General features: G+C 40.6%; 4 protein-coding genes across 4 annotated transcripts; 1 reads left to right on the top strand and 3 right to left on the bottom strand.

Annotated features, from left to right (window-relative positions):
• Positions 1-5,309: 5,309 nt before the first annotated feature.
• On the bottom strand, positions 5,310-8,997 carry LOC146959969 (uncharacterized). The gene is made up of 2 exons (XM_085772745.1): positions 8,802-8,997; positions 5,310-8,512 (listed from the first exon to the last, which is right to left on the bottom strand). The coding sequence occupies exons 1-2, from the start codon at positions 8,899-8,901 to the stop codon at positions 5,310-5,312; spliced, it is 3,303 nt and encodes a 1,100-aa protein (XP_085628871.1). The 5' UTR covers positions 8,902-8,997.
• A 20,308-nt stretch (positions 8,998-29,305) lies between these two features.
• Positions 29,306-41,450, bottom strand: LOC146959968 (uncharacterized). Its single transcript, XM_085772746.1, is given in 3 exon segments — positions 29,306-29,557; positions 29,560-33,186; positions 41,351-41,450. Coding segments are annotated over 3 exon segments (3,879 nt in total). The 3' UTR covers positions 29,306-29,405.
• A 6,839-nt stretch (positions 41,451-48,289) lies between these two features.
• LOC146959967 (uncharacterized) lies at positions 48,290-50,630 on the top strand. The gene has a single exon (XM_085772743.1). It carries the CDS (start codon positions 48,455-48,457, stop codon positions 50,042-50,044), a length of 1,590 nt encoding a protein of 529 aa, XP_085628869.1. The 5' UTR covers positions 48,290-48,454; the 3' UTR covers positions 50,045-50,630.
• Positions 50,631-81,446: 30,816 nt separating this feature from the next.
• LOC146959966 (uncharacterized) lies at positions 81,447-85,273 on the bottom strand. Its single transcript, XM_085772747.1, has one exon. The coding sequence runs from the start codon at positions 85,271-85,273 to the stop codon at positions 81,677-81,679; it is 3,597 nt and encodes a 1,198-aa protein (XP_085628873.1). The 3' UTR covers positions 81,447-81,676.
• Between the last annotated feature and the right edge of the window lie 30,943 nt (positions 85,274-116,216).

Below are 116,216 nucleotides of genomic sequence, written 5' to 3'. Positions count from 1 at the left end.
CGTTGACAAGGCCAATGACTAACCAGAGACTCAGTCGCAGAGTGATCACACGCACAACACAGTCCAACTTTCAAAAACCTTTACTTGGAGGGCAGGCAGGGTCATTCACGGGAAGGCAGTCCAATAAACAGGCAAACAAATCCAAAAAGGGCAAGGCAGATCTCCAAGAACCAAAATGACGAAAAACAGGTCTTAATAAAGGGTTTCACAAAAGAACGCGAGAGAGCACAGCACACAAAGGTAACAATGACAATCTGGCAAAGGGAGGGGGCGTGACCATGGGCTTAAATACAGGTGTGGTGATTATTGGCGGGAAACAGAACAAAGGAGCTTGACAGGAAGTGATGAACCAAAATGGGAATGAACTCAAACTACAAAATAAAACAGGAAGTCCAAAACATACAGACAGAAACCTGACATTACCCCCCATGCAACGGACGTCACCAGATGTCCCAGAGTGTTCAGGATGCCGACGGTGGAAATCCCGAATGAGGGTCTTGTCCAGAATATGCCGACACGGAACCCAACATCTTTCCTCTGGACCGTAGCCTGTCCAATCAACAAGGTACTGGCGACCCCGCCCCCTTCGCCGCATGTCCAACAGTCTTTCAACAGTGTAGGCGGGACCACCATCGATCATGCGAGGGGGAGGAGGCGGTCTGACGGGAGGAACCAGCGGGCTGGATCTGACTGGTTTCACCTTAGAGACATGAAAAGTGGGATGAACCCGCATGGCGTGGGGAAGGCGGAGACGCACTGCCGCTGGGTTAATCACCTTGGCAATGGGGAAGGGACCCACAAAGCGCGGAGCCAGCTTACGGCACTCCACCCGAAGAGGGAGGTCACGGGTAGACAGCCAGACTCGCTGACCACTGCGGTAGGGGGGGGCCGGAGTCCGCCGCTTGTTGGCTGTCCTCTGGTAGACTTCAGAAGACCGAAGCAGGGCAGCCCGGGCCCTCCTCCAGGTGAGATGGCAGCGACGGACCAGGGCATAGGCGGACGGGACAGCAACCTCCTTCTCCAACTCAGGGAACAGAGGGGGCTGGTAGCCATACACGCACTGAAAAGGTGAGAGACCAGTAGAGGAAACAGGGAGGGAATTGTGGGCATACTCGACCCACAGCAGTTGGCGTGACCAGAGGGACGGGTTCTGGGAAACAAGGCATCGGAGGGTGGTTTCCATCTCCTGGTTGTAGCGCTCGGTCTGGCCATTTGACTGAGGATGGAAACCGGATGACAGGCTAGCCGTGGCACCGATGAGGCGGCAGAACTCCTTCCAGAAGCGGGAAGCAAACTGGGGACCACGATCCGAGACGATGTCCTGGGGGAGACCATGCAGACGGAAAACATGAGACAACACAACCTCTGCCGTCTCCTTGGCAGACGGGAGTTTCGGCAGAGGGACATAGTGAGCCATCTTAGAAAACCTGTCGATTATGGTGAGCACCACCGTATTGCCCTCTGAAAGGGGCAACCCAGTCACAAAGTCCATGGAAATGTGAGTCCAAGGGCGACGAGGGACAGGCAGCGGGTGCAGCAGACCAGATGGGGGGCGCCTGGATGTCTTGCAGCTGGCACAGACAGTGCAAGCAGCAACAAAGTTCCCCGCAGCAACAAAGTTCCCCACATCCTCCTTTAAGGAGGGCCACCAGAAACGTTGTCTCAACAAACTTATAGTTCGACTCACCCCTGGATGGCATCCCAGCCGCGAAGAGTGCCCCCACTGCAGGACCTGGGACCGGAGAGCTCCAGGGACGAAGAGACAGTTTGGCGGACAACCCTTGGGAACCTGGACCCCCTCCAGCGCCCGCCGCACCTGCTCCTCGACGCCCCAAGTGACCGCTCCGACCACACAGGTTGGGGGCAGGATGGCAGCTTGCTGGTGGGAACGTTCAGGTGAGTCAAACTGTCGGGAGAGAGCGTCAGGCTTGATATTCCGGGAACCCGGGCGATAGGAGATAGTAAAATTAAAGCGAGTGAAAAACAAGGCCCACCGGGCCTGCCTGGCATTGAGTCTCCTAGCCCCTCTTATGTACTGCAGATTTTTGTGATCCGTCCAAACCACAACGGGCTGCTCCGACCCCTCCAGCCAATGTCGCCACTCTTCCAAAGCCAGCTTCACAGCTAGCAGTTCCCGGTTCCCTACATCATAATTATGTTCAGCAGGAGACAGTTTCTTAGAAAAATAAGCACATGGGTGTACCTTCTTATCCACAGGAGAGCGCTGTGACAGGACTGCACCCACACCTACGTCAGAGGCGTCCACCTCCACAATGAACTGGAGCTTGGGGTCAGGCATGCGGAGAATGGGCGAGGACGAGAACCTCCGGCGTAGGCCTTGGAACGCGTGGTCCGCTTCTGAAGACCAGGAAAACTTGACACTGGAGGAGGTGAGGGCATGGAGGGGAGCTGCTATGGCACTGTAATTCCTGATGAAGCGTCTGTAAAAATTAGCAAAGCCCAAAAACCTCTGCAGCTGTTTGCGGTCCTTAGGGACCGGCCAGTTCAGGACTGCACTGACCTTTTCGGGATCCATTTCCATCTGACCTGTGGAAATTATGAACCCCAGAAAAGAGACAGTGGACTGGTGGAACTCACACTTCTCGGCCTTCACGTAGAGCTGATTCTGGAGGAGCCGGTGGAGCACCTGCCGCACGTGAGTCACATGTTCCTCCTTGGTCTAAGAGAAAATGAGAATGTCGTCCAAGTACACAAAGACAAAACGATTCAACATGTCCCTCAACACATCATTAACAAGGCCTTGGAAAACAGCAGGGGCATTTGTGAGGCCAAAAGGCATTACCAAATATTCGTAGTGTCCACTGGGGGTGTTAAAGGCCGTCTTCCACTCGTCCCCCTCCCGAATGCGCACCAAATGGTAAGCATTACGAAGGTCCAGCTTAGTGAAAATGGTAGCCCCCTGTAAGAGTTCAAAAGCTGAGGTAATCAGAGGGAGAGGGTACCTGTTTTTGATAGTGATGTCGTTGAGGCCAGTGTAGTCAATGCAGGGGCGCAGGGACTTATCCTTTTTCACCACGAAAAAGAAACCTGCCCCTGCTGGAGAAGAGGACGGTCGAATGATTCCTGCCCTTAGGCCCCCCTGAATGTACTCCTCCATAGCCTTAGTCTCAGGGGCTGAGAGGGAGTACAGGCGGCCCTTGGGGAGAGTGGCCCCCGGAAGGAGGTCAACAGCACAGTCGTAGGGCCGGTGTGGGGGTAGTGAGGTCGCCTTGACCTTACTGAACACCTCTTTGAGGTCCAAATAATCCTCCGGCACCTTGGCCAAGTCTGGATAATCGTGAGTAGCAACTGTGGAAGCAGGTGAAACACTGGGAGAGGCAGACAACAGGCATGAAGAATGACAAACCGAGCCCCACCCCATCACACAACCCTTTACCCAGTCCAACTGTGGGTTGTGCCTCCTCAACCAGGGAAAACCAAGAATGACAGGGAACTGAGGAGAGTCAATGATAAGGAAAATGATAGTTTCTGAGTGGTTACCTGACATGAGGAGTGTGAGTGGTGGTGTTTGATGAGTGATGCGGCTTAACAGCCGGCCATCAAGGGCGTGAGCCTCCCTAGGCTTGGGCAGGAGCTAGAGCTGGAGCTGGAGGCGCTGGGCCAGGGCTCGATCCATAAAACTCTCGTCCGCTCCTGAGTTGATGAGGACGGAGAGATCATGGGAAGCGGAAACAGTGGAGAGTTGAACAGGGATGAGAGCACGGGAAGCCTGGGAGGATGCCGTGGTTGGGCTCACCAGTAAACCTCCTTTTACTGGCGAGCCTGTCCTTTTAACGGACAGGATGCGAGAAAATGGCCCTGGTTGCCACAGTAGATGCATCTGCCCTCCCGTAGTCTGCGCTGACGCTCCTCTGGGGTCAGATGGGCTCTTCCCACCTGCATGGGTTCCTCAGGGCCGCTTGGGAGTGCTGCTCCTTCAGCAGGTGGCAGGGCAGGTCGGTCTGGATAAAGGCCAGGAGCTGAAGACCACCGGCTGGTGGGGGAGGTCCTTTGTCGTCTTCGTTCCCACAAACGGTTGTCAACCTTGATGGCAAGGGCAACCAGGTCATCTAGTTCAGAAGGCAAGTCAAAAGGAGCCAAATGGTCTTTGATATCATCCGACAAACTGTTCAAAAAAGCATCTGTAAGAGATTGGTTATTCCATTCACTCTCAGCTGCTAATGTCCTGAACCGTATAGCATGGTCAAAAACCCGGCTCTTGCCTTGCTTCAGAGCCATCAAGGACCGGGCTGCCTCTCGTCCTGAGGTGAGGACACCAAAAACCCGGGTCAGTCCCCCAGAAAAAGCCTCCACTGAACGACACACCAGGGACCGGCGTTCCCATTCAGCGGTGGCCCACTCACGTGCCCTCCCTGTCAGATTGGTCACCATGAAAGCCACCCTGGAACGCTCAGACGGGAAGGAGTGCGGCTGCAGTTCAAAAGTGAGTGAGCATAAGGTCAAAAAGGAGCGGCAGGTACCTGGGGAGCCATCATACTTCTCGATGGGGGGAGACCGAGGTTCACAGCGGGCAGATGGGTTAGGCTGAGGCAGTTCTGGGGGAGGAGGTTCTGCAGGTTCCACTGCAGCAGGGGTCCGGGTGCTGGCAAATGCCTGCTGGGTCTGGGCAGCAAAGGCCCGGAGCTCCTCTGTCATGGAGGCCTGGAAAGATTCCTGCTGTTCCCGCAGGCCCTGAACTCCTGCAAGCAGCTTTGTTAGAGCATGTTCATGATCCTGCAGTCGTCTGCCTTGTGCAGCAATGGCAGTACGTATAGGGTCCTCTGCTGAGTCTGTCATGGCCAGATTGTACTGACAAGGCCAATGACTAACCAGAGACTCAGTCGCAGAGTGATCACACGCACAACACAGTACAACTTTCAAAAACCTTTACTTGGAGGGCAGGCAGGGTCATTCACGGGAAGGCAGTCCAATAAACAGGCAAACAAATCCAAAAAGGGCAAGGCAGATCTCCAAGAACCAAAATGACGAAAAACAGGTCTGAATAAAGGGTTTCACAAAAGAACGCGAGAGAGCACAGCACACAAAGGTAACAATGACAATCTGGCAAAGGGAGGGGGCGTGACCATGGGCTTAAATACAGGTGTGGTGATTATTGGCGGGAAACAGAACAAAGGAGCTTGACAGGAAGTGATGAACCAAAATGGGAATGAACTCAAACTACAAAATAAAACAGGAAGTCCAAAACATACAGACAGAAACCTGACAGGCGTTAGTTTTGTCTGTGTTTTCATTTAACTAATTTTTCTTTGTTTGGCCTCGATTTGATCACTGAGGTCAGTAGGTGAACTCTAGAACGGGTTCTCTCCTCTCTCTAATTTAGCTATAATCTCAGCTCTTTCTCTCATGTCCATCAGGGACTGAACTCGTCTCTTCCAGCCTGGTTTGGCCTCCGATTTTTCTTCCTCTATGAGCATGTCGATGTACTCTGGAGTGGAGGGAGGAACTGGCCTCAGTGCTATCTCTTTAAGTCTGTTTAGACACTCGCCTGATCTTTCCATTAACTTCACCTCTGCATTCTGCACGAAAAAATATTCCTTTCTAAACCCTGCTACTTTAACCTGCTTCTGCAAATTCTCAACTGAATTCTCCAGCTGCTTTCTTTTTCTGAGGACTTCCTGTGTCAGTGTCAAACTTTTGGTCTGTATTTGATTCAAAGCAACAAAAAACATCTTCATGCTTCTTGTCCCCATGTTCCAAAACATCTTATCAAAGTAAACATGTACATCATCCTCCTCACTCCTGCTCTCTGCTGCAGACGACTTGTTGTGAGCAAACAAAGCTGAATTGTTGAACTTGAAGTGAACAGGGAGTCCATCTTCTGTTTTAGGACATGGGACACCTGAAGCATTGATCACCTCTAGAACTGGTGGACGTTTGCCGTCTGCAAATGTCACCAGAAATCTGATGTTTTCTGCCACATCTTTTCCAAAGATTGAGAGAACTGAATCAAACACATATTTCTGTGTTGGTGTGAGTCGTGGTAAAGCAGCCTGAGCTACGAGACACACAGCATCAATCTCACTGACACCATGTTCAGAGGAGAAGAGATTACGTAGCTGCTCTACGATCATCTTGTCTCTCTTTATGCCTCTTGTGTCTCCAAAGCCTGGTGTGTCAACAATGGTCAGAGAGTAGTCAATGTTAAAACCCTCCTGATGGTTGATTTTATACGCTGTGACTTCAGATGTCTGACTTTCAGCTTGTGACTTTGACTGATCCTCATCAATCAACTTAAACCGATAGGAATCATCCCATTGAACACCTAGAATGTAATTGATCATCCCATTGATTAGAGTTGATTTACCAGCACCAGTCGCTCCAAGAAGAATCACAGTGCGATTTCTCCTTGAGCTTTCTCTGCCAAAGGTATACCTCCGGCATCCAGGAATGTTGATTCTTTCTTCTGTCAGAGGCAGTTTGTAAACTGAGGGGGAATCAGAATTTATCCTTTTACTTGTACGTTTGAGGTTTTCTGAGACAGGTTTGGGTATTGTTGTGCAGACATGAACAGTGATGCTTTCCTTGCTTCTGCCAGCTGCTCCACAATCAGCTCTGACCCTGACTGCATATCCAGTCTCTGACTGAAGTCCTGAAATGATCGCCTCTTCAGCCCTCGACACCAGTTGTTTCCATTGGAGATCTTCTTCTTGCCCCTCGCTGTGTGTTTGGGCGTACTCCACCATGTAGCTCAACACCTGCACATCTTGTCCAAGCTCAGCAGGTTTCTGCCAGATGACTGATATCTCACTGGAGTTTGGTTGAACTTGAGGTTTTCCTGGAGGGCTGCAAGGCAAAGTTTCAGTGGAACCAGTGACTTCAAGGACTGGTCCAACACCTACTGAGGTCAGTGCTCTGCATCTGAACACATACTCTGTGTCAGGACTCAGATCACTCACTGTGACTTCTCCAGCCTCTGCTGCTGTCTGCTGCTTCCATCCATCCTCTCCACTGACACGGTACTCTACAGAGTAGGAGCTGATGAACTCTGCTCCAAACCTGGGTGGAGAAACCTTCAGAGTCACACTGTTGTGGTTTCTGTCACTCACTGTCACAGTTTCAGGCTTTGAAGGAGGTTCAAAGTTCTTAGTGACAGAGAGGCCGTCTTTATAAAGGTAGATGCTTGAACCTTTCTTTGTCTCATTTGTCAAACCGACTGTCAGGAACTTTATGTTCTCCTTCTCCTTGTTGGCCTCCGCAAAGTCAATGAACAGCTTTGCTTTATGCCTCATTTCATCTGCTACTTCTTTTGAAGCAAACCACTGTTCCTTCTCCACATCATGAGTTTGTGGATCTGCTTTGGGTTTTCCTCTTAAGTAGGTTGATAAATCTGAGAGGAACAGTTCATGACTTCCCAGTGAGGTGAAGACAAAACACACAACATGTTCCACACTGAGGATTTCTTTGTGCAGATGACTTTGAGACTGGACGACCTTTGTGTTCTTCATCATGTTGGTAAAAGACATCAAAGTGTAGATTTCTCTCTCTTTCCAGTCCATCCACTCATTCAGGCTTTCGCTGTTGAAAGGAGAAGAGTGTATCTTCTTCAGGATCTCTATGAGCACGACCTCCTCTTTACCTCCTCCTCTGATTGAAGGAAGTGTCTTTGCCAAGTTTTGTTGAAATTCCAGTTTGAACCATGAGCACTTTTGTTTAAAACTTTTAAGTTTTTGACCAATCTGTGGGAACTGTTGTACAGTTGTTGTTCTCACTGCATCATTGCACCTCATTTCCAGCTCATTGAAGTCCTCTAGGACGCTCTGAGCTTCCTGAACTAATCCGATACTTATCTGACGGACAAGTTTAGCAGCAGAAGAGTCTAAAGCTGTCAGTGGAATCAGCCAGACCTTCACTGGTACAGCATTTTCTTTATTGGGTCCCAACAACTGTGGGAGACTTTGGTAGACTTGTACTGCATCCTCAAAGGACGTTGGAGGTTTCTCAAGAGAAAAGTCTCCGTAGAATTTGCAGGAGAATTTCTCAACATTTGCTTTGTCCTTGTCGTCCATCTTCAGTGAACCTTCACCATCTATAGAAATGCATGGGATCTTCTCAATCATCACTTTCAAGTTTCCCTGAATGTCTTGATGGTTTTCGTTTTCTGACACCTCACGGTCAAAGACAAAAAAAGCTTGTGCCCCATGAAGAATCCCTGTGACTACATGTGTGGCTATTCCTTTATCTAAAACATATGGATGCTTCACATTGCCTCTTCCTAGATGATTCATTGACAGCTGCTGGAACGTTGTTGTTGTCTCATATTTCATTGTTACTCTGGCCTGGTTTCTGGAATCCTTGCTATCATTCAGGTATTTGGCAGATCCATCAACCTTAACCAGTCCACACAGGAAACTTGCTTTAAGAGAAGCTTCAACATTAAGAGATGAAGATTTATCCTCAATTGATTCAGATGCAACAATTTCAAAGTCACTGTAAGGTTTCGTTTTTTCTCTTGCATCTTTTTCCAGGACATCACGGTCCCACAGTGTCATTCCTGTAAGAAAAGAAAATAATATGTTTTTTGTTGTCTTTTATGGCGACATGCAACTTCAAAATAAGAGCACAGAACACAAATATATGAGAACACACATCCTAAGATGGACACTGTCCAATGGTCTCACATTTTCTGTCAATATAGAGCAAAAAGCCTCGTACAGAATAAGATCCCCAAAGTTTTCCCCAACACCAGTCATATAATACAATATAATATTAATATATTAATAATATAAATATAATAATAAAAGACTTTGATGCAGACAGTATCTTCACATGTTAATTCTTACCAGGTATCAGTGAGTCTTTGCGGCAGTCGTACAACATCCAGAGGCTGAAAGGCCGCCCAAGAGCTGCCACCTCCATCGTCTCTCCAGATTCACCTTCCATTGTCCTGTCTTTAGAAGAGACAGTTCAACAGATACTTTATATGCTGACAGAATGAGGCACAAGTTGTAGCCGATAGATAATCAGCTGAATCCAGAGATAAGAATTATGCTGCTTTCCCACTGAAGGCCGATGCAGGTTTTTTGAAAGCAGATCAAAGCAGATCAACCCGCTAACAATCGGTATATGACTCCTTTCCCACTAGTCATAAACACCCAGGTCTGTTCTCCAGCCTGCAAGCTATGTGGCTGGCTTAAACAGGTTGTTTTGGTCAGTGGGAAAGGGGTTTTACAGTGTGACTTCTCCTTGTTAGTTACACCTCGGCATCCAGAAATGTTGATTTCATCTTCTGCCAAGGACAGTTTGTAAACTGAGAGGGAATCAGAAATAATCCTTTAAATGAGTTTGCATATGTAGGTTGTGTTTGGGTTCTCCAATCCCCCTTGGGATAAAGAGGTGAACCCCTCCCATGCCCTCATCTGGGCTTGGCTCTACTGACTTATCTCTGACTGCAGCTACTGGTCTGTGACCACAGACAGAGGACCCACCAATAGTTGTGCATTTTAGATTAATCTGTTTAGTTTGTTATTTTATTCTCTTTAAACATCTAGTTCTATGATTGGAAAATGCTGAATACTGTGTAATTGTCCTCCATTGTCAATCTAAGCTCAAATACAAACCCCTCTTGTTCTGTAGGCTACTCTTCACTTTTTAAATCAAGAGAGAGAAAAAAAACACATGAAAACTGTTGTGTCTTTAACAACATATGTTGTTAAAGACACAACAGATGTTGCCGGAAACTTTGTTGCGTGTTGGTTCAGACTCGTCGCCAGTTTTGTTGTGTCTTTAACAACATATATTAAAAAGGAAGTGGCGGCGGACACACTGTTGCGGGTTTACTTCACAGACTTTACTACGGACCAGACGTTACCATAGAAACAGAACGTTACAGCACATATCACCACACACATTATAACGGTTACTTATCACTACTCATTACTGCTTCTAACTACATGAAAATATGCTCCATACACTACACTTCCTCCCCTTTTAGATAAATACTTCTCACACTTAACATAACGAAAACATTAGATTCAAATATTAACTGTAAATATATACAGTATGTAGATAGGCTATATTCAAGCTACTGTATGTCTGTGTGTGTATGTAGATCGTGTGAGCATGAGTGGGTGTGAGTCCCAACAGTCCATAAAAGCTCACAACAGTCCATGGGTGACACAAATGAAGATTACAAGACCAGCCTCTTGGGTGGTACTCTGTGTCTTTCAGGGTATCGCCTCTGGATCTGTGGGGTGGATTTCAGAGCTGTTCTCTGTGGCAAGAGTCTGTGTTGCAGGTGACATTTCAGTGGCAGTGTCAGGATCGGTGGGTGATGTGTCAGGTGATGGAGAGATGTCGCACTTTGGCTGTGCGTCCAGAATCTGATCCACATGACGTCTCCATGTTTGCTTGTAGTAAGTAAGTAAGCTTTATTTGTACAGCGCCTTTCACAGACCAGGGTCACAAAGCGCTTCACAGTTAAAACAAAAACAAGCTTGCCAACATCAACGGTGTACATGAGTGGTCCTGTTCTTGTTGCTATTTTTCCAGGTGTCCACTTTTCTCCTTTGTAGTCACGTGCCAGAACTTCCTGTCCAAGCTCAAAGTCTCTTACAGCCTTATTTGACATTTGGCTAAACTGTTTGTTTTGCACTTCTCCTCGCAGATTTGGTTTTAGGAGATCGATGCGGGACCTGAGATTTCTGCCATGGAACAACATTGCAGGTGTTTGGTTTGTTGTTGCATGAACTGAATTTCTGTAGACAAAGAGGAAGTTGTCTACTTTGTGTTGAGTAGGAATGTCATCTTTATCCATCGCTTTAATGGACTTCTTAAAGGTTTGGACAAACCTCTCAGCTAAGCCATTTGTTGCTGGATGGTGAGGAGCTGACTTAAAATGTTTGATGCCATTTTTCTTCATAAATAAGTTGAACTCCTCTGAAGTGAATTGTGGTCCGTTGTCACTCACAATTTGTTCAGGTAGGCCATTTCTAGCGAAGATGGTCCTGAGAACACTAACAGTCTTTTCTGATGTGGTTGACTTCATCAGAATTACTTCTGGACACTTTGAATGAGGGTCCACTGCTATGAGGAGCATAGAGTTCATGAATGGTCCAGCAAAATCAATATGCACTCTTTGCCATGGTGCTGACGGCCACTCCCAAGGATGGAGAGGTGCTGGTGCTGGTGCGTTTTGGACTCTGTGGCATCCTGAGCAACTTTTGGTGATGTCCTCCGGTTGTTTGTCGATGCCTGGCCACCAAACATAACTCTGGGCTAAGCTTTTCATCTTCACTGTGCCAAGGTGCCCTTCATGGAGAGTCTCTAACACCCTGGCACGCAGTTTTGCAGGAACTACTACACGGGAGCCACATAGCAAGGTTCCTCGACAGACGGAGAGTTGGTCTCTCCTGGCTGAGAATTCAGGAAACATGGGGTTCCCATGTGCAGGCCATCCTACACTTTTGACAGTGTGGGGTCATTCCTGGTGTGTCTCTGTATCTCTGCATTTGTCACAGGAAGCTGATCCACCACAGTTGTATGAAACACTTCCACTGGGTCTGGAGAAGAAGTCTTTTCTTCCTCTGTTGTTGACAGTGGGAGGCGTGATAAACTGTCTGCGTTGCCGTGTTGTTTAGTCCCTTTGAATTCAATATCATAGGAGTGAGCCCCCAGGAACAGGGCCCATCGCTGCAACCGGGCCGCTGACATCACTGGAATCCCCTTCCATGGGTTAAAGATTGACAACAGGGGTTGGTGGTCTGTCACCAGAGTAAATCTTTGTCCATACAGGTAATGGTGAAACTTTTTAATTCCCCACACAAGGCTGAGGGCTTCGCGGTCAATCTGTGCATAATTTCGTTCTGCACTTGTCAGTGATCTTGAAGCGAATGCTATGGGACGTTCAGCTCCATCTTTCATGGTGTGTGACAGTACACAGCCGATTCCATATGGGCTAGCATCACAAGCCAGTCTGATGGGGCGTGGTGGGTCGTAGTGAGTGAGCAGTCCATCTAATGTTATGTTATGTTGGGTGTCGCCCAGTCACTCCATTCGACTTTTGTCAGGATACCAGATGTCACCAAGCTCTGAAGTTCAGCCTCCACCTTTGGACGTATCGCATTTGGCACTGGACGAGCTTTGTGGAATTTGGGAGATGCACCTTCATCCAGCTCAATCCTTCCTTTTACTCCCTTTAGTGTGCCTATGTCAGCTTCAAACACCTTTTTGTGGGTATCAAGTAGCTGAGACAGTCTTAAATGTTGTTCTTTGGCAATATCTGATTTTTTTCATTGCTATTATATTTTTATGTATTTGATTAGGCCTACATTTACGCACTGATCATTAAACAAACAAATCAGAGGTCACTCAGCAGTTACTCAGTACTTGAGTAGCTTTTTCACCAAGTACTTTCTACTCTTACTCAAGTAAATATTTGAATGGCTACTTTTTACTTTTACTTGAGTAATATTATTCTAAAGTAACTATACTCTTACTTGAGTGCAATTTTTGGCTACTCTACCTACCTCTGCATACAGTACATCATCAGTTGCAGTGTTTTATCCTTGTATGTTACTGTCACTTTAAGTTTGCCGTTGGGGCGCACCTGTTCACCTGTGTAGGTCTTCAGTCGTACAGAGGTCTTTAGTAGTGGTAGGTCAGGGAAGAGTCTCTTGTAGTCAGCATTTGAAATGACCGATAAGGCTGACCCTGTGTCTAGCTCCATCTTTAGGTTGATGCCAGACACCTGTGGTGTGACCCAGATTACTTTTCTGTCGTCATATTGTTTATCTTTAAACGAGCCAGTTCATTACTGTCAGACTCAGATGTTGATCCATCTTCATTTACAGTCACTTTGTGTACATGTTTACCTTTGTATTTCTTTTTTATCCTTGTATCCTTTTTCTCTTTGTGCTTCCTTGCTGTTGAATTTCTGTCTGCACACTCTCTCTATGTGTCCAGGGGTCTCATTTCTAACCGTTGCGTACGCACAAAACGGGGCTGAAAGTGGCGTACGTGACTTTCCACGCCAAGGTTGTGATCTATAAAAAACAAACTTGACGGGAGAATGTGCGCAGCTCTAAGCAAACTCTGACCCATGCGTACGCCTGGTTTGGAGGAAAAGGGGAATTGGCGACACAGACGGTGTGGTGGTGAACTGAAGTCAGACTCAGGAAATGATGATTGAGAAGAACGATTATTGTTTTATTATCGGCCGTCACACATTTAATTTCAACCCGTATGCGTTAGATCCATGTTGCCACGGTGATTTAATTCAACAGCGCCCTTATTTTGCATCGGACTGGTGTTTCAGAAACATCTTCTTAGAATCTAACTTAAAATTCAAAATCAAAATTCCTTCTCTATATTTAATCACCACCATCTCTCCGTCATATTGTCCACTCCCAGAGCGCAGGAGGAGGAGAGGACGCCGCGGCTGCATGAGATAAATACATGCTGTAAATATCTATATGTTCCTATGATACTGTGAACGTATGATCGAGAATCAATTAAATCTCAAACCCTGGGGGAAAAAATCCAGTAATCGTTCCCATAATTGTTACATTCTGTTTTCTTGTTATCAAGAGAAGTGTCATGTTTGATCATTCCTCAGAATGTAACTGATTCTGCTAATTATTCAAAGTTTTTTCAATCAGTCTAATTACTGTAAATAATACAGCGGTGCGTAATTCTGCACCACGGCACCGCTGGAGGAGAAAGGAGGGAGAGGGAGACCATGATGAATGGTTAATAACTCGTTTCAGATTAGAACTGTTGTCATTGTTGCACTGTAAAGATTTTCGCCGTGAATTTACAATAAATTATTGGATAAATTTTGCATTACTTTCACAATAAGGTTACTGTGAAATATACTCACAGCAATTTACTGTAATTTTATACCTGTGATATTACAATGCATTGTTGTAAAAGCACAGCTGTATACTGTAACTTCACAGCTTCAATGACAAAGCAATTACTGTGATATTACAGTACATTACTGGGGAATTACAACCTTTTGCTGTACATCATTACAACAAGGCCCTGTACTTTTACAGTGTGTACTGTAAATGTAATGCACAAGTTCATAGTAATTTATTGTGAATTTACAATGTATACTGTGGAAGTCATATAAGTAATGCAGACAAAGTTTCAATTTACTGTTAGCCCAATGGCATATTTATTTACAAATAAAACATACATACATACAGTAAATGCCAAGATATTCAAGAATTCAAGAAATTCAACAGTTATAAACTTTCCAAAGCCATCTTAAAGGGATAGTTTACCCAAAATTGAAATTTCACTCATTATCTACTCACCCTCATGTGGACTAAGGGCAGGGAGAAGTTTCAGAATTATCCGTGGCTTCTCTGAGTTACAGGGGGTCTCGACGTAGCAGTGCATGTCCATATGATGGTTGCAAATGGATACCACTTTTCTTCGTAACAAAAAGACACACCAAAAAACATCCAAATACCTCCATGCTGCTCGTATGTAATGTCCGTCTTGTATTGAAGCCCCAAAATGCGAAATTGTCCCCAAAAAAATTAAATAAGTCCATTCTTCAAGCTTGTTTGTAGCGGAAGCTTCTCGAAGCTCCTCTTCCTGGTCCGTCAAATTTGGACGAACCAGGATCTGTCCTCTTCGAGAGAAGAAGAGCTTCTAGAAGCTTCCGCTACAAACCAAGCTTGAAGAATAGACTTATTTAACTTATTCAATACAGACGGACATTACATACGAGCAGCATGGAGGTATCTGGATGTTTTTTGGTGTGTCTTTTTGTTACGAAGACAGTTGGTATCCATTTGCAACCGTCATATGGACATGCACTGCTACGCCGAGACCCCCTGTAACTCAGAGAAGGGACGGAGGACTCTGAAACTTCTCCCAACCCTTAGTCCACATGAGGGTGAGTAGATAATGAGTGAAATTTCAATTTTGGGTGAACTATCCCTTTAAAATACAGAGAAATTGTACAGAAACGTGGAATTCACTACCTAGCTGTGTCACAATAACAGTAAGAGGATAGGAATGAGGCCTACATGGCAAAATAAGAGAAGGGAGAGAGCAATGAAGGGATGTCAGAAAGGGGTAGTTTCCTCAAAAGGGTGCTCACATAAGGGTTCATTGTTGTCCACTTCTTGGTCTTTGGTCCACTTCTTCCTCGATGTCCAAGAAGCACCTGTTAACAAGCAAAGATAGTTTCAGTTTTAAATAGACTTATGTATTGCAGGCAGCATTTGTCAAGGCATTTTCCCATATCACACCCTAATAGACTTATAATCCAAACTTGTTGGATCTCCTTTGATCATTCCGAAAAACTAACCACATATTGGGATCTAAACGGTTACTTGCATGAAAAACATCAAGATTGCTGATCACTGAATTAGAAACCTATACTATAATATGAATTACAAGATCAAATCTGATCTTTATACAATACCTTTAGTGACTGTCCAGCGACAGGATACTCAAGGTTGAAGATGCAATAGCTGCTGAAGAAAGCAGGGTGGGCCCATCACATGTCCCTCAATGGATATCAGCCATCCAGAGGGCTTCATCATGTCACCTGAAATGAACCGATAAAACATCATGTGTTATGAGCACTTTGAGATCTGTTTCAAATATAAAGTGCTCCACAAATGTTCATTGTGGCCATGTAAATTCCTAGAATCAAAATAAAATACTGAGTTAGAAATGTGGATAACAGATCCAAGAAACTTTACCTTGATTGATCAAGGAGGCGGTGCTGGGGAGTTCTGCAGTATTGACGTCCATGGCAGTGGCACATGGCTGTAAAATAGTAAACACACCATAGCAGATATTTAACATTAAATATTGTTCATTGGTCAGAGGTTTCATACAAGGTAATACATGGCGTCTAATGTAATCACTTATTTTCCATTTTAATAATATTTTGAATAAAAAAAATCTTACATCAGCTTCAAGCATTAAATTCTCCTTCGGCTTTTTGAAGTCCGACATTAGGAGCAGCAGGATGCAGGCAGACTCGTCAGGGTCTGGATCACAGCAGGCCACAACATCTCGGATCTGGGGGACATCGACGTCCGTCAGGGCCGTGGTGGTGTCATTTGAATGTAAAAACATTGACATGACCAAGTAGGGGAAATAAAAAATGTAAAATTAATTTCACACATATACTGTATATCAGAAAATGTTCTAGCTGGTATGGGATCGATACGGCCGAGGTGTCCCACTTTCTTCAAAAAAAGCCCAAACCCAACTATATGATCAAATGTTGAGTCATTATGACCTTTAGCCTATAATCTTAACACATTAACGTTTTATACGGTTCAGCAAAAGCATGATGTACGGCAGCTAACGTTAGTAGTTGGGTAGCATTAATGAAAAGACAGCTATTAGCAAATGCTATGAGACAACCTTTCGGGCACTTGCTTAAAAAAATATGAAATGTGTCATGCAATATACGTTCATTTGAAAGTAAAAAACCCATAACATTGGAGTTATGCATGCAGCTCACCTTCTCCATTCAGTCCAGAAGAGAAAATGGCATCTTCAGGTTCAGTTGGTTCAGTGCGTCGGTTAGGTGTCATGTGACCATGGAATATTTGAAAAAACAATATTTTACTGTGATAAAACTGTTGAATGCTGTGAAATCCTTGCATGTTTTTACGGTGTTGCTGTGACATTACAGACCTTGTTGTGATATAACAGGAGTTTTTTGATTGCAGTATTTAACTGTAAAATAACAGTTAAAATCTGTAAAATCACAAGATTCTGTAGTTTTTACAGGTATTCATCGGGAAATTACAGGAAAACTTAATTACAACAAGTTACTGTAAAATAATACTGTTAATTATTGTGAAATCCTTGTAATTTCTAACAGTGTGTAAATGTGCCGAACCGGGTCCAGCATGTGAGAGGCAGCGCACCAAAACAACACCGTGTGCGCTCTGAGCCGCTGACGCCGTTAACAGCTGCAGCAACACGTCACGTCGCCACTTTCACACCTGCAGCTAATTCACAACAGCGACAGAACAAGAGCACGTCAGGCTCATTGACATGCAGATCACATTCATGTGGTGGTTTGCATCGACCATCTAGGGTTAAAACAGGGCGTGTACAGGGCAGAACGTGAAGTGGATTCAGCTGCGCACACTTGTAGAAACTCTCTGATTTATAAAGGGAAGTTTGCCTGCAAGTGTGCGTACGCAGGGTTTTATAAGTCTGAATATTTACTGGCGTACGCAAAACTTGGCTTTTGGGCGTACGTACACTTTTAGTAACGATCCCACGCACAGTTTTATAAATGAGACCCCAGGTCTGTTACACTTTCTGCAGTTTTTGTCCTTGAACCAGCAGTCATTTGCACTGTGTGATGTTTTGCCACATCTGTAACACTGATGCTCTTGGTTTCTTGCATCTCCAATTGACATTTTGTGAATGCCGCTGTCCTCTGCCTTTCTCTGTAGCTCCAAAGCATCCTTGGTTGCTGTCTCCATTGACACTGCAATAGCCACTGCTCTCTCCAGTGTGAGATCCGTCTCGGACAACAGTCTCTTTTGAGTGCTCTGACAGTGCATGCCACAAACCAGTCTGTCACGCAAAGCATCAGAAAGTCCAGATCCAAACTCACAAAACTGGGTTAGTCTGCGCAGTTCAGCAATGTAATCCGCGATGCTTTCATCTTTAGACTGATTTCTGTTGTGAAAACGAAATCTCTCTGCTATCACAATAGGCTTTGGGCTCCGATGATTCTTTAACGTTTTAACGATGTTATCGAACGTCTGTGCGGCCGGCTTCTCGGAAGCGAGCAGGTTTCTGAGCAGGCTGTACGTCTTAGCGCCCATTAAACTCAGGAGTGTGGGAACTTTCTTTTCTTCACTCACGTCATTTGCTGCCAAGTACAGTTCAATCCTCTCAATATAAGAATCCCAGTCTTCATTTATACTGCTAAATTCTTCTATTTTCCCGACGTAAGCCATGATACGATGTGTCCGTTAACTTTTGTCCACCTCCGTATTCCGCCGTTGATCCGGTTCAGACTCATGTAACTCTTTTCTTTCGTTTTCTCCCTCTTTTCCGAGCGCCGCCGTCTGTGTCACTTCAGCCGATGTTGCCGGAAACTTTGTTGCGTGTTGGTTCAGACTAGGGATGCACATGATTAACCGTTTAACCGTTAACCGATAACAAGAACTTTGACCGATTAATACTATCGGTTATTTATTTATTTTATTAGCTCCTTATGTTGTCAACTCATGGGGGCGTGTCGACACGTGCAGAGTTCACGTGCCTTCAGTCATATTTCCCAGCAAAAAGTTATACAGGAGGACTGACAGTATGTGCAGCAGCCCCAGTGAAGGAAGATCAGACAATAAATGTAGCCTACATGGACATAGATGTGCATCACCTGTAACTACGGCGCTGAAAAAAAAAAAAAAAAAAGAGGACGTCGCTGCTCTCCAGTCTGTTCACCTGCAGCTCTCCTGCAGCTCGACAGAGGAGCTGTCAGAGGAGCTCTGCTGCTCCTTCAGCCTGGTGTTTGGCTGCACTTTATATAAAAACAGTTCTACATTGGACGATCTAACCTCCGGAGCGTGATCAGCTGAGACAGAGCGCACTGATCAGCTGTCGCGGCGCACGTGTTACCCAAAAAAAAAAAAATTGGAGTGATACATTTTTTTATTTTTTTTTGGCCGTGCGCCGCAAGTGTCTTAATCTTATCGGTTAACGGTTAATAATCGGTTAACAAGCGTCGGTTATCGGTCAGAAAAAAAATTCAAAATGTGCATCCCTAGTTCAGACTCGTCGCCAGTTTTGTTGTGTCTTTAACAACATATATTAAAAAGGAAGTGGCGGCGGACACACTGTTGCGGGTTTACTTCACAGACTTTACTACGGACCAGACGTTACCATAGAAACAGAACGTTACAGCACATATCACCACACACACAGTGTTGGGAAGATTACTTTGGAAATGTAGTTGGTTACAATTACAAGTTACCCTGTTGAAAATGTAATTGTAGTGTAACTATTTCAATTACTTCCTCAAAGTAATGTAACTAATTACATTTGATTACATTTTAATTACTTTTCTTAATTTTGAATGAATGCTCTCAACTTTTAACCATTTTCACACTTTCAGACCTAACAGTTAACCTTTCAGCAGTACTTAAACATAAAGACAATATAATAATAGACTCCACAAGATACCTCTTTTTACTGTGAGAACAGCTGTATACTTTACATTAGGCCTATAGACACATAAGGGTAAGGGTATAGCTGTAACTCTTCAGATTCGACATGACAGTTTAGATGTCAATACATCTTCACCGCTGGCAAACACTCTTTGCGCCACAATGGTATTATGATATTCACAGCAACAAGCAATTATTAGCCTACTAACAGTATAGCAAGAGGCACACAGCTATGCATGACTTCCATACCATTAGTGTAGATTTTTGAACCCATCTGCAAAATGTTCACAAACACTACAGCAGTATCTGTACAACCTCAACTAGGGATGGGAAATCGGCCCTATAATCAGATCATTCGATCGTGGACACTGTCCAATCGCCGGGGGGGGGGGGGGGGTTCAATTACGTCATCTTAAAAAAAAAAAAAAAAAAACTTGCTATATAGTTCCGTTCATTCATCTCCGCATAGCGCTCACTCTCCGTTATGGTCGTCCACACACACAGACAAGCGCGCATGCATGACGCGCGGGTCGGATTTTTTTTCCAACCCGCCCCGCACCACCGCATCTATTTTCACAACCCGTCCCGCCGCTATTAAACGTCAGACAGCGGCTTTTTACTTTGAAAGGGCAGACAGAGGCGCTGTGCTGCCGGTAGCTTGTCAGTGTGGAGCTCGTGAGGAGTGAGAGAGTCACAGTGCAGCGTGCAGCAGCCGCGGCGGCCGCCTCCTCTCTCTCTCCCCGGTCTGCTCTCTGCTCTCAGTGAAACCAGCCCCGCTCTGCTGATGCGTCCAGCCGCCGTCTCACCCGGTTCCCTCACACCTCCGCCGGCTTTCCCGTCAACATCAGCGCACCCCTGCTAACACACTCTGGACTTCATCATCAGTTTTTTTAATGACCCGCCCCACCCCGCACAGCCTGGGTCCGCGGCATGCACCTCCGAAAAAAAGTGAGAAGGAAAAAAAAAAGATGCAACAGGGTGTGTAATTAAGAGTTTAATATTCACTCCTCTGTTGCACAGATCCAAGGGCTCTGTAAGCAGACATGTTGCTCCACGAAACATTTTCAAGTAGCGCAGGTTCTAGAGATTATTTCTTTAACATCTTATGGCAGTAAATTAATTAAAGATCGCCTTAAAGATCACCATTTGAAAAAAAAATCACGATCGTCCCTTCGATCGCCGATAGACGATCCGATCGAAAATCACTCCATCCCTAACCTCAACAAGAGCCAGCGGAGACCGTGTGAATCACATACGTGAACAGAGAGAGAGAGAGAGAGAGAGCGTCAGCTGTCCCTCTGTCACTCTCAGCGTCGGCATGGTCCGGTAAAATAAAACCAAACTCATCCATCCAGTCACTTTGCCACCTTTTGGTGCGGGCCATGTCATTAATTATCTGACTTACTTGGATATTTCACTCAGACGACCAGCGGATCATCTGGTGTGTGAGCGGTAGCCTATTATGTTCCTTTTTTATTTATCCATTACGCGGTACATCTTCACATTTACACGCTCTCTACACAAGCGTATAGGCCGACGTACAGTGTGGGATGACATCGAAATAATGTAGGGCAGTGCGCACCTGTCTCTCATCTTGCCCACAGAGGTGCAACAGTGTCAGTGTGGATCATCGCGGGTCAGACATTTGGCTCTTCCGTGTCAGTATCCAACTTGCGGCTTTGGAAGGAGGACGTTGACATGAAAAAACTATTTGATATATCCGAGTTTTTGCGATGATTTTTTCAAATGTAACTAAAGCTGTAATCATGGAAATTTATAAAAGCAACTGTAATTTAATTACACATTTTCCCACAGTAATGTAACGGATTACAATTAGGCTACGTAAATTTTGTAATTAAATTACGTAACGGCGTTACATGTAATTCGTTACTCCCCAACACTGCACACACATTATAACGGTTACTCATCACTACTCATTACTGCTTCTAACTACATGAAAATATACTCCATACACCACAAAAACGACATTCATTTTTATAAGACATTCAGTACGTTTACATGCAGAGCTTAATCGAGCTAGGCTCAAAGTTCGATTTTGGCGTCAAGTCAGTTGCATGTATATTGAGACAAGGACAGAATCCTTGTCTCAATATACATGCAACTGAGAAAACCGAATAACTGACGGGGTCCGCCCCCTCATGCGGCGTCACCCGTCATTTCAGCGGGTTAATACGCCTCCTGTCCTGTTGACTTTTCTGTCACCTCGTAAAAAACTGAATATAAACAACTTAGTAAGCTTAATAATAAATTCTCTCTCTCTCTCTCTTAGTAAGCTTAATAATAAATTCTCTCTCTCTCTCTCTCTCTCTCTCTCTCTCTCTCTCTCTCTCTCAAGATCAAATAATTGATTTTAAAGCAGATATCAGTGGAATGTTTTTGTTAATATAAGTCCTAAATAGTCCTATTTTCCGTCAGCAATCACTTACATGAAGTATTTCAGCCTAAACACGAGTCTCTCCGTCACTCTGCTCTGCTGTAACCCGAGGAGAAAATTTTCCTTGTGGGATACAAGTGTTATCCAATGAGGGGAGAGAACGGCATGAAGGGCTGTGTGTGCAGCCAAGGGATGCGCGTGAATGTGGTGACGTAGCACGAGGACCAATTGATGCCTGACAAGGGCGGGGGCTGCTAACTCATGGTGCGTTCAAGGAAACTCGTACTTTGTGTTTTTCCTTCCTGTGAAGTCATACCAGTTCGATCTGGTACGAGTTCACGGGTCGGAAGTTACGAGTGGCCGTTATAGGGAACTTTCACAGACAACAGGACGGTAAAAAACACGAGCTACGGGTTACCTGGAACGCTACCAAGTCGTAGTTGTGACTTGAAGCTGTAACTTACGGTTTCAAAAGCCTGCCTTGAACACAGCATTAGCCGAAACGGCCGTGCCGCTGTTATCTGCTTTAACCTTAATCTTAAACAACTAGAAATTAATCTGAAGAATATGTAGAAACAAAACCCATATTTAAAGCAACCAAAATGAAATAAAGACATTATCACTCTCAATGATAATTTTAACCTTAGCAGCTTTAACCTCCTATAAACACGCACAATCCATACTTTTAACTTTTTAACCTTTTAAAGTCTTTTAAAATACATTACATTTTTAACTCTTTTTAAACCTACATAATTTCAAATATATGACATTTTTAACATGATTTATTAATTGACATTTTACCTGAGTTTGATACCATGATTTACTACTTTTAAATACACACATTTTAACATGAATTTAACTGCATGATCCACTAAACTACTAAAATCCACATAATCAAAAGCTCACTGGCTCCTTCTTCCTTGCTTGAAACAAGCTTTTAGTCCTGCGTCACTTCTTCATGTCCATTTCCATGTCTCCACACACCCTCACACGCTGCTGACCATCCTCAGAGTGCCTTCTCTGACTCCTCTGATCACTAAATCAACTTCACCTGGTGCAATCAATCAGCTCCCCTGGGCTGGGAGTCACACCCAGACCTGAAGCACCCAGGCAGAGAGGGCGTGGCCTGCAGCTCAGCTCAACAGTGTTTACATGCACTTCAGTTGTTCAGTTATAGTCGGATTAAGGCAATAATTCGGTTTTTTCAAGTGTCATGTAAACGTACTGATTGATAGAGAAGAGTCTGAACTTGTCCCCTGACACAAATGAATCTGTGTTCAACAACATTTCATCATTTTATCAATAAACAAGACTTCAGGAGCATCATATTATTAACATGAAACCATCAACATCACATTGACTCAGGTACTCACCATTGATCAGCGAGGGAGCAGGAACTGTCTCTGTTTTCTCTGCTGCTGCTTTATGAAGCTGCAGTCTGCACACACACACACTCACACTCCAAGCCTGAAAGTGAAAGTAAACTAGCTGCATTTTCTCCACCCATACTGATCATGATGCTGCAGTTATTTTCCACAGAGTAACATCAGTCTATCCACTGTCCCCCCACTCACAGTCTATCCACAGATATTGATCAGAAAATTGATTATTGATTGAATTGAACAGTGGTGAAGTCCACACTCTGTATGGTGTAACCCAGTCAATAAAAAACAGTTAAAGGGATAGTTCACCCAAAATTGAAATTACACTCATTATCTCCTCCCCCTCATGTGGACTAAGGGCTGGGAGAAGTTTCAGAGTCCTCCGTGGCTTCTCTGAGTTACAGCGGGGCTCCGTGCAGCACTGCATGTCCATATGATGGTTGCGAACGGAGCTCACTTTTCTTCGTCCAAAAAGACACACCAAAAAACATCCAAATACCTCCATAGTGCTCGTATGTAATGTCCCTCTTGTATTGAAGTCCTGACATGAGAAATTTTTCAGAAAAAAATTAAATAAGTCTATATTTCAAGCTTGTTTGTAAAGGAAGCTCTCAGCACTGCTCTTCCTGGTCCGTCCAAATCTCACGCGATTTGCGCCGGCGTCAATTACAATTCAATACAATACAATACAATAAATCTTTATTATCCACCATGGTGGAAATTTGCCTTCGGCTCACCGTAAAGATACAAAATTTCATTAAAAACATACAGCAGTTAAGAATGCCGTTAAAAACACAGTTAAAACATATAGTTAGAAAAAAGGAAAAAGAGTTAACAGCTAAGAGCAGTTCAGTGTGAGTGCATCACTTATGTTGAGTTGAGGAGGCGAGTAGCGTTGGGGATAAAAGATTTTTTAAAGGTAGTCAACTTAACAGTATTATATGAGAAGAGGGTATTGAAATACTATAACACATTCATTTTATTGTGTTTCAGTGTGAATGTTTAAACAGATTACTGTGAGAGATGTGCATTATTTAAATGTATTTTCACTTGAGAGTGGGACAAGTTGTGACCTGCACATTCACCACGCTATGAAATAATAACGGAACGGAACTTGTTTTAGAGGAAAATGCATGATCGCCGATGTGCGTTCCCGTCGGGTCAGTCAAGTTTCGGCAAGGAGTTTCTTTTCGGCACAACACCGGCTTTGTCACATTGATGAAGGATGTGTGAGGAAGTCTGTCAAACCACACATGCAGGACATCACCCACCGCCGACACCGTCATCTCTGATACCATCAGCAACGCTGTGCACAAGAGTCACATTCTTTCATTTTTACAAAATCTAAAGCACTAGGAGAGACAAAAGCCTTATCCACACGAAAATGCAGCTTCAACAAAAACAATCTTTTTCTAGTTTGTTTTGAGAAAAATCTCCTTAAACACCAGCAGCATCGTTTCAAGAAATATCTACGTCCACATGGTTCCACTGTAAACGGCTCTAAATGCTGTAGTACATCCACCAGGCCTGTGTGTGGCGCTGTAACGCTGCCACACATAAACACCAGAAACAGAGAAGAAGACGGAAATCTTCCCTGCTGTATTCAAACCATGGATGTATTATGAATTAAATGTGGACTGGGAGTCGTGTCAGAGCAAATATGACGATTATGATGATTTAACGGTAGAGATTCAGCCACAGTGTCCGAGGGACCGACAGTAGTCGGCCATTGTTGTTGTTAGGTGACATCGTTAGACTGTAATGTCTAGAGGTGTGGCTCAGGCTACAGGTAGAGCAGTGGGGGGTATGACATCATCGTTTTGGAAAAGATCTGTCCAGTCAAAAACGCTGGGGCGACGTTATCAGATTTTCCCACTCTGGAACCCGTTTCCAAAAAATCCCATTTTCACCTCCTGAAAACGCTGTATCCGTCACACCAAAATTTTAAAATACTAATGAGGATTCAAAAAATCCGTATATTTGTGTGGACAAGCTCAAAGATACTGATCACTGTCTTGTCCCACAGGTTAAATACCTGGGTCTCCACACCAGATAGTTGGACCAGTCCCAGCCTGGTCAGATGCTACATGAACTGATGAAGCCTCTTGGATGAGAGGTGAAACGTCTTCCCAGACAAATAACTAAGTCCAGTTGCTTTCGATTTAACCTCCTTTGAGATACTATGACCTGGACAAATGAGAATATGCACAGGCGTCTTGTCCCACACTTTTGCAGGACACTGAATGCATCATGTTTAAGTTTCATCAGGAGCATGAAACCAACAGATCAAAATGTTCCTAAATACTGAAATTGTCTTTGGGCATCTCAACTTTTTAAGCTGAAGAAGGAGGAAGTTTCAGATTTCACTTTTTGTGTTTGTTCATGTTTCTGTTGGCGATGACGAGGCCTCAGGACACGCCCACAACGAGCCGCCGCCATCGGGCCGAAGTTCAGCACCTTGTCGTAGATTTGGACTTTTTCCTGCTTTCAAAATAAAACTTGAAACCAACCGGCGACAGGACAGTAGCGTCAGTAACTCCTTGACCTTTGACCTTTCAGTGAAACGTGTGTCGGTGTGTTTTATTGTGTTGTTGAAGATGTGGCAGCTCAACACTGACGGATGTTTGTTCCAGTGTTCGACACCGTTCATCACCACAGACTGTAAATTATGTCCAACATGTTTGTTGAGTTTAGTTTGTTTTAGCGGCTGCTCTGATGTTTAGGTCAAAAAACAATAATGAACCTCACTGTGTATATGACATGTACAATATGATACTATATGTTTATATTTCTGTACAACTCTGTACCAGTTTCTGTTTCATTGGTTTCAGTTGTCGACTGTAGTTTCACTCACTGTGACGTGAAGACGCCAAAAATAAAGAAAATCAAATCCAGAAAACACTGTTTCACTTTACATTTTCATCTCCTTCACTGCTCCATTTATTTATATTATTTATTGGTTTATTTGACAGGGACATTGCAACACTAATCAACAGTAAAAGAAACTGTGAGTGAGCCAGTGTTAGCCAGTCTACTCTTAAGGAGTCGTTAACTGTTTGATGCTGCAGAGCTGTCAGGACGCTTTAATTAATCTGCTCACACAAAATACAAGATGTTTTTATTCACATCTGCAAAATATTTAAATAGTAAAACCTTAAACCCCCAAAACATCTGAAACAAAAACAAGTTGGCACTGGATGTGTGACCACCAGAGGAGGCTGGTCCATTGAGGCAGAGGAGGTTGGTCCTCCTCTATTTTTGAGAGGCAAAAGGAAAATTTATTTTTTATTTAAGAAAGAGTAACTGGTTGAAATAAATCATTACCAAATCTCAGTATAATTTATAAAATATTATATATGTATTTTATCATAAAAAAAGTTTGTTTTTTGGAAGAAAATCCACTTAAAACGGCTCAACTGCGCCGCCAGCAGGCTCAGGAGACAGCAGGCTGTGTGAGGAGCAGGGAGCAGGAAGGTGGGGGCTCTACGGAGGTGGCAAGATTTTTACTTCCCTAACTGGCCTCGGGGCGGGATCTTCTTCCATTGACTCAATGCATTTAGGATGTCTTCATCCTGACCTGTGATTGGCTAAGACACGTAAAATGACGTCATGACGGAGGAGGCTCTTCTGTACCAATCAGCAATCAGAACACAAGATTGACAGCAGGTTGGTCCAATAACAGTTCCCAAATTTCATTCTCACATTTATACAGCTGTAAACAGGAAATACCGCTATGTATTTTACAGCTTTCACTACCAGCTATGCTCGGACAAGAAATATGGAGTTTTCAGCGATATTGGAATCGGTTGGAGGACATAATGTTAGCGGCACGACCGGGACACAATACGGAGCAGTAACGAAGTTGTTTTGTTGTGATATGCTGCTGTCGTGTAGTTACTCTGACAGCTGCATTCGCGTTGACTGTCACAACGGTAACCTGGGGTCGAGGCGCGGAAGGAGAAGATATTTAGCGGCACAACAGCGGGACATAATACGGAACAGCAACGCACTTTGTCTTGGGCGAGTGTACTAATGAGTGTTGTGTGATGTGCTGTGCTGTCCTGCAGCTCCTCTCATGGTCCTGATGTCAAAGTCACTGCTCCTCTCATGGTCCTGATGTCAAAGTCACTCACCTGCTCTCATGGTCCTGATGTCAAAGTCACTGCTCCTCTCATGGTCCTGATGTCAAAGTCACTGCTCCTCTCATGGTCCTGATGTCAAAGTCACTGCTCCTCTCATGGTCCTGATGTCAAAGTCACTCACCTGCTCTCATGGTCCTGATGTCAAAGTCACTGCTCCTCTCATGGTCCTGATGTCAAAGTCACTCTGCCTTGTGGCTTTACAAATTCTAAAGAAAAGGTGAGTACTTAATAGTTCAATTATTTTTTTCCTCAGTGTTTTTTCCAATTACTATGAAACTGACAAAGTTTGATTTCTGCTCACTCTGCACCTCTGATGTTGTCAACAGGATCTCTGCTCCTCTCATGGTCCTGATGTCAAAGTCACCCACCTCCACTCATGGTCCTGATGTCAACAGACTTTTATCATTTAATAAAATGTTTTTTTAAAGAAGTCTTGTACGTCATTGTTTTATTACTCAAATTAAATCGAATATAAGAAAGTAGAGATAGGTAGTTGACTAAAATAACATGACACCGTGGACTGGTTTTCCTCCTGTCCTCCCCAATTTTTTCAGTCACCAGCCGCCACTGGTGACCACTTATAAATACTTGCTGAATCCCATCAGTTAAAAAGTTGATGAAAGCTGAAGAAAAACAGGCAAATAAAAACCTGTATGTGAATCTATTGCTAAATAAAAAAATGTCTCTGCACTGATGTAGATTCCAGCTGTGTGAACATCAGCCTGTAGGATCGACTCAGATCTAACACTGGTGAGGACGTGGATGAAAACTGACTCATGAGGAAAAGAAAAACACTGAAAGCAGAGATCAATAATGAAATGATTCAGGATCAGATTCAGGTTCTTTTATTTCTGCTTAATCCGTAAGGTATTTAATTTGATTTTTTTTTGCAGTTGAGAAAGCATGATACAAATTTTCAAAACAACATGGACAATAGAGAAACATCAAATCAAGATTATACTAAAATCTAAACCACTTCAAACAAACAGAGATTTTGCTTCATGATTTGCTTTTATATCATCTGTACAGCGTTACTATGAAAAAGCTGTTTTCATGCTTTGTTCTAGACAAGTTGCACTATAAACATTTTTTTAAAACTTGATAATTTCAGCACTGACACCTTCCTGTCAGTTATTTGATTGAATATTGCTGTATTTATTATACAGTTTATTAGAAATTAATTTGAAAAACCGAGAACAAATTTTTTTGAACACTGTGATTTCAAACACGCTTCATTAAAGCAGATATCAGTGGCACGGCCGTTTCGGCTAATGCTGTGTTCAAGGCAGGCTTTTGAAACCGTAAGTTACAGCTTCAAGTCACAACTACGACTTGGTAGCGTTCCAGGTAACCCGTAGCTCGTGTTTTTACCGTCCTGTTGTCTGTGAAAGTTCCCTATAACGGCCACTCGTAACTTCCGACCCGTGAACTCGTACCAGATCGAACTGGTATGACTTCACAGGAAGGAAAAACACAAAGTACGAGTTTCCTTGAACGCACCATGAGTTAGCAGCCCCCGCCCTTGTCAGGCATCAATTGGTCCTCGTGCTACGTCACCACATTCACGCGCATCCCTTGGCTGCACACACAGCCCTTCATGCCGTTCTCTCCCCTCATTGGATAACACTTGTATCCCACAAGGAAAATTTTCTCCTCGGGTTACAGCAGAGCAGAGTGACGGAGAGACTCGTGTTTAGGCTGAAATACTTCATGTAAGTGATTGCTGACGGAAAATAGGACTATTTAGGACTTATATTAACAAAAACATTCCACTGATATCTGCTTTAAGTAGCCTAAAGTATAAACAACAAAGAAAGTAGAGAAACATCAAATCAAGATTATACTTATCTCTAAATCACTTCAAACCAAACAAGAAAACAGAGCAAATATTAAACTTTGCTTTTATATCATCTGTACAGTGTTACAATGATTTACTCCTGTGAGTCATGGCGTCTTGTGAAAAGCTGATTTTCATTCTTTGTTCTGCTTTGTTGCACTTCAAACTATTTATTAACTAAATAATAATGTTATAATCACTAACACCTTCCTGCTAGTTATTTGATTTAAATCGAATATTGATTATCTGGATACAACAGCATCTGTGTTAATTTAACTAAAGCTGTATTAGTAATTAACTGATTATACAGTTAGTTAGAAATTAATTAGAAAAGCAATAGTAACAACAACAAATATCATCATCCAACAAAGTGGCATTTTGTCATCATGTTATATTTGATTAATCTTGTCTGGGTTAGAATACATTTAACTGTCACTTCTATGACGATCAGTCTCGGTCTTTTCGTGGCTCCTGGTTTGAACGAGCTCTGGATCTGCATTACAACTGTGTTCAGTCTCTGTCTTGTTGGTCTGCATCAGTTTTGGTCTTGTTTGGTATCAGAGTCCTTGTCCTGGTTTCACTGATGTCAGTGTTGGTGTCAGTTTTGTCTTTGTCGTCATTTAACTTCTTTTTCTTTGTTTGGCCTCGATTTGATCACTGAGGTCAGTAGATGAACTCTAGAGCAGCTTCTCTCCTCTCTCTACTTTAGCCAAGTACTCAGCTTGTTTTCTCATGTCCATCAGGAACTCAACTCGTCTCTTCCAGCCTGGTTTGGCCTCAGATTTCTCTCCCTCAATGATCATGTCGATGTACTCTAGAGTGGAGAGAGGATCTGGCCTCAGTGCTATCTCTTTAAGTCTGTTTAGACTCTGGCCTGATCTGTTCATCAACTTCACCACCTCATCCTGCACAAGATCATATTCCTTCTTCTGCCTTTCAATCAGTGCCTCCACAGACATCTTAGCCCCTCTGGCTTTAAGGTATTTCTCCTGCAGCTCTTTGACTGTTATCTTTTCTTTTACCTCCCTGTACTCCCATCTGTACTTCTGACTAAAATGTTGACTCCAATGACATTTGCCTGGACACTCAGTACAGTATCCATTTCTCATTGCAATACAGTGTATTTTATCTGCATCATTTGCATAGGGACAGTAAATGTGGCAGGTAAAGTGACACACCTGACAGTTGGTGAGATAATCTCCAGTACCAGAAATGTTCACTTGAAAAGGTTTTGTGACAGTAACTTCAATCTCAAACTTCTCATTTCTCTTCATCTCTGCCTCGTGGTCTTTCAGATGTTCACTTGTCTCTTTTATCTCCTCTAGCTTTGCTAAACCAACTTTAACCTGCTTCTGCACATTCTCAACTGAAATCTCCAGCTGCTTTCTTTCTTTGAGGACTTCCTGTGTCAGTGTCAGACTTTTGGTCTGTATTTGATTCAAAGCAACAAGAAACTTCTTCATGCTTCTTGTCCCCATGTTCCAAAACATCTCATCAAAGCCTCCATCTTCATCATCATCCTCACTGCTGCTCTCTGCTGCAGACGACTTGTTCTGAGCAAACAAAGCTGAATTGTTGAACTTGAAGTGAACAGGGAGTCCATCTTCTGTTTTAGGACATGGGACACCTGAAGCCTTGATCGCCTCTAGAACTGGTGGACGTTGGTCGTCTGCAAATGTCACCAGGACTCTGATGTTTTCTGCCACGTCTTTTCCAAACATTGAGAGAACTGAATCAAACACATATTTCTGTGCTGGTGTGAGTCGTGCTAAAGAAGCCTGAACTACGAAACACACAGCATCAACCTCACTGACACCATGTTCAGAGGAGAAGAGATTACGTAGCTGCTCTACAATCATCTTGTCTCTCTCTATGCCTCTTGTGTCTCCAAAGCCTGGTGTGTCAACAATGGTCAGTGAGTAGTCGATGTTAAAACCCTCCTGATGGTTGACTTTGTACACAGTGACTGCAGAGGTCTGACTTTCACCTTCAGATCTCAACTGATCCTCATCAGTTAATGTGAATCTGACTTGGTCCTTCCACTCTACACCAACAATGTAGTTGATCATTGCATTGATCAGAGTGGACTTTCCTGACCCAGTGGCTCCAAGAAGAATCACAGTGCGATTTCTCCTTGAGCTTTCTCTGCCAAAGTTATACCTCCGGCAAACAGGAATGTTGATTCTTTTTTTTGTCAGAGGCAGTTTGTAAACTGAGGGGGATTCAGAATTTATCCTTTTACTTAGACGTTTGAGGTCTTCTATGACAGGATTGGATTTTGTTGTGCAGACATGAACAGTGATGCTTTCCTTGCTTCTGCCAGCTGCTCCACAATCAGCTCTGACCCTGACTGCATATCCAGTCTCTGACTGAAGTCCTGAAATGATCGCCTCCTCATCCCTCGACTCCAGTTGTTTCCATTGGAGATCTTCTTCTTGCCCCTCGCTGTGTGTTTGGGCGTACTCCACCATGTAGCTCAATACCTGCACATCTTGTCCAAGCTCAGCAGGTTTCTGCCAGATGACTGATATCTCACTGGAGTTTGGTTCAACTTGAGGTTTTCCTGGAGGGCTGCAAGGCAAAGTTTTAGTGGAACCACTGACTTCAAGGACTGGTCCAACACCTACTGAGGTCACTGCTCTGCATCTGAACACATACTCTGTGTCAGGACTCAGATCACTCACTGTGACTTCTCCAGCCTTTGCTGCTGTCTGCTGCTTCCATCCGTCCTCTCCACTGACACGGTACTCTACAGAGTAGGAGCTGATGAACTCTGCTCCAAACCTGGGTGGAGAAACCTTCAGAGTCACACTGTTGTGGTTTCTGTCACTCACTGTCACAGTTTCAGGCTTTGAAACAGGTTCAAAGTTCTCAGTGACAGAGAAGCCGTCTTTATAAAGGTAGATGCTTGAACCTTTCTCTGTCTCATTTGTCAAACCGACTGTCAGGAACTTTATGTTCTCCTTCTCCTTGTTGGCCTCTGCAAAGTCAATGAACAGCTTTGCTTTATGCCTCATTTCATCTGCTACTTCTTTTGAGGCAAACCACTGTTCCTTCTCCACATCATGAGTTTGTGGATGTTGAACATCGTCTGCTTTGGGTTTTCCTCTTAAGTAGGTTGATAAATCTGAGAGGAACGGTTCATGACTTCCCAGTGAGGTGAAGACAAAACACACAGCATGCTCCACACTGAGGATTTCTTTGTACAGATGACTTTGAGACTGGACGACCTTTGTGTTCTTCATGCTGTTGGTAAAAGACATTAAGGTGTAGATTTCTCTCTCTTTCCAGTCCATCCACTCGTCCAGGCTTTTGCTGTTGAAAGGAGAAGAGTGTATCTTCTTCAGGATCTCTATGAGCACGACCTCCTCTTTACCTCCTCCTCTGATTGAAGGAAGTGTCTTTGCAAAGTTTTGTTGAAATCCCAGCTTGAACTCTGAGCACATTTGTTTGAAACTTTTAAGTTTTTGACCAATCTGTGGGAACTGTTGTACAGTTGTTGTTCTCACTGCATCGTTGCACCTCATTTCCAGCTCATTGAAGTCCTCTAGGACGCTCTGAACGTCCTGAACTGATCCTATACTGATCTGACGGACAAGTTTAGCAGCAGCAGAGTCTAAAACTGTCAGTGGCAACAGCCAGACCTTCACTGGTACAGCATTTTCTCCTTTGGGTCCCAGCAACTCTGGGAGACTTTTGTAGACTTGTACTGCATCCTGGAAAGAAACTGGATTTTTTTTTAGAGAAAAGTCTCCGTAGAATTTGCAGGAGAATTTCTCAACATTTTCTTTGTCCTTGTCGTTCATCTTCAGTGAACCTTCACCATCTATAGAAATGCATGGGATCTTCTTGATCACCACTTTCAAGTTTCCCTGAATGTCTTGATGTTTTTCGTTTTCTGACACCTCACGGTCGAAGACAAAAAAAGCTTGTGCCCCATAAAGAATCCCTGTGACTACATGCGTCGCTATTCCTTTCTCAAAAACATATGGATGCTTCACATTGCCTCTTCCTAGATGATTCATCGACAGCTCCTGGAACTTTGTTGTTGTCTCATACTTCATCGTTACTCTGGCCTGGTTTTTTGATGTTTTATTATCATCCAGGTATTTGGCAGATCCATCAATGTTTACCAGTCCACCCAGGAAACTTGCTTTCAGAGAAGCTTCAACATTAAGAGAGGAAGATTTATCCTCAATTGATTCAGATGCAACTATTTCAAAGTTACTGTAAGGTTTCTGCTCTTCTCTTGCGTCTTCTTTCAGGACATCACGGTCCCACAGTGTCATTGCTGCAATAAAAGAAAAGAATACGATTTTATTGTCTTTTATGGCGACGTTAAGGTTTAGACAGAGAAATGTTAAAATGAATTTGATGTATCAGAGGTGGTAGTCTGATACAGAAACTGTTACATTACAGTCAACCAGTGCTTAATTCACAAGCTATTCTCTTCAACCAAAGAGGGAAACAATGAAACTTCAGGCAGATTCTAAATCCCGAATTAAATCCAAATCCAAATGTAACCCAAGCTGTAGAGTTACATGAGTTGGTTTCAGAAGAGTTTAATGGCCATGTGTTGCACTATTTATTTTCATTATCCAGTTATCCGGGTATCAGGTTTTACTGCTAGTCTAACCATCTCTCTAACGTTGCCAGTTCAGAAATGAACTCAGGGAGTTTGCGTCAGTTCTAATTAAATCTGCATAAACAAGAAAAATAACAGAGATGTAGAAATGAGATGGAGGGTTATTAGATAACAAAGAATATATGAATTGCTTTCCCAAAATGATTCATTCTGAAATAATGAGGGACTCCTCAGTAATTCATGAAATCCTCCACAGGTTAAATGTTGAACCTCTGCACAGGTGACTCAGTCTCTCACTACAGCTCTTGGGATAGACTCCAGTTTCCTCCTGACAGATTATCAGGTGAAGTCCCACAAGAGAAGATCAGCTTCTAACTGCTTTTATAAAATGTTGACACTATTATTGTGTTGTTTTTCTTTGGATACATTTAAAGCTGTACAGAAAAGAAAATTGAATTTGAGTCCACTATGGGTCTTAAAGGGGACCTATTATGCTTTTCCAGCTTTTCAGACTTTTATATATGTTTAAAATGTTGGATAATGGTTCTAGAGGCCGTGGAAGTGTCATATCATGAGGTTAATGCATTTGGAGGTAAACCCTGCTAGATGATTGGGATTTCTACTGGCTTTTTTTTTTTTTTTTTTTTTTTTTTACTCGGTTGCACTGACTTTTTTTTTTACATGAGGTCGCGTTGACGTCATGGTGGCCGGACTCGTCTACATGGTCATGCCGAGGTCTCTGCTCCAGCCGGCTCCGCCTCCTCCCATGCTGCTCTGTTGTGCCTGGTGTCACAGCGGAGAGCGGAGCAGACTACTTCCTGCTTCTTCCCTGCCTGTTTTAGCGCTGTACCGTCACTTTACTAAGTTTTATTTAGAAGTTTACGCCGACGTTTCATGTAAGTGAAGCTGTACCTGTGTGAGAAGCGACGTACCGCCGGGGCAACGTTGTTCGTCGGACTGACGTAACGCTGGACCGACGGAGCACCGGAGCTCCGGAGCTGCAGCGGCTCCTCACACAGGCAGAGACCCGTCTGCAGGCCTCCTTGGCCGGGCAGAGAAAACCATCGCATACCCGCAGGTTTTTTAGACGTTTACCACCGTGTGGTTATTCTTTTTAGGAGATAAATGTTGATCTCATTGATGAAATCTTACAATTGTGGCAGTTGAATTAGTTTGAATGAAAAGTGAAGCTGTGAGAAGGAGGAGGAGAGGAGGAGCAGTGCTGCGGAGCTCTGTAGTCTATGTGCACAAATCACCACATTTACATCAATAAATAACTGTTTTACAATGAACTGACCAGTCTGCATATATTTTTAATTTTTTTTATTAAAGCAGAAGTAAGTGATATATTTGTGTTAATATAAGTCTTAAATAGTTATATCTTCCGACAGCAATCACTTACATAGAGTGTTTGGACCGAAACACGGGTCTGTCAGTCACTCTGCTCTGCTCTGAGCCGAAGAGAAAACATTTATCGTATCCTACAGTTTTTATCCAATGAGGAGAGAGAACGGCATGCAGGGCTGTGTGTGCAGCCAAGGAACGCCGTGAATGTGGCGACGTAGGGACGAGGACTGTTATGGTGCGTTCAAGGAAACTCGTATTTTTCCGACCTGTGAAGTCGTACCAGTTCAATCTGGTACGAGTTCACCGGTCGGAAGTTACGAGTGGCCGTTATAGTGACTTTCACCGGTAAAACAGGTCGGAAAAACACGAGTGGGTTGCCTGGAACGCCACAAAGTCGTAAGTCGTGACTTGAAGCTGTAATTTACGGTTTCAAAAGCCTGCCTGGAACGCAGCATTAGCCAAAACGACCGGACCACTTACTTCTGCTTTAAGTTATATTACATGTTACATGGTTACAGTAGCCTACATGGCAAAGACTACTCCATACCATCTTTGGTTAGGGTGAGAGGTCATGGGCACATTTCATTACACAATGTAGACTGGTCAGATGCAGACTGGAGATCTGGCAATTTGCCTACTGCAGATTTAGCTTTTGTTTGCATACTACATTTTGGCCGAATCAGTATAGGTACTAGTAGTAGACATCGTCATGGTAACGCAATGCTGAGGGAGTGGTTCATTTGCATTTAAAGGGAGGGGCCACTGAAACAGACCGTTTTGCACAGCCCTGTTTTTGAGAGTGCTGTGATGTTTGATCTTTGGGGTATTTTGACCGAAGCACGTCACAGACATGTCTTTACGACACCCAGGAACTATTTTAGTTTGTGCAAAAAGGAGCATAATAGGTCCCCTTTAACATTAGTGTAATAACTTGTCTATCAGACGATGGAGCCCAAACTTTGTGCAAAATTCTATTTTAGTAAATCCGGGATGAAAGTGTGTTTTGTTTTTTTTTGCATTGGATAATGCAGACGCACGGATTATACGTCAGCCTGCTCAGGATTCATCAGCCACTGATATTGGATCCGTCATCCGTCAATCAAACGTCTGAGACAACACACACACACAGAGCTCGGTCTCGCCCCAAGCTTTGAATATCCCACCCGCTCGATAACGACCAATCAAATTCGTTTTCCTTACTCAGGTAAACTCGTGCAGCAACTCGTGGAAACTCTGCGCGACAAACAGGACAAACGGTCATTTCTGAACACCTTTAAACACCTTCAGCTACATTAAACACGGGTTCCAGAAGGAAACAGGCAGTCATTTATTGATATCTGATTTAAATCAATAAACAGCAAAATTACACACTTATGTTGGGTCTAAGTGTTGCTCTGTTCAGTTTTTAAATACATAATAAGAATGCCTTCAAAAAGCTTTGAGCTCAATCAGTTTAGCAATGAGTGATTAAAGCAGAAGTAAGCGATCCGGTCGTTTTGGCTAACTTCTTGTCAGCCGATGGAGTTAGCAGTCCCCGCCCTCGTCATGGATCTATTGGTCCTCGTCCCTACGTCACCACATTCACGCGCATCCCTTGGCTGCACACACAGAGAGGACCGCCCCTTAATGCCGTTCTCTCTCCTCATTGGATAAAGGTTGTAGGATACAAGGAAAGTTTTCTCCTCGGCTCAGAGCAGAGTGACTGACAGACCCGTGTTTCAGACCAAACACTCTATATAAGTGATTGCTGTCGGAAGATAGAACTAAACATTCCACTTACTTCTGCTTTAAAAGTTGTTTTGTTTTGTTTTTACTAAACCTTCATTTAACCAGGTGAAACCCTCTGAGACCCAAATCTCTTTTACAGTGGTGACCTGGCCAAGAAAGCAACAGCAAACTAGAAAATTTCCTCTCGGGAAATTTTGAATGGGCCACGGGAGCTACTGCGGGTTGTGCCATCTCTGTCAACATGGGAATCAAACCCACGATCTTAAGGTCAAGACAGAGCTGATCAGACAGACACATGATCATCTTTCTATAAGCACTGATATGGAGGAGCTGTAACCACATTAGGTTAACTGTGTGTGTGTGTGTGTGTGTGTGTGTGTGTGTGTGTGTGTGTGTGTGTGTGTGTGTGTGTGTGTGTGTGTGTGTGTGTGTGTGTGTGACTGTAATCACATGAAGCTGGCTCTAGAGTCTGTGTGTGTGTGTGACTGACTTGACACATAGTTAGTTAGTAGCTGCATCCTGTGTCAGTCTGATTTAGCTGTGTCTGTGTTTATAAACATTTAAACGAGCGCCAGGTGGATTGTTTATGAAGTTAACGAGCTCTGGCCTGAGGATCAAAGAGGTTACCACGGCGATAGGGGCCCCCGCAGGCTGAGACAGACAGAAACGTGGAGAAAAAGAGCCATTTTCTGCCTCTGCACCGGTCTCACATTTAGGCTTAGGGTGAGAAAACGGTAACTCCTATCAGAACAAAACACAGATCACATTGCTCTAAGGACTTCCGGAAAATTTTGGTACGATTTGGTGTTTCTACAGTAAATATTTTGGCGACGCTGGCAGTTTTAAAACATCAGGCCGTTCTGCTTCTCTCAGAAAATATTTGTATTGGACTCAATGAGGAGCAGAGACAGACGTGGCCGCACTTAGAGGCTCAGAGTTTAAATTCTGTAAGTCTCTCTGATATTTTGAGCAGATTAAGAGATCAAGGATGAGCTCGTCTACAACCGTGGCCGAAATTATGTGTGTAGAGTGTGAATTGTGGCCGTTTGGAGTTTGGATAGAGAAAAAATCTGGAGTTTTTCTGGCATCTCTCCCACTCTAACCGATGATGTCACCCACTCTGACACGAACATTCCGTGCAATACACACCCATTATAATCTCATAATTTCTCCAAAAATGATCATGGTCATTGATCATGGATTGATCAAAAACTATATGACCTATCAAAACGTGGAGTAATACGACAATACACAAGACTTGTGTCTACTGTTTAAAGTTTAAATGGAGTCTCTAGGTGAAAGTATGCCTGAGCAGTAGACGACTTACGTCGCGAAAAATTCGTAAACTGTTGAGAAAAGTAATAGCACACCGATCCCGATCAAGACGCACGTTTTGATATATACCACTAGTTGCGAATCGAAAAAGCGTCCGGAAGAGGACGGAGAATAACTAGAAAAAACATTTCCAAGAATGGAAATGGTGTGAATGCTGAAAGCAATGCTGAATGAGCTGAAGAAATTGTTGAAACAATGCTGAATGAGCTGAAGAAAGAAAGAAAGAAAGAAAGAAAGAAAGAAAGAAAGAAGGAAGGAAAGAAAGAAAATGGGAAGGGTAGATGGAGAAAGAAAGAAAGAACAAAAGGACAGAAAGAAAGAAGACACAGAGAGAAGGGTAGATAGAGAAAGAAAAAGGTAAGAAAAACAGAATAATAGAAGATAAAGAGAATAGAGAATGAATGAAAGAGACAGAGGAGTAGTAAGAAAGAAGGAAAGATATTGGGGTGGATAAATGAAAGAGAGAGATATACAGAGAGCAGTAGAAAGAAAGAAAGAAATGGGGTAGAAACATAGAAAGAGAAAAGGAGTAGAAAGAAAAACAGAAAGAAACAAAGAAGTAAAAAGAAATGGGGTGTAAGAAAGAAAGAAAGAAAGAAGAAAAAGAGAGAGGGGGATGATAGATAGAAAGAGGTAGATGGATGGATGGATAGGGAGGGAAAGACAGAAAGAAGTTATGTAAAATACAAATGAAGGAGTAAAAGAAAGAAAGAAAAAGAGAAAAAAAAAGAGACAAAGGGTTTATAGATAGATAGATAGATAGATAGATAGATAGATATGATGAATTTGAGCTGAAAACCTGTGTGTGTGTCTGGGTGTGTGAGTCTGACGGTCTCTCTGTCTGCGTGTACATGTGCAGAAAGTAAAACTGTTGATAAGCGCCACAGAACTCCTCTCTCCCTAATGATCTGATTGATTACACCTGCGTGGCAGCCTGCCCTCAGAAGTTACCATGGCGACTCAACTAACTGCTTACATTTTACTGTATGGCACAGTGTTGTGTTTGTGTGTTTGTGTATGTGTGCATGTGTGACTGTGTGTGAGTGTCTGTGTGTGTCTGTCTGTGTGAGTGTGATGCCTGTGTTTGTGCGTGGACATCCTCTGTCAGTCTCGTTTATCATGTGTGTGTGTGGGGCTGTGTTTAAAAACATCTTAACGAGCGGCCAGGCTGCACCTGACCTGTTCTATTTATAGACTTTGATAACGAGCTGGCCGCTACAGCTGGACCAACTGCACACAGAGCAGAGCAGAGCAGAGAGATTTGAGCTCGGAGCAGCTTCCCAAAACAGCCCATAAAAAGAGAACTGTACCTCTTATCAGAATGTGGCCATGACTACTGGGGCAAGGAGACCTTCCTGAGCACATTGATGTGCATTAAATGTTTGTAGGGCAAAAACTTTTCTCAGGGTCGCAAGGTAGAAAAGGGGGGCATTTCTGCTTTTCTAAAAAAATCAGCTCCTACTTTTATATTGAAGTGGATGAGCCACTGGAGCGGGTCTAGCTGCACAATTAGGCTCATAGAGACAATTCTGTAAGTCTGTCTGCTGTTTTGAGCACATTAAATGAGACACGACAAGTGTGGCTACAAACCGGTGAGGAAATCATGTGTCTAGAGTTTAATTTGTGGCCGTGCTGGCAATTTATCCAGAAAAAATCCTGAATGTTTTTTCGATCCCTCTCACTCTAACGATGATGTCACTCACTCTGACCCAACCCCATACAAACTCATTGAAAAGTGTGAAATTTGTCAGAAATCCTCATGTGCTTTTAAAGGATTTATCTCAAAAACGGTACAAGCTATGAAAAAGTTGTAAATACAGGATGAATACATTAGAAGTTTGTCTACAGCTCAGAATTTGAATGAAGTCTCTAGCTGAAAGTATGTGGACGCTTTAAAGGCTGAAAGAAGTAAGAAGATTTGAAGAGTTTCAAGACTGTTCCAATGCATTCTCTATGGGGAAAAAAAAATCAGAAATAGTTGAATATTGCAAAAAGTATGAATAGTTGAAAAGAGAAAAGACATAGCACACCTGTCCCGAAAAGGCTGAACATTTTGATATTTGAATTGTTGAAATAGCACAAAGTATGAAGGACTAGTTACATGACGAAGAAAGGCAGAAAATGGCCGAACCGAATAACAATAGTGTGAATGCTTCCAGCATTCACACTAATTAGTACCACATTTTAACACTATGTTCAAATCATTTACAAATCATTTACAGGATGGAGTGCAGGTCCGTGTACGAAGTATAATTCAATTGCGTTGTTCACTTCGAACCATGAGAAATGTCATTTTTAGGGGTATTTCCTATTTCATTGACGTAAGACGTACAATGCAATTCAGCGCACCGAAGTGCCCGCTTGTTCCTTTCTCCAACTTGTACAATGAAAATTGAAAAAGGAAGTCGAGAGCCGGAACCAGCCTTCAAAATAAAAGCTCCGCGTTTTGAAGCATGTTGGCTACAGCGCCGGACAATTTAAAAGAAAAAAAACCCCGAAACGAATTAAATACAAACTCACAACAAATCGCCTAAACGATTATCATTTCATAAATTATATAAAGTGATATTTCGGCTACTTTCCCCACAACTGTCAGGATCCCTGGGGATTTTCACAATAAGGGCACTGGATCGCACTGAGATGCTGTCAACGACGTGAGGTGAGTGAGTCAAACTTTGTTGTGGTTGATGACTTCATCACTGCTGCACTCATGAAGTAGGTCACACGTTATGTTGTTTTTAATTTTTTCGACCTAACTTCTCCAACCAGTGTTTAAATTGTTGACCTGTAGCTAACGGTTAGCCCCAGAAGATAATCAACACTAGCAATGCTAATTGTTTACAGGTAAACTAGCTAGCGGCTCTACCTCCCAGTCTGTTTTAGAGATACTGGAAGTCACTAACAGACCTGGGAGCAGAGTACTCTGGTAGGACAGTAAGGAATGATGAGATCTTTCAGACTGTGTATAGCCTACACGACTCAAAATACTGTAGTATTGTGCCAGGCCTGTGTGGAGCTGGCGTGGCGCTATAACTCTGCCACACAAATGCACCACATAATCATCAATTTTCATTGTACAAGTTGGAGAAAGGAACAAGCGGGCACTTCGGTGCGCTGAATTGCGTTGTACGTCTTACGTCAATGAAATAGGAAATACCCCTAAAAATGACATTTCTCATGGTTCAAAGTGAACAACGCAATTGAATTATACTTCGTACACGGACCAGTGCAGCACATTTTCTGTCAATAGAGAGCAAAATGTCTCGTACAGAATAAGATCAGACAGCTTCAGGTCCTTTTGTTATAAGTTCAATCAGTTGGGTCAGCAGAACTACGTAAACGTTTTCCCCAACACCAGTCATGGAAGTCTTTTACAATAACAAGTGAAAGGCTTTGACTGGACCATTGCTTATAGTGTTTGGTTGTGATAAACCCAGTATCTTCACATGTTAATTCTTACCAGGTACCAGTGAGTCTTCACGGCAGTCGTACAACATCCCGAGGCTGAAAGGCCGCCCAAGAGCTGCCACCACCATCGTCCTTCCAGATTCACCCTCCATTGTCCTGTCTTTAGAAGAGACAGTTTAATAGATAATTTATTTGCTGACAGAATGAGGTTCAAGTTGTAGCCCACAGCTAATCAGCTGAATCCAAGGCTATGTTGTTCTTTCCTCTTAACCCAAAGCCCTCTGATTGTAGTTAAACTAATCAAACTTACGCCACGTTTATTGTTTGTCTATTTATATCTTTCATACAAGTAGTTGATGCTAATGTTTTAGTTGTTAGTTGTTTAGTACTCCAACCCAAATTTTAATTACATTTATATGTTTTCTTTGAATTTCAGTTTGCCTAGGTCTTAAAAGAGAATGACAGAAGGGTTAGGGTTAGGATCAGACTATATGGCTGACAGTAACCAATATACTGAAGACACACACACACACCTACTATAACTCTTTTTTTTATAAATATCTATGCACTTTCCTGTTTAAAGTAATCATTTATAGAGGAGGTTTTCTTCCACAGGATCTTCTATGATCATTTGAACGACATTCACAGAGTTTGGTTTAACAACAAGAAACTGAGTTAAAGCAGCAAAGAGTCACAGCAGAACTGGTGCATGCAACACTTGAACAAAAAGAGCAATAGTGTACTCACATTAGAAAGATGTGTGTTCCTCTGAGGCAGAGCTGCAGTTTCAGTGGTTATATCCTGTCTGAGGAAGCAACGCCTTCGTGTTTATTCATTCATATGAGGAAATGGTTCCGAGATCAGCAGAAAACTGAAAATATACAGTACAAAAAGTAATTAGATACATAGAGTTGAGGTCAAATCCTTCAACTTCACATAATTCGGGATTTTGGAGATGATGATGACAACTTAAAAGTTCAAAAGTTTCATGAAGCTAAACAGTTATTTGTCCCTGGCTTTTGCAGAGTGGCTTGCAGGGAAATGTTTGTGTAAAATCAGATAAGAACTTTCTCTGATCTTTCAGAGACAAAGGTCTTTCACTTTCACATTTGCAAACTTGGTTTCTGGGTAATGGTCTCATTTCTTGTAAAGAACCTGGTTGGACTCCTGTTTCTCAACATTTTATTTCTCATCTGTTTGAACAACTTCACAGAGCAGAAACACAGAGCAATATCCCACTGCAGGGAGGAAATGTGATGAGTAATTTATTGGTTTTAATTCTTTTTACAAAGCACTTTACTTTTTACAGTGATGTGTCTCTCACTTTCCTCTCATCTTTCAGTCCTTTAGTTTATATTAAGGAGCTACAGAGTAAAGTGAACAGAACTCTGTCTGAGCAGAAGATTGTTTCAGTGTTGATGTGATGTGGAAGATTATATTTGATTATAAGTCTTTATTTTGAACCCAAGCTTCATCTTGTCTTGTGGTTATACAGCCACACCCAGGACTGAGTCTGTTTCCTATAGAAATGGTTTCACAGCAGCGAATGCAGCTGAACTCTCCCTCCTTCCTGCTGATCAGAGGCAAGTAGCTGAACACACTGAGCTCTACTTGACCTATTGTCTGTCTGTTGTGTCAGTGTTGGTGTGGTGATGATAGTGGCAGTAATAAAGCTGCATTATTTCATTTCTACCACATATAAAAGCATATATGTCTTTGTAGTATCATCTAAATGGAAGTGAGGATTTCTGTTTGTCTTTCACATACCATCCATATAATGTGGCTGATTCCTGATGTAAAAACAGAATTCATTTCAGTCATTTTACTGTGTGAAATGACAAAAACCAAAGTTTCAAATGTCCAGACTTTCTGGACGTGACTGAAAACTCATCATCTACATGAGTCTGTCAGAGTCTGTAAAGGACTGGACTATAATTCAGCCAATGTTCTCATGTTTCCTGTGAGCTGTTGTTCCTCTCTTCTTTCTGTCATGTCTTTGATTATTTTCTGATAAATATAAAACACTATTTCCAACAACATACAATACATTTTCTAACAAATGAGGTGAAGCTTCATCCTCCAGGACAGGAGACGATCACTGTCAACCAGAGGAGAACTCCTGTTGAAGAGAGGGCAGTGAACTCATCACAACACAGTTTCTACAGAGAACTACTGGAGCTGCAGGCTGAGGGTTTATGTAATGTACAGTCTGTGACCGGTGCATTGCGTTGTACACCTTACATCAATCAAATAGGAATTTTTAGGATTTAGGAATAGGATTTTTCATGGTACGAAGTGAACAAGTGCACAGTGAAAAGGTGGGTGTTCTGAGGCAGAGTTGCAGTTTCAGCCGTTATAGCCGTTAACGCCCTCATGTTATAACCGTTAACACCCACATGTGTTAATTCATTCATAGGAGGAAATGGTGCAGGGATCAGCAGAAAACTGAAAATGTACAAAAATAATTAAATACATAAAGATGAGGTCAAAATCTTCAACTTTACATAATTCTGGCTTTTTCTGGGATCAGGATAACAGGCAGCTTAAAAGTTTCATGAATCTACACACTCTGCTGTTTGTGTAAAGTCAGATGAGAACTTCCTGTGATCTTTCAGAGAAAAAGACAGAGGTATTTTACTTCAACATTTACAAACCGGGGAAATGGTCCCATTTCTTGTAAAGCTACATACATTAATTTGTCTCTCATTCCCTTCCATCTTTCAGTCCTTTGGCTTTGAGTAATGTGAAACAGAACTCTGTCTGATCAGAGGAAAGTACCTAAACACACTGAGATGTCTGGTTAACTGAAACGTTGTTTCACTGTTGATGAGATGTGCAGGATTATAGTTTCATTAACAAAATGACTTATTAATATTAAGATGTTCTGGTAACCCTATAATTTACAGGCCTCTAATTACATGATAATGTAAAGAAATAGCCAACAAATAACAATTAATTGCGTCATAATGTCTAGAAATAGCCTGGAAATAGCTGTTAATCTCATAGTAATGTTGAGAAATAACAGTTGATTACCACAAATAGCCCAGAAATATTAGTCAGTTGCATGGACTTGGTGGAGAAAAATTCTGGCTTCTCCCAAAAAAAATTCAAAGCATGAAAAGCATGTGTAATCTTTTGCCTTTATGAAAAACATGATATTACTTTGAAGTTGACCGTTTAGCTATTTCTTAACATTACTACGCAATTGACCCTTTGTTGGCCTTCTGATTGGTCTGCTGTTCCACCAATCAGAGCGCTTCTCCCCATGTCACGTGTTGCGCAACATTCTAAGGTTGGACAACCCTGGAATGAAACCCTATGAAACAAGATAGGTAGACAGCAACTTTTGGGCAAAAACTTCTTTATAATTTTTCAATATGGTTAAAATGTGCCTGGGGTTCCTGCAATAGCAACTCACAATATCTGGAACGTATTGGAGTCATTTTTATCCCATTCCCTAAACACAAGACATCAATAAACATACTTAGCCTAATATTACTTTAAGCTTCTGTTACGTATTTAATTGAGCTTAATAATAGGGTTTGGGGGTGGTCCACTAGGGGGAGCTGTAGGCATAGGTCAGGGGTTAACTGCAAAGTTTTGTTTGTTGTTGTTGTGTGCAGTCCTCATGAGAAGTGAGCCCGTTTTCCCTGGCTGTACTGTGCTAAGTGCTAAGCTCATTCATCCTCCAGTCCACTCTCTGGTCGTGTTCATAAACAGAGAAGATCTAATACCTTCAAAGTTATCTAGCAAACGTAACATTACCGCCACTAATGTCTTTTTAACTTTGTGAAGTTTTACGAGGAGAAACGGGAGATCGGCGGAGATTAGCTTGTAGCTAACGTTAGCTAGCGCCGTTAGCTACTAGCTAGTGAGTGACCAAAACAATGATTTTCCCCCATTTTTCGGAAAAGTCGGGTAATGCCCGTTCAATCGCTCTTTAGCCACGTCTGTCTTCTATCACGGACACCATTTTTCTGATATGTAAGTTAATTCAAATTTCCCTTACTAGCAATTTAAATCTTCCTAATTTTCAATGGTTTCCAATGGGAGTTAACCCTTCCGTGACCATTGTTTGTCCAACCTAGCAACAGTAACCGTGGGGGGCGGGGCCTTGACAAAGGGTCAATTAATAGTTATTTCTTGACATTATCACGCAACTACCATGTAATTAGCGGCCTGTAAGTTAAAAGGTTACCTTGATGGAATATTAAAATTATAAGTATCGCTTAGACTTTATTTGGAAGTCAAGCTTAATTTTGTCTTGTGGTTACACAGCCACACCCAGGACGTAGTCTGTGTCCTGGTCTATATAAATGATCAGCGAATGCAGCAGAACTCTCCCTCCTTCCTGCTGATCAGAGGCAAGTAGCTGAACACACTGAGCTCTACTTGAACTATTGTCTGTCTGTTGTGTCAGTGTTGGTGTGGTGATGATAGTGGCAATAATAAAGCTGCATTATTTCATTTCTAATACATATAAAAGCATATATGTCTCTGTAGTATCATCTAAATGGGAGTGAGGATTTCTGTTTGTCTTTCACATACCATCCATATAATGTGGCTGATTCCTGATGTAAAAACAGAATTCATTTCAGTCATTTTACTGTGTGAAATAACAAAAACTAAAATGTGACTGAAAACTCCTGCAGGCAGCTGAAAACAAGCAGGGCCTTTTCCATGTAGGGGAGAACGGGGTTGGTTGTCACATGTTTTAGTCTTGCATGGATATGTCCTCATCAAAACGTCCTAGAGTAGTCATTCCATCATCAACCTACCCCATCGTGGGGTTGGTTGTCACACACTATGGGGTTGGTTGTCATATGTGATTTCAATGGGAAAAAATAAAAAAAATGAAGTAATTTTTTAGATAAAATGTAAAGGTGTATTTTTATTCAAGTGTAATGAACATAAAAGAACATAAACAGGGCACATGGAATATGTGTCTTTTGTTGTTAAAAATGCAGAACTCTGTTCAACACACTATCCACTGCAGCTCTGCATCCTTGGACTGCCCAGATCCTATATCTGTCATCACTGTCTCTCAGAAATTGAATAGTTAACTCAATGCAGTATTGTTCAACCTATTTGAAGTTATAAATGAACTGTTTCCATTTAAATTTTATTCTAAAAATTACCATCTTTTTATTTTTTCATTTTTGTCATCATTTGTTACACGTGACAACCAACCTCAACTGGAATTTTTTTGCTAGTAACAGAGTTTACAACCAACCTGCAACTAGAAAATGACAATGAAAACCAACAGCTTTTCCTTCATACCTTTTAATGGTATCAATTTCTTTGTTACAAACCCATTGTGTAAAAGCCCAGGAGAAAAATAGTGAAGAGCTTGAATTTTACAAATTGACATAAAAACAAAAGACAAACTCCTCTCAACTAAAGGTTGAGTGTCACACCCCAGTAGGTGAACTCTGGTCCCAGTTCTGATCATTTAGTGTGTGACAGCACCCTTTGGTTGGCAAGTTACAATGAGTGTGACAACCAATCCCGTTCTCCCCCACGATTGTACTAGTGAAGCTGTAATACACTGTCATTGCTGGTTGTTGTCATCTACATGCATGCTAACTCCTTAGTAGAAACATCAGAGTCTTTTATCAAAGCCTAATTTACAGATTGATAATAGATCATCTGAGTTCTGTCCTGTTTCCTTGACTAAATGTGACTCACTTTCTGTTACATTAGACACCAAACAACATCAGACGGTCGACGCTTCACCTCCACAGTGACGTCCTCCTGTGCTTCGTCTGAGGTGAGGACAATGATAAATGAGGAGATGTGGATCATAATGATCAATAAAGAATAAACAGAGCTGTGTTCTTACAGACACTTTATCCTCTTTTTTAGATTGTGGAGTTACTGATCTAACTGTGGAGCAGCACTGAGACATCCCAGCAGCTCTTGGATCCTAAAGTCTCCATCAGTCCAGAGAAGAACCAACAGAGGTTTGTTCATCTCATTCATCTCCAGGAGCTGAACACTGAAATGTTTTACTAGACTTCTGAGCCGCTGCAGTCAGGAAATAAACAACTAATTTGTTTTAATTTGACAATGTTTAATGTTGTGGTGGCACTGATCCGGAAAATATCTCTAGTATGCATCTGACCAGTCTACACTGTGTAGCCTACTGTATCCCACAATGCTGCACCTCTAACCGTAACCAAAGACAGTTTCGAGTAGTTAAGTATCTTTGCCGTGTACAGTAACATATAACTTTATAAAATAAAATGTAATGCAGACTGATTGGTTCATTGTAAAACATGTATATATAGATGTTAATGTGGCTATTTCTGTACATACAGAGCCCTGAGGCAGCACCGCTCCTCTGTCCAATACATACATGAAGCTTCACTTTTCATTCAAATAAACTAATGCGACTACCACATTTCATCAATGAGACCAACATTTATCTCCTAAAAAAAATTTAACCATCCGACAGTAAACCTCTAAAAACCTGCGGGTAAGTTAATTAGCGATCGTTTTCTCCCCTGGGATGACGACGGAGGTTGGCCGGCCGAGCAGCTCTGCAGACCGGCTGCTGTCTCTGCGATGTTCTTGTCACTGTTACACAGGTGGAGCTTCACTTCTCCGAAAAACATTGTAGCAGACTTCTAAACAGCCGTCATTTGGATAAACCGACCGCACATTGGGGATCTAAACAGTTACTTTCTCGCATTAAAAAATATTAAAACTTAATAAAGTGACGTAATAACAGCGCTACAGCAGGAAATAAAACAGCGTTTCACATGTTTCACAGCTACTGCTGCTGGCTGTCATGTACGGTGTGTGTAACAAGAAGCTGCGTACTGTAGCCTACTTACAACAAAATTGACTAAGTTCATCATGCATGCACACGTTGCTGCGTGTGTCTCTGCCTATATTGATATCGATGGAACCCCATAGTGTGTTTGTGTGTCTGTGTGTCTGTTATGATCTCCGGAGTGTTAAATATGTACTTTCTGTTAGCAGATTGAGACCAGAGAGCAGCTTCACAACAACAGAAGCAGACAGAGGAACTTCTCTGACCACAGAGACTGCAGCTCTCCAGAGGACAGCTGGTACCAACTCAGTTATACTTTAGTATCCTCATCACAAGTTACTTCACTTCATCACAGGGTCATCTTCAAAAGGTTTTAACATGGGCGGCAGTAAACGTCCTGCTGATGCTGTTAAAAAACAAAGCAAACTTCTGAAACAAGAGAAAGGGCCTCTCCCTGTCTATAAAATTCCTCTGAAAGATGAAAGAATCAATGTGTCTGGGTGCAAACGTTTCAGCTTTGGAAAAGAGTCAAATAAACCTAATCGCACCATCATGGTTCTTGGAGCAACTGGTGCTGGTAAATCAACTCTAATCAATGGGATGATCAATTACATTCTAGGTGTTCAATGGGATGATTCTTATCGGTTTAAATTGGTTGATGAGGGTCAGTCTAAGTCACAAGCTGAAAGTCAGACATCTGAAGTCACAGTGTATAAAATCAACCATCAGAAAGGTTTTAAGGTAGAGCACTCACTGACCATTATTGACACACCAGGCTTTGGAGACACAAGAGGCATAGAGAGAGACAAGATGATCGTAGAGCAGCTACGTAATCTCTTCTCCTCTAAACAGGGTGTCAGTGAGGTTGATGCTGTGTGTTTCGTAGTTCAAGATGCTTTACCACGACTCACACCAACACAGAAATATGTGTTTGATTCAGTTCTCTCAATCTTTGGAAAAGATGTGGCAGAAAACATCAGAGTTCTGGTGACTTTTGCAGACGGCCAACGTCCAACAGTTTTAGAGGCGATCAATGCTTCAGGTGTCCCATGTCCTAAAACAGAAGATGGACTCCCTGTTCACTTCAAGTTCAACAATTCAGCTTTGTTTGCTCAGAACAAGTCGTCTGCAGCAGAGAGCAGCAGTGATGATTATGATGAAGATGGAGGCTTTGATGAGATGTTTTGGAACATGGGGACAAGAAGCATGAAGAAGTTTCTTGTTGCTTTGAATCAAATGAAGACCAAAAGTCTGACACTGACACAGGAAGTCCTCAGAGAAAGAAAGCAGCTGGAGATTTCAGTTGAGAGTTTGCAGAAGCAGGTTAAAGTTGGTTTAGCAAAGCTAGAGGAGATAAAAGAGACAAGTGAACATCTGAAAGACCACGAGGCAGAGATCAGCAGAAATGAGAAGTTTGAGATTGAAGTTACTGTCACAAAACCTTTTCAAGTGAACATTTCTGGTACTGGAGATTATCTCACCAACTGTCAGGTGTGTCATTTTACCTGCCACCGTATCTGTCCCTATGCAAATGATGCAGATAAAATACACTGTCATGCAATGGGACCAAATGGATACTGTACTCAGTGTCCAGGTAAATGTTATTGGAGTCAACATTTTAGTCAGAAGTACATATGGGAGTACAGGGAGGTAAAAGAAAAGAGAACAGTCAAAGAGCTGCAGGAGAAATACCTTAAAGCCAGAGGGGCTAAGATGTCTGTGGAGGCACTGATTAAAAGGCAGAAGAAGGAATATGATCTTGTGCAGGATGAGGTGGTGAAGTTGATGAACAGATCAGGCCAGAGTCTAAACAGACTTAAAGAGATAGCACTGAGGCCAGATCCTCTCTCCACTCCAGAGTACATTGACATGCTGATTGAGGGAGAGAAATCTGAGGCCAAACCAGGCTGGAACAAACGAGTTGAGACCCTGATGGACATGAGAAAACAAGCTGAGTCCATAGCTTAAGTAGAGAGAGGAGAGAAGCTGCTCTAGAGTTAACCTACTGACCTCAGTGATCAAATCGAGGCCAAACAAAGAAAAATAAGTTAAATGCCAACAAAGACAAAACTGACACCAACACTGACATCAGTGAAAACCAGGACAAGGACTCTGATACCAAACAAGACCAAAACTGATGCAGACCAACAAGACAGAGACTGAACACAGTTGTAATGCAGATCCAGAACTCGTTCAAACCAGAAGCCACGAAAAGACCGAGACTGATCGTAAAAGAAGTGACAGTTAAATTCATTCTAACCCAGACAAGATTAATCAAATATAACATGATGGCAAAATACCACTTTGTTGGATGATGATATTAGTTGTTGTTACTATTGCTTTTCTAATTAATTTCTAAGTAACTTTATAATCAGTTAATTACTAATACAGCTTTAGTGGAATGAACACAGATGCTGTCGTATCCAGATAATCAATATTCAATTTAAATCAAATAACTGACAGGAAGGTGTTAGTGATTATAACATTATTATTTAGTTAGTAAATAGTTTATAGTGCAACAGAGCAGAACAAAGAATGAAAAACAGCTTTTCACAAGAAGAGAAGAAGAACACTGTACAGATGATATAGAAGCAACATTTAATATTTGCTATTTTTTGTTTGTTTGAAGTGATTAGTAGAGTCTTGACTTAATGTTTATCTACTGTCTTTGTTTTGTTTTTTTATCGTACTTTACTTAATGAAGCTTGTTTTAAATGACAGAGGTAAAAAAGTGTTGGTGTGGTGCACCTTTAATTTGTTCTCAGTTCCATTACTTTCCAAATTAATTTCTAATTAACTGTATAATCAACTAGTAATATTTAATTCAAATCAAATAACTGGCATGAATGTGTTAGTGATTATGGAATTATCATTAAGTTAAAAAAAAATGAAAAAAATGTTGGTAACGCTTTATATTAAGGTCCTTGTAATAAGCATTAGTTAATAGGTAATAAGGCCCTTATAAGTGATTACAAGATGCTTATTAACATTATTATGCATTTATAAGACTATATATGTATTAATAGACTCATTATAATATAGTTAATAGCAGACTATAAGAGATTTATAATAACTTATAATAAACTTAGTTAACTGTTTGTTGATGCTTATGAACATTAATAAAATCCTTATGAGTATCTTATAATTGTTCATAATAACATTACAAACACATATATTGACTCAACTAGCCCAATCATTATGTCTTTATTAATCTTAAGGTCTGTGTAATAAGCGTTAGTTAATAGGTAATAAGGCTCTTATAAGTGCTTACAAGTATTAATAGTCTCATTATAATATAGTTAATAGCAGATTATAAGAGATTTATAATAACTTATAATAAACTTAGTTAACTGTTTGTTGATGCTTATGAACATTAATAAAATCCTTATGAGTATCTTATAATTGTTCATAATAACATTACAAACACATATATTGACTCAACTAGCCCAATCATTATGTCTTTATTAATCTTAAGGTCTGTGTAATAAGCGTTAGTTAATAGGTAATAAGGCTCTTATAAGTGCTAACAAGTATTAATAGTCTCATTATAATATAGTTAATAGCAGACTATAAGAGATTTATAATAACTTATAAGAAACTTGTTAACTGTTGATGCTTAAGAACATTAATAAAATCTTCATGAGTATCAATCTAACCCAACCATGATGTCTTTGTCATGCCTTTATTAATCTTTTTTTTGTTTGATTTATTAACATTATACTTTATTGCTCATCTACCTATTATAAGTTTACTTGTTTACAGTAAACTGTGCTTTTTGCAGGTACTGGATCTAAAGCGAGAACAATGTCTTATTAAGGCTGATAAATCTTTTATTATGCATTTGATTTTGGTTTTCAGAAAGGTGCGTCGGAGGAGAAGAGCAGACTTGTAGAGTTTCTTCTCACTTGGAACATTTTACCCTTTCGCTTTTATTTTGAAGGCAAACAGCAAAACCGGAAGTTCCGGTTTAAGCTAGCAGCTGATAGCTTAACACATGCCCATGTGTAAAATGGAGGTAGTTGCCCAACATTTTTGCCCCCGAGTAGAATTCAAACCCATTCTGGGCCTCGAAAAGAAGCAGCTGACAAGAGGAAGCGTTGTGAGACGGAGGATGACTCTTCTGGTAAGTTTAACTGCTGCTAACTAGTTAGTACAAACTCAAACATGCATAGCTAACGTTAGCCGAAGCTAGTGTAGACCTAGCCGCCTCAAGACTGTTGCTGCCCTACGGAAGCGCTCCTCTGTGTGTCAGTGAGAAAGTTTTTATATTAAAATAATGTAGTTTATTTTGTCTCCAGCTAGGCTTATATACATACAGTGTACATTGTCGAAATATATAACTTCTCTCTTTCGTTGTGCACCGTCTGATATGTTCTTGACACTTTTCTGTACATGATAGCCTACTTACTGCTGTGTACATTCAGCACAGTCATTTGAGTTTGAGTTTGAGTTTAATGAAATGTGCTACATTAAGACTCTATTTAAAATGCTTGAAAATTAAACTGTAAAGTGTTATTGCAGGATATATCGAGACTTTTATTTTTTATGTTTTTACATTAAAAAAAATGTCATTATGAAAACTCAGATGTAAATTTCCTCTATCCTCATTCTCTCCCGACCCCTCCTCAGACTCCTCAAGCTCCTCAACCTCAGATGATGGCAAGAAGAAGAGGAAGAGGGAATTGCTTTTGATGCAAACAAGAGTGCATCAAGAGCAGCTGCGTTAAATGTTCAATGGAATTAAAAATTTAAAAAAATAAAAGTGTACTTTTTTTTCAAAGACCTGTTTTAGGTTATTTTTATACATTTTAAGTATAAAAATCATGTTGCACTTTGCAAAATTGCACTTTTTTGAGTTAAATTATTTGTATAATATGCCTAAATGTTTTAAAGGTGCTTTCTACCTGTTTTAGGTGATTTAGATTTTTATACATTTTCAGTAAAATGTCTCTTTACTTGACAGCAATGAATAAAACAATGTTGGGCTTCACTGTTGAAACATTTGTATTACTATGCAATCTTTTCTTTACATTTCATCAACCTTGACCACATGTATTGTTCATTACAGATGTGGAAGTTGTGAAAATCATTGTTAACCATTAATGAATGCATTACAAAAGATTTATTAGACTTAATAAGACATTGTTCTCGCTTTAGATCCAGTACCTGCAAAAAGCATAGTTAACTGTTAACAAGTGCATAGTTAACTGATAATAAGGGCATAATAATGCACAATAAAAGATTTATCAGCATTAATAAGACATTGTTCTCGCTTTAGATCCAGTACCTGCAAAAAGCATAGTTAACTGTTAACAAGTGCATAGTTAATTTATAATAGATGAGCAATAAAGTATATATTAATGTTAATAAATCAAACAAAAAAGATTAATAAAGGCATGACAAAGACATCATGGTTGGGCTACACTCAATGTGTTTGTAATGTTATTATGAACAATTATAAGATACTCATGAAGATTTTATTAATGTTCTTAAGCATCAACAAACAGTTAACAAGTTTCTTATAAGTTATTATAAATCTCTTATAATCTGCTATTAACTATATTATAATGAGACTATTAATACTTGTAAGCACTTATAAGAGCCTTATTACCTATTAACTAACGCTTATTACACAGACCTTAAGATTAATAAAGACATAATGATTGGGCTAGTTGAGTCAATATATGTGTTTGTAATGTTATTATGAACAATTATAAGATACTCATAAGGATCTTATTAATGTTCATAAGCATCAACAAACAGTTAACCAAGTTTATTATAAGTTATTATAAATCAATTATAGTCTGCTATTAACTATATTATTATGAGTCTATTAATACATATATAGTCTTATAAATGCATAATAATGTTAACTAGAAAATGCATTTCCTGAAGGAAATACGGGTGAATGCTGGAAGCTGGAAGCTGAATGAGCTGAATAAATTGTTGAAACTATGCTGAATTAAGTTAAGAAACTGCTGAAGAAATCTTGAAGAGATGAAACAATATATGAAGAGTATGAAATGGTTTGAAATTACTTGAATTGTTGAAGATCAGTATGAAGAAATTGAAAGTCTGAAGTCTACTCGGATTTACTTAAAACTGACAGTTTGAAAACATTTTTGAACCATTACTAATGTAGATTAAACAATATCTGAATAGTAAAAGTAGAAGATGAAAGATGGAGGATGTATGAAATGGGTGGTAATTACTCGAATTAATGAAGAATAGTATGAATGAATTGAAAAGCTTGAGTCTACTCAAAGAAGTTTAAAACTGGTGGCTTGAAAACATTGTTGAACCATTACTAATATATGAAAGAATATCTGAGGAATAAAAGTAAAATAACATAGAAGTTGTTACAATCCTTTAAAGGGAAGGATAAGTTAGAATAACTACATCATATCTGAAGGCTAAAAGTCGAGCATGTAAGAGTAGAAGGGTTGAAATCTGAAATACGTGAGAAAAGATTAAAAAGTAAAACTTATAAGAAGGACGTTGAATTTGTAAGAAATGTTTGGAAAATTGCTTGAACTTTTGAAGATTGGTGTGAAAAAAATTACATTTCAGTCTACTCAAATGAATAAATATATTAACAGCTTGAAAGCATTTGTTGAACAAATATAAATAAAGATGAAGCAATACCTGAAGAGTATAACTTGTAAGCAGGAGGCTGAATGATATGGAATGGATGCATTTGTTGTTATTTAAAACAGTTAGAAATTTTTTTTTGAACCATTACTAATATAGATGAAACAATATCTGAAGTGTAAAAGTAGAATAATATAGAAGTAGTTACAATCCGTTAAAGGGCAGAATAACTAAAAATAACTACAACATATCTGAAGGGTAAAAGTTAAACATGTTAATAAAAAGTTTGAGGAAAATGTAGAAATCCTGCATCTTTATAGTTTAACAGTTGAATGGTTGAAATCTGAAATAGGTGAGAAAAAAATTAAAAAGAAGAACTTATAAGAAGGATGTTGGAAAATTGCTTGAATTTTTGAAGATTGGTGTGGAAAAAATAGGTCTACTCAAATGAATAAATATATTAACAGCTTGAAAGTATTTGCTGAACAAATATGTATAAAAATGAAGCAATACCTGAAGTGTATAACTTGTAAGCAAGAGACTGAATGATAGGGAATGGATGCAAATCCCAGAATTGTTTAAGTGTAAAAAATAGTGTGAAAATATAAATTTTACCACTTTGGTAGACAAACTTGTCCTGTGTCTGACAGTGTGCTCGAAAACGCAGAGAGGCTAACAGAATTTAAACTGGGAGCCTCTAAGTGCAGCCAGTTCCCTCTCTTCCTCTCATTGACTCCCATTGTAAAGTAGGAGCAGATTTTCTGAGAAAAGCAGAAATGACCTCCTTATATTTCTTGCGACGGTGAGAAAAGTTTTTGCCCTACAAACATTTAATGCACATTGGCTCGCTCAGGAAGGTCTTATTGCCCCGATAGTCATGACCACATTCTGGTAAGAGGTACGGTTCTCTTTTCAGAGGCTGTTGTTCGGAGCTGAACAGAGCTCAAATCTCACTGCTCTGCTCTGTGTGGTGCAGACACAGAGAGAGAGACACACACACACACACACACACACAGACAGAGAGACACACAGACACAGAGACACACTGGCTTACAGCTCATAATCAGCCTCTAAATGAGTTTATATCTTTGAGGGGAATTTTTAAACATCTCTAATAATGTATTTCTCTTACATACATTTCAGTTTATTCTTGTAATGGAGATTTCAGGATTTGGAGCTTCTTCATGTCCTGACTTTCCTCTTTAACCCTTTACTTGAACTTTTTCTCATTAATTCCAACAATTCAGACCATTTCTCAACCATTTAAGGACTTTCACATTTTTCATTTATGAATGTATATCTTCACACTCTTTTTTTACACGTGTCTTAAACAATTCTGGCATTTGCATCCATTCCACATCATTCAGTCTCTTTCTTTCTTTCTTTCTTTCTACTCCCTTTCTCTTTCTTTTTACTTCATTCCTTGTTTCCTTGTTTCTACCCCATTTCTATATATACCTCAGTTCTCATAATGGATATTTCAGGATTTGGAGCTTCTTCATGTCCTGACTTTAGACTTTTCCACCTTCAATCCTTACATTTTACTTTGAAGGACTTGGACTTTTTCCTCATTAATTCCAACAATTCAGGCCATTTCTCAACCATGTAAGGAGTTTCATATTTTTCATTTATAAATTTATATTTTCACACTATTTTTTACACTTAAACAATTCTGGGATTTGCATCCATTCCCTATCATTCAGTCTCTTGCTTACAAGTTATACACTTCAGGTATTGCTTCATTTTTATACATATTTGTTCAGCAAATACTTTCAAGCTGTTAATATATTTATTCATTTGAGTAGACCTATTTTTTCCACACCAATCTTCAAAAATTCAAGCAATTTTCCAACATCCTTCTTATAAGTTCTTCTTTTTAATTTTTTTCTCACCTATTTCAGATTTCAACCATTCAACTGTTAAACTATAAAGATGCAGGATTTCTACATTTTCCTCAAACTTTTTATTAACATGTTTAACTTTTACCCTTCAGATATGTTGTAGTTATTTTTAGTTATTCTGCCCTTTAACGGATTGTAACTACTTCTATATTATTCTACTTTTACACTTCAGATATTGTTTCATCTATATTAGTAATGGTTCAAAAAAAAATTTCTAACTGTTTTAAATAACAACAAATGCATCCATTCCATATCATTCAGCCTCCTGTTTACAAGTTATATTCTCTAAAATTTATAAATGAAAAATATGAAACTCCTTACATGGTTGAGAAATGGCCTGAATTGTTGGAATTAATGAGGAAAAAGTCCAAGTCCTTCAAAGTAAAATGTAAGGATTGAAGGTGGAAAAGTCTAAAGTCAGGACATGAAGAAGCTCCAAATCCTGAAATATCCATTATGAGAACTGGGGTATATATAGAAATGGGGTAGAAACAAGGAAACAAGGAATGAAGTAAAAAGAAAGAGAAAGGGAGTAGAAAGAAAGAAAGAAAGAAAGAAAGAAAGAAAGAAAGAAAGAAAGAAAGAAAGAAAGAAAGAAAGAGACTGAATGATGTGGAATGGATGCAAATGCCAGAATTGTTTAAGACACGTGTAAAAAAAGAGTGTGAAGATATACATTCATAAATGAAAAATGTGAAAGTCCTTAAATGGTTGAGAAATGGTCTGAATTGTTGGAATTAATGAGAAAAAGTTCAAGTAAAGGGTTAAAGAGGAAAGTCAGGACATGAAGAAGCTCCAAATCCTGAAATCTCCATTACAAGAATAAACTGAAATGTATGTAAGAGAAATACATTATTAGAGATGTTTAAAAATTCCCCTCAAAGATATAAACTCATTTAGAGGCTGATTATGAGCTGTAAGCCAGTGTGTCTCTGTGTCTATCTGTCTGTGTGTGTGTGTGTGTGTGTGTGTCTCTCTCTCTGTGTCTGCACCACACAGAGCAGAGCAGTGAGATTTGAGCTCTGTTCAGCTCCGAACAACAGCCTCTGAAAAGAGAACCGTACCTCTTACCAGAATGTGGTCATGACTATCGGGGCAATAAGACCTTCCTGAGCGAGCCAATGTGCATTAAATGTTTGTAGGGCAAAAACTTTTCTCACCGTCGCAAGAAATATAAGGAGGTCATTTCTGCTTTTCTCAGAAAATCTGCTCCTACTTTACAATGGGAGTCAATGAGAGGAAGAGAGGGAACTGGCTGCACTTAGAGGCTCCCAGTTTAAATTCTGTTAGCCTCTCTGCGTTTTCGAGCACACTGTCAGACACAGGACAAGTTTGTCTACCAAAGTGGGGGAAAATTATGTGTCTAGAGTGAAATTTGTGGCCGTGCCGACAGGATAGAGAGCAAAGTGTCAGAGGATTTTTTGAACCTCTGTCACTCTAGCTGATGTCATCATCACTCTAGCTCTGAAAATTCCGTGCCATTGACTTGCATGTTAAATTTGAATTTTGTCAAAAAATTATCATGAACAGTTGAAGTGTACTGATCAATAACGGTAGAAGATATGAAAAAGTTGAATATACCGTGAATACTTGAAAGTTTTGTGAACGTTTTAAAAGTTGAATGAAGTCTGTAGGTGAAAGTATGTTGAAGCAGTTGAAGTTCAAAGAAGGAGAAAATTTGATGAGTTTGAAGACCGTTTCAATGTATTCCTATGGGGAAAAATTTTTCAATAAAGTTTGAATATTTTGAAAAGTATGAATGATATGAAAAAGTTGAATACATCCAATGATCTCCTGAAGAAGCCGCACGTTTTGATATATGAATTGTTTGAATATTATGAAGTATGAAGAAATAGTTAAGGGCCAAAAAAGGGAAGATAGAATAATAACTAGAAAATGCATTTCCTGAAGGAAATACGGGTGAATGCTGGAAGCTGGAAGCTGAATGAGCTGAATAAATTGTTGAAACTATGCTGAATTAAGTTAAGAAACTGCTGAAGAAATCTTGAAGAGATGAAACAATATATGAAGAGTATGAAATGGTTTGAAATTACTTGAATTGTTGAAGATCAGTATGAAGAAATTGAAAGTCTGAAGTCTACTCGGATTTACTTAAAACTGACAGTTTGAAAACATTTTTGAACCATTACTAATGTAGATTAAACAATATCTGAATAGTAAAAGTAGAAGATGAAAGATGGAGGATGTATGAAATGGGTGCTAATTACTTGAATTAATGAAGAATAGTATGAATGAATTGAAAAGCTTGAGTCTACTCAAACAAGTTTAAAACTGGTGGCTTGAAAACATTGTTGAACCATCACTAATATATGAAAGAATATCTGAGGAATAAAAGTAAAATAATATAGAAGTTGTTACAATCCTTTAAAGGTAAGGATAAGTTAGAATAACTACATCATATCTGAAGGCTAAAAGTCGAGCATGTAAGAGTAGAAGGGTTGAAATCTGAAATACGTGAGAAAAGATTAAAAAGTAAAACTTATAAGAAGGACGTTGAATTTGTATGAAATGTTTGGAAAATTGCTTGAATTTTTGAAGATTGGTGTGAAAAAATTAACATTTCAGTCTACTCAAATGAATAAATATATTAACAGCTTGAAAGCATTTGTTGAACAAATATAAATAAAGATGAAGCAATACCTGAAGAGTATAACTTGTAAGCAGGAGGCTGAATGATATGGAATGGATGCATTTGTTGTTATTTAAAACAGTTAGAATTTTTTTTTTGAACCATTACTAATATTGATACTTATCAGTAGGTGACGTCACGGTGTGTTCCACCTGGCCGCCGCCATGCTGGGTACCGAACACTGAGTTAACCTCTATTCAGCTCAGTGCAGCCACATCCTCTCTGACTAGAAATGACTGCTGCCTGATATTTGGATATGGATATTTCTCATTTTGATGGCCTTGCCTTGAAAGCACACACCATTTCTGCTGAGACGATCTTTGACAGCGCGGTGCGCCGCTCTCTCTCCCGTTAAAACTTAATCTAGCTCACCCAGCGGACCTCTCTCTCTCTCTCCTCGTCTCTCTCTCTCTCTCTCGCTCACTGTCTCTCTCCTGTTACTTATATGTGTTTAACCAAATACACGAAAAGCCAAATCAAATCAAAAATGCGTAGCCCACTTCTTTTTTCTTTTTTAACTCACAGACATTTTCATAAAGTAATAAAATATCTGGACATTTTGCCATTGTTAACATTGAGACAAAAGGCTGCAGGAATGGAAGAAGAATTCGGCAAATCATCTTATCACGCAAAAAGGCACAACAAACAGGTTTTGCACAATGGTTTGCACAAATAAGTCTTAATATGCGCAACACCTTCTCATCACAATCCACACCATCTACACAGTTACGTTATCAGCTGTTATTAAAACCCAACTCATCAGGACGCGATGACCACCACTCACATTAAACAAACCGTTAACTATTAATCCACACTCAAACTGAGGCAGCAATAGTGTTAACTGTACTCAACAAGCTGTTATTACAAGGTTTACAACAGATATGACAGACAACCTGGGCCGTGTGTGTGTGTGTGTGCGCGCGTGTGCGTGTATAAGAAAGGGAGGGAGGGAGGGAGGGAGGGAGAGAGAGAAAGTAGGTAAAAGCTGCTAGCTGTTAGCTACCGTAGCTCAGGCGTCGGTCTCCCGTCAGGTAAAAGCTGCCGTTTATTCCTCAAATGAAGCTCATGTTGAGCCTCTCCGGTACAGTTATCCATCACTGCTGTTGAATTAGCTGCTAAACTGCTGGACGCTAAAACCGAGGGGGCGTCTGTGTGTTTACAATTCACGAAAGCAACGTGAACGTACGTGCTGCTCACACTCAGTAGAGTGAGGCAGCCTCCCTTGGCGTAGGCTACATGTCTCCCAAGCTGTTTAATGACGGTAAAAATGAAACAAAGTAAATATCCTGCATAGTTTCTCTTTTCTGTGCTGCGCTGATCAGAGCGGCGTCCCTACCTAGTGTATTTTACTTAGCAACGATCTGTTAAACAGGAATAACAGACTGTTAAATGCAAAATCAAGATGTAAATAAATATCAGAAATATCAATAAATTATCGGAATACGACATTCAATAGAGCCATGTAATAAAAAAAGGTTTATCCACTATTTTTGTGAGATTTGATGTCACAGCCCATAGACTGCCTTTGGAAGTCGGTACCCAAGATGGCGCTGTGACCGGCTGCGAACGCTGTGTGACGTCACGTGATATCTATCAATTGATGAAACAATATCTGAAGTGTAAAAGTAGAATAATATAGAAGTAGTTACAATCCGTTAAAGGGCAGAATAACTACAACATATCTGAAGGGTAAAAGTTAAACATGTTAATAAAAAGTTTGAGGAAAATGTAGAAATCCTGCATCTTTATAGTTTAACAGTTGAATGGTTGAAATCTGAAATAGGTGAGAAAAAAATTAAAAAGAAGAACTTATAAGAAGGATGTTGGAAAATTGCTTGAATTTTTGAAGATTGGTGTGGAAAAAATAGGTCTACTCAAATGAATAAATATATTAAGAGCTTGAAAGTATTTGTTGAACAAATATGTATAAAAATGAAGCAATACCTGAAGTGTATAACTTGTAAGCAAGAGACTGAATGATAGGGAATGGATGCAAATCCCAGAATTGTTTAAGTGTAAAAAATAGTGTGAAAATATAAATTTATAAATGAAAAATATGAAACTCCTTACATGGTTGAGAAATGGCCTGAATTGTTGGAATTAATGAGGAAAAAGTCAAAGTCCTTCAAAGTAAAATGTAAGGATTGAAGGTGGAAAAGTCTAAAGTCAGGACATGAAGAAGCTCCAAATCCTGAAATATCCATTATGAGAACTGGGGTATATATAGAAATGGGGTAGAAACAAGGAAACAAGGAATGAAGTAAAAAGAAAGAGAAAGGGAGTAGAAAGAAAGAAAGAGACTGAATGATGTGGAATGGATGCAAATGCCAGAATTGTTTAAGATACGTGTAAAAAAAAGAGTGTGAAGATATACATTCATAAATGAAAAATGTGAAAGTCCTTAAATGGTTGAGAAATGGTCTGAATTGTTGGAATTAATGAGAAAAAGTTCAAGTCCTTCAAAGTAAAGGGTTAAAGAGGAAAGTCAGGACATGAAGAAGCTCCAAATCCTGAAATCTCCATTACAAGAATAAACTGAAATGTATGTAAGAGAAATAAATTATTAGAGATGTTTAAAAATTCCCCTCAAAGATATGAACTCATTTAGAGGCTGATTATGAGCTGTAAGCCAGTGTGTCTCTGTGTCTGTGTGTCTATCTGTCTGTGTGTGTGTGTGTGTGTCTCTCTCTGTGTCTGCACCACACAGAGCAGAGCAGTGAGATTTGAGCTCTGTTCAGCTCCGAACAACAGCCTCTGAAAAGAGAACCGTACCTCTTACCAGAATGTGGTCATGACTATCGGGGCAAGGAGACCTTCCTGAGCGAGCCAATGTGCATTAAATGTTTGTAGGGCAAAAACTTTTCTCACCGTCGCAAGAAATATAAGGAGGTCATTTCTGCTTTTCTCAGAAAATCTGCTCCTACTTTACAATGTGAGTCAATGAGAGGAAGAGAGGGAACTGGCTGCACTTAGAGGCTCCCAGTTTAAATTCTGTTAGCCTCTCTGCGTTTTCGAGCACACTGTGAGACACAGCACAAGTTTGTCTACCAAAGTGGGGGAAAATTATGTGTCTAGAAAGAAATTTGTGGCCGTGGTGACAGGATAGAGAGCAAAGTGTCAGAGGATTTTTAGACTCTCTGTCACTCTAGCTGATGTCATCACCACTCTAGCTCTGAACATTCCGTGCCATTGACTTGCATGTTAAATTTGAATTTTGTCAAAAAATTATCATGAACAGTTGAAGGGTACTGATCAATAATGGTAGAAGATATGAAAAAGTTGAATATACCGTGAATACTTGAAAGTTTTGTGAACGTTTTAAAAGTTGAATGAAGTCTGTAGGTGAAAGTATGTTGAAGCAGTTGAAGTTCAAAGAAGGAGAAGATTTTAAGAGTTTGAAGACAGTTTCAATGTATTCCTATGGGAAAAAAATTTCAATAAAGTTTGAATATTTTGAAAAGTATGAATGATAATGAAAAAGTTGAATGGATCCAATGATCTCCTGAAGAAGCTGCACGTTTTGATATATGAATTGTTTGAATAGTAGAAAGTATGAAGAAGTAGTTAAAGACCGAAAAACGGAAGAAGTGTACAGAATAATAATAATAATAATAAAGATTTGAATAACAATAGTGTGAATGCTTTCAGCATTCACCCTAACTAGAAAAAGCATTTCCAAGAATGGAAATGGTGTGACTGCTGATAGCAACTGAACGCTGTTGCAGAATTAGCAAATAGTGCAAGCAGTGATCACCATACAAATGTTTGACCAAGGTCGGAATTGAACCCACAACCTCATGGTCATTAGACTTCCACTCTGCCTCTAGGCCACGGTGCACACACAGTTGCAGAGACTGTTGTCTGTTAATGATCTGCACACTGTCAACATCAAGAAAGCTTGAGAGTCAAGCTTGAATGACTTAGAATGAAAATTTCTGTGAATTTCAGGCTGAGAGCAGCAGTTTCAACATGAAGCAAGTTATCAGAAGTCAACAGAGGACAACTGGGAAAATAATTCACTATAATTGTTGTTGAGGCAAGAATTGAACCAGCAACCTTCAGGTCTCCAGACCAGCAAGCTAACCACTAGGCTACAGACAGAGACAGTATGTGAGGGGTAAAGAAAACCTTTGATAAGAGGATCACTGGCTTCTGCTTAAAAAAAAAAGTAAGGAATCAAACCCATGACCTCATGATCAATAAACCTTTACTCTGCCACTTCGCCACAGAGAGCACAGACATAAGCATGTTTCAGACAGAGTTGTGGAGAATTCTCAGCATTGGGCTGAATGAGAGCAGAGAGCTCCCTGGCTACATTTAAAAAATATTTAAAATTATTATCTAAGTCTCTTTGCATTTTTGACCAGAATTTTAGCCAGAAGACAAGTGTGGCTACAAAACTGGAGAAAATAATTTGTCTAGAGTTTAATTTGCAGAAAAAGTTAAATATTTTAAAAAGTATAAATAGTTAAAAAGAGAAAAGTAACGCCGATAAAGTTCAAAAAAAGCTGCACGTTTTGATATATGAATTGTTGAAATAGCACAACACCTAACACACTAACCATATGGCCACAGAGAACCTGAGTTACAATGAGCTTTATACTATGAGGAATCAAAGACTGTCCAATGACAGCTGAATAATTGGAATCAAAAGTCAAGCAATGACTGAGGCAGGAATCGAACCCGTGACCATATGATCACTAAACCTTTACTCTGCCACTTGGCTACAGAGAGCACACTGCTTTCAAGACTGTTGTCATTCATTGTAATGTGATGATGTGCTGCAAACTGGTACGAGTAATCAAGGAGATAACAAACACCTGTAACCAATTGAAGGCGGGGGAGGAGAGCAGAATTCAACATAACATAACAAGAATTCTTCCCTTGGATTCAAACCAGTGACCTTAGGGTTGGCAGGCAGTTACCCTAACCCCTACACTACAGAGGAGTTATCAAGAGGAGAGGTTGAGACTTTGATGAATGTGAGATTTTTCAATGATGCTTAAAACAAAAATAAATTAATATAAATTAGCCACACCAAGTGAGAAGAGGACTTTTTTGTGACCTGTGACTATTTTTTGGTGAATTCAAATGAATTAAAAAGCACTTAACAGCAAGTTACAAAGTTGAGCTCCTTCTCCTGCTGATGTGAAAAAAATGCATTGAGCTTAATGAGAGCAGAGAGCTCCTTGGCTGCATTTAAAAAATATTTAAAATTATTATCTAAGTCTCTTTGCATTTTTGACCAGAATTTTAGCCAGAAGACAAGTGTGGCTACAAAACTGGAGAAAATAATTTGTCTAGAGTTTAATTTGTGGCCGTGCTGACAGTTTAGCCAGAAAAACTCTAGAATGTTTTTTTGCCTCTCTCCACTCTGACACCACTCTGGCTCTGCTCGTTAGACGCAATACACACACATTATAAAGCTGAAAAAAATCAGAAAAAGTTAAATATTTGAAAAAGTATAAATAGTTAAAAAGAGAAAAGTAATGCCGATAAAGTTCAAAAGAAGCTGCACGTTTTGATATATGAATTGTTGAAATAGCACAAAGTATGAAGGACTAGAAGAAGACCGTAAAAAGGCGGAAGAAAATGGCCAAACAGAAGAACAATAGTGTGACTGCTTCAGCAGTCACACTAACTAGAGAATGCATTTCCTGAAGGAAATACGGGTGAATGCTGAAAGCTGGAAGCTGAATGAGCTGAATAAATTGTTGAAACTATGCTGAATTAAGTTAAGAAACTGCTGAAGAAATCTTGAATATATGAAGAGTATGAAATGGTTTGAAATTACTTGAATTGTTGAAGATCAGTATGAAGAAATTAAAAGTCTGAAGTCTACTCAGATTTACTTAAAACTGACAGTTTGAAAACATTTTTGAACCATTACTAATGTAGATTAAACAATATCTGAATAGTTAAAGTAGAAGATGAAAGATGGAGGATGTATGAAATGGGTGGTAATTACTTGAATTAATGAAGAATAGTATGAATGAATTGAAAAGCTTGAGTCTACTCAAAGAAGTTTAAAACTGGTGGCTTGAAAACATTGTTGAACCATTACTAATTTATGAAAGAATATCTGAGGAATAAAAGTAAAATAACATAGAAGTTGTTACAATCCTTTAAAGGGAAGGATAAGTTAGAATAACTACATCATATCTGAAGGCTAAAAGTCGAGCATGTAAGAGTAGAAGGGTTGAAATCTGAAATACGTGAGAAAAGATTAAAAAGTAAAACTTATAAGAAGGACGTTGAATTTGTAAGAAATGTTTGGAAAATTACTTGTAAGCAGGAGGCTGAATGATATGGAATGGATGCATTTGTTGTTATTTAAAACAGTTAGAATTTTTTTGTTGAACCATTACTAATATAGATGAAACAATATCTGAAGTGTAAAAGTAGAATAATATAGAAGTAGTTACAATCCGTTAAAGGGCAGAATAACTAAAAATAACTACAACATATCTGAAGGGTAAAAGTTAAACATGTTAATAAAAAGTTTGAGGAAAATGTAGAAATCCTGCATCTTTATAGTTTAACAGTTGAATGGTTGAAATCTGAAATAGGTGAGAAAAAAATTAAAAAGAAGAACTTATAAGAAGGATGTTGGAAAATTGCTTGAATTTTTGAAGATTGGTGTGGAAAAAATAGGTCTACTCAAATGAATAAATATATTAAGAGCTTGAAAGTATTTGTTGAACAAATATGTATAAAAATGAAGCAATACCTGAAGTGTATAACTTGTAAGCAAGAGACTGAATGATAGGGAATGGATGCAAATCCCAGAATTGTTTAAGTGTAAAAAATAGTGTGAAAATATAAATTTATAAATGAAAAATATGAAACTCCTTACATGGTTGAGAAATGGCCTGAATTGTTGGAATTAATGAGGAAAAAGTCCAAGTCCTTCAAAGTAAAATGTAAGGATTGAAGGTGGAAAAGTCTAAAGTCAGGACATGAAGAAGCTCCAAATCCTGAAATATCCATTATGAGAACTGAGGTATATATAGAAATGGGGTAGAAACAAGGAAACAAGGAATGAAGTAAAAAGAAAGAGAAAGGGAGTAGAAAGAAAGAAAGAAAGAAAGAAAGAAAGAGACTGAATGATGCCAGAATTGTTTAAGATACGTTTAAAAAAAGAGTGTGAAGATATACATTCATAAATGAAAAATGTGAAAGTCCTTAAATGGTCTGAATTGTTGGAATTAATGAGAAAAAGTTCAAGTCCTTCAAAGTAAAGGGTTAAAGAGGAAAGTCAGGACATGAAGAAGCTCCAAATCCTGAAATCTCCATTACAAGAATAAACTGAAATGTAAGAGAAATAAATTATTAGAGATGTTTAAAAATTCCCCTCAAAGATATGAACTCATTTAGAGGCTGATTATGAGCTGTAAGCCAGTGTGTCTCTGTGTCTGTGTGTCTCTCTCTGTCTGCACCACACAGAGCAGAGCAGTGAGATTTGAGCTCTGTGCAGCTCCGAACAACAGCCTCTCAAAAGAGAACCGTACCTCTTACCAGAATGTGGTCATGACTATCGGGGCAAGGAGACCTTCCTGAGCGAGCCAATGTGCATTAAATGTTTGTAGGGCAAAAACTTTTCTCACCGTCGCAGGAAAGATAAGGAGGTCATTTCTGCTTTTCTCAGAAAATCTGCTCCTACTTTACAATGGGAGTCAATGAGAGGAAGAGAGGGAACTGGCTGCACTTAGAGGCTCCCAGTTTAAATTCTGTTAGCCTCTCTGCGTTTTCGAGCACACTGTGAGACACAGGACAAGTTTGTCTACCAAAGTGGGGGAAAATTATGTGTCCAGAGTGAAATTTGTGGCCGTGGTGACAGGTTAGAGAGCAAAGTGTCAGAGGATTTTTTGAACCTCTGTCACTCTAGCTGATGTCATCACCACTCTAGCTCTGAACATTCCGTGCCATTGACTTGCATGTTAAATTTGAATTTTGTCAAAAAATTATCATGAACAGTTGAAGGGTACTGATCAATAATGGTAGAAGATATGAAAAAGTTGAATATACCGTGAATACTTGAAAGTTTTGTGAACGTTTTAAAAGTTGAATGAAGTCTGTAGGTGAAAGTATGTTGAAGCAGTTGAAGTTCAAAGAAGGAGAAGATTTTAAGAGTTTGAAGACAGTTTCAATGTATTCCTATGGGAAAAAAATTTCAATAAAGTTTGAATATTTTGAAAAGTATGAATGATAATGAAAAAGTTGAATGGATCCAATGATCTCCTGAAGAAGCTGCACGTTTTGATATATGAATTGTTTGAATAGTAGAAAGTATGAAGAAGTAGTTAAAGACCGAAAAACGGAAGAAGTGTACAGAATAATAATAATAACTAGAAAATGCATTTCCTGAAGGAAATACGGGTGAATGCTGAAAGCTGGAAGCTGAATGAGCTGAATAAATTGTTGAAACTATGCTGAATTAAGTTAAGAAACTGCTGAAGAAATCTTGAAGAGATGAAATAATATATGAAGAGTATGAAATGGTTTGAAATTACTTGAATTGTTGAAGATCAGTATGAAGAGATTGAAAGTCTGAAGTCTACTCAGATTTACTTAAAACTGACAGTTTGAAAACATTTTTGAACCATTACTAATGTAGATTAAACAATATCTGAATAGTAAAAGTAGAAGATGAAAGATGGAGGATGTATGAAATGGGTGGTAATTACTTGAATTAATGAAGAATAGTATGAATGAATTGAAAAGCTTGAGTCTACTCAAACAAGTTTAAAACTGGTGGCTTGAAAACATTGTTGAACCATCACTAATATATGAAAGAATATCTGAGGAATAAAAGTAAAATAATATAGAAGTTGTTACAATCCTTTAAAGGTAAGGATAAGTTAGAATAACTACATCATATCTGAAGGCTAAAAGTCGAGCATGTAAGAGTAGAAGGGTTGAAATCTGAAATACATGAGAAAAGATTAAAAAGTAAAAGTTATAAGAAGGACGTTGAATTTGTATGAAATGTTTGGAAAATTGCTTGAATTTTTGAAGATTGGTGTGAAAAAATTAACATTTCAGTCTACTCAAATGAATACATATATTAACAGCTTGAAAGCATTTGTTGAACAAATATAAATAAAGATGAAGCAATACCTGAAGAGTATAACTTGTAAGCAGGAGGCTGAATGATATGGAATGGATGCATTTGTTGTTATTTAAAACAGTTAGAATTTTTTTTTGAACCATTACTAATATAGATGAAACAATATCTGAAGTGTAAAAGTAGAATAATATTCACCACTTTATTTTCCCATGATCCATTGTGTCACACCACCCCGGAAGTCGGTTGTTTACGTAGCAACAGCTAGCGGCTAACGTAGCAACCGGACATCCACAACTCTTGCGATTGGCTTTATGGTCGTTACAGGCTCCATTCATAAAATCTTTAACTTTCCTTGAGTTGTTTGTGCATCCAACAACAGCACATGTCGTACCGGAGGACATTCTATGAACTTGTAATAATAATAAAAACACTTCTAAGACAGACTGCTAGGCTAGCTCCATTCTGCTTGAAGTGAGACAGAAGTGCGAAACCGACTTGTCGGTGAATTGAGTGTCATGGCGACGCCCAGCGGCGTTCTACGGAAAGTGGTGAATAGAAGTAGTTACAATCGGTTAAAGGGCAGAATAACTACAACATATCTGAAGGGTAAAAGTTAAACATGTTAATAAAAAGTTTGAGGAAAATGTAGAAATCCTGCATCTTTATAGTTTAACAGTTGAATGGTTGAAATCTGAAATAGGTGAGAAAAAAATTAAAAAGAAGAACTTATAAGAAGGATGTTGGAAAATTGCTTGAATTTTTGAAGATTGGTGTGGAAAAAATAGGTCTACTCAAATGAATAAATATATTAAGAGCTTGAAAGTATTTGTTGAACAAATATGTATAAAAATGAAGCAATACCTGAAGTGTATAACTTGTAAGCAAGAGACTGAATGATAGGGAATGGATGCAAATCCCAGAATTGTTTAAGTGTAAAAAATAGTGTGAAAATATAAATTTATAAATGAAAAATATGAAACTCCTTAAATGGTTGAGAAATGGCCTGAATTGTTGGAATTAATGAGGAAAAAGTCCAAGTCCTTCAAAGTAAAATGTAAGGATTGAAGGTGGAAAAGTCTAAAGTCAGGACATGAAGAAGCTCCAAATCCTGAAATATCCATTATGAGAACTGGGGTATATATAGAAATGGGGTAGAAACAAGGAAACAAGGAATGAAGTAAAAAGAAAGAGAAAGGGAGTAGAAAGAAAGAAAGAAAGAAAGAAAGAGACTGAATGATGCCAGAATTGTTTAAGATACGTTTAAAAAAAGAGTGTGAAGATATACATTCATAAATGAAAAATGTGAAAGTCCTTAAATGGTCTGAATTGTTGGAATTAATGAGAAAAAGTTCAAGTCCTTCAAAGTAAAGGGTTAAAGAGGAAAGTCAGGACATGAAGAAGCTCCAAATCCTGAAATCTCCATTACAAGAATAAACTGAAATGTAAGAGAAATAAATTATTAGAGATGTTTAAAAATGCCCCTCAAAGATATGAACTCATTTAGAGGCTGATTATGAGCTGTAAGCCAGTGTGTCTCTGTGGTTGTGTGTCTCTCTGTGTGTGTGTGTGTGTGTGTGTGTGTGTGTGTGTGTGTGTGTGTGTGTGTGTCTGTGTGTGTGTGTCTGTGTGTGTGTGTGTCTCTCTCTCTCTGTTGCACCACACAGAGCAGAGCAGTGAGATTTGAGCTCTGTGCAGCTCCGAACAACAGCCTCTGAAAAGAGAACCATACCTCTTACCAGAATGTGGTCATGACTATCGGGGCAAGGAGACCTTCCTGAGCGAGCCAATGTGCATTAAATGTTTGTAGGACAAAAACTTTTCTCACAGTCGCAGGAAAGATAAGGAGGTCATTTCTGCTTTTCTCAGAAAATCTGCTCCTACTTTACAATGTGAGTCAATGAGAGGAAGAGAGGGAACTGGCTGCACTTAGAGGCTCCCAGTTTAAATTCTGTTAGCCTCTCTGCGTTTTCGAGCACACTGTGAGACACAGCACAAGTTTGTCTACCAAAGTGGGGGAAAATTATGTGTCTAGAAAGAAATTTGTGGCCGTGGTGACAGGATAGAGAGCAAAGTGTCAGAGGATTTTTAGACTCTCTGTCACTCTAGCTGATGTCATCACCACTCTAGCTCTGAAAATTCCGTGCCATTGACTTGCATGTTAAATTTGAATTTTGTCAAAAAATGATCATGAACAGTTGAAGGGTACTGATCAATAACGGTAGAAGATATGAAAAAGTTGAATATACCGTGAATACTTGAAAGTTTTGTGAACGTTTTAAAAGTGGAATGAAGTCTGTAGGTGAAAGTATGTTGAAGCAGTTGAAGTTCAAAGAAGGAGAGGATTTGAACAGTTTGAAGACCGATTCAATGTATTCCTATGGGGAAAAATTTTTCAATAAAGTTTGAATATTTTGAAAAGTATGAATGATATGAAAAAGTTGAATACATCCCATGATCTCCTGAAGAAGACGCACGTTTTGATATATGAATTGTTTGAATAGTAGAAAGTATGAAGAAGTAGTTAAGGGCCAAAAAAGGGAAGAAGTAAGAATAATAATAATATTAATAATAACTAGAAAATGCATTTCCTGAAGGAAATACGGGTGAATGCTGAAAGCTGTAAGCTGAATGAGCTGAATAAATTGTTGAAACTATGTTGAATTAAGTTAAGAAACTGCTGAAGAAATCTTGAAGAGATGAAACAATATATGAAGAGTATGAAATGGTTTGAAATTACTTGAATTGTTGAAGATCAGTATGAAGAAATTGAAAGTCTGAAGTCTACTCGGATTTACTTAAAACTGACAGTTTGAAAACATTTTTGAACCATTACTAATGTAGATTAAACAATATCTGAATAGTAAAAGTAGAAGATGAAAGATGGAGGATGTATGAAATGGGTGCTAATTACTTGAATTAATGAAGAATAGTATGAATGAATTGAAAAGCTTGAGTCTACTCAAACAAGTTTAAAACTGGTGGCTTGAAAACATTGTTGAACCATCACTAATATATGAAAGAATATCTGAGGAATAAAAGTAAAATAATATAGAAGTTGTTACAATCCTTTAAAGGTAAGGATAAGTTAGAATAACTACATCATATCTGAAGGCTAAAAGTCGAGCATGTAAGAGTAGAAGGGTTGAAATCTGAAATACGTGAGAAAAGATTAAAAAGTAAAACTTATAAGAAGGACGTTGAATTTGTATGAAATGTTTGGAAAATTGCTTGAATTTTTGAAGATTGGTGTGAAAAAATTAACATTTCAGTCTACTCAAATGAATAAATATATTAACAGCTTGAAAGCATTTGTTGAACAAATATAAATAAAGATGAAGCAATACCTGAAGAGTATAACTTGTAAGCAGGAGGCTGAATGATATGGAATGGATGCATTTGTTGTTATTTAAAACAGTTAGAATTTTTTTTTTGAACCATTACTAATATAGATGAAACAATATCTGAAGTGTAAAAGTAGAATAATATAGAAGTAGTTACAATCCGTTAAAGGGCAGAATAACTACAACATATCTGAAGGGTAAAAGTTAAACATGTTAATAAAAAGTTTGAGGAAAATGTAGAAATCCTGCATCTTTATAGTTTAACAGTTGAATGGTTGAAATCTGAAATAGGTGAGAAAAAAATTAAAAAGAAGAACTTATAAGAAGGATGTTGGAAAATTGCTTGAATTTTTGAAGATTGGTGTGGAAAAAATAGGTCTACTCAAATGAATAAATATATTAAGAGCTTGAAAGTATTTGTTGAACAAATATGTATAAAAATGAAGCAATACCTGAAGTGTATAACTTGTAAGCAAGAGACTGAATGATAGGGAATGGATGCAAATCCCAGAATTGTTTAAGTGTAAAAAATAGTGTGAAAATATAAATTTATAAATGAAAAATATGAAACTCCTTACATGGTTGAGAAATGGCCTGAATTGTTGGAATTAATGAGGAAAAAGTCAAAGTCCTTCAAAGTAAAATGTAAGGATTGAAGGTGGAAAAGTCTAAAGTCAGGACATGAAGAAGCTCCAAATCCTGAAATATCCATTATGAGAACTGGGGTATATATAGAAATGGGGTAGAAACAAGGAAACAAGGAATGAAGTAAAAAGAAAGAGAAAGGGAGTAGAAAGAAAGAAAGAGACTGAATGATGTGGAATGGATGCAAATGCCAGGATTGTTTAAGATACGTGTAAAAAAAGAGTGTGAAGATATACATTCATAAATGAAAAATGTGAAAGTCCTTAAATGGTTGAGAAATGGTCTGAATTGTTGGAATTAATGAGAAAAAGTTCAAGTCCTTCAAAGTAAAGGGTTAAAGAGGAAAGTCAGGACATGAAGAAGCTCCAAATCCTGAAATCTCCATTACAAGAATAAACTGAAATGTATGTAAGAGAAATAAATTATTAGAGATGTTTAAAAATTCCCCTCAAAGATATGAACTCATTTAGAGGCTGATTATGAGCTGTAAGCCAGTGTGTCTCTGTGTCTGTGTGTCTATCTGTCTGTGTGTGTGTGTGTGTCTCTCTCTCTGTGTCTGCACCACACAGAGCAGAGCAGTGAGATTTGAGCTCTGTGCAGCTCCGAACAACAGCCTCTGAAAAGAGAACCGTACCTCTTACCAGAATGTGGTCATGACTATCGGGGCAAGGAGACCTTCCTGAGCGAGCCAATGTGCATTAAATGTTTGTAGGGCAAAAACTTTTCTCACCGTCGCAAGAAATATAAGGAGGTCATTTCTGCTTTTCTCAGAAAATCTGCTCCTACTTTACAATGTGAGTCAATGAGAGGAAGAGAGGGAACTGGCTGCACTTAGAGGCTCCCAGTTTAAATTCTGTTAGCCTCTCTGCGTTTTCGAGCACACTGTGAGACACAGCACAAGTTTGTCTACCAAAGTGGGGGAAAATTATGTGTCTAGAAAGAAATTTGTGGCCGTGGTGACAGGATAGAGAGCAAAGTGTCAGAGGATTTTTAGACTCTCTGTCACTCTAGCTGATGTCATCATCACTCTAGCTCTGAAAATTCCGTGCCATTGACTTGCATGTTAAATTTGAATTTTGTCAAAAAATGATCATGAACAGTTGAAGGGTACTGATCAATAACGGTAGAAGATATGAAAAAGTTGAATATACCGTGAATACTTGAAAGTTTTGTGAACGTTTTAAAAGTGGAATGAAGTCTGTAGGTGAAAGTATGTTGAAGCAGTTGAAGTTCAAAGAAGGAGAGGATTTGAACAGTTTGAAGACCGATTCAATGTATTCCTATGGGGAAAAATTTTTCAATAAAGTTTGAATATTTTGAAAAGTATGAATGATATGAAAAAGTTGAATACATCCCATGATCTCCTGAAGAAGCCGCATGTTTTGATATATGAATTGTTTGAATAGTAGAAAGTATGAAGAAGTAGTTAAGGGCCAAAAAAGGGAAGAAGTAAGAATAATAATAATATTAATAATAATAATAAAGATTTGAATAACAATAGTGTGAATGCTTTCAGCATTCACCCTAATAAAGATTTGAATAACAATAGTGTGAATGCTTTCAGCATTCACCCTAATAATAAAGATTTGAATAACAATAGTGTGAATGCTTTCAGCATTCACCCTAATAATAAAGATTTGAATAACAATAGTGTGAATGCTTTCAGCATTCACCCTAATAATAAAGATTTGAATAACAATAGTGTGAATGCTTTCAGCATTCACCCTAATAATAATAAAGATTTGAATAACAATAGTGTGAATGCTTTCAGCATTCACCCTAATAAGCATCTTGTAATCACTTATAAGGGCCTTATTACCTATTAACTAATGCTTATTACAAGGACCTTAATATAAAGCGTTACCAAAATGTTTATAGTGCAACTGTGCAGAACAAAGAATGAAAAACATCTTTTTCATAGTAACACTGTACAGTTTTTTTTTTGGTTTTTTTTTGGTTTGAAGTGGTTTAGATTTTAGTATAATCCTGATTTGATGTTTTTCTATTGTCTATGTTGTTTGCAAAATGTGTATCATGCTTTCTCAACTACAAATAAAATCAAATTAAATACTTTATGGACTAAGCAGAAATAAAACAACCTGAATCTGATCCTGAATCCTGTGGTTTCATTATTCAGTTTCATTATTGATCTCTGCTTACAGTGTTTTTCTTTTCCTCATGAGTCAGTTTTCATCCACGTCCTCACCAGTGTTAGATCTGAGTCGATCCTACAGGCTGATGTTTACACAGCTGGAATCTACATCAGTGCAGAGACATTTTTTATTGAAAAATAGATTCACATACCGGTTTTTATTTGCATGTTTTTCTTCAGCTTTCATCAACTTTTTAACTGATAGAATTCAGCAAGTTTCGTGTCCTTTATCCTCTTTTATTTAGAGTGAGGGAGTGGTCCCCCGAGGGTGTAGAGACACTCTGTGGTGCATTGGGAAACTTTCTATAAAAGCTCATGGGGAGGATACTGTATAGACAGCTCAACGGTCTTTATCTCTGACTATATTGGTTTGGTCACAAGTGAACTGAAGACATTACTCAATGAAAAGAGAGGGCCTTTAAGTCAGCTTTTAGGACAGAACTCAAGTGTGTACAAAAACAGCTGAAACAGAAGCATCTACAGGAAAAAGCTGGAGGAGAAACTGAATAATAATAACATAAAGCAGTGGTTCTCAACCTTATGTACATCAAGGACCCCTAAATTGACACAAATTAGACCACGGACTCCCATTGGACCAAATTTAGAAGTAAACACCAGAAATACACAAATATTTGTTCTGAGACTGAAGAACATTACTTTTTAATACTTTTAAATTAGGGCCAATGAATTTTTGGAAATATTATAGAGAAATTTCTGAGAAGAAGTGGTAAAAATTCTCAAAAAAAAGGAAAAAAAAAATATTTTTTCTTTTTAAAAAAGTGATAAAATTTCTCGTAAAAAATGTTAAAAATAAAAAAGGAAAAATTTTCTAGAAAAAAGTGGTAACATTTCTAAAACAAAAAAGTTTTAAAATTTTTTTTTGAAAAAGTGGTAAAATTAAAAAAAAAACTTGTAGAAAAAAGTGGTAAAATTTCTCGTAAAAAAAATTTTCAAAATAAGAAAGTGAAAATTTTCTAGAAAAAAGTGGTAAAACTTCTAAAACAAAAAAAAAAAAAAAACCTTCCAGAAAAAAGTGGTAAATTTTCAAGAAATAAATTGGGGACCCCCTTCAGATCTCTCAAGGACCCCTAGGGGTCCCCGGACCCCATGTTGAGAACCACTGACATAAAGGATGTTTGGAGCGGGATGAGAGGAATCACCGGCCTGAACAGGAAAGACAACAGCTTGGTTGGGGGGAAACCTTAAAGGGATATTCCAGCGTAAATTTAACCCATGGTCCAACGCACCATGACACCGAGTTAAATCTGCTAACCGCTAGCTTCACTAATTGTAGCAACTTTAGCAAAGACCGCACGATAACAAACAGCGCGCAGTCTATTTCTCCACATATTGTCTTATTTTTCCTTGTGCCAGATTTTTCTTTTTTTTTGGCTGGCCCTAATACTCTTTCTAACAAATTAGATGAGAGACTCAGAGGTATTCAACTTCCGGTTTCATCTGGCAGCACTGATGCGCAAAACAAGTGTTAATTCTTTCTTCTCAAGTTATTTTTCATATTATACAAGAACTGCTAAATCTTTACAATCTGGATGTTTGTTTTTCACACAGTGGTAGTGCACAGTGATGGAATCCGATGATGATGCGGTGAAAAAGCCAAGGGTTGAATCATGAGCACGTTGCCTCCTGTGATTTAAATCCGATGTATCGTCTAGCCATATTTTATTTCAAAATGTTAGAGAAAAAAAAACCACCCTTGGTCTTGGTTCCATATTGACATCTCAGCAGGTAAATTTTCTGTCTGTTGTGGTGCAGTTGTAGTCAAATAAAACCAAATAACAGTGTCATCTCTGTGCATGGGATAGTTGCTACGATGGTGTTGTTTAAATAACTTATAGACAGAAGATCAATTTAAATTTACATTATTACAACTTACCCAGGCATACATTGTTACTTACACTGTAGCTCAACCTTTGTTTTGGAAGTGACATTAACAGAGTTTGATTTCATAAAGTAAGGACATTTAGTCAATTGCTCAGTCAAATGATCCTAATTAGCTTCCTGTCTCTGAAAACTGCTCATTTCTCAGTGACAAAGCTGTTTTATTGTTGAGGAAGCTGAACGGGCTGAGACTGACTGACTCGTGTTGCTCTGCTCCGAACATCAAACTCTGGACTCTTCACCAGGAAACTGGAACGTGGACTGAAGAAAACATCTGACTGATTCTTGAGGAAAATCAACTTGATTGATGATGTGAGGTTCAGTTTGATCATACGGTCTCAGAGGGTAATCAATCCCCCTCAGTGATTATTATCATGATAGGGACTGGACTGACGTCAGCTGGAAGTGACTGAGTGTGAGATTCTGAAAGGGTCCAGATGCTGTGCTAGGAATGGGAGAGGACCACCAGAACTGGTACCAGAACCAGTCAGAGTCTGTAAGGGACCGGACTATAATTCAGCCAATGTTCTCATGTTTCCTGTGAGCTGTTGTTCCTCTCTTCTTTCTGTCATGTCTTTGTTTGTCCACCAGGTGTCGTCCTTGTCCTGTGACAGTTTCCTGCAGCCACGTTGAACAGTCAGAAATTTACAGTGAAGAGCAACTATACAGGATTTGTAGCTTAACTATGCTGTGTTTAATGCACATGGACAGGAGGAGGGTTAGCAAAGTGAAACACTTTTAAAACAGTGACCAGTTTAGAAAATGACATTTCTGAATCTCTTAAATTACTGTTTATTAACAATATAAAACATTGTGTACGTGCCTTCATTTGTATTTTTGCTGCTCACAGCCATTTTCTGATAAATATAAAACACTATTTCCAACAACATACAATACATTTTCTATCAAATGAGGTGAAGCTTCATCCTCCAGGACAGGAGACGATCACCGTCAACCAGAGGAGAAGTCCTGTTGAAGAGAGGGCAGTGAACTCATCACAACACAGTTTCTACAGAGCACTACTGGAGCTGCAGGTTGAGGGTTTATGTAATGTACAGTCTGTGACCGGTGCATTGCGTTGTACATACGTCAATCAAATAGGAAATATCCCTAAAAATGCCATTTTTCATCGTACAAAGTGAACAACGCAATTGAATTATACTTCATGCCACCCAGGACTTCTCAATGAATGAATGAGTCACTGTAAAAGTCTTGAATTATTCCAGTGATACGAATCAGACTCATTCAAAAGGTTCAACAAACTGTCCAAATCCAAAATAATCAACAAAATGTGTGGTTGGTAACTGTCCAAAAGAAGCAAACGTGACAAATAATCAACAATCAAAGCCTCGTTTTCATTTTGTCTCAGCACAAAAACCAGAGTGTTGCAGATTGTGTTGAAATAAAAACTGTGGTCATGTTGAAGGTCCAGTGTTGTGTTGCTGCGCTCCTCCCATTTTTGTATATTTTATTGTTCAACCAGGCGACTGCTCACACAGCTCCTCCTCCTGACGACTCATAAGGATTTGAATGTTGACATTGTTTCTAAAGATGAAGAAACAATATTCAAAATGTACTCAACACAGTATAATTTAGATCCAACTTCATAAAATATTAAAAGTCTTTTTAGATTGAATTAGAATTTGCAAACACACAATTGGACTAATTATCATTAAATCACTTTTTGGTGACATCACTCTGGTGTATTGATCAGAACTGACCAGAGCGTCGGGCAGCGACTCTTTGGAGAAATCTCTCCAACAGGCACCGGGACGTCGGTGAGACATGGACCAGAACAGAAACCTGATTAACTTCCTGTCTCTGTCTGTGTCATCAGACAAAATACAATAGAATAGAATAAAACTTTATTAATCCCCCAAGGGGAAAATTCACTTTGTCACAGCAGCAACAAGACAAGATACACAAAAAGGTATATCACTAATAAATAAAATAAGTAGATAAAAAATAAATAAAGGCTTATGAGTTGATAAAGTGCTCGGATCTGTTTGTGTGTGTGTGTGTGTGCTCACGCTCCAGTTCATTCAAGCATATTGAACAGTCTGATGGCTGTGGGGAGAAAGGAGCGCCTAAACCGCTCCGCTCCGTTCTGCACCTGGGGAGAGTCAGTCTCTGGCTGAAGGTGCCCCCCCCCCCTCAACCACAGCTCCTCGTAGAGGGGGTGGGAGGGGTTCTCCTGTTTGATGCTGCAGAGCTGTCAGGACACTTTAATTAATCTGCTCACACAAAATACAAGATGTTTTTATTCACATCTGCAAAATATTTAAATATTAAAACCTTAAACCCCCAAAACATCTGAAACAAAACAGGATGGCAGTGGATGTGTGACCACTTATAAATACTTGCTGAATTTCATCAGTTAAAAAGTTGATGAAAGCTGAAGAAAAACAAATAAAAACCTGTATGTGAATCTATTGTTAAATAAAAAGGGTCTCTGAACTGATTCCAGCTGTGTGAACATCAGCCTGTAGGATCGACTCAGATCTAACACTGGTGAGGACGTGGATGAAAACTGACTCATGAGGAAAAGAAAAACACTGAAAGCAGAGATCAATAATGAAACTGAACTAGAAAATTTCCTCTCGGGAAATTTTGAATGGGCCGCGGGAGCTACTGCCGATTTTGCCATCTCTGTCAACATGGGAATCAAACCCACGATCTTAAGCGCAAGACAGAGCTGATCAGACAGACACATGATCATCTTTCTATAAGCACTGATATGGAGGAGCTGTAACCACATTAGGTTACCTGTGTGTGTGTGTGTGTGTGTGTGTGTGTGTGTGTGTGTGTGTGTGTGTGTGTGTGTGTGTGTGTGTGTGTGTGTGTGTGTGACACCAACAAGGTTTAACTTTAAAACCAGATTAAATCATGGTTTAAGTTTAAATTCTGTTGCACGTTAACTGTGTTTTCATCACATGAAGGTGTGTGTGTGTGTGTGTGTGACTGTAATCACATGAAGCTGGCTCTAGAGTCTGTGTGTGTGTGTGTGTGACTGACTTGACACATAGTTAGTTAGTAGCTGCATCCTGTGTCAGTCTGATTTAGCTGTGTCTGTGTTTATAAACATTTAAACGAGCGCCAGGTGGATTGTTTATGAAGTTAATGAGCTCTGGCCTGAGGATCAAAGAGGTTACCACGGCGATAGGGGCCCCCGCAGGCTGAGACAGACAGAAACGTGGAGAAAAAGAGCCATTTTCTGCCTCTGCACCGGTCTCACATTTAGGCTTAGGGTGAGAAAACGGTAACTCCTATCAGAACAAAACACAGATCAACGTTGCTCTAAGGACTTACTGAAAATTTCGGTACGATTTGGTGTTTCTACAGTAAATATTTTGGAGACGCTGGCAGTTTTAAAACATCAGGCTGTTCTGCTTCTCTCCGAAAATATTTGTATTGGACTCAATGAGGAGCAGAGACAGACGTGGCCGCACTTAGAGGCTCAGAGTTTAAATTCTGTAAGTCTCTCTGATATTTTGAGCAGATTAAGAGATCAAGGATGAGCTCGTCTACAACCGTGGCCGAAATTATGTGTCTAGAGTGTAAATTGTGGCCGTATGGAGTTTGGATAGAGAAAAAATCTGGAGTTTTTCTGGCATCTCTCCCACTCTAACCGATGATGTCACCCACTCTGACACGAACATTCCGTGCAATACACACCCATTATAATCTCATAATTTCTCCAAAAATGATCATGGTCATTGATCAGGGATTGATCAAAAACTATATGACCTATCAAAACGTGGAGTAATACACCAATACACAAGACTTGTGTCTACTGTTTAAAGTTTAAATGGAGTCTCTAGGTGAAAGTATGCCTGAGCAGTAGACGTTTGTTAAACTCCAATGATTGGTCTTTTTCGGTCTTTTTTTTCCGCCCGTCCCATTGACTTACATGCAAAAATTTTGCGCAGTTTTTCGCGACTTACGTCGCGAATAATTCGTACACTGTTGAGAAAAGTAATAGCACACCGATCCCGATCAAGACGCACGTTTTGATATATAATATGTCCTGCAACTCGTTTCAACTCGAAGAGTTGCAGGACTAGATGCGAATCGAAAAAGTGTCCGGAAGAGGACGGAGAATAATAATAAGAAAAAATCCACACAATAACAGTAGTGCCCGGGCACTGGTCCCTGCAGCTATTTCATAGCTGTTGGGACCAGTGCCCGGTGCGATTGCCCGCGGCCCTAATAATGAAACCACAGGATTCAGGATCAGATTCCGGTTGTTTTATTTCTGCTTAGTCCATAATGTATTTAATTTGATTTTATTTGCAGTTGAGAAAGCATGATACACATTTTGCAAACAACATGGACAATAGAGAAACATCAAATCGAGATTCTACTAAAATCTAAACCACTTCAAACAAACAAAGAGATCAAACATTAAATTTGCTTTTATATCATCTGTACAGCGTTACGATGAAAAAGCTGTTTTCATGCTTTGTTCTAGACAAGTTGCACTATAAACATTTTTTTTAAACATTATAATTTCAGCACTGACACCTTCCTGTCAGTTATTTGATTGAATATTGCTGTATTTATTATACAGCTTATTAGAAATTAATTTGAAAAACTGAGAACACATTTTTTTTAACACTGTGATTTCAAACACGCTTCATTAAGTAAAGTATAAACAACAAAGAAAGTGGAGAAACGTCAAATCAAGATTATACTGATCTCTAAATCACTTCAAACCAAAAAACAAAACAAAAAACAGAGCAAATATTAAACATTGCCTTTATATCATCTGTACAGTGTTACAATGATTTACTCCTGTGAGTCATGGCTTCTTGTGAAAAGCTGTTTTTCATTCTTTGTTCTGCTCTGTTGCAATATAAACTATTTACTAACTAAATAATAATGTTATAATCACGAACACCTTCCTGTCAGTTATTTGATTTAAATCGAATATTGATTATCTGAATTCGACAGCATCTGTGTTAATTTCACTAAAGCTGTATTAGTAATTAACTGATTAAAAAGTTACTTAGAAATTAATAAGAAAAGCAATAGTCACAACAACTAATATCATCATCCAACAAAGTGGCATTTTGTCATCATGTTATATTTGATTAATCTTGTCTGTCACTTCTGTTACGATCAGTCTTGGTCTTTTCGTGGCTCCTGGTTTGAACGAGCTCTGGATCTGCATTACAACTGTGTTCAGTCTCTGTCTTGTTGGTCTGCATCAGTTTTGGTCTTGTTTGGTATCAGAGTCCTTGTCCTGGTTTCACTGATGTCAGTGTTGGTGTCAGTTTTGTCTTTGTCGTCATTTAACTTCTTTTTCTTCGTTTGGCCTCGATTTGATCACTGAGGTCAGTAGATGAACTCTAGAACAGCTTCTCTCCTCTCTCTACTTTAGCCAAGTACTCAGCTTGTTTTCTCATGTCCATCAGGGACTCAACTCGTCTCTTCCAGCCTGGTTTGGCCTCAGATTTCTCTGCCTGAATCAGCATGTCGATGTACTCTGGAGTGGAGAGAAGATTTGGCCTCAGTACTATCTCTTTAAGTCTGTTTAGACTCTGGCCTGATCTTTCCATCAACTTCACCACCTCAGCTTTCACACGATCATATTCCTTCTTCAGCCTGCCAATCAGTGCCTCCACAGACATCTTAGCCCCTCTGGCTTTAAGGTATTTCTCCTGCAGCTCTTTGACTGTTATCTTTTCTTTTTCCTCCCTGTACTCCCATTTGTACTTCTGACTAAAATGTTGACTCCAATGACATTTGCCTGGACACTCAGTACAGTATCCATTTCTCATTGCACTACACTCCATCTTATCTGCATCCTTTGCAGTGCTACAAAAACAATGACAGGTAAAGTGACATTGCTGACAGTTGGTGAGGAAACGTCCAGTACCCGAAATGTCCACTTTAAAAGGTTTTGTGACAGTAACTTCAATCTCAAACTTCTCATTTCTCCTCATCTCTGCCTCATGCTCTTTCAGATGTTCACTTGTCTCTTTTATCTCCTCTAGCTTTGCTAAACCAACTTTAACCTGCTTCTGCAAACTCTCAACTGAAATCTCCAGCTGCTTTCTTTCTCTGAGGACTTCCTGTGTCAGTGTCAAACTTTTGGTCTTCATTTGATTCAAAGCAACAAAAAACTTCTTCATGCTTTTTGTCCCCATGTTCCAAAACATCTCATCAAAGCCTCCATCTTCATCATCATCCTCACTGCTGCTCTCTGCTGCAGACGACTTGTTGTGAGCAAACAAAGCTGAATTGTTGAACTTGAAGTGAACAGGGAGTCCATCTTCTGTTTTAGGACATGGGACACCTGAAGCATTGATCACCTCTAGAACTGGTGGATGTTGGCCGTCTGCAAATGTCACCAGGACTCTGATGTTTTCTGCCACATCTTTTCCAAACATTGAGAGAAGTGAATCAAACACATATCTCTGTGTTGGTGTGAGTCGTGCTAAAGAAGCCTGAACTACGAAACACACAGCATCAATCTCACTGACACCATGTTTAGAGGAGAAGAGATTACGTAGCTGCTCTACGATCTCTTCGTCTCTCTCTATGCCTCTGGTATCTCCAAAGCCTGGTGTGTCAACAATGGTCAGAGAGTAGTCGATGTTAAATCTCTCCTGATGGTTGACTCTGTACACAGTGACTTCAGAGGTCTGACTTTCATCATCAGTTAATGTGAATCTGACTTGGTCCTTCCACTCTACACCAACAATGTAGTTGATCATTGCATTGATCAGAGTGGACTTTCCTGACCCAGTGGCTCCAAGAAGAATCACAGTGTGATTTCTCCTTGAGCTTTCTCTGCCAAAGTTATACCTCCGGCAAACAGGAATGTTGATTCTTTTTTTTGTCAGAGGCAGTTTGTAAACTGAGGGGGATTCAGAATTTATCCTTTTACTTGTACGTTTGAGGTCTTCTATGACAGGTTTGGGTTTTGTTGTGCAGACATGAACAGTGATGCTTTCCTTGCTTCTGCCAGCTGCTCCACAATCAGCTCTGACCCTGACTGCATATCCAGTCTCTGACTGAAGTCCTGAAATGATCGCCTCTTCAGCCCTCGACTCCAGTTGTTTCCATTGGAGTTCTTCTTCTTGCCCCTCGCTGTGTGTTTGGGCGTACTCCACCATGTAGCTCAACACCTGCACATCTTGTCCAAGCTCAGCAGGTTTCTGCCAGATGACTGATATCTCACTGGAGTTTGGTTCAACTTGAGGTTTTCCTGGAGGGCTGCAAGGCAAAGTTTTAGTGGAGCCACTGACTTCAAGGACTGGTCCAACACCTACTGAGGTCACTGCTCTGCATCTGAACACATACTTATACTCTGTGTCAGGACTCAGATCACTCACTGTGACTTCTCCAGCCTCTTCTGCTGTCTGCTGCTTCCATCCATCCTCTCCACTGACACGGTACTCTACAGAGTAGGAGCTGATGAACTCTGCTCCAAACCTGGGTGGAGAAACCTTCAGAGTCACACTGTTGTGGTTTATGTCACTCACTGTCACAGTTTCAGGCTTTGAAGGAGGTTCAAAGTTCTCAGTGACAGAGAAGCCGTCTTTATAAAGGTAGATGCTTGAACCTTTCTCTGTCTCATTTGTCAAACCGACTGTCAGGAACTTTATGTTCTCCTTCTCCTTGTTGGCCTCTGCAAAGTCAATGAACAGTTTTGCTTTATGCCTCATTTCATCTGCTACTTCTTTTGAGGCAAACCACTGTTCCTTCTCCACATCATGAGTTTGTGGATGTTGAACATCGTCTGCTTTGGGTTTTCCTCTTAAGTAGGTTGATAAATCTGAGAGGAACGGTTCATGACTTCCCAGTGAGGTGAAGACAAAACACACAGCATGCTCCACACTGAGGATTTCTTTGTACAGATGACTTTGAGACTGGACGACCTTTGTGTTCTTCATCATGTTGGTAAAAGACATCAAGGTGTAGATTTCTCTCTCTTTCCAGTCCATCCACTCATCCAGGCTTTTGCTGTTGAAAGGAGAAGAGTGTATCTTCTTCAGGATCTCTATGAGCACGACCTCCTCTTTACCTCCTCCTCTGATTGAAGGAAGTGTCTTTGCAAAGTTTTGTTGAAATCCCAGCTTGAACTCTGAGCACATTTGTTTGAAACTTTTAAGTTTTTGACCGATCTGTGGGAACTGTTGTACAGTTGTTGTTCTCACTGCATCGTTGCACCTCATTTCCAGCTCATTGAAGTCCTCTAGGACGCTCTGAACGTCCTGAACTGATCCTATACTGATCTGACGGACAAGTTTAGCAGCAGCAGAGTCTAAAACTGTCAGTGGCAACAGCCAGACCTTCACTGGTACAGCATTTTCTCCTTTGGGTCCCAGCAACTCTGGGAGACTTTTGTAGACTTGTACTGCATCCTGGAAAGAAACTGGATTTTTTTTTAGAGAAAAGTCTCCGTAGAATTTGCAGGAGAATTTCTCAACATTTTCTTTGTCCTTGTCGTTCATCTTCAGTGAACCTTCACCATCTATAGAAATGCATGGGATCTTCTTGATCACCACTTTCAAGTTTCCCTGAATGTCTTGATGTTTTTCGTTTTCTGACACCTCACGGTCGAAGACAAAAAAAGCTTTTGCCCCATAAAGAATCCCTGTGACTACATGCGTCGCTATTCCTTTCTCAAAAACATATGGATGCTTCACATTGCCTCTTCCTAGATGATTCATCGACAGCTCCTGGAACTTTGTTGTTGTCTCATACTTCATCGTTACTCTGGCCTGGTTTTTTGATGTTTTATTATCATCCAGGTATTTGGCAGATCCATCAATGTTTACCAGTCCACCCAGGAAACTTGCTTTCAGAGAAGCTTCAACATTAAGAGAGGAAGATTTATCCTCAATTGATTCAGATGCAACTATTTCAAAGTTACTGTAAGGTTTCTGCTCTTCTCTTGCGTCTTCTTTCAGGACATCACGGTCCCACAGTGTCATTGCTGCAAGAAAAGAAAAGAATACGATTTTATTGTCTTTTATGGCGACGTTAAGGTTTAGACAGAGAAATGTTAAAATGAATTTGATGTATCAGAGGTGGTAGTCTGATACAGAAACTGTTACATTACAGTCAACCAGTGCTTAATTCACAAGCTATTCTCTTCAACCAAAGAGGGAAACAATGAAACTTCAGGCAGATTCTAAATCCCGAATTAAATCCAAATCCAAATGTAACCCAAGCTGTAGAGTTACATGAGTTGGTTTCAGAAGAGTTTAATGGCCATGTGTTGCACTATTTATTTTCATTATCCAGTTATCCGGGTATCAGGTTTTACTGCTAGTCTAACCATCTCTCTAACGTTGCCAGTTCAGAAATGAACTCAGGGAGTTTGCGTCAGTTCTAATTAAATCTGCATAAACAAGAAAAATAACAGAGTTGTAGAAATGAGATGGAGGGTTATTAGATAACAAAGAATATATGAGTTGCTTTCCCAAAATGATTCATTCTGAAATAACACCAGAGCTCCGGAGCTGCAGCGGCTCCTCACACAGGCAGAGCCCGTCTGCAGGCCTCCTCGGCCGGGCAGAGAAAACCATCGCATACCCGCAGGTTTTTTAGACGTTTACCACCGTGTGGTTATTCTTTTTAGGAGATAAATGTTGATCTCATTGATGAAATCTTACAATTGTGGCAGTTGAATTAGTTTGAATGAAAAGTGAAGCTGTGAGAAGGAGGAGGAGAGGAGGAGCAGTGCTGCGGAGCTCTGTAGTCTATGTGCACAAATCACCACATTTACATCAATAAATAACTGTTTTACAATGAACTGACCAGTCTGCATATATTTTTAATTTTTTTTATTAAAGCAGAAGTAAGTGATATATTTAATAAATAATATAAGACTTAAATAGTTATATCTTCCGACAGCAATCACTTACATAGAGTGTTTGGACTGAAACACGGGTCTGTCAGTCACTCTGCTCTGCTCTGAGCCCAGGAGAAAACATTTATCGTATCCTACAGTTTTTATCCAATGAGGAGAGAGAACGGCATAAAGGGCTGTGTGTGTAGCCAAGGAACGCCGTGAATGTGGCGACGTAGGGACGAGGACTGTTATGGTGCGTTCAAGGAAACTCGTATTTTTCCGACCTGTGAAGTCGTACCAGTTCAATCTGGTACGAGTTCACCGGTCGGAAGTTACGAGTGGCCGTTATAGTGACTTTCACTGGTAAAACAGGTCGGAAAAACACGAGTGGGTTGCCTGGAACGCCACAAAGTCGTAAGTCGTGACTTGAAGCTGTAATTTACGATTTCAAAAGCCTGCCTGGAACGCAGCATTAGCCAAAACGACCGGATCGCTTACTTCTGCTTTAAGTTATATTACATGTTACATGGTTACAGTAGCCTACATGGCAAAGACTACTCCATACCATCTTTGGTTAGGGTGAGAGGTCATGGGCACATTTCATTACACAATGTAGACTGGTCAGATGCAGACTGGAGATCTGGCAATTTGCCTACTGCAGATTTAGCTTTTGTTTGCATACTACATTTTGGCCAAATCAGTATAGGTACTAGTAGTAGACATCGTCATGGTAACGCAATGCTGAGGGAGTGGTTCATTTGCATTTAAAGGGAGGGGCCACTGAAACAGACCGTTTTGCACAGCCCTGTTTTTGAGAGTGCTGTGATGTTTGATCTTTGGGGTATTTTGACCGAAGCACGTCACAGACATGTCTTTACGACACCCAGGAACTATTTTAGTTTGTGCAAAAAGGAGCATAATAGGTCCCCTTTAACATTAGTGTAATAACTTGTCTATCAGACGATGGAGCCCAAACTTTGTGCAAAATTCTATTTTAGTAAATCCGGGATGAAAGTGTGTTTTTTTTTTTTTTTGCATTGGATAATGCAGACGCACGGATTATACGTCAGCCTGCTCAGGATTCATCAGCCACTGATATTGGATCCGTCATCCGTCAATCAAACGTCTGAGACAACACACACACACGGAGCTCGGTCTCGCCCCAAGCTTTGAATATCCCACCCGCTCGATAACGACCAATCAAATTCGTTTTCCTTACTCAGGTAAACTCGTGCAGCATCTCGTGGAAACTCTGCGCGACAAACAGGACAAACGGTCATTTCTGAACACCTTTAAACACCTTCAGCTACATTAAACACGGGTTCCAGAAGGAAACAGGCAGTCATTTATTGATATCTGATTTAAATCAATAAACAACAGAATTACACACTTATGTTGGGTCTAAGTGTTGCTCTGTTCAGTTTTTAAATACATAATAAGAATGCCTTCAAAAAGCTTTGAGCTCAATCAGTTTAGCAATGAGTGATTAAAGCAGAAGTAAGCGATCCGGTGGTTTTGGCTAACTTCTTGTCAGCCGATGGAGTTAGCAGTCCCCGCCCTCGTCATGGATCTATTGGTCCTCGTCCCTACGTCACCACATTCACACGCATCCCTTGGCTGCACACACAGAGAGGACCGCCCCTTAATGCCGTTCTCTCTCCTCATTGGATAAAGGTTGTAGGATACAAGGAAAGTTTTCTCCTCGGCTCAGAGCAGAGTGACTGACAGACCCGTGTTTCAGACCAAACACTCTATATAAGTGATTGCTGTCGGAAGATAGAACTAAACATTCCACTTACTTCTGCTTTAAAAGTTGTTTTGTTTTGTTTTTACTAAACCTTCATTTAACCAGGTGAAACCCTCTGAGACCCAAATCTCTTTTACAGTGGTGACCTGGCCAAGAAAGCAACAGCAAACTAGAAAATTTCCTCTCGGAAAATTTTGAATGGGCCACGGGAGCTACTGCGGGTTGTGCCATCTCTGTCAACATGGGAATCAAACCCACGATTTTAAGGTCAAGACAGAGCTGATCAGACAGACACGTGATCATCTTTCTATAAGCACTGATATGGAGGAGCTGTAACCACATTAGGTTACCTGTGTGTGTGTGTGTGTGTGTGTGTGTGTGTGTGTGACTGTAATCACATGAAGCTGGCTCTAGAGTCTGTGTGTGTGTGTGTGTGTGTGTGTGTGTGACTGACTTGACACATAGTTAGTTAGTAGCTGCATCCTGTGTCAGTCTGATTTAGCTGTGTCTGTGTTTATAAACATTTAAACGAGCGCCAGGTGGATTGTTTATGAAGTTAACGAGCTCTGGCCTGAGGATCAAAGAGGTTACCACGGCGATAGGGGCCCCCGCAGGCTGAGACAGACAGAAACGTGGAGAAAAAGAGCCATTTTCTGCCTCTGCACCGGTCTCACATTTAGGCTTAGGGTGAGAAAACGGTAACTCCTATCAGAACAAAACACAGATCACATTGCTCTAAGGACTTCCGGAAAATTTTGGTACGATTTGGTGTTTCTACAGTAAATATTTTGGCGACGCTGGCAGTTTTAAAACATCAGGCCGTTCTGCTTCTCTCAGAAAATATTTGTATTGGACTCAATGAGGAGCAGAGACAGACGTGGCCGCACTTAGAGGCTCAGAGTTTAAATTCTGTAAGTCTCTCTGATATTTTGAGCAGATTAAGAGATCAAGGATGAGCTCGTCTACAACCGTGGCCGAAATTATGTGTGTAGAGTGTGAATTGTGGCCGTTTGGAGTTTGGATAGAGAAAAAATCTGGAGTTTTTCTGGCATCTCTCCCACTCTAACCGATGATGTCACCCACTCTGACACGAACATTCCGTGCAATACACACCCATTATAATCTCATAATTTCTCCAAAAATGATCATGGTCATTGATCATGGATTGATCAAAAACTATATGACCTATCAAAACGTGGAGTAATACGACAATACACAAGACTTGTGTCTACTGTTTAAAGTTTAAATGGAGTCTCTAGGTGAAAGTATGCCTGAGCAGTAGACGACTTACGTCGCGAAAAATTCGTAAACTGTTGAGAAAAGTAATAGCACACCGATCCCGATCAAGACGCACGTTTTGATATATACCACTAGTTGCGAATCGAAAAAGCGTCCGGAAGAGGACGGAGAATAACTAGAAAAAACATTTCCAAGAATGGAAATGGTGTGAATGCTGAAAGCAATGCTGAATGAGCTGAAGAAATTGTTAAAACAATGCTGAATGAGCTGAAGAAAGAAAGAAAGAAAGAAAGAAAGAAAGAAAGAAAGAAAGAAAGAAAATGGGAAGGGTAGATGGAGAAAGAAAGAAAGAACAAAAGGACAGAAAGAAAGAAGACACAGAGAGAAGGGTAGATAGAGAAAGAAAAAGGTAAGAAAAACAGAATAATAGAAGATAAAGAGAATAGAGAATGAATGAAAGAGACAGAGGAGTAGTAAGAAAGAAGGAAAGATATTGGGGTGGATAAATGAAAGAGAGAGATATACAGAGAGCAGTAGAAAGAAAGAAAGAAATGGGGTAGAAACATAGAAAGAGAAAAGGAGTAGAAAGAAAAACAGAAAGAAACAAAGAAGTAAAAAGAAATGGGGTGTAAGAAAGAAAGAAAGAAAGAAGAAAAAGAGAGAGGGGGATGATAGATAGAAAGAGGTAGATGGATGGATGGATAGGGAGGGAAAGATAGAAAGAAGTTATGTAAAATACAAATGAAGGAGTAAAAGAAAGAAAGAAAAAGAGAGAAAAAAAGAGACAAAGGGTTTATAGATAGATAGATAGATAGATAGATAGATAGATAGATAGATAGATAGATAGATAGATAGATAGATAGATAGATAGATAGATAGATAGATAGATAGATAGATGTTAAAAGCTGCGTCCTATGTCCCAGGCTCCACCTGTAATTGTACTACTATTAATAGAATTGGAAAGACTAAACGTCTGAACTTAAAGCAGATATCAGTGGCACGGCCGTTTCGGCTAATGCTGTGTTCAAGGCAGGCTTTTGAAACCGTAAGTTACAGCTTCAAGTCACAACTACGACTTGGTAGCGTTCCAGGTAACCCGTAGCTCGTGTTTTTACCGTCCTGTTGTCTGTGAAAGTTCCCTATAACGGCCACTCGTAACTTCCGACCCGTGAACTTGTACCAGATCGAACTGGTATGACTTCACAGGAAGGAAAAACACAAAGTACGAGTTTCCTTGAACGCACCATGAGTTAGCAGCCCCCGCCCTTGTCAGGCATCAATTGGTCCTCGTGCTACGTCACCACATTCACGCGCATCCCTTGGCTGCACACACAGCCCTTCATGCCGTTCTCTCCCCTCATTGGATAACACTTGTATCCCACAAGGAAAATTTTCTCCTCGGGTTACAGCAGAGCAGAGTGACGGAGAGACTCGTGTTTAGGCTGAAATACTTCATGTAAGTGATTGCTGACGGAAAATAGGACTATTTAGGACTTATATTAACAAAAACATTCCACTGATATCTGCTTTAAATTCATGAGAAAAATATAAATTGTTGGAGATGTTTACATCAAAAGTATAAAATAATTGAGAGGTTGGTGAATGTGAGCTGAAAACCTGTGTGTGTGTGTGTGTGTGTGTGTGTGTGTGTGTGTGTGTGTGTGTGTGTGTGTCTGACGGTCTCTCTGTCTGCGTGTACATGTGCAGAAAGTAAAACTGTTGATAAGCGCCACAGAACTCCTCTCTCCCTAATGATCTGATTGATTACACCTGCGTGGCAGCCTGCCCTCAGAAGTTACCATGGCGACTCAACTAACTGCTTACATTTTACTGTATGGCACAGTGTTGTGTTTGTGTGTTTGTGTATGTGTGCATGTGTGACTGTGTGTGAGTGTCTGTGTGTGTCTGTCTGTGTGAGTGTGATGCCTGTGTTTGTGCGTGGACATCCTCTGTCAGTCTGGTTTATCATGTGTCTGTGGGGGGCTGTGTTTAAAAACATCTTAACGAGCGGCCAGGCTGCACCTGCACTGTTCTATTTATAGACTTTGATAACGAGCTGGCCCCAACAGCTGGACCAACTGCACACAGAGCAGAGCAGAGCAGAGAGATTTGAGCTCTGTGCAGCTTCCGAAAACAGCCCATAAAAAGAGAACTGTACCTCTTATCAGAATGTGGCCATGACTACTGGGGCAAGGAGACCTTCCTGAGCACATTGATGTGCATTAAATGTTTGTAGGGCAAAAACTTTTCTCAGGGTCGCAAGGTAGAAAAGGGGGGCATTTCTGCTTTTCTAAAAAAATCAGCTCCTACTTTTATATTGAAGTGGATGAGCCACTGGAGCGGGTCTAGCTGCACAATTAGGCTCATAGAGACAATTCTGTAAGTCTGTCTGCTGTTTTGAGCACATTAAATGAGACACGACAAGTGTGGCTACAAACCGGTGAGGAAATCATGTGTCTAGAGTTTAATTCGTGGCCATGCTGGCAATTTATCCAGAAAAAATCCTGAATGCTTTTTCGATCCCTCTCACTCTAACGATGATGTCACTCACTCTGACCCAACCCCTTACACACTCATTGAAAAGTGTGAAATTTGTCAGAAATCCTCATGTGCTTTTAAAGGATTTATCTCAAAAACGGTACAAGCTATGAAAAAGTTGTAAATACAGGATGAATACATTAGAAGTTTGTCTACAGCTCAGAATTTGAATGAAGTCTCTAGCTGAAAGTATGTGGACGCTTTAAAGGCTGAAAGAAGTAAGAAGATTTGAAGAGTTTCAAGACTGTTCCAATGCATTCTCTATGGGGAAAAAAAAATCAGAAATAGTTGAATATTGCAAAAAGTATGAATAGTTGAAAAGAGAAAAGACATAGCACACCTGTCCCGAAAAGGCTGAACATTTTGATATTTGAATTGTTGAAATAGCACAAAGTATGAAGGACTAGTTACATGACGAAGAAAGGCAGAAAATGGCCGAACCGAATAACAATAGTGTGAATGCTTCCAGCATTCACACTAATTAGTACCACATTTTAACACTATGTTCAAATCATTTACAAATCATTTACAGGATGGAGTGCAGGTCCGTGTACGAAGTATAATTCAATTGCGTTGTTCACTTCGAACCATGAGAAATGTCATTTTTAGGGGTATTTCCTATTTCATTGACGTAAGACGTACAACGCAATTCAGCGCACCGAAGTGCCCGCTTGTTCCTTTCTCCAACTTGTACAATGAAAATTGAAAAAGGAAGTCGAGAGCCGGAACCAGTCTTCAAAATAAAAGCTCTGCATTTTGAAGCATGTTGGCTACAGCGCCGGACAATTTAAAAGAAAAAAAACCCCGAAACGAATTAAATACAAACTCACAACAAATCGCCTAAACGATTATCATTTCATAAATGATATAAAGTGATATTTCGGCTACTTTCCCCACAACTGTCAGGATCCCTAGGGATTTTCACAATAAGGGCACTGGATCGCACTGAGATGCTGTCAACGACGTGAGGTGAGTGAGTCAAACTTTGTTGTGGTTGATGACTTCATCACTGCTGCACTCATGAAGTAGGTCACACGTTATGTTGTTTTTAATTTTTTCGACCTAACTTCTCCAACCAGTGTTTAAATTGTTGACCTGTAGCTAACGGTTAGCCCCAGAAGATAATCAACACTAGCAATGCTAATTGTTTACAGGTAAACTAGCTAGCGGCTCTACCTCCCAGTCTGTTTTAGAGATACTGGAAGTCACTAACAGACCTGGGAGCAGAGTACTCTGGTAGGACAGTAAGGAATGATGAGATCTTTCAGACTGTGTATAGCCTACACGACTCAAAATACTGTAGTATTGTGCCAGGCCTGTGTGGAGCTGGCGTGGCGCTATAACGCTGCCACACAAATGCACCACATAATCATCAATTTTCATTGTACAAGTTGGAGAAAGGAACAAGCGGGCACTTCGGTGCGCTGAATTGCGTTGTACGTCTTACGTCAATGAAATAGGAAATACCCCTAAAAATGACATTTCTCATGGTTCGAAGTGAACAACGCAATTGAATTATACTTCGTACACGGACCAGTGCAGCACATTTTCTGTCAATAGAGAGCAAAATGTCTCGTACAGAATAAGATCAGACAGCTTCAGGTCCTTTTGTTATAAGTTCAATCAGTTGGGTCAGCAGAACTACGTAAACGTTTTCCCCAACACCAGTCATGGAAGTCTTTTACAATAACAAGTGAAAGGCTTTGACTGGACCATTGCTTATAGTGTTTGGTTGTGATAAACCCAGTATCTTCACATGTTAATTCTTACCAGGTACCAGTGAGTCTTCACGGCAGTCGTACAACATCCCGAGGCTGAAAGGCCGCCCAAGAGCTGCCACCACCATCGTCCTTCCAGATTCACCCTCCATTGTCCTGTCTTTAGAAGAGACAGTTTAATAGATAATTTATTTGCTGACAGAATGAGGTTCAAGTTGTAGCCCACAGCTAATCAGCTGAATCCAAGGCTATGTTGTTCTTTCCTCTTAACCCAAAGCCCTCTGATTGTAGTTAAACTAATCAAACTTACGCCACGTTTATTGTTTGTCTATTTATATCTTTCATACAAGTAGTTGATGCTAATGTTTTAGTTGTTAGTTGTTTAGTACTCCAACCCAAATTTTAATTACATTTATATGTTTTCTTTGAATTTCAGTTTGCCTAGGTCTTAAAAGAGAATGACAGAAGGGTTAGGGTTAGGATCAGACTATATGGCTGACAGTAACCAATATACTTAAGACACACACACACACACACACACACACACACACACACACACACACACACACACACACACACACACACACACCTGCTATAATTCTTTTTTATAAATATTTATGCACTTTCCTGTTAAGTAATCATTTATAGAGGAGGTTTTCTTCCACAGGATCTTCTATGATCATTTGAACAACATTCACAGAGTTTGGTTTAACAACAAGAAACTGAGTTAAAGCAGCAAAGAGTCACAGCAGAACTGGTGCATGCAACACTTGAACAAAAAGAGCAATAGTGTACTCACATTAGAAAGACGTATGTTCCTCTGAGGCAGAGCTGCAGTTTCAGTGGTTATATCCTGTCTGAGGAAGCAACGCCTTCGTGTTTATTCATTCATATGAGGAAATGGTTCCGAGATCAGCAGAAAACTGAAAATATACAGTACAAAAAGTAATTAGATACATAGAGTTGAGGTCAAATCCTTCAACTTCACATAATTCGGGATTTTGGGGATGATGATGACAACTTAAAAGTTCAAAAGTTTCATGAAGCTAAACAGTTATTTGTCCCTGGCTTTTGCAGAGTGGCTTGCAGGGAAATGTTTGTGTAAAATCAGATAAGAACTTTCTCTGATCTTTCAGAGACAAAGGTCTTTCACTTTCACATTTGCAAACTTGGTTTCTGGGTAATGGTCTCATTTCTTGTAAAGAACCTGGTTGGACTCCTGTTTCTCAACATTTTATTTCTCATCTGTTTGAACAACTTCACAGAGCAGAAACACAGAGCAATATCCCACTGCAGGGAGGAAATGTGATGAGTAATTTATTGGTTTTAATTCTTTTTACAAAGCACTTTACTTTTTACAGTGATGTGTCTCTCACTTTCCTCTCATCTTTCAGTCCTTTAGTTTATATTAAGGAGCTACAGAGTAAAGTGAACAGAACTCTGTCTGAGCAGAAGATTGTTTCAGTGTTGATGTGATGTGGAAGATTATATTTGATTATAAGTCTTTATTTTGAACCCAAGCTTCATCTTGTCTTGTGGTTATACAGCCACACCCAGGACTGAGTCTGTTTCCTATAGAAATGGTTTCACAGCAGCGAATGCAGCTGAACTCTCCCTCCTTCCTGCTGATCAGAGGCAAGTAGCTGAACACACTGAGCTCTACTTGACCTATTGTCTGTCTGTTGTGTCAGTGTTGGTGTGGTGATGATAGTGGCAGTAATAAAGCTGCATTATTTCATTTCTACCACATATAAAAGCATATATGTCTCTGTAGTATCATCTAAATGGAAGTGAGGATTTCTGTTTGTCTTTCACATACCATCCATATAATGTGGCTGATTCCTGATGTAAAAACAGAATTCATTTCAGTCATTTTACTGTGTGAAATGACAAAAACCAAAGTTTCAACTTTCTGGACGTGACTGAAAACTCATCATCACATGAGTCTGTCAGAGTCTGTAAAGGACTGGACTATAATTCAGCCAATGTTCTCATGTTTCCTGTGAGCTGTTGTTCCTCTCTTCTTTCTGTCATGTCTTTGTTTGTGATTATTTTCTGATAAATATAAAACACTATTTCCAACAACATACAATACATTTTCTAACAAATGAGGTGAAGCTTCATCCTCCAGGACAGGAGACGATCACTGTCAACCAGAGGAGAACTCCTGTTGAAGAGAGGGCAGTGAACTCATCACAACACAGTTTCTACAGAGAACTACTGGAGCTGCAGGCTGAGGGTTTATGTAATGTACAGTCTGTGACCGGTGCATTGCGTTGTACACCTTACATCAATCAAATAGGAATTTTTAGGATTTAGGAATAGGATTTTTCATGGTACGAAGTGAACAAGTGCACAGTGAAAAGGTGGGTGTTCTGAGGCAGAGTTGCAGTTTCAGCCGTTATAGCCGTTAACGCCCTCATGTTATAACCGTTAACACCCACATGTGTTAATTCATTCATAGGAGGAAATGGTGCAGGGATCAGCAGAAAACTGAAAATGTACAAAAATAATTAAATACATAAAGATGAGGTCAAAATCTTCAACTTTACATAATTCTGGCTTTTTCTGGGATCAGGATAACAGGCAGCTTAAAAGTTTCATGAATCTACACACTCTGCTGTTTGTGTAAAGTCAGATGAGAACTTCCTGTGATCTTTCAGAGAAAAAGACAGAGATATTTTACTTCAACATTTACAAACCGGGGAAATGGTCCCATTTCTTGTAAAGCTATACATTAATTTGTCTCTCATTCCCTTCCATCTTTCAGTCCTTTGGCTTTGAGTAATGTGAAACAGAACTCTGTCTGATCAGAGGAAAGTACCTAAACACACTGAGATGTCTGGTTAACTGAAATGTTGTTTCACTGTTGATGAGATGTGCAGGATTATAGTTTCATTAACAAAATGACTTATTAATATTAAGATGTTCAGGTAACCCTATAATTTACAGGCCTCTAATTACATGATAATGTAAAGAAATAGCCAACAAATAACAATTAATTGCGTCATAATGTCTAGAAATAGCCTGGAAATAGCTGTTAATCTCATAGTAATGTTGAGAAATAACAGTTGATTACCACAAATAGCCCAGAAATATTAGTCAGTTGCATGGACTTGGTGGAGAAAAATTCTGGCTTCTCCCAAAAAAAATTCAAAGCATTAAAAGCATGTGTAATCTTTTGCCTTTATGAAAAACATGATATTACTTTGAAGTTGACCGTTTAGCTATTTCTTAACATTACTACGCAATTAATAGTTATTTCTTGACATTATCACGCAACTACCATGTAATTAGCGGCCTGTAAATTAAAAGGTTACTGTGGTATATTGATGTGTTGATGAATATAAGTGATTACCGCCGACACGTCTTTTCTTGCATTCAAAAAGAGTTTATTACAAGAAGAAGAACAGTGTACAAAAATGCTGAATCGTGGAGCATCTCTGTCCAATATGAGATCTCTCTCTCTTGGCCTAAAGCTCTAACCTTATATACGTTTTCTAAAACTCCACCTTCTCCCACAGAAGGATATAACTGACCAGGATGGTCAGACAAAGACAGGTTCTAAAAACAGAATCTAACCTATACCTTCTGACATTTAACCTCTTGACCAAGCTAACTTAAGAATAGATAGTCCAGTATCCCCAGAAACTATGACCCACAGAGATGGGTAGACGAGAAGAAACACAATTCTCAGGGTACATTCCACACTACTACTAGACACCTAATCTAAACATCTAGCTGTAAATGTATGCGTGTGCCTTTCTCTCTTGTAACATCTGAATTTATTCATATTTATTCCATTTAACTATAAACTGTTATTTATCACAAATGAAGTTCCTATCCAAATGGTGACTTACTTCTAACCTATCCCTTAACTTTTAGGCTAAGAAAACACCATAAAAAACATAAGATAATTGAAGATATTAAAGCACTAATGTTCAGGTGGAAAATACACTACATATTCCCCCCTTCGAGGCTCGTAGAGTCTCGAAAAATGAAAACAGCACTGTCATGTTTACTAGTATGAAATAACAGCATAATGTTTAACAATACAACAAATTTATGGAGTATGAGAGTGAAAACCTGTCGGGCAGCCATCTTTCTTAAAAATCCCTCATTCAATCAAGACAGGAAATTCTCTCACGGTCCCTCTGCCTTAGGCAACCACATATTAGCACTCCAGACCAATTTAGAAAAGAGTTTCTAAGACTTTTACATAAAATAACTGTTGTGTTTGTGTTTGAGCAGTTTAAACGTTGTGATATGCGCCCTGTTTTGGTGTTTTGACTTTTGGCGCTGAGAGGCTGCCGTAGTACGGATGTAGAGAGACAACTAGAAGTGAAAGTAAACACGGCAGAGTTTTGCCTAACGTTCAACGGTGTGTCCTCGCTTTATTAACATAACATTGGCGACGAGGATGGCTGAGGCTGTCCCTATCTATTCCCTGCCACCTCCGGACCCATTCTTACCTCTTCCGGGAGATCCTGTCGTTCCCTGGGAGCAATGGAGGGCTTCGTTTGAGACGTATCTCGTAGCCACCGGACTGAACACCGCCGCTGGCGCGAGGAAGCGGGCTATCCTCCTTCATCTGCTGGGAGCGGAGGGGAGCCGCATCTTCAACACGCTCGGTGCCGCCGCCGATAGTTACGATGCGGCCATAGCGGCTCTGAACGGACACTTTGTGAAATCACAGAACATACTCCTGAGACGACTGCTGTTCAGACAACGATGTCAGCGTCCTGGTGAGTCTGCTCGGCAGTTCGTCGCCGATTTGAAAGCCCTATCACACAGCTGTAATTTCGGTCCCGTCACGGATGAGCTCATAAGGGACCAGCTCATTGAAAAAACGTCTAATCCCAGGGTTCATGAAGAACTGCTGTTGAAGGACGCTACACTGAGTCTTGCTGATGCACTCACAACTGCCTTACAAGTTGAAGCAGCTACTGAATGTGCTGCTAAGATAGCAGAGACCAAGTCGCATGCAGCTGCTAGAGACCAGCCAGTGCATCAGCTGACGAGCTACGAAAACCTGGCTGACAATGATGCTGTTGTACAAGTTGCACGACCCCAACACACACGCCAACAGAGACGGTGTGGGAATTGCGGCTCCACCCGTCATGCCACAAGGGCTCAAGACTGTCCTGCGAGGGGCCAAATATGCAGGCGATGTCAGAAACCTAATCACTTTGCAAAGTGGTGCCGCTCCTCGGCAACAGACGACCCTGGACAATTGCAGAACACTCAAGCTGTGATTCACACTGTGGGGCCCCACCCAGTGACCTTTTCCAAGTGCCCTGTCTATCTGGAGGACTGCTGTATCCCTCTCCTCCTTGATACAGGGGCTAAGGTGTCTCTATTGAATGCCGACACATGCAACCGTTTTTTTCCACGCCAGCGGCTGCAGCCTCTCCCTGTGCGCTATGCCTCCACATCCTTGAGTTTTTTTCCGTTCCACATCACAAGCCATGGTGAGAACATCATGGGCCTTGACCTGTTCGTCAGCCTTGGTTTTTCCCTGCAGGACAATAGTGGCACAAAGATCCTCCATGTAGCTTCCCCGTGGCATCAGGCCTGGCCTCACCTCTTTCAGGGCTTGGGGTGTCTTACCTCATTCACGCACAAACCGCTCCTGAATCACGAGGTGGTGCCTGTAGTCCAGCCCCTTCGCCGTGTGCCGCTGGCTTTGCGTGACAACGTTACAGAGGAGCTCCAGCGCCTCCAGGCTGATGGCATAATAGAGCCCATTGATGCCTCACCCTGGGTTTCCAACCTTGTAATCGCCAGGAAGAAATCTGGAGGACTGCGAATCTGCATTGACCTTCGTCAGGTAAACAAGGCTGTGGTGCCGGATAAATATCCTCTACCCACAACGGAGGAACTCACAACCCACTTTCGTGGCTCCCGGGTCTTCTCTAAGCTGGACTTGCGGCAGGGATATCTACAGGTGCCACTGCACCCTGAAAGCCGGAACCTCACAGCGTTCATCACCCATACTGGACTGTATCGCTATACGAGGATGCCTTTTGGACTCAGCTCAGCACCCAGCTGTTTTCAGAAAATCATGTCAACAATCCTCGCGAGCTGCCCTGGAACGGTGGCCTATCTGGATAACATCGTGGTGCATGGACCCGACACTGCTACCCATGACGCCCGCCTCCAACAGGTTTTTGCCACACTCACCCATCACAGTGCTACCCTGAACACAGACAAGTGTGTTTTCTCTGCGCCAGCCATCGACTTTGTCGGATTCCGTGTGTCTGCTGATGGTATTTCCCCTCTTCAGTCTAACGTTGATGCCATTGCCCAGGTGTCTGCTCCCGCAACAGCCTCACAATTGGCATCATTCTTAGGTATGACAGCCTACTACATGCGGTTTTTGCCCCAGTACTCCTCTGTCACAGCACCTCTGCGACTGCTCCTCAAACGGGACGTCCCTTGGAACTGGACCCCTGACTGCCAGACTAGTTTTGAGAAACTTAAACTCCTCCTCACCACATCTCCGACACTGGCACACTTTCAGTTGGACTGCCCTACATTTGTTACCTGCGATGCATCCGCAGTGGCTCTGGGTGCTGTTTTGTCACAGCTTCACGATGGTGTGGAGAAGCCAGTAGCTTTTGCCTCCCGAGCACTCAGCCCCACGGAGCAGAAATACTCAGCAGGTGAGCGAGAGGCACTCGCATGCATCTGGGCGTGCGAACGGTGGCACCTCTACCTCTATGGCCGTTCCTTTACCCTGAGAACTGACCACCAGGCCCTGACGGCTCTGATGTCCACCTCGGGCAGGGGACACAAGCCCCTTCGCCTCTATAGGTGGTCAGACCGCCTGCAGCAATACGACTTCCAGCTACAATTCACTCCAGGCAGGGATAATGTTGTAGCAGACTTCCTGTCCCGTCCCGCCACCATCCAATGCCCAGTCCTTTCTGCAGATGATGAGGACGACGTGGTCCACTTGGTCCACTCCCCACTGAAGGATGTGGTCTCCCTCCATGACCTGGAGGTTGCCTCAGCATCTGAGCCTCTCTTCTCCACTCTTAGGGACTACATCAGATGCGGCTGGCCCTCCCGTGTCCTGCCTGAACTGGAGCCCTACTCCAGAGTGAAGCACGAACTCTCCTGCTGGGGTGAGGCCTGCATTTCCCGTGGTCATCGTGCTGTGATACCGGAGGCGCTCAGAGGATGCATTCTGCAGATGGCACATCAGGGTCACCTTGGCGTGGTTAAAGTCAAGCAAAGATGCCGCGATGTGGTGTGGTGGCCTGCTATTGACCGCGACCTGGAGGAACTTGTCAGGTCCTGCGCTGCTTGTCTCACCAGTGGGAAAACTGGGACCCCTCCTTCACCGCCACTTCAGCCCTTGGACTGGCCATCTACTCCATGGGACCACCTGCAGCTTGATATTTGTGGCGAGTTATACAACGTGCCACACCACCAGAGGTTCCTCGTGGTTGTGTATGACCTACACTCCAAGTGGCCTGAAGTCTCTCCCATGGGCACGGTCACCTCTGCGGCTGTGATTGGCTTCCTTGACCACCTTTTCGCCCGCTGGGGCCTGCCCCGTGCAATCACTACTGACAATGGTCCCCAGTTCCTGTCCAGTGAGTTTTCGACCTACCTCACCTCCAAGGGCATCACTCACATCCGGACCTCTGTCTTTCATCCCCAGGCCAATGGGGGGGTAGAAAGATTTAATCAGTCACTCAAAAATGGGCTCCGTGCTCACATGTCTGAGGGGTACTCACTGATGGCGGCACTATCACAGACTCTTCTCCATTACTGGGCAACAAACCACACCACTACAGGGGTCTCTCCCGCCAAACTCATGATGGGTAGAGAGCTGGTGCTTCCTCTGTCAAGACTCCGCCCAACACCAGTCCCGAGCTCTCAACCTCACCCGGCGGTCAGGTCTCATGTCATCAGACAACAGAGTGCCATGAAGCAAAGGACAAGAAGCACAGAGCTAAGCTGCCAAGCATTAGAGTGTCAGACTGGGTCAAGGCCCGCCGACCCCACCGAGCTCACAAGCTGTCGACATTCTGGTCTGCACCACTCCAAGTCAGGCGCCAGCTAGGCCCTGCTACGTATGAGCTGGCTGATGGATCCCGCTGGCATGCCAGCTCCCTGCGCAAAGTCCCCAGGCCATCTCACCAGCCTCCCCTAGTCACACACCCAGGAATGGGACTGTGTCCTCCGGGGCCTGGACTGTTTCCTGCTCCGCCAGCCCCAGCGGCAGTGCCACACACCCAGCTGGTACCGGTTGCTCAATGCCCTGCCCCCTCTCCAGTTCGTCCGGATCCTGAGCCTCGGCCTGTCAGGGCCCGGCAGTACCGGTTCACCCAATACGCACACTACGCACGTTGCGTAGGGCCCCGCAAAATAGCAGAGGCCCCGTTAAAAAAAAAAAAAAACTGACGACGTGACCGTCCGTCGCGCACGTGTAGCCTACCGGATTCCCAGTACAGCCTAGCAAGACAGCGTTTAGCACGCCACGATAAAGCGGAGTTATCCCTCGGGGAATTAGGGGGAAGAAACAGCTGACAATGACCTGCAGGAACAGCAGTCAGGTAACTCTCCTCTCAGGGTGAGAGAGTGGGAGGGAGGGAGGGACTAGTCCGTGTTTGACCTGCATTAACAGGGCGGTGGGCCCTGGGTGAACCCCGGTCTCCGTGTGCGTCTTGCTGGCTTCTATAATTTTAGTTGTAGTGTAGTTACATCTACATACAAAATGGAAAGCAATGGATAAATATTGACTAAGATTGAATTTTGTTTGCTTGGATAGCCTACATGCAAATTTAGATGCAGAATCAAACAAAACTTGTGAAATATTATGACAATGGTGCTAAAAATAATAATAATTATATAATAAATAATAATAAACATAATTACCTACATTTGAAGTGAAAGTAAAACAAGTGCAGCCAATTTGATGGAGCTGAATTAATAGTCGCTTTATCTAGAGATTTATTTAATAGTGAGTTTTTTTAAAACATTAACATGTTGATGATTGTTACATTTAGTTTGATTTGATTTGTTCTGAATTTATTCTTAGTTAGGCCAACACTGCAATACGTTTAAAGGGGGGATGCGTGGAAGCACTGGGTGTCAGGTGCGACTGTTGAAAATTTTTGGGGTTCAGTTAGGAGGGCCCCTTAGCAGAATTTTGCCTAGGGCCCCATGGAGGTCTGAACCGGCTCTGGGGCCCGGGCACGCCCTGGGCATCTTCAGGACTTTGTAACCACCTTCCACACTTGAACATTGGGGAGGGTGGGGGGGAGGGGGGAAATGTTGTGTTTGTGTTTGAGCAGTTTAAACGTTGTGATATGCGCCCTGTTTTGGTGTTTTGACTTTTGGCGCTGAGAGGCTGCCGTAGTACGGATGTAGAGAGACAACTAGAAGTGAAAGTAAACACGGCAGAGTTTTGCCTAACGTTCAACGGTGTGTCCTCGCTTTATTAACATAACAATAACCTAAGCAGATACATATGGATACCTCAGAGAAATAAAATCAAAACAACATCCAATTTCAGGCTGGTCAACCCATCGGATCCTCCATTGGACCTATCCCTGCCTAACTTTAATCTCCCTAAACGCCATAAAAAGAAAAGAAAACATCTGAGGCTCCAATATATCCACATACTAACATGGACAATGACAAACTTTCATACATAAAATCACATCATCAAGACACTGCAGCTCCTTTGCAGCGTCCAGTTCCCATTGTAGACTTCATTAGTTCACGTTCAGTCCATTCTTCATTGTTCACAATCAGATACATCTTTTCAGGAACTCAGGGTCCCTGAAGAATCACTCTTATGGTTGTCTTCCTCCTAAGAGGACAGATGAAAAAACACAGCAGTATCTTTTGCGACAAACAACAGTTACTCATTAAAACATCAAACGCACATAAACACATTACACTTATATCTCTATTGTTACAAAATCAATTTTGCAATTTTATTCACAAACTCTCATCCATTGTCTAAGAATATTCAATCTAGAAGTCTTCATATGACTTCTCTAGACAAAAACTTAGCAAAAACCTTGCAAAAATTTGACAAAACTTGGTGAACTTGGCAAGTGACTGAGCATTCACCTAGTTATAACCCAATCAACCTATTTAAGCAGATAAAATCCATACTCCTTCCTAACCTCCCCCCTTGCAACATGGGCCAACCCATGTGCCTCTTGAATCGTCTGAGGGCGTTATTTTCAATCCTTCATGTTTTCTGGACATCCCTAAAATCTTGGCTCCAGACCCCTAAAAGGATTCACCAGAATGTCATTGGTTGACCTCTAAAGTCTCCTCTTGGGGCTCCTCTGCAATTTCCTCTGAAATTTCTTCCTCCTATTTTGTTACACTGACGGGCAAAATGTCCAACCAATCCACAGACATAACACACTCCAGGAGCTTGTTGAAAATTTGGATTGAAATTACCTCTCCCTCTACCGAAAGTTCCTCGACCTCTTCCTCTCCATATTTGCTGCTGTGGACTAAAGGTCGGCTGTGAGCTATAAATACCAGGAACCATTGATAAAGGATGTGGTACTTGACACTGGAACTGATTTGATTGTAGTTGTAGCTGTGGCATGAACTGATTTGTCTCAGGCTGATTCTGCATAACTAGTGCCTGCTTCTTCTCCTTCCTCCTATTTTCTACCAACTGAATTTGATTAATTTTTCCAAGAGTCTCCTGATCTTGCTCCTTCTGTTCATGCTCTTTCTTCCTATGGAGCTCCACCTGGTGTGCAATGTGATCTGTATAAACACTCTTTACCATGCTTCCAAGACCCTCTACTTCTGCCAGTATACTACTCACTGGTATGGGTAAACCCTTCTGTATCTTCATTCGCAGGACCAATTGCGCCATCAGACTCTCCTCTGGCTCATTTCCTGTAACATTTTACCTGATGGGCTCTTGACACATAAGCTCTCGGATTTTCTTCTTGTCCCAATGGCTCGATAAGAATGTCGTCAGGGTGTACATGTGTTGGAAATGTTTTTCTTAACGCTCTATGCAGTCGACCTCTATTTGATGCAAACAGCTCTGAATCATGTACAGTAGATCCCACATATCGATTATATCCAGCTATCTGTAGAATCTCTTCCATGGCTGGTACCCCAATAATGTTTACCAAAAGTCTCTTAAAGTCTCCCATGTTAGGGTTTGTTCCCACCATGATTTCTTCCAACTTTAAAATCCAAGGATGTGCTCCATCTTGAAGAATGGGTAATTGCTCAAATAAATCTGGCATAAATGTATCATCCCAAGATTTATACACCAGATTCTGTCCTCTGAAAACCACTGGACAGATCTCAGACTTATCTTCGTTCCTTGGTGATTTTTGAGAGAAGATTTTTAATAACTTTTTCTTTTGCATTTGCAAGTCCCGCAATTGTTCTTCTAATAATCTCCGACCTTTTGGTGTGGTGTATTGGTCCAAATATTTAAGGCATTGATCTATGCTTTTATCAATCCTACTTAAGGTTTGTCGTTTCTCTTCTTCTTCCCTGGAAACAGGTTTTTTCTTGGCATGCTTTCTTGAAGGACTCTCATTATCCATCTTTGCCCCTCTTTTTCAAGCAACTGGAAAATTCCAAGCTCTGTTTGTCTCTTCTCTTTATATATATATATATATTTTTTTTTAACCAGTTTTATTTATTTTATTTTATTTATTTAATTTTTATTTTTCATTTATTTAATTTTTTATTTAATTTTATTAACTTTTATTATTTTATTTTATTTTATTTTTTCCATCACCTTAAATATGGACACCAGCAACTTTATTGTTTAAATTATATCTCTATTGAGGGTTTCTTCCACTGACCATGGTTAGTCAATTTCAGAGAAATGCTAATTAATTAAAGATTATTCTTCTACACTACTTCAACAGGAGTAATCACTTTCTGATTTTATAATGTATATCTTTAACACTGTAATGGCTCTTTTTTGTTCTCATATAAAGAAAAATCACCATGCCACAAGTTAACACTCAACACACAATTTATCGAATTACAAGAAAACGTGTCCCCAACTCATCTTCAAGGAGAATAAACCCTAAACCTAAAACAGTTATAGCCCTTAACAGTATTTAAACCAAATGCTAATATTGTATTGATTGATCAGTCCATTGCCAAGTCTTCCTTCTAAATTACTACAGCATATAACTTACGGTTTTATACTGTACATGAGTAAATGCATGTAGCCTATTAATCCAAATCAAAAAATTGTCTTACTACCAATCCTTTTAAATGTGTATCAACAACTATAACCAAATATATACACATTCATTAAAATGCACATATTTTATTAAAAAGAGTTTGTGGATAGAATCACACTGGCCTTGTCACTGGTTTCAGATGCATGTGCTGTCATCAGCAAGTCTCAATCCTTGTGACGCTAGCCAGCTGTCCTCTGTCCTCCTCTAGACACACTCCTTGAGCTCTGGTCTCCTCCTTGAACTCTCTCTCCGCAAAAAGAAAAGACAGACAAACAGTTTATTAGGTTACTAGATGCAATAAACACCTCCCTACTGCAAGTCTTTCCTTTCTTTCAAAAATTCTCTATTATAACTCTAGAATGTTATAATTTTTCCTAAAAGATTCTCACTTTAAATAAGTGTTTTCCCAAAATTAATCAGGCTTCATCAAAAAATTCTCCACCACATAAAATCTCATATATTTTATGTTTTATCAAAAGTCCTTTTCAGGCTTATTAAGACAAAATATCTTATACATTAATATTCATGAATATATTATTATTATTATCATTATCGTTATTATTATTATCATTATCATTATTATTATTATTATTATTATTATTATTATTATTATTATTATTATTATTATTATTATTATTATTATTATTATTATTATATCTCCTATTCTCAAGTTCTATTACCTCCTATACCTTATTCAACATCAAATCTATCACATTGGCCACATATACAACAAAAATGGGGATCAACAAACAGACATAAACATTTGAATTTAAGTGCACATATATCCCTACCTAATATCTGCAGTTACTTTCTACTTTTTAACTTCTTTTTAACTCTATTTCCTATTTCACTGTTATCCTTTTCTTATTTCTTTTTTAGTTTCCTAGTTATTCAACTTTCCCTTTATTTTGTCTTCTTTAATCTTCTCTTTATCATTTAGATTATTCTTTATTGTCCTCTTTTAATCCTTTTAAAGCCAATTTTCACATAGCGACCAAAAACACATGTCTTACTATTTAGGTGTACAGGCTCCTCTACTTAACTCTTTGTGTTTAGTAGTTAAAGGAAACCATATCTAACTCTTGCACGGTATCATTTCTTACAATGTCTTACTGAGTAGATCACAGACGCCGTCACCAATTTTTGCTGCTTATTTTAGTTCAACTCATGTTACTAATTCAAGCTTTTTACTCTTATTTCTTATTTTCCTATTTCTTCATTCTCTTATTTACTCTTATTTTTTAACTGTAGGCCTATTTTACTTCAAGTTTCCTATTTCCTTAGTTCCCTATTCTCTTTTTATCCTTAGTTCTCTATTTCCTTAATTCTCTATTTCCCCCCTTTTTGAGTTGTCTGCAACGCAAACAAAATCCTAAATTTAGATAAATGTAAAACGATAACCAACTTCTAATCATCAGAACAATCACCCACACAAGAATTCTTTTTAACGGTGTGACCCTCCTTCGAGCAAACCAGCGCAAAATATTGTGAAAAACTCACACTTTTCAGAAGCCTAGGTCAATGCAGGAGCCGGCTGGTAAAGCTGAAGAAAAACGCTGAAGGGACCACAAACACATCCTGTTCGTGACGCCAAAAATGTGGTATATTGATGTGTTGATGAATAGAAGTGATTACCGCCGACACGTCTTTTCTTGCATTCAAAAAGAGTTTATTACAAGAAGAAGAACAGTGTACAAAAATGCCGAATCGTGGAGCATCTCTGTCCAATATGAGATCTCTCTCTCTCTTGGCCTAAAGCTCTAACCTTATATACGTTTTCTAAAACTCCACCTTCTCCCACAGAAGGATATAACTGACCAGGATGGTCAGACAAAGACAGGTTCTAAAAACAGAATCTAACCTATACCTTCTGACATTTAACCTCTTGACCAAGCTAACTTAAGAATAGATAGTGTCCAGTATCCCCAGAAACTATGACCCACAGAGATGGGTAGACGAGAAGAAACACAATTCTCAGGGTACATTCCACACTACTACTAGACACCTAATCTAAACATCTAGCTGTAAATGTACGCGTGTGCCTTTCTCTCTTGTAACATCTGAATTTATTCATATTTATTCCATTTAACTATAAACTGTTATTTATCACAAATGAAGTTCCTATCCAAATGGTGACTTACTTCTAACCTATCCCTTAACTTTTAGGCTAAGAAAACACCATAAAAAACATAAGATAATTGAAGATATTAAAGCACTAGGGCCCTAGTTTCTTAGACCAGGTGAAGTCTAACATCAGCGCAGCTTCGCCACGCCAACGGGGTGTGGCCCAGGTCCATTTCGCAAGATTGGTGGGCCGCGCAGTCAGACTTAGACCAGCGCAGCCCCTCCCCTCGTCCCTCCCACAGGCGCAAACGGTGAAGAGGGAGGAGAGAGGGCGGGAGGGAGACAGGAGGAGGAGAGAAAGGCGTGGAGTGGGTTTGACACAGCCGAGTCAGATCTTCACCAATCAAAGGAGCTCCTCTCCTCACCTTTAACTGCGCGGCGGGTGATGCGCGCTGCAAGTTTGTCATTTTATACTTTGACATGGACGGAGGAAACAGCGACGCCAGAGGCCGAACCTCTCCCAGGAGGAAACAGCTGTTTTGGTCCGGAGGTCCGAGCTCAGAGTGACCGAATAATGAGTTTACTAATATACTTAACCAGGATTGATCTGATACACTGAGAACGGCTGCCCAGTGTAAGAAACAACAACTAATAAACTAATAAAGAAACTCACATTTATTCAAACCCTGTGTAAGCAAGATGAGAGGTGTAGGCTACACTAATCACAACATAAACAAAGACCATGTGGATGAAATCAGCGTAAAGGACGCGCTCTCTCTCTCTCCCTCTCTCTCTCTGTCCTCCTCTCTCTCTCTCTCTGTCCTCCTCTCTCTCTCTCTCTCTCTCTCTCTGTCCGTCTCTTTTTTTTCTGTGATAGAGATGCTGAGTATACTGTAGTAGGCTATATACTGACTATCTGATACCGAGGCTGTTGTGGTGGACTAAGAGAGATAATGATTTGTGTTTTGTTTTTCATTACGGCTGCGTGATGCGGTTGCTCTCCGCTAATGAATTAATAAGTAAATAAATAAATAAAGCGATCATCACAAGGGCAGAGTGGTATCTCAACACGGCAGCGACATGTAGTCATCCACCCTCAGTCCTGCTTGGGACATCCACAGCTGCTTTTCAGTGCCAGTTCGTCCCTGCTGTGTTAATTCAGGTGGAGTTTCCATTACGCACCGACAGCCTTTGATCTCTGCTTTGATCTGACGTCAGATGTGACGGGACAATCTATATAGATATAAATTCACGTGTTGATTCCGTTAGTTGCATTAAATAGTGGTTATTGTGGATATTTATTGCATTGAAATGTGTCTGGAACTGTGGAGATCTGCCTGTGAGGTCTTGGTGACGTGTGTGCACTGCAGGTCAGTCAGCCAAACTTGCACTGCACCTGCTGCGCTTCGCCCTACGCTGAGAGTAGACCTGGTTGGAGGTGGCAAGCTTTCAGCGCAACCTCGGCGGGACATTTTCGCACAAAACTTCCACTGCACCAAGCAGAATCTGTGACGCCTCCCCCTGCTGCGCGGCCACACCTATCTCAGCGCAGCGCGATCTGCCAATCTTCCAATCTGACTTTGCGCTAGGCTGCGCTGGTCGAAACTTGCATTAGACCGGCTGCGCTACCTTGCGCCACCTGCGCTGCGCCAGCAAACTAGGGCCCTTAATGTTTATCTACTGTCTTTGTTTTGTTTTTTTATCGTACTTTACTTAATGAAGCTTGTTTTAAATGACAGAGGTAAAAAGTGTTGGTGTGTTGGTGTGGTGCACCTTTAATTTGTTCTCAGTTCCATTACTTTCCAAATTAATTTCTAATTAACTGTATAATCAACTAGTAATATTTAATTCAAATCAAATAACTGGCATGAATGTGTTAGTGATTATGGAATTATCATTAAGTTAAAAAAAATGAAAAAAATGTTTATAGTGCAACTGTGCAGAACAAAGAATGAAAAACATCTTTTTCATAGTAACACTGTACAGTTTTTTTTTTTTTTTGTTTTTTTGTTTTGAAGTGGTTTAGAAATTAGTATAATCCTGATTTGATGTTTCTCTATTGTCTATGTTGTTTGCAAAATGTGTATCATGCTTTCTCAACTACAAATAAAATCAAATTAAATACTTTATGGACTAAGCAGAAATAAAACAACCTGAATCTGATCCTGAATCCTGTGGTTTCATTATTCAGTTTAATTATTGATCTCAGTGTTTTTCTTTTCCTCATGAATCAGTTTTCATCCACGTCCTCACCAGTGTTAGATCTGAGTCGATCCTACAGGCTGATGTTCACACAGCTGGAATCTACATCAGTGCAGAGACATTTTTTATTTAACAATAGATTCACATACCGGTTTTTATTTGCCTGTTTTTCTTTAGCTTTCATCAACTTTTTAACTGATAGAATTCAGCAAGTTTCGTGTCCTTTATCCTCTTTTATTTAGAGTGAGGGAGTGGTCCCCCGAGGGTGTAGAGACGCCCTCATTTATCAAACTTGCGCAGGATCTGGTGTAGATTCTGGTGTAAATATCAGTGTACGCCAAGTGTCACGTGTGATTTACTAAAAGTGTGTACGCTGCTGATTTTGGCGTAGAACCGGCGTGGTGGTGATGAATCCGGCGGCTGAAAACGAGCGTAATTTAAATGTCACGCCCCGATATATTCCTGCTTTAGAGGCGTCGCCCTGCCCCTTTTACGACAGGGAGACACGGAAGACGGCCAAGAAGAGACTTTACTGGCGTTACCGCGTTGAACAGGGAGAGGGCGGCAACATTAAATATCTGGACATTGATAGATTGATAGATTTTGTGATTGATAAGCGTCATCCCGATGGATGGAGGCTGCAGACGCACGTGTCACCGACCACGTCAGGAAACCCAGCGATCTCATGAAATGCTCCTGCAGTTTACTAAACACAAGTGATTGAGGAGAAATCATATGGGCATATTACTGCTGCGAACGCTACTTTATAACCATCAGCACCGCTGGCATGGTTCGGCTGATGGAGGGATGTGAAACACCGGCTCGATCTCCCGCTGACACGTCCCGGTGACTGGGTAAAAAAAAAAAAAAACACTCCGCCGCGGAGATGCACCTGGACAGGTTGGGGCGCCCCCCCCCCCCCCCCCCCCGCCGGCTCCGGTGTCCGGCAGAGAGAGACTGAGGAGCCGTCCGGTCATGCTCTGGTGCAGGAGATGTTGGAAGTTTGTGTGTGTGATCTAACAATAACAGGTCTGTCTGTCATTGACTGTTTCTGTTTAGACAGCTGATTAACGAGCATCTGTCACGTCGTGGTTTTTAATTCATCTCAGTTGCTCAAAATAAAAGTCCAGTTACATTTTCAACACGGACTTGGTTGTAGCGTTTCTCTTTTTTGGCTACTTTTTAACTTTTTATCAATATAAACAACAACAACATGTGATCCACATCGCTGCGTTATTAGACTATGGTTTAATAATCATTTTGACACAGCAGCACTCCTTCCTGCATGTTCTACGCTGGTTCCAAATGTGCGTACACCTGGTCAGAGCTGGCGTGAGATTTGTGCGTACCGTACGCTCACGCTCAGATTAATAAATGCCGATCCTTGCGGTGAATTTGGTGTACACCCATTTTTTTGGTGTACGCAAGTTTCATAAATGAGGGCCAGTCTGTGGTGCATTGGGAAACTTTCTATAAAGCTCATGGGGAGGATATAGACAGCTCAACGGTCTTTATCTCTGACTATATTGGTTTGGTCACAAGTGAACTGAAGACAAGACACAAGACATTAGCCTACTCAATGAAAAAAGAGGGCCTTTAAGTCAGCTTTTAGGACAGAACTCAAGTGTGTACAAAAACAGCTGAAACCGAAATTGTGTGAAAACAGAAGCATCTACAGGAAAAAACTGGAGGAGAAACTGAATAATAATAACATAAAGGATGTTTGGAGCGGGATGAGAGGAATCACCGGCCTGAACAGGAAAGACAACAGCTTGGTTGGGGGAACCTTAAAGGGATATTCCAGCGTAAATTTAACCCATGGTCCAATGCACCGTGACACCGAGTTAAGTCTGCTAACCGCTAGCTTCACTAATTGTAGCAACTTTAGCAAAGACCGCACGATAACAAACAGTGAAGTCTATTTCTCCACATATTGTCTTATTTTTCCTTGTGCCAGATTTTTCTTTTTTTTTGGCTGGCCCTAATACTCTTTCTAACAAATTAGATGAGAGACTCAGAGGTATTCAACTTCTGGTTTCATCTGGCAGCACTGATGCGCAAAACAAGTGTTGATTCTTTCTTCTCAAGTTATTTTTCATATTATACAAGAACGGCTAAATCTTTACAATCTGGATGTTTGTTTTTCACACAGTGGTAGTGCACAATGATGGAATCCGATGATGATGCGGTGAAAAAGCCAAGGGTTGAATCATGAGCACGTTGCCTCCTGTGATTTAAATCCGATGTATCGTCTGGCCATATTTTATTTCAAAATGTTAGAGAAAAAAGAACACCCTTGGTCTCACTTTGGGCTCTTCCATATTGACATCTCAGCAGGTAAATGTTCTGTCTGTTGTGGTGCAGTTGTAGTCAAATAAAACAAAATAATAGTGTCATCTCTGTGCATGGGGTAGTTGCTACGATGATGTTGTTTAAATAACTTATCAGAAAATCTATTTAAATTTACATTATTACAACTTACCCAGGCATACATTGTTACTTACACTGTAGCTCAACCTTTGTTTTGGAAGTGACATTAACAGAGTTTGATTTCATAAAGTAAGGACATTTAGTCAATTGCTCAGTCAAATGATCCTAATTAGCTTCCTGTCTCTGAAAACTGCTCATTTCTCAGTGACAAAGCTGTTTTATTGTTGAGGAAGCTGAACGGGCTGAGACTGACTGACTCGTGTTGCTCTGCTCCGAACATCAAACTCTGGACTCTTCACCAGGAAACTGGAACGTGGACTGAAGAAAACATCTGACTGATTCTTGAGGAAAATCAACTTGATTGATGATGTGAGGTTCAGTTTGATCATACGGTCTCAGAGGGTAATCAATGGGTGGGAGAGGACCACCAGAACTGGTACCAGAACCAGTCAGCTGTTGTTCCTCTCTTCTTTCTGTCATGTCTTTGTTTGTCCACCAGGTGTTGTCCTTGTCCTGTGACAGTTTCCTGCAGCCACGTTGAACAGTTGGGTGTTTCATAGAGGAACTATACAGGATTTGTAGCTTAAAGCAGAAGTAAGCGATCCGGTCGTTTTGGCTAATGCTGCGTTCCAGGCAGGCTTTTGAAACCGTAAATTACAGCTTCACGTCACCACTTACGACTTTGTAGCGTTCCAGGCAACACTCGTGTTTTTCCGACCTGTTTTACCTGTGAAAGTCACTATAAAGGCCACTCGTAACTTCTGACCTGTGAACTCGTACCAGATCGAACTGGTACGACTTCACAGGTCGGAAAAACACGAGTTACGAGTTGCCTTGAACGCACCATAACGTCTTGTCAGCCGATGGAGTTAGCAGCCCCCGCCCTCGTCATGGATCTACTGGTTCTCGTCCCTACGTCACCACATTCAGGTGCATCCCTTGGCTGCACACACAGCCCTTCATGCCGTTCTCTCTCCTCATTGGATAAAACTGTAGGATACGAGAAAAGTTTTCTCCTCGGCTCAGAGCAGAGCAGAGTGACTGACAGACCCGTGTTTCAGACCAAACACTCTATGTAAGTGATTGCTGTCGGAAGATATAACTATTTAAGACTTATATTAACACAAAAATATCGCTTATTTCTGCTTTAACTATGCTAGACTTAATGCACATGGACAGGAGGAGGGTTAGCAAAGAGAAACACTTTTAATGTTCAACAGTGACCAGTTTAGAAAATGACATTTCCAAATCTCTTAAATTACTGTTTATTAAAAATATAAAACATTGTGTAAGTGCCTTCATTTGTATTTTGCTGCTCACAGCCATTTTCTGATAAATATAAAACACTATTTCCAACAACATACAGTATTACTTTCTATCAAATGAGGTGAAGCTTCATCCTCCAGGACAGGAGACGATCACCGTCAACCAGAGGAGAACTCCTGTTGAAGAGAGGGCAGTGAACTCATCACAACACAGTTTCTACAGAGCACTACTGGAGCTGCATTGTGTTGTACATCTTACGTCAATCAAATAGGAAATATCCCTAAAAATGACATTTTTCATGGTACGAAGTGAACAACGCAATTGAATTATACCTCATGCCACCCAGGACTTCTCAGTGAATGAATAAATCACTATAAAAGTCTTGAATTATTCCAGTGATATGAATCAGACTCCATCAAAAGGTTCAACAAACCAAATCCAAAATGGTTGGTAACTGTCCAACAGAAGCAAACGTGACAATCAACAATCAAAGCCTCGTTTTCATTTTGTCTCAGCACAAAAACAAGAGGTCATGTTGACAGTCGAGTGTTGTGTTGCTGAGCTCCAACTTCCTCCCTCACTCAACACAATGATCCAGTGATACACTTTCATTTCCTCACTTGAATGTAAACAAGTCATTTTGGGATATTTTATCATTCAACCATGTGACGCCCCCCGTGGGCTTCATGCTCCGCCTCCTTCAGGCCTCAGACCTTTGGTCCTGGTTCGACCCCCATCAAAGCAGATCAGTCCCACAGAGTTTAAACAGAACTTCCTCTCAGACACAAGGAGAGACGTTTACACCACGAACTCCCCAGCGAGCGGGAGGTCGCTCCGTCGGTCGTCCAGGTGTGACGTGAACTCGGTGTTTGGTGTTTGGAGCTCTGGGTCGACGCTCTGCATCATGTGGATCTGCTCACAGAGCTCCTCCTCCTGACGACTCCTCGGGATCGTAATGTCGACATCAGTTCGTTTCTGAGAAAAGATGAAGAAACAATATTCAAACATGTCTTCAACACAGTAAAATTTAGATTAATAAAATATTAAAAGTCTTTTTAGATTGCCAAACAGATCCTACAAGACCTTACAGCCTCCAACGTTAAGTAGATCCTTCGACTAATTATCATTATGAGTTGTTTAAATCAGCTTTTGGCAAACATCATTCTGGTGTATTGATCAGAGATGGAACTGACCAGAGCGTCGGGCAGCGGCTCTTTGGAGAAATATCTCTGACAGGCACCGGGACGTCGGTGGGAGATGGACCAGAACACGGCGGACAGCACGGCGGCCATGATGAGGACAGTGACGGTCACTGTGGTCGGCTTCTTCCACCTCACATCTGGAGCTGCAACAGAGAAACATCGTCTCACTCAACCTGCTCACACGAACTCAACTCCGTCATCAGAATATTCACTGACTGGATCAGTTAAACATTCAACTAACATTCAACATTCAACTCACAAGCCACATCTCTTCTGAACAGTTTGACACGAAAATGGCAATTTTCAGATGGGCAATTCAGGAGAAAATGAACTTTGTTCCAGACCTGTCTCTGGCTCAACAACACACTCTCGCCAGATTTGGCACAGATCTCCTAGGCAACGTCAAACAAACGCTCGTGAACACCAGCGCTAATTACAGTATTTTAATCATTTCCGTCACTGTTAGTTGTGTAAATGTTTAATGTTATCATTAGAAAATATAAATAGCTCACTTTCGTCTACCTACAACTTTTATAAATCCTCACGACCAATCACGATGTGCCACGTCATCGCCAGTCGCGGGCCCCAGACACATTTGGTACCTACACCGGGACCAGAACTGATACTAGTGTCAGAACTTGGACCAGTTCTAGAACCGGAAACGTGGACGAATCAAAACTGGCATTGGGATTGGAACCGGGTCTGGACCAGAATCCACTGTAACCAGGACCAGAACCGGGACTTGGATCAGGTGAGTACTAGAACTGGTACCGGAACTGAAACCAGGACCAGAATCTGGACCAGGTCCTGTCCAGAGCCAGAAACGGGGCCGGGACAAGGACTGGTAACATTATCGGAACCGGGACCAAACCTGGACAAGAACCTGAACTGGGCCCAGAACCAATTAACAGGTCCAAAAAGTGGTCCGAAAAAGTGGTCCACTCTCATACACATACACACTTAACACACAAGACAAAACCAAGAAGACAAACAACCAAACAAATAACATAAAATACAGTAATTTGTCACTGTCACTGATAGCAGGACCAGAACCAGAAACGGAACTAGGACCAGGACTGGAATCGTGTTCATTGTGTTAAACCACACTTTAGGCCATTCCTGTGTAATTACTGTGTTATGTAACTAACTCCGGGCCCCATGGAGGTCTGGGCCGGCGGCTCCAAGTCAGTGAGTCTGTGAGGGACCGGACCGGAGTCAGAGCTCTGTACCTGTGAAGGAGACACACTGGGTGTTGGTGCTGTCGCTCTGCAGCGCCGGTCGCAGGACGGTCTGAGCTCGGACGCAGTAAACTCCTTCTTCCTGCAGACTGAAGACACACGTTCTCTCCTCAGCTGGGATCATGTGGACAGCAGACTGAAGAGAGAGGGAGGGAGGGAGAGAGATGAGCGGTGAGGAGAGGAAAACAGGACAGACACAAGATTAAAGACAG

This window comes from Trachurus japonicus, unplaced genomic scaffold (genome assembly GCF_045865225.1).
Source record: "Trachurus japonicus isolate A0001 unplaced genomic scaffold, Traja_1.0 AP030825.1".
NCBI lineage: Eukaryota > Metazoa > Chordata > Actinopteri > Carangiformes > Carangidae > Trachurus > Trachurus japonicus.
The sequence above is the reverse complement of the archived record's forward strand: the minus strand, read 5'-3'. Positions and strand labels throughout refer to the sequence as shown.

Bases quoted from the DNA above. Each gene is read 5' to 3' on its own strand.
- LOC146959967 (XM_085772743.1), top strand. From the start codon at position 48,455: ATGGGCGGCAGTAAACGTCCTGCTGATGCTGTTAAAAAACAAAGCAAA.
- LOC146959966 (XM_085772747.1), bottom strand. From the start codon at position 85,273: ATGACACTGTGGGACCGTGATGTCCTGAAAGAAGACGCAAGAGAAGAG.
- LOC146959969 (XM_085772745.1), bottom strand. From the start codon at position 8,901: ATGGAAGGTGAATCTGGAGAGACGATGGAGGTGGCAGCTCTTGGGCGG. The intron at 8,513-8,801 runs GTAAGAATTAAC...CTTTTCTTACAG, and splicing joins CAAAGACTCACTGATACCTG to GAATGACACTGTGGGACCGT.